The sequence below is a fragment of the Crocodylus siamensis genome, chromosome 1 (assembly GCF_052110815.1).
Source record: "Crocodylus siamensis isolate JL-2025a chromosome 1, ASM5211081v1, whole genome shotgun sequence".
Classification (NCBI taxonomy): Eukaryota; Metazoa; Chordata; order Crocodylia; family Crocodylidae; genus Crocodylus; species Crocodylus siamensis.
The window spans coordinates 90,462,170-90,605,751 of record NC_143395.1 but is presented as its reverse complement, the minus strand read 5'-3'; the positions used below and the strand labels follow the sequence as shown (position 1 = coordinate 90,605,751).

Below are 143,582 nucleotides of genomic sequence, written 5' to 3'. Positions count from 1 at the left end.
GTAAGCATTGCAGCGGCATATAGTATGTTTGTTCCTCCTTAGCTAATGATAGTAGCACTGGGCATGCGGCAACAAGGGCACTTATCAGCATATGGGAGACAGGGCACTTATCAGCATATGCCCCATACCACTGTAAAGTAGCTACATTACATCCATTTTGAGATTTCATATGCACAGATCAAGTATGCCATGTTTCACTGTACTACTCCTTAATGCAGTCTAAAGTTAGCATAGACATAACCTCCAGGGCAAATTAGGAAAAAATGACTGTAATTGTCTAAAAGACTCTATCAGAATTAAATACCTTTAAAATAGAGTTTAGTTTTGTAAAGCAAGATAAGCAGTCTTGCTTTGTAGTGAAATGGCTGAAAGTGTTGGCAACATTATTCATAGGCTTCAGAGTTAATATCCCATTTAGATAAATGGGAGATAGTCAGAGCTATGGTTTGTAGCTGTCTGTAGGCTTGTTTAGCTATCACTCATCTTCCAAAGAAACTATGACACTCTCATCACCACCATACTTCTGCACCTCAAGACTACTGCTTCAGTTTCATGTTCTGAAGATTAACTTTGCAAACATAAGAACTAGAAACTGAAGTTAGCTTAGAAATCTTGGAGCGCTAGAGAAAATGGCAATTTTATCAAGCAAATCCAGTCAGACCCTTGCTAGGCCCATGCATTTTGATCCATTATACAGCAGTCACTTACCTGACCTTTCACACTTCAGTAAGTCCAAACAGAGACCTACCAACACTGCTGATTCTACATAAATAACAAACCTACCACAAGAAAAATTGTTAGAAGTATTTTATTTCCTTATTTTTCAGAACATGTCATGTCTAACCAAAAGTTAAATAAACTTTATTTCATTGCTTTCTAGTTTCTACTTTCTTACTTTGTAAGATTCTTGTTTAACTTTAAATCCAGAGCTTTGCAAATATTACTTCATTTCAGTACATAATTTACAGCATAGTCATCACTGTTGCTTACGAGACAAGCATGACTATCTGAATGAAACAATCCAAATATTATGGCATACTGAAACTACTAATAGACTCTCCCATGTGGAAAATGTGTTAGCGTCTGCAAACCAGACAGATATTTTCTTAAAGAAATATATTTTTAAATAATTTGTTGTAAGAATATCTTAATTATGTTAAATGTGTCAACCAATACCTCAACGTTGCACATATGTACATATTAAAGGTTGTACTTTAAAATACTTCTATATAGCCTAAAAATACATTATAAATGTTACAAACTTTTCTGTTTAATATTTAGTTTTTCTTCTGGAATGAAACAAATCAGCTTAATATCATTAATCTAACCTAAAAAGAATAAAAGAAAGGCTATACTGCTCTGTAATTGTAATAAATTTAGCTCTGCATCCATTTCTTAACTATAAAACTGAATGATTGATTTTTAAATTAGATTATGTCATGACCAAAATTTGAACTAAGTTATTTAACAAAAGAATGAAGCTGAAAATTATGTGACCCAATGTGGTTCACCCTTAGTGCACGCATCTGCATGTACACTTTAATGTGCATTAGCCTATTTTAATACACATTAAAGCATCACTTAAAAAATGTGCTATTTAGCTAGTGCACATTAAAATAGGCTAATGCATAATAAGTGTCACCTAAAAACTGTGAGCACTTTTACAAGTGCCCGGAGGGGGCAGTGCTTTAATTAGAGCAGCTCTGTCCCTTTGAGAGCCGTTGTAATTAAAGCACCATTACATCTCATGTGTCAGCATCCTTACAAATGGTGATGGGGGTGCTCGAACTAATGCTTGTTCAATGAGCTTTAGTTCAAGCACCCCCACCACCATTTTTAAGTTCAGGGACGCTGAAACACAAGACTCAGGAGGCTACTGGATCGCAGAAATTGCCACAGTCCAGCAGATTCGATTAATTTAATCGGCTCTGATGTGTTGGAATTCTAGAGCATCAGAGTAGCCTCCACATTCATGTATAGTGCTTTTTAGTTAATGCACATTAAGACAGGCTAAAGTGCATTTTCCTAGCACCTCACAATGAAACGTGCCTATACACATTCTTGGAGGCTGGTCCAACATGCTATAATTACAGCACATTGGGGCACATTTGATTAATCAAGTCTTCTGGGGCATTGTAATTAGTGTGTTCCAGCCAGCCTCCGCATCTCATGTAACAGTGTCCTCACATTTCAAAAAAGCTCACTCAATGACCTTTAGTTCAAGTGCCCCGCTGCCACTGAAGTGTAGGGTTACTGATACACAAGATGCTGTGTGCTCTTGGAGCTGTTCTAAATAAAGCACCCACCCCCATCCCCAGAGCAGATGTATAAACATTCAGAGGTACTAGATTTAATGTGCATTAACTAAAGTGCATTAATGCATGTGTAGATGCACCCGAGTGTTTCCACTATTTTTATTTTGCAAGAAATCTAAAATCCTCTATCCAGCCCTGTTCCCACAATTGGTAAATTATTTTACCACCAAGCCATTTCACCTCAGCTAACTTGGATGTAGTTTATGTCCATTATCAAAGAACAACAGAGATGCTTCTTTCTTTTTGTAGCTATTGTTTTCTGTAAAGTAAACAAAATAAGGGCTCTTACAAATAGGTTAATTGTAATGGCACTTGATTTTTCAGAAAGTCTTTGACACCTGACAGAAAAGTAATTGTTTTTCTACAAATCACATATGAAGTAAGGTACACAAAACCCGTTATTGAAAATAGTTTAGTCCTATTCATTTAAAATGAAGGAGCTGTATAAACCAAATTGAGACCTAAATGGCAAGTATGTGTCTTTGATTAAACTATAATAAAATAAATTAGTAAAGAAAAGGTTACGTGCTATGTTTAAACTAGCCAACCACCAGAAGAAATGATAAATTTAACTACATTATCTATTTTCCTGGATAAGCAGTTAGGGGAAACAATGCTTTTTTTCAGACTTTTCTCACTAGTGAGGATTATGAAACAATGAGTCATGCATAGCTGAAACTAACATTTAACTTCTCTACTTTCAGTAGTTCACCAGTGATCCCTCAAAAAATAGGGCTTATGCTTTTTCAAAAAGAGCTTAAGTGTAGGGGCAAAGAAGGTAGGATTGCTTCCAAGAAACCCCAATTACTTTTCTTGTACTTCTGGGAAACTTAAATCAGATTGTTTATGAAGGGCAGAACTGGTCAACAACCTGTTTTATTGTCATGATCCAGTTATTAAAAGCAAGTAGTGTGAAAAATTATGCTTACAGAAACATGGGATCATGGTAAACGCATCACAGTAGAGTCAGTACCCCATAGTTGTCAAAATATAATTCAAGGTAGATATGAATAGGCAAGTTAGTAGCTCTCTGCATCTTATGCTGGAATGTAAACTCTTTGCCAGATTAACATTGAATAAAAGTCATTTCAGAGAATCCATATTAATTCACCATGGTATGGCAGTTTTTACAGTCAAATTAAAAAGTTTAAATTAAACATAACTTTTAATACAGAGGAAAATATAAATCATTTCAACTATTTTCTAAACTCTCAAAATAGTGTCTCTAAACTCTTACAAGTAGCTACCCTCCTCAATAATCCTCCCTGCAGAGTATCATCCTTCAGTGAAAGGCAGGTATGATTAAACTAGGCCAAAGAAAACAAGATAAGATTAAATAAGTGATTTAAACTGCTTGTGTAATCCTTAAACCAAGTTTAAGGCTATCATCCTGAATAAGCAAAGGTTACATAGGTTTTAAAAGCCATTTTACCATGGTTTTCTCTGGCTCATTACTACACAGTACTACCATTTTACATTACCAGCAGCTATTAATCTAATGGTAGCTAGCAAACAGACTATGTAGTCTATGATAGTTTTTAAGACAAAGAAGATGGAACTTGAAATCAAGTAACACACACATTTTGATACCACTTGGTTCATTATTTACAGACCTAATCTTAGACAGACAGGCAGCACATCTACACAAGATGCTAGAAGCGCAGTAGACTAATTAGTCTACTGAGCATTAAAGTCACAAAAAAGCCATGCACTGGCACTACTACACAGTAGCACAGATTATGGCACAATAAGTTAGTTCCTGTTATTGCAGATACTAAACTTAGTATCTGTTTTTAAAGATACTAAACAATGTGCCATAATTGGCACTGAGAAGTAGTACTGGCGCATGTTTTTTTGTAATAACAGGTACTAACTTAATGCACTGTAGTTACAGTGCATTCATGAACATGTAGATGCACTCAGGGTGATCTCTACCTGTAAAACCAAATGAATATCGGTCTGACATCAGTTGCAGAAAGGCACCCTGGATACTCCATCGCTGACCTCATGATTGCTGTTCTTAGGCAGAAAGTGTTTTTAAAAAACAGTTTGAACTGGAAATTGAGGAACAAGAAATCATCCACAAGCCACTGTTTTAAGTATGGTTTAAATAGAGACTGCATATTCTTATCTCATTACCTGGATTAACTCATTGTTCTTACAGGTTCTTTGCTTATAAGACTCTCACAGCACTTTCCTCTACCTCCCCCCTGCTTTCCTACCTATTACATCCTAATCTCACACTCTGCCTTACCCTCAGCTTTATCTTGTCCTTTCACAGCATCTGATGAAGTAAATTTGAGTTCACCAAAGCTCATTCTCTCTCTCTCATTTAGTTTGTCTAAAAAGGTGCATATTTACCCTGCCTTCTGACTAGAACTATCTTAGGACATAATAATTTTACTGTATTTTTAATTTCAAGGCTTTTTATAAACTATACCACAGTGACATCCCTGAGCTACAGCTACCAGCTTGTGGAGGGTGTCAACTAAATAGATGAGGACTTGTCTACATGTTGAATTATTATGCGGGGACATAGTTTCACCAGATTAACTCAACCTACTGTGGAAATTAATCCAGCTGAATCAGAAAAAAGGCACTCTTGTTCTGAAAGATAACTACCCATATATGACTCATTCTGAAACAGCTGCTTCTCTTTAAATTCATATCCTTCGTTTCCTGGGAAATTTCAAGTGTAGGTAAGAAATTTACTTTGTCTATTTGACATATTTGTACTGATGCAAATCCCTAATGTAGAAGCATTGCACTGCTATAAAGCAGGGTTTATTCTGCAGTGATTTACTGGATTAAATTGCACCACTGTACATGTCTTGGAATCTTGCAACAGATAAAAGTTGGGCTTTGTATTAGCTTATCTACATTATCATTTTATACATTGTTCCAAGTTCCTCTAGTATAGCTATGACCTAAGTAAAAATAGCACTCTGTTACTCAAGAAACCTGCTCCCCTGAATGCATTCAGTCCTCCATCAGCATATTTTATTTAAAAGTCACCCTTTTCTCATGTTAGTATTGCTGATTCGTTTTGATTGATTTATCATTGGGTGTGTACAGAAGTTTCATTTTTCATGCGATGAGCAGGGATCCGGGTTTTCTGTTTCCCACAGAAAAACAAGTAAACCGTGTATGTTACCTTTTACTGGAGACGAACACAGATTTCTCATTTTACTGGAGAAGTCCACAGATTTTTCAGTTTTGGGACAAGCCAGAGTTCCAGCCTGCAGGGGACTGGGAGGGAGCAAGAGGAGGGCAGTCAGGCAGGGGGTGCCATGCACATGGCCCAGCTCCTTCAGGTAAGTAGGAGGAAAGAGGGAATTGAGCCCCCATAATAAAGGAGGGAGAGGGGGAGTTGGGCAGGGCTGGGGCTGGGATAGGGACCGTTGCCCAGCCAGGAGGTGCATAGGGTTAGGAGCCCAGGGATCCAACACATGGCTGCAGAGCCCCAGCAGGGAGTGGGAATGGCCATGGGTGGTTTGTCTGGGGGGGTGGGGCTGGTTTCCCACCACTGCATGCACTCCTGGAGGGCAGGGAGGGACTTGCACGCCCCCCCTCCAAGATCTGTGCATGAAGCGGGAGTGCGGCAGGCTGCCTGCTGCAGGCTCAGGCTCCCTGACCTGCTTCACTTCCCCAGGGCCTCCACAGCCCAGTGGGCACGGCTCGGTGTGGCAGGGAACAGCGGGGCCACAGAGAGAAGCTGCCTGCTGCTGTGAGCTCCATGCTCCCCTGGCAATGCACCTGCTGTGTGGGCGGCAGATTTGAGGGGCACAACCCCATGCCGCTGCCCCCACTGCAGCCGCACACACAGGAGGCATGTCACCAGGGCAGTGGGGAGCTCGCAGTGGCAAGCAGCTTCTCCGTGTGGCTCTGCTGTTCCCTACCATGCTGGGCTGTGCCTGCTGGGCTGTAGAGGCCCCAGGGAAAAGCAGCAGGACAGGAGCCAGAGCCCACACCCACCCCTCCCCCATGCACAGATGTGAGGGGGTGTGGATCCCCACTTCCTGTTGGGGAGTGCATGCCCCAGCAGAGAGCTGCCTCCCCCACCTGAACCTGCAGCAGGCAGGCAGCAGTGGGGAGCCAGGCTCCATTCTACTGCAGCAGCTGTCGCCTCCTGCCAGGGGCAGGTGGCTGCGGACCCAGGTCCCTGGCCTTGTAGCCCTGGCAGCTTGTGGGGGGGTACCAGCAGAGTTGGGCAGGCTGTGGGCAGGAGTGAGAGGCACCACTAGGGCTAGGGGGGCTAAAGGAGAGCCTTTAATAACGGATTTGAGGGGTTTTATCAGAGAATTTGCAATTTTTTTTATCAGAGAAAACCAGGATCCCTGGTGATGAGGCCTGTAGCCATAGTACAACAAAAGTTCACAACTGCAGAGTGCTTTAAAGTGGCTGATTGTGCAAAAATTTCATAGATTCATAGACGCTAGGATTGGAAGACCTCAACAGGTCATTGAGTCTGACCCCCTGCCTAGGCAGGAAAAAGTGCTACAGTCAGATGACCCCAGCCAGATGCCTATCCAGCCTTCTCGTAAAGACCCCCAAGGTAGGGGAGAGCACCACCTGCCTTGGAAGCCCATTCCAAATTTTGGCCACCCTTACTGTGAAGTTTTTCCTGATCTCTAGCTTAAATCTGCCAGTTTGTGACCATTGTTCTAGATTTAAGCTAGAGATCAGGAAAAACTTCTTCACAGTAAGGGTGGCCAAAATTTGGAATGGGCTTCCAAGGCAGGTGGTGCTCTCCCCTACCTTGGGGGTCTTTAAGGGAAGGCTGGATAGGCATCTGGCTGGGGTCATCTGACTGTAGCACTCTTTAACCCTCACCTGATGTAGCATCAGACAGGGGTGGTCTAAGGCAGAGCACCTTAGGGAACTTGTGTACAGGTTCCCTGTGAGCGTTAATTTTGTGCGATTCTACCCGCATCCCATGCAGTTTTGCAGGGTTATGCTGGTGGTGCTCACACAGGACAGCACCAGTCTAGCCTGCCCCGGGGGCTTCCTCATAGAGGAGACAGAAAACCTGTCTCCTCCCTGCACAAGCAAGCAGGGGTAGATGAAGGGAGCTCCTTTTGTTGTACCTACCTCCTCCAACTACCCCTGCTGGGGTGCTGGGGGAACTGGGCTGAACCTACACAGCAAGAGGGCTCCCTTCCCCCCAACTCCCCATGCAAATGTCTTGACAGTGGCAGAGGCTGCTGCACCTGGAGATGGGGTGGTGGGGAAACAGAGCCTCCCGGCCTCGCAGATCCATCCTGGCTCCCCACAAGACCCCAGCAGGGGTAGCTGAGCCGGGCCCATGCAACAGGGGGACTGTACCTTCCCCTGCCTGAGGCTCTTGAAAATGGTAGCCTTGGGGCTGCCATGCCAGCCTCTGCCACTGTCAAGATGCTGCATGGGGGTGGGGGAAAGGAGCCCTTCCTGCCATGCAGGCCCATCCCAGATCTCCCCAAGACCCCAGGAGGGCAAGTTGTCAGGGGATAAGAAGGTGGCGGGCCTCTGTCCCTCCATCCTGCCTCCCCAGCCATGGCTGACGGTTGACAGCTGGCAGAGGGGTGGAGTTGGAAAGAGGGGATGTCTGGCAACCTTCTGGAAGGCTGCTGGGGTGTCCCCAGCTGCTAGCCAGGGCCAGTGCAGACAGGCTCCAAGCCTCCTTCACCACCCACCTCCCCAGCAGAAAATTGCCTGTTAGGTTCAATGGCACTCTAACCCATGGTACTTTGTATAAAGTGCCATAGTTATAGCACCTCCCCAACATGCTGCCTGAACTTTGTACACACCCATTAACAGAATTGTGGGTCAGGCTGCAGTTGTAGGATCTTTCTTGTTGGTAATGCATCAGCCAAAACCAATATGTTTTGATTTGAAAAACAGTTGAGAAAAAAAAAACTGTTGAAAAACATATATTTTCAATTGTGATTTGATAGGACTAATTGATCATACAAACATGGAACCCCAGGCTGTAGTTTTCACAGTCACTTTTCAAAGTAGACCTTCTATTTCATAAGTAATGTATGTAGGATTTTTTTAATTCAAGTTTTTCCCTTTTTCCCTCCTTGTTCTTCTTTCTGAAAGCATTATTTCATCAATTTTATACAAAACAGAGGGGACATATTCCTATCTCCAGTTCACTTGATTGCATTCCCAGATGTGCCTGATATCCTCCTTTGGCAGTGGGACCCTACAGTCCAATTACCCCTGAGTCCAGAACCAGTGCTGCAACTCTTCCTGAGCCCACCTAGTTCTTTTGTATGTTATATCTGACTGTGGGAGCCCTAGTTTTCTAGTTACACCTTTAGAAACAATGTGGAAGTAAATCAAGGGAAAAAAACAGATCTAGCAAAGAGATTTCTGATTCACAAACACTTTACTTTTCAAAAGCACAAGAGTTATACATTTTAGCAAAACAACAAGCTCCTGAACTCAGCCCTTCTGGTCTGATCTCATCACCTCTGTGAATCTTGGGTTTACTCCAAGAAACTTATACCAAAACAGTCCTTCCATCCTTCTTGGCCTGGCAGTGGCCTCCTTTGCTTAAACAAGCAGTCTTCTTTTAAAACCATTTCTGTCCTTTGTTTCTCCCTGTGCAGATAGAGAGAACTGGGTCCCAGCTTTCCTTATTCCCTTGTCTCTGATTTCTGCTTGTAATCAAGACAGACCAATAGTGTAACTAAGGGGGAGAAGAGGAGCTAAGGCACAAGCACCACCTGCAAATTTAAAACAGGCACAAAAATAACCTCCACCACCGCACACCTGGCCATTTGTGTTGCTGTCAGTAGTCCAGCTGTAGTTGCTGCCTCATGTACATCCTCACTAGAGTTGCCATCTATTTGTACATTTATGTAAAGAACACCCTGTAAAAGTCAGTAAAAACATTTTGACCTCCATAAAAACACTGAGCCACTGCAGCTTTAACCTCCATTTGAGGAAAAAGGCTGGAACAGCATTGAAAGAGAGAGAGCGCACAGCAGAGCCATCTGCTGTCTGAGTGGGAGTGCAGCACCCTGCGTGCACAAAACTCTTGTCAGGGCTTTCCTCACTCACTGGAGTGATCTATACCCCTTGCCTTCTCTCTAGCAGTGTGCTGCTGCTGAGACTCTAGGCCTGTCCCATACCTCTAATAGCCACTCACATCAAAGGTACAGGGTGAAGGGGATGCCAGAACAAAGCTGTGGGATGGAAAGTGGAGAGGCAGTGGATGAGGGGTCTGTGCTATGACAGGGGGAGTAGGACCAGCAGGGATCAGTGCCGGGGAGGTTTAAGTCATGGTGTAACCAAGGGCATCAGGGTGCACAGTGAGCACAGCACCCCTGCAGTGAGGGAAGCAGAGTTTAAAACCACTGCTGCAGTCATACAAGGATGCCAACCCAAGATTTATTTTTAATGAAAGTTAAAATACGTGTCAATAAAAAAACTTTGTTAGTAAAAATGTGCAGGTTGTCAGTAAAGAATAATTTCTTGGAGTTGCAACCCTGAGTCCACACACAGCCCAGGGCACAGAACTGCTCAGTTATACTAAGTCAACACACCTGATGAAAGAAAGTCCATAGTTTTAAGCAGGAAAAAGTTGTTCATTGTTAATAGACTTGATTGCTCTGTCACAGCTACTCAAATAGGGCCTATCTGCTGGGTGTAAAGCCTATGTTACAAAAAAGAAACTATCATGTGCCACACATTATCATCATAAATGTTTTTCATGAATCAAAATGGAGCTTGTAACTGGACACTGGATAAAACCTCAAGTTATATGTGGATATGTTTCAGGGATATAGTTTGTAGCTGTGTTGGTCTAAGGACATAGGCAGACAAAATTCTTTGGGTAAAGCCAATAGAGGTGGTCTAATAGGCTGCTTGTACACACACAAAGGCCCATAAAAGATATTGGTTTTACCCAAAGAACCTTGTCTGCCTATATGGATATGTTAAATTATGTATATAAGCTTTCCCTTTAACTTCAATAACTATACTTTTGAATAAACAATTGTTATCATCTCACCTGAATTTTAATGTTTAAAAAGAAACACACATACTACAAACAAGAAAAAAATACATTGAGTAGAAAAATAAGCTATTCAGGTCTTCATGTTTCATAAAAGAGTAAGAAGGGGGAGGAAGCACAAAGCTAAATGTTACAGTTTTCATTTGCCGGTCACACTTAAAGTATCATCCCATATACAACACCCATATACAGTAAATTCTGTCTTCTCAAAAGGATGACAGACTCACTTGCCAGGATTCTGACTTGTGGTTTATTGGTGATTGGTAATTTACTTGTTTTTAGATCATTAAACTATCACCTCTAGTTTGTTGGTAGTTTAGAAATTGGCCTTAAGTTAAAAATTTCTATTCGTGTTCCCAGGCTAGGAATTAGTTTTTTCATCACATTTTGTTCCACACTGCTCATACTTATGTGACAGGAGGCAAAACATAATATTTTAGGTAGTCTGAGACTACTGGTGTTTAACTAAAAATCCATGTCTTCTTGAAAGAACTCCAAGTTCCTAACCCCACTATTTTTCCTTCTTTACTTCTACTATCCCTCTGTCTCATGTCAGGGCCAACTAATTTTTGAGCCAAATAAAGCAAGAAGAAACTTGCTTCATATCCATTTCATGCAGCTCTTACGGAGAAAGGTCATGAGAGAGTTTCAGCAGCTTTTTTGCACCTATTGTACATTTCTGCTACTGTACTCCAAAACATAGGCCAAGAACTAATTTATAGTCCCAGACTTTTACAATCACCACATCAGGAGCTATCACATAACTATTATTAAGCCCAGCTTTAAAAATATAATTAACTTTTGGAGTCTTAAGTCCACGATGCAGAGACAAGACACATTTTTTATTCTATTTTAAAATATGTAAATAGTGAACTTGCAAATGATTTTGGTGCATATATAATTTTTCACAATTTGTATTTTTCATGTTACAGATCAAATGGTAAAATGAACAATCAGATTGAACTGGATTCAATTTTGCATATTCAGACAACTGTACAAGGAGTAATATCATTTGTTCTTAATGACCAGGGGTAGGCAAAATGTGGCCCGCCAGCCAGATGCAGCCCTCCAGACCATTCTATCTGGCCTGCGGGGTCCTTAAAAAATTTAGAAAATTAATATTTATGTGCCCCTGGCTGCCTGTCACGCAGCCCTCGATGGCTTGCCAAAACTCAGTAAGTGGCCCTCCGCCCGAAATAATTGCCCGCCACTGGAATAGATATTCACAGCATTCTCTTAACACTATATTGGTACACACCCTAAAACAGAGGTTCCCAATCACTGGGCTGCAGCCTGGTACTGGACCATGAAGGGTTGGCTGCCTGGTCGTGGCTCTGCCCACAGCTGGGAGCAGGGGGATGTGGGCCTGTAAATGCCTGGGGTGGAGGGTGGGGAAGTGGCTCTGCTGCTTGCTTCTAGGGAAGGCAGTGGAGCCCCTTCTTCCCAGGCAGCCCCAGCTGGGTCCCCCCAGGCCACCGCCTGTACAGACCCCTCCCCTGCAGGGTCTCCAGGTGCCCATGGCTATGGTGCCCCAACCCGTACCTGGGCACAAATGTAGTATTTATAAAGTTACATATTTAAATATTTACAAATTCAAATAGTAAATTAGATTGCTTCTATACCCAGTCCACCAAAATTCTTTGAGCGAGTTTGCCAATCTGCAGCATATAAAGGTTGGGAACCACTGTCTTAAAAAGTGAGTTCATTATAAACATGGAGAAAAGATTAGGCTGAATGAAAGGAAAGGAATAGAATAAATAGTTGCCTCAAGATACCTACCCACTAATCTCATTCTAACCACTATCTACTCTTTTTTTTTACCACATCCCTCAAACAGTTAGGAATTTCTCTGGCATTCATACTGTATTGTATCAGCATTGTTCTCTGGTAATCCATTCCATATGGTTACTACTGTTTGCATGATACAGCTTTACTTGGGTGCTTTTTTATTTCTAGAGTTACATTTTCCTCACCCTTCTCAAATCAGGGAAGCCAGTAAGAAATACACACTTGCATATATTTGGAAGCTTCTATTTTACCTTCCTGCCAGAATTCTTTATGTGAGACTCCAGCAGAATCCTTCTAAGAGACATATTTCAAAATGAATTGAGAGCATATATATCATGCAGGCTGTACAGTATTCCAGCATAACAAGCTGAGTTAGGTACTGAAAAAATGTAAAAAAAAAAAAATGTTTTAATCACATCCTTTAGCTTTACTATTGGCACTTAAATATTTATTTTACTTTAGGAATGTTAATTAAAGTTCATTTTAGAAATTCTATTAGCAGAATGATAAGCAGCTGAATTCTATTCTCAAACATGGCTTTACAGTTAGTATAACATAAATTATTTCCATCTACTGTACACCTAACTCCCAGGCTTAGAAATCTGTTTGCACAGCTCTCTTTTTCATAATGGCAGATAAGAAGAGGAACAACTGCCATCTACTGGGAGATCTGCAAGTTGTTTCTGGATCTGTTTTGCATGGTTTCTTCTATATTCAGCCAGTAGAATTAGGTGGAAGATGAATGTGGCTCAGTGGATAAGCAATTCTTTATTGAAAAGGCTAAAATGTCTATTCACCTCAGGTACAATATGGAGGTAAGAAAGTGGAACTAGCAACTGGACTATTAGTTTTTCCTCTGGAGATGGGCAAGAGCTTAAAAGGCCTGTGTCTTCACTACGGTTTGTAGTTGTTTTAATTTCTAAGTTAATCAGAGTCAAATGATTGCACATTGCTCTTCTGAAAATTAAACTGATTTTTTTGTACTTTTGAAAGAGAGGCTGAAGGCAAGTATTACCTAATCTTACCTGGAACCTACATTATGTTTGTACCCAATTCTCAAGAGGAACACATAGTACCCATGGTACAATCTTTGCACTTTCCTGTGCCTGAGGAAGGACACATGTGCCTGAAAACTTGCAAATAAAGACATTTTTTGCAACTGTCTAGTTGGTCTAGTAAAAGATACTATCTCTACCAAGAGTTCTGATTGCATGATACACAGATACACTCATTGCTACAAAACATTGCATTTACAGAACTGGAAATACCCTGATGAGCTGACATAATGCTAAATATGGCTTTTTCTTCTCTATGTTGATTACAAAGGCATCTGACAAAGTAGGGTGTAGCCTACAAAAGCTCCTGTTTCTCTGAATTAGTCTATAAGATGCCACACTGCCCTGCCTTCTATAAAATCATTTTTTGTCATCATAGGTCACTTGAGTATTCCCAGTCATGTTTAAACCTAACAGTGTTTGGTTAGGCGGACATTTAGTTTCCCCCTAGTAGGGTTTTAATTCATGGCTAACCTAAATGCGTGGAGTAGGTTCAAAAAGTGGCTTCAGCTTCTGTTAGCAATAAATAGCAGCTTAAATATTGATAACAGTACTTCTTCAGCATCTCAAAACAGAAAACATTTAGAGAGATGCTAAGGTTAAGTTTATGAAAAAAAACAAAACAGTAAAAATAGCAGCAATTATCAAATACTCAAAATGCTTTATTTAACTTGGGAAGATAAGCAAAGGTTACCACACAGTATGCAAGAGGGATTTATCCAAGGGCACAGTTACTGTTCCTTTCAGTGTAAAAATATCATGTGAAGCCTACAAGATGTCTGCACACCAATTCAGCCATATGTTCTTATTGTTTTAAAAACTTGTTCTAACTTGCCTTTCACCCACAACTGTCTATACTACTCATGTTGTTATAGTATAGATGAGGCCTGCTCATCAAGTGATTAAAATATGGCCCATGGGGCTTGTTAGCACAGCTGCTGAAGCCACTGCACTGGCGTATCTCTGAAACTCAGGATTCAATGCTGCCTCCGCTGCTTGCCCTGCAACCCCTTGCCTGCTGCCAAATTCAGAAATTTCAGTTGCTGCTGTGGGCTCAGAATTAGTAGTGGAGGAAAAGTGGAGTGAGAAGAGCCAAGTCTGATCGCTCACGTCGGTTCTTAGCCAGACTGCAGGACCTCCATCTAACCCAGGAGGTGCACAGCCCCACCAGGGGAGACGCCTTGTTGGACCTAGTGCTGGCCACGGGTGATGACCTGGTGAGGGGGCTGCGGGTGATGGGCCACCTGGGAGACAGTGATCATCGCTTGCTGGAATTCACCATCCAGCGTAAGGTGGCAAAGGGCTGCAGCAAGGCAACAGCCCTAGACTTTAGGAGGGCTGACTTCAACAAGCTAAGGAGGATAGTTGGGGAAGCGCTGAGGACCCAGAGGGGAAGGGAATCAGAGGTCGAAGGTGAGTGGTTGCTCCTTAAGGAGACGATCCTCCATGCCCAAAGGGAGGTAATCCCAACAAGGGTCAAAGGGAGCAGGAGGGCACATAAACCCCCATGGCTCACTAAGAGCATCCGGGAATGTCTCCTTGCTAAAAGGGAGGCATATACCCAATGGAGAGATGGGGTCATCGCCAAGAAGGACTATGTTATAGTCGCCCGAGGATGTAGGGGGGCAGTCAGGAGGGCCAAGGCAGAGTTGGAGATAGGACTAGCTTCCCGGATTAAGGACAATAAGAAGTCCTTCTTCAAATACATAGGGGGTAAAAAGAGGGTCCCGGGTAATGTGGGGCCCCTGCAGGACACGATGGGCAACTTAGTCATCACGCCAGATGACAAAGCTAACATATTTAACGATTTCTTTGCCTCTGTCTTCCTAAGTAGGGACCAGTTCAGCCACCTCCCTGCTGGGCCCCCCTCGGGCCCCGAGAGAGACACGCCTGGGCCAAGGGTTAGCGAGGAGTTAGTTAGGGTACTTCTGGAGAAGCTGGACGTGTTCAAGTCCGCTGGTCCGGACGATCTTCACCCTAGGGTTCTACAGGAACTGGCTGAGGTCATTGCGGGACCCCTGGCACGGCTCTATGAGCACTCGTGGTGCTCTGGCGAGGTGCCGGAGGACTGGAAGAGGGCCAATGTGGTCCCTATCTTCAAAAAGGGAAAAAAAGAGGACCCGGGAAATTACAGGCCAGTTAGTCTGACCTCAATCCCGGGTAAGCTCTTTGAAAAAATTATCCTGGCACACATCCAGGAGGGCCTTGCGGGGGAATGCATGCTCAGGGGCAACCAACATGGGTTTATCAGTGGCAGGTCTTGTCAGACCAACCTGGTGGCCTTTTACGATCAGGTCACCAAATCATTAGACGCAGGGGTTGCTGTGGATGTAGTCTTTTTGGACTTCCGGAAGGCTTTCGACACTGTCTCTCACCCTGTCCTCATCAAAAAGCTGAGAGACTGTGGTGTCGATGCCCACACGGTCAAATGGGTCGCCAACTGGTTGGAGGGCCGCACCCAGAGGGTGGTAGTGGATGGGTTCTTCTCGACCTGGAAGGATGTGGGCAGTGGGGTTCCGCAGGGCTCGGTCCTCGGGCCTGCACTGTTCAACATCTTCATCAGTGACTTGGATGAGGGGGTAGAAAGCACCTACAGCATTCACCCCATCTGCTGGAGCCATGCCAACACAGTAGCGCTTGCAGCTGCACTGTCAAAGGTGGGTCATTCAGCCCATGAAAAACCCCAGATCTCTCCTGTGCAGCCAAATGAATTGGACACCCCTAGCATGCATGGATCATAAACTGTTCAGGAAAAGAATACGCTTTATTCTGTAAAACATCACATGCATTTATGGGATTATATGAATGTCATCACAAGCCAGTTAATTTTGTTGCTGTAGTCTTAAGATCAATATGATGGCAGAAATTTTAGATAATTCATCATCTTAGCAGCAGCAAAGATACTACTGGTACTATCTACAAAATGGACAAATTTAAAATTTGTTAATCCCTTTGGGTATGTATGCATATATTCAAATACACAGGACAAAACTTAATTTAATATTGTTAAACTATATAGCCTGGCTCCATACACTGTAAAAGTCAAGGAAACAATGAGCTTAATTATTTAATATTACTAAACAACAACAACAACAACCACCTTTCAACCTCAGCCACATTCCATCTGCCTCTTGAAGTCCATATAGCTTCATTTCAACCTGAAAAGGCACCCCGGAACTCTGGCCTTGTTTTCTGCCTATACAGGCACGTGTTCTGATGGCTCACACAGGCCAGAGTTTTCTAACTCATGGAAGTTGTTTTGTCCAGTTGCTTAACTGGCCACACAGCCACTGCTATAGGTGATGGCTGGGATGGCAGTACAGCTGCTGCTGCTCTTATGTCCTGCCAGCAGTGCTGACACCCAGGCTTGTGCTCCACTTTATTGCACTACTGGTACCCCACTGCTTGTGCCCCACTTCCTTACACTACTGGTTTAGTCACAACTGTGGCTAGTGAGAGTGTGCATCGGACTGCAAATGATGTCTCTGATATATGTTTTGCTATGACATTGTGGAAAACTAGAGGCAGGAGTGATCACTGTTAGCACTGAGGTTAGTTACAGGGTTTTTGTTTTATTTTGTTTTGAGAATTTTTTATGGCCAAAGCTCCACAAGTGAAAACTGCACGTGTGCACACTGGTGTAGATGCCTGGTCAGAGTTACAGCTGTATATGAGCTGTTCAGACTGAGGATGGAGATACGTAGGCTGTAAGCTGATGAAACTGCAAATGGCAAGAGTGTACCCTGGGTGAATACCCTGACCCACATTCTATGATTTCTTTCATCCCCTGTGCTCCTTTCTCTCTCTTTCTACCCCTTTTCTTTTTTCCACATCCTCCAGAGCTTTCTCTCCTTAACCCTCTGGTCTTCCCAGTACCTATGTTTGGCCTGTTTTAATCCTTCAGGTGTCACCATATCTGTTTTACAAAGAATTAGACAAACTATGAGCACTCGATACCACAAATAATGGAGGAATTTTGCAGTTTGAACACAATGAACCGTACTTGAATGTCAGCTAGACTTGGCAAAAAACTCAGTTAGGTTACTCTGACAAAGGGGAATAATTTGGTATGAGCTTAAATTTAAAAGTTCAGCAAAAGCCTGCATTGAAGAGATCCTCACCAATGTGAGTCAGGAAAGAGTAGCAATCATGATAGGCTACTTTTCTGAGAAATCTCAAAGAAATAGATTTTTTAATGGATCATGTTAATGCTTCTTTTCCCCTTACAACAGCTAACAAGTATTTTACGTTACAAACTAAATAGCACATGTACTCATCCTCTGAAAATTTACTGTGTTAAATTTGGAGACTATAGTCAGCCATTCAAGTATAAGTATCACAACACTTCAGTTGTGGAGTTTCCATCAGCATCTCTGTAATAGATACAATGCAAGCATGCTTTACTGGGCATTAAGGAAATATTTTAACTGTGTAATGCTTGGCCACCAAACTACAGTAAGAGTAGGTTATTCAATTTATTGAGCTTTAATAAGACCAGGTGAAAGTTAAGGTAGTGACATACTCAGTAGTTTCAGGTAAGAGAACTAAGAAGCTCAGACATCAGAACAGATCAGAATCATAGGAAGTATTTCTCTCTTCTCCTAAGGAATCCAGCAAAGTTTAGGGCTTCCCTTCCTCCTTCTTCTCCACCTCTACCTCTTCTTTTGTTAATATTGTAGATATTAACACTCAGGGGCATCAATCCCTCATGGTCGAAGATGATCACTCCAATGGATCAAGTAAAGGGTTGTAAATGAGTCTACTGATGGCTAAGAAAGCCATCAAACTGCCTAGAGCTTCAGACTCTCTGTCAAACACCACAGGTGGTGGTTAAAGGGAAAATCAGACCATGGATTTCTTGGCCTTGTTTCCTTTCCTTCCATCTCTGTCATTTTTCTGCCTCCAGGAAGAGATGATTTTCCTCGAAGTAAGATGCACCTTCTCTCACAAGGCATCAATCCCATGTAGCCCTGTCCCGGGCCTGCTTTTCCCAATCTGTGGTGTCAATGCCACACTTCTTAATGTTTGCCTTGAGGGCATCCTTGAAGCATGTCCTCTGGCTCCCATATGTCCTTTGGCCTTGGCTGAGTTGGGAGTATAGCAGTTATTTTGGTAAATGTACACCAGACATGTTGAATAATCAATTCTCCCATACTGCTGGTATTAGCTTCAGTAAGGACACTGGCATTTGTGCGACGATCCTCCCGCTTTATGCCAAGGACCTTCTGGAGGTAGTCCTGGTGATGGCATTCCAGGCTTTTCAGGTGGTCCCTGTAGGCCACCCAAGTTTTACAGCTGTAGAGAAGAGTTGGGATTACCACAGCCTTATACAGTAGGAGCTTTGTTCAAGTCCTGATATTGTGATCATTGACCACATAATTATTCAGTCTTCTGAAGACAGAGCTGGCATGTCAGATCCTATACTGGATCTTCTTGTTGATGTTGGCTTGATTTGAGAGATGGCTGCCAAGTTATGCCAAGTGTTCAACTTTCTCCAGCTCCTGACAGTCAGTGAGGATCTTTGCTGGAGGGAGGGTAGGGTGGTTGATTGGCTTGAAGCAGGCTGGTAAAGCACCTTTGTTTTTCCAGTGTTAAAGGTTAGTCCCAGGCACTGGTATCCTTGAAAGAAGCTGTCTAGGCCCCTTTGTAGGTCCTCCTCCATACGTGTAATGTATGTTGTTAAATGAGCAGTCAAACATTTTCATAGTAAAGAAAATAGAGAAGAAAGACAGGAATGAGTAAATAACGTATTTGTAAGCTCTTCAATTAAAAATAAAAGCCCCAAAGAAGCCTTGGACATTTGTGCTTAAAAGATAATTCCAACCAAGATGGTAACCACAAGCACCTTCATATAATAAAGAACTAAGAGCAAAAGGTAGGGATTAATCAAAGGAATTTCTTTGCTTAAAAAAAGGAGCCCTCAAAGTCACTGTAAGTGAGAAATATCCTTCTCATCAAAAGCAGGCTATAACGAGGGTTGGCAACCCCCAGCATGTGTGCCAGAGCATGGCATGTGAGGTCATTTTCCTCAGCATCCCACAGCTGGCCTGGGCTCTGGGCATCTTCCACCAGCCACAGAGCCTAGGCTGTTTGTAGCAGGCAACTGGCAGGCTGCAAGCCTTGCTGTGAGCAGCCTGGGCTCCGTGGCAGGCAGCAGCTGTCCAGCCTGGCTGGCTGTGGCAGGCCGCCAGGAGGCTGCAAACAGCAGCACTGGGGTCTGGAGCCTTGGCACTGACATTGTGGTGATGGCAGCTGCACAAACAGCAGGGAAGGGGCCTGAGCAGCACAACCCCAGCCCTTCCTCCTCCATCTGCCCAGAGGCACGCATGCATCTGCCACCAGCAGCAAGGATTAGGCCCCTTCCAACTCCCCTGTTGTCTGCCCCTGACATGCCAAGTGGGTCAAGGCTGCGGTGTTTTTGGCACTCCAGCCAAAAATGTTGCCAACCCCTGGTCTATAACATCTACCCTAGAAAACTGCGCTTCATCAAATCCTACACTTCTGTACGTTTATATCTAAATGCAAACTTGTAAGCAGAAATGCAATGTATATATATTTTCCAAAATACATGTCTTAGACACAAGACTAAAGTAATAAGATGTTTTAAGGTATGCAAATTCCATAGACCAACAAATCACTGCAACTGTCTTCATGTGTTAAGGAAACTGAAGCAATACTTTAGTAACATTAAAGGCAAAGATAATTTTGGCACTTGGAGGGCTCTTATGCCATTAGATCTAGTCCCTACAACAAGAGCCATAGTCGTAAACCAGTTATTCTTAAGTAGAAGCCTATGGATCACAGTTGGTTACAGGGCTGTTTTTGTTATGGTAGTGAATCAAACTGGCCAGAGTTTCATCTACAGTGGACTGAAAACACTTCAGTGGAAGAGTTTTTGATCTGAAAATCCAGATTAATTGAAAACTAAATATTTTCCAGGATTCCTATTTGATTAAATTCAATAGGAAAAAAAGCCAAGGTAAAAATATTTAGTTTTGCCTTTATAGTGTGGGCTCTTTTTGTTTCAAATTATACTTTGACCTCATCAAAATACTTCTGTAATCCTAGATCAAGATATTTCAGAACAGCTATTTCAAGGGAAATTTTGGCTTTTCCTTCCCCTTCGAAACCAAGTTTGTTTTTAAATGTTGGAATTTTCCACAAAATAGACTTCCATTTTCTTACTAGCTCTACTTTTCATCATAAACCAACTGACAAATGCTGCCTGCCTCAGCTTATGTTCTAAAAAAGGGTTTATATCACTTGTGAATGTTTATCCTACTAATTCAGCTGTAGGTATTATTCATATAAATGTCTAATCCTTTTTGAGTCCTATAAGCTCTCTGCCTCAATAGTAAGCCTATTGAGACTGAGAGCTTAGAGGGATTTTCTGGTCTGTGGGATCTGGACCCAGGATTTCTTACAATGTGAATATAAATCATACCAACCAGCCACTTCGGCACTGGAGCACATCTCAAAAGAGACTCAAACTATGTTAAGTAAACAGGAGTAATGATTTCCTAAACAAAGGAACAGGAGTACTTGCTCATTAAAAGCTTCCTTGGGATTTGAATCAGCACAATGAAAAGCCATTCCCCAAGAACAGGCTGTGTTCCAAAACTGTGCAAAAATGTTCTTTTGTGATCTGCTAGGGCAAGTAAACAGGAGCTTGTGGAAGCTAAGAGTACAGGACAGCTTGTGCTGTAGGAAGGTGCATTTGGGATATGAATCTTGAACATGAGGTCCTTCTTGAGTCTCAGACCTGAAAGACCCACAGCACAAGTTCTTCTGCAGTATCCAGACAGGGACTTTCTTCAGCAATCTCTCATAGTCGAGGATGATTGTCTTCCATGATAGTCTCATCTGTGTGTCTGAAGATGGCTGATGAGGCCTATCCAGGATTGACAGACTCTACTGCAGCTCAGACATGTGTTTCCATGTGGGGTGGGTGGTACTGGATTTTTTATTTGGTCTGCAACACGCTTTCTGCCACTCCCACTTTTCCTTCTCCTGTTGTTATGAGGTTTCAAAGTACTGAGATCCCTACAGCAGACTCTTCCTTCATGTGGGGCAGTCCTGGGTGATAGTTTCCCACAAGTTGACATCAATGTTGTATTTTTTTTAGTTGGCCTTGAGGACATCCCTGAAGTGCTTTCTCTGCCCTCCTCTTGAGCATACATCTTGGCTGAGCTGGAAGAATAAAATTTGCTTTAGGAGTCTGGAGTCAAGACTGGATGATATGGCCAGCCCAATGAAGTTGATGCCAGATGATCATTGCCTCAATATTCATGGCATTTGCTTGCAGAGGACATTTATGTTGGTGTATCTCTCTTCTCACTGGCTTCAGAGGATCTTCCTCAAGCAGCATTGATGGTATCTTGCCAACAACTTTAGTTATCTCCTGTACATTGTCCATGACTCAGCTCCATACAGCAAGGTGGGGATCATAACTACTTGATACACCATGAGTTTGGTTTCAGATCTGATGTCACAATCTTCAAATACCCATTTCTTCAGGCATCCAAAGGCTGCACTTGCACATTTGAGGCAATGTTGGATTTCTTCATCAATGTCAGCCTTTTGCGAGAGATGGGTTCTGAGGTACAGAAAATACTCAACATTCTCCACAGTCTCATCATGGATCTGAATTACCAGAGCTGGGGACTGTTCATTAGGAGTTTGTTGGTGGAGGGCCTTTGTCTTCTGAATGTTAAGCGTTATCCCATTTTCTTGTATGCCTCAGTAAAGATGTTCATGATTGCCTGAAGGTCTGCTTCCAAGTGAGCGCACACTACAGAATCATCAGCGTACTGGAGGTCACTGGTTGTGGTCAGGGTGGTCATGGTTTTGCCTTAGAGTCAGCTGAGGTTAAACAGTATTCAGTAGTTTATATCACTTGTGAATGTTTATCCTACTAATTCAACTGTAGGTATTATTCATATAAATGTCTAATCCTTTTTGAGTCCTATAAGCAGCAGACTGCAGCTGGTAGCTTGTTGGTGGTCAGATATAACACTGTGGCAAGGAATATTGAGAAGAGCATGGGATTGATGATGCAGCCTTGCTTAACTCCTGTTTTAACCTCAAAGGGATCTGTGATAGATCCATTACTGAGAACCACTGCTCATATATCATCATGGAGCAGGTAGAAAATGGTGACAAGTTTCAGTGGGCATCTGTACTTCAAAAGGATTCTGCAATCTTCTCAGAGGATAGAGTCAAAAGCTTTTGTGAGGTCAAAGGCAGCCATGTAGAGAGGCTTATGTTGTTCCTGGCATTTCTCCTGCAGCTGGCGAGCTGTGAAGATCATGTCAGTTGCGTCTCTTGATGCCCTAAACCCACACTGAGATTCAGGGAGAAGCACTTTAGTGAGCAGAAGGGGAGAGTTCAGAAGGATTCTCACAATGATCTTTCCTGTGGTTTACAGCAAGGCAATCCCTCTGTAGTTTCCACAGCTGGACTTGTCTCCTTTCTTGAAGATTGTCACAATCCCTGAGGTCATCTGGGATTTCCTCATCATTCCAGACCTTTAAGATAAGGACATGAAGCTGTGATGCGAGTTCCTCTCCTCCCAGTTTTAAGATTTCAGTGGGGATTCCATCCACTCCAGATCCCTTGTTTCTTCATCTCTGTGATGGCTTTCTTCACCTTATCAATGGTTGGAGGGATTCCAAGATCATCTCTGACTGGGTGTTGCAGGATGGAGTTGAGAACATTCATCAACAACAATCTTGATTGCGAAGGTTTTCAAAATGCTCCTTCCAATGGTATTGATGACTCCCCTTTCTTTGATCAGGTCTCCTCCATCCTTAGGTCTTAAGGGCATTGGTCCCTGTAGCAGGGCACTAGGGTACCTGCTACTGATAACAGGAATGGGCTCAGCTGCCACTCACCAGGGCAGCACAGGTGGGGGTTGCTAAGACAACCAGTTGGGTCAGCTGACCAGAAGGGGGCAGGGCCTGGCCTTTATAAACTGTGAGGCCGAGGCCAAAGTTAGTTCCCCCCTGGCTGCCTAAGAAGCAGGAGCCCTGCTGGAGCAAGCAGGGCAGGCATAGTGAGAAAGCTGGATGGCTTGAACAGTGTTGGCACAATGATACGAGGTGGAGAGAACCCTGACAGGGATATGGATGAAGGATAGCCAGGCTGGCTTAGGATTTATGTTATAGCCAGGGGCTTTCTGTTTTCTATTTTGGTTGTTGTGTTACACCAGAGGACTGGGCAAGGCTGTAGGGGTGGAGGAGGCCTCATGGGAGCTCCCCAGCAGTGGGGGGTGAGGGGGTTCCTAGCACTGGAGAGAATGCTGTGTTTTGGGGTGTCCTGACCCCAGCCCCAGTGTGGGCAATTTATTGGGAGAAGCCCCAGTGGGGTGTAAGGCCCCAGAAGGTGGGTCTGGGGGGGCCAGGTAAGGCTGAGGCTGCCTAAGCCCCAGTTGGGAGAAGCCCAGTGGGCATAGGACCCTAAAAGGGGTCTGGGGCCAGGTAAGGCTGAGGCCGCCTGAGCCCCGGTTGGGGGCGGGGAGCGCAGGGCACAGGCCCCGGTTGGGGGCGATGGTAGGACTTGTGGGTAGCCCCTAAGGCTAGAGTGCACCGAAGCAACTGGACAGATCATTAGCTAAGTTACATCAGGGTACCGTGTCAAAGCAGATAGAAAAGGCAGCCTCCCCTAAACATTTAAAACATCAAAGACATGGTGGGTGAGATCAGTGAGGGTGCATTGACACCGGCTTGACACGGTAGCCAGGGGGCGCTAGGGGAGGTCACGGCACCCCCTAGGTCGCCCTGTCACAATCCCCGAGTGCTTGGACTATAAATGGCTTTGGTGGCACTGAAGAAGCTGTGCAAATTGTGGATGTCAGCCAGATATTGGATCGCCTTAGCCTTGTCTTCCCACCATTTGTTCTTAATACTATGCATTAGCCTCTGGACTTTTGCCTTGGCTTGTTGGATATTCAATTTCTTTTGCTTGAAGTTGGTGTCATTTTGCCAAGGGCAAAAGGTCTTGAAGCTTGCAATTGACTGGGAGATTCAAGAGTTGAATCTTATCAAACCAGTCTTGATGTTTCCTGGTAGAGAGTTCAAGTGTTTCTTTATAGACACTGATGACGGCAGCCTGGAGGGCACCCCACACATTTGGTCAAGAGAAGGATGCCACTGGAGTTGAACATCTGGAATGAAACCATCAGCAAGGAGGGAGTAAGAATGGCCAAGTCCTTTCTGACTCTGGCATTGAAATCACTGAGAATAAGTCTGTCTCATTCCAGAATGTCAGAAAGAACTTGGTGAAGGTTGGTGTAGAATTCCTCCTTGGTTTCATCAGCGATGTCAAGGCATACACACTGATGACAGTGGCATATTGGCTTCCTGCAGGGTTCCTTGCAGATTGGATCCAGACTTAGTGGTAGGGCAAGAAAAGGTGGTGGTGGAAGGGGGGGTCAATGCCATCTCTCACCCCCTTGCTGCTGCCATGTGTCCCCAACAGACTCCATAGCTCCCAAATTTGCAGCCCCTTTAGGAGCCCCATGGGCTGGATAAAATGTCTCTCTGCAGACTGCATGTGCTCCACGGGCCATATCTTTGACACCCTCGGATTAGATAGAACCAAGTATTTGGCACCTTTCACTTACCTATATATCATCTTTATTCATTAAAGCCTCAGAGATCATCTACATTTTGAGGATGGAAAAAGAAAAAAGGTGTCACCAAAGGCAGGTGTATTCCAATTCACAATGGCAGAGTCCAGAATGAAACCCAGACCTTCTCAATATCAGTGCCTGACACTAACCACTAGAAAACACCCTTCCTAAGTCAGATCTTTACAATTTGCATGTCCTTTTTCAGCACACTGACAGGTTTTGCTGATAGAATTAGACTTATGGAACCAAGTTTTCAACAATAAGTTTGAAAAGTTCACACTGTTCGGCTTTTTCATAGAACACCACCACTTTTCTGTAATCAGAACCATTAGAAGTCTGGTGCATCTGGTTGTAATCAAATTCTGGTACAATTTTTTGCCAAAAGCTGTTCTCCTCCTTTACCTGCATGTAATCACACTACTTCCCTAAGCCTTACAACGCCCCGCCCCCCCCCGCCAACCTATCAATATTCCTTTTTCATAGATTTCATAGACATTAGGGCTGGAAGGGACCTCAGGAGATCAGAGTCCAGCCCCCTGCCCAAAGGGCAGGAAGTCAGCTGGGGTCATAGGATCCCAGCAAGATAAGCATCCAATTTACTCTTGAAGGTGTTCAATGTAGGTGCTTGAACCACCTCCGCTGGCAGACTGTTCCAGACCTTGGGGGCTCGGAGAGTAAAGAAATTCTTCCTTATGTCCAGCCTGAAACCGTCTTGCAGGAGTTTGTGACCGTTCGACCTAGTCATCCCTTGGGGCGCTCTGGTGAACAGACGTTTCCCCAGATCCTGGTGGTCACCCCGATAAACTTATAGGTGGCCATCGGATCACCCCTGAGCCTGCGCTTTTCCAGGCTAAAGAGTCCCGTGGCTCTCAGCCTGTCATAGTAAGATCTGTTTATTTGACCTCTGATCATGCGCGTGGCTCTCCTCTGGACTCTCTCAAGCTTCTCCACATCCTTTTTGAATTGTGGAGCCCAAAACTGGACGCAGTACTCCAGCTGCGGCCTCACCAAGGCCGAGTACAAGGGGAGAATGACATCCCGGGATTTGCTCGAGAAGCATCTATGGATGCACGCCAGCATTTTGGTCGCTTTACTAGCCGCAGCATTGCATTGCAGGCTCATGTTCATCTTGTGGTCAATGATGACCCCCAAGTCTCTTTCTTCTGTAGTGCTAACCAACGTAGCACTGCCGAGCCTATAAGGGTGCTGCAGGTTTTTCCTCCCAAGGTGGAGAACCTTGCATTTATCGGTGTTAAACACCATGAGGTTCTCGTCTGCCCATTTGCTGAGCTTGTCCAGGTCAGCCTGGATCACCCGCCTATCTTCTGGTGTGGATGCTTTGCCCCAAAGTTTGGTGTCATCGGCGAACTTGGCCAGTCCACTCCTGACTCCAATGTCCACATCGTTAATGAAGATGTTGAACAGTATGGGTCCCAGGACAGAGCCTTGAGGGACCCCACTGGTCACAGGGTACCACGATGAGTGACTGCCATCAATCACAACCCTCTGGGTCTGACCACGAAGCCAATTTCCCAGCCAGCGGATCGTGGTGGAGCCGAGGCCACAACTGGGCAGTTTGGCCAAGAGGTGATCATGGCATACCAGATCAAAAGCTTTTTTGAAGTCAAGATATATGACATCAATCTCTTCTCCCTTGTCCAGGTGATAGGTCACCTGGTCATAGAAGGAAATGAGATTGGTCAAACAAGACCTACCCGCAACAAACCCATGCTGGCTGTCCCTTAGAATGTTAGCCTGGGCCAGTCCCTTAAGGATGGCCTCCTTAATAAACTTTTCTAAGATCTTCCCCAGGATAGAAGTCAGGCTAATGGGCCTGTAGTTAGCCAGATCCGCTCTCCTCCCTTTCTTGAAGATCGGCACCACATTGGCCTTCTTCCAGTCTTCAGGCACTATACCAGAGCGCCAGGAGTTTTCAAAGATCCGTGCCAGGGGCTGGGCTATGACGCTCGTCAGCTCCTTGAGTACCCTGGGGTGCAGATTGTCAGGGTCAGCTGACTTGAAGGTATCCAGCTTCTCAAGCTGTTCCTTCACGAGGTCAGCATTGATGGAGGGTAGGGGATCCCCCTCACCCAGATTTCCCTGTCCCATAGCAGGCATGGGCATCCCGTGTGACTGATGAAAGATTGACGCAAAGTACCTATTTAATAGGTTGGCTTTTTCCTGGGCGTCAGTTGCCCCATCTGGTTTAGCAGGGGTCCAACATTGCCCTTGCTTTTTCTCCGGCTCCCCACGTATCTGAAAAAGGACTTTTTGTTGTCCTTGATGGCTGAAGCTAGTTGGAGTTCAGTTGCAGCCCTGGCTTTCCTGGTTTGGTCCCTGCAGGACCGGAGCAGCGCAGAATAATCCTCCTTGGAGGTGAATCCCGTCCTCCATCCTTTGTAGGCTTTCCTTTTTAGCCACAGTAGGTCCGCTGGGTCTCTGGAGAGCCAGGGGGGCTGCTGTGCCTTCTTGCTGCCTTTCCTCTGTGTTGGAATAGATTTAGCTTGTGCATTGAGGATCGCTTCCTTGAGAAGCAACCACTCTTCTTGAACTCCCATTTCCCCGGGGTCATGGTCCCTGAGGGCCTGACCAACTAGCCTCTTGAGCTTATCAAAGTCGGCTTTTCTGAAGTCAAGGACTTCTGTGTTGCTGACTGACTTGCCAGCTTTATGGCGGATGGTGAAGGTGATCAGCTCGTGGTTGCTGTCACCCAACTTCCCATCAATCACTAGGTCGCCGATTAGGTCGTCCCCCGTAGCCAGTACCAGGTCAAGCAGCGCTTTGCCTCTCGTTGGCCCATAGACTTCTTGAGTCAGGTAGAGGTCATCCACGCACGAGAGAAACCTTTGCGCCCACTCAGATTTAGCTGAGCAATCTTCCCACGAGATGTCCGGGTAATTGAAGTCACCCATGACAACCAAGGTCCTGGAGCAAGCGGCCTCAGTCAGTTCCTGGGCGAACTCCTCATCAAGCTCGGGACTTTGAGTGGGAGGTCTGTAGTAGACTCCCACCGTTGTGTCCCCTGTGCCGAATTCCCCACAAATTTTTACCCAGAGGGTCTCTAGCTGTCCATGCCGGTCGCCAACATCAGCTTGCAGGGACATGTAGCTTTCCTTCACAGAGAGAGCTACACCCCCGCCCCTTTTGTCGACACGATCCCTCCTGTATAGGGTATAGCCCTCTATACCCATGGTCCAGTCATGGGTGGAGTCCCACCAGGTCTCCGTTATCCCAATGACATCATATTTCTTTGCACTGAGCAGGAGGACGAGCTCGTCCTGCTTGTTGCCCAAGCTCCTGGCATTAGTGTACAGGCAGGCAAGTGTGCCCTTTTAGCAGAGCTGTATTTTTTTTAGTCATAAGGTCATCTTTAGGAGCAACAGTCATCATAATATAATGTTTTTATTGTATTTGCAGCTCATATGCCAAGAGAACATATCACTTTTCACTACCATTTATTTAATACCACTTGACCTTTGGTGTTGTAGGCTTGTTTGTATGAACTTACAACTCAAGTAGTAGTATAATTTAAGCCACATAAAAGCTTTTCTTTCACAAGGAAGGAGAAAAATAGGGAAGAAGCAGTGACCATTACCTCCATGAAAAAATACATTTCTAAAATAAAAAAAAACAATATTATTCATACTGAATGAAATGTTTCAATCTTTCTTCAGAAGATCTGAGAATCATTTTAAGCTATGCTATATAAACTTTCCAAACATAATATACCACTACCCAAATTCTAACTGCTGTCTGTATTTCCGATCATAGTCTATAACAAGTACAGCTTAATATTTTTTTCATGTTCATTAAACAAGAACATTCAGCTCAGGTCATAAAGCCCTATTCACAATTTTGGTAATTTTGGTATGCTTCCCCTTTTGTAGCTCTATGACAGCAGAAAAAAAGTCTATTAAAAAAAGCTTAGTAGTGAAGATGGATCCAACTAAAATATAAAAGGCAAAAATAGTATCACTTAGAGTTGCACCAACTGGAAGCTGAAATAATTATAAAAGCTGTACCACTACCAAATAGTTTGATCCCTAGCGTATCTAAAACTCAAGCATTTATGTGGTACCCAGGCAGATTTAAAATATCTCAAAGGGTAAAATGTATAAATATTGCTAAAATGCTCTAAGGAAGCCAGTTTTTTTTTAAACAAAAAGCCATAAATCTTCAATGTAAAAAGGAGAGAGAAAGGAAGCTGACCTTTAGGGTTAATTAAATTTCTAACTATGGGTTCACTCTGTATTTCTAGGTCTCCAAACTCAAATAATCCCTCCCTCCCTCCCTTACAGGACTTCAGCTTTCAAAGCTTCCCGTAAGACAACTCAAAAAATTGATCACTGGGGGACAAACATTCTCACTGAGTCTTCCTAAAGATCACACAAGTTAATTATTACTGATAGGTTGATCTTACCAAGGAGGGTTGCCTTTTGACCATCTATGTACAGTGTTACATAGGAAATCACTACAGTGGGCAGCTGTGTTACTGCAAATGCTCTCTAAGCTAGGTGCTGTCAGTTGACCCAGCTCCACTGCAGTGAATATACTCTGGCCACAAGGAAGTACAGTTTGATAGAATTAAAGTCTCTTTAGTTTAGTTAGATCTCTCACAGATTTGGGGACAAGCAACTCCTGCATACATAGGCATAAATAACAAGTTTTGTGTCCTGGGCAAAGGTCTGCCGGACATCAGAGGCAGTCAGGCTGCTTCAGTCTTACCTGCCCCAGGCACTCAAAGACCCTAGCTGCTGCTGCCTCTTCACTATCTGCCTGCCCTCTAGCAGCTGCTACATACAGTAGTGTGGTGTCCCTATACCCAGCTGCTACTGCCAGCGCTCCCTGGGGAGCTGCCATTCTGGTGCCCCCTCTAAGTTGGCACTTGAAATGGTGCCTCAAGAGCCCACTTCTACTTACAATACAGCCTGCACGTTAGTTTTAGCTCTGATGCTCTGCTCCCTCTATGGTTTGGGCAAACTACTTTATCTTTGTCTTCCCCATCTCATCTGTAAAATAGGAATAATGCTAATTTTAAAGGCTTTTTGTACATAACTTTTCATAAGAACATGCCTAAGAATCTACTTTGGCCCTCAGACACAGATCTCCATGGGTGGATCTAGGATTTTGAAAATGGGGAGGCACATGGTGAAGCACATCATCACAAATAAACCAACATATATTGTTCTACTTGGTATGTAGCTTAGACCAGGGTTGGGCAAAATGGTGGATCCATCTGGGGCCCAGACTCCATTTCCTAGCAGCAGCCCCATGCCTGCCTTACTATGGCTGGTTTCAATGGAGACCCCAAGAGCAGCGGGGCTGTGACAGCACAGGGCCAGGATTTCCATGGAGACCACCCCAGCAGCACTGGCAGGGTGCATGGCAGGGCTGAAGGTGGGATTCTGTGGTGGTGACAGTGTGGTCCAGAGTTGGGGCACAGCCATGATCCACTTCAACACTGTACCTGAGGATGACTGGTTCACCTGGCTCAGGAATCCACACCAGCTGTTCTGACATAAGTCATTAGGGCTCTGCAAAGCTTTGATCCCTAATTTGATTTGGTGGAGATTCAGCCCAATCTGGTGGCCGAATCCAAATTGAATCAGAAGACCCTGTAATCTCTCTGAAATCGATTTGGAACCCTCCAAATCAATTTGGAGGTAGATACAGCTTTAAATTTTCTACATATCTGTAGGTAGCAGGGGCTCTGAATGCTGCAGTGCTGGGGCAGATGCAGCATCCCACAGAAGCGCAGGAGGCTCCCCAGCGTGCTTGGCAGCAGACCTGGAAGCGGACCAGAAGCAGTTCTGGTGCACTGGGGAGAACACAGGGCCCCCCATGCACCACCCCAGCTCAGCCACTGGTGTCTGCTGGGTCTGGGTGGGGTACCCAGAGTGCCCCTGCAGCTGACTGCTAAGCCAGGGGCCCAGGGAGGCCCCCACAGCATGCTCCCCGGTGCTCACCAGTGCTTCTGGTGGACCAGAAGTAGCTCCAGTCCGGGTTCACTGCCAAGCACACCTCCCCTGTGCTCCTGTGGGATGCTCCACGTGCCCCAGCACTGCAGCGATCATGAGCTGTGCTTGCTACCTCAAACTGTGTAGAAAAAACACTTTCAATGCTGATTTGGACATGTGTACAGCTTCGAATAGAATCTTCAGATTTGGATTCGTCCGAATCGAATCAGGGACAGATCCGAATCAACAGATCTAATCACTGTCCCCGATTCAGATTGAATCCGAATCGAATAGGGTCTGTTTCGCACCACCCTAACAGTCATGTCTAAATGCTCCTACAATGGTATAAATGAACTAAATTGCTGTAAATTAACCTTCTAGAGTATGGATGTCAAACTCACCCCAGGCTCCCAGCTAAATCCGGGGCCAGCAGTGGGGCTTGGATGGACGTGCAGACATAAGTTATGTCAGAACAGTTTATACTAGTATCATGTGATTGCAGTATAACTATATCTGCTTACATCCTAATGCTCTCTTTCCTCTCACTGCTGCATTCCCCATCTTTCCACAGAGTTGAAAGAAAATGATTGAAAGAGCTTCACTTTGGTGAAACATATTAGCATCTCACATTTAAAGGAGAAAATCTTACCTATCAGCTTTTGAAAGTAGACCTGCTCCACATAACAAGAATACAAGTGAGTTTCTCTCCTTCAGTCAGATATAGGAAAAGAATCAAGTCTTTTAACTAGTTATAACTTGCCCATCTATGGCTAAGAGTCACAGATGCAGCAATAACCAGTCAGCATGAAGCACCCTGGGTAACTCTCTGCTATAAAAAAAGAAATAACAGTCCTGAAGCAGTAAATTATGATTTTCAGGTGGTAGCTTTCAAGAAGACAGGTAAGAGAAATAATGCCTTAATAAAACACTCAGCACCTGAAAAATCATTACTATACCACACAGAAGATCCAATCACAATCATAGGCCCACTCTACTACATGGTGTACAAGTACAGTGTTATAGAATTCAACAGTATAGGATAGACCGTGTATAATTCTGTACTACTACTACACACACACACACACACACGTTGTATAGCATTATACATGGTCCCTGACCCAAGGAGTTTACAACCTAAGAAGTCAAAGAGCATATGAAAGGCGGAGGAGAGGGAGATAGCAATACATGTTTTAAACCAGCTCTTTTGTTTCATAGTTCCATAGAATGTCCCCGGTTTAGTTATTTTACACAGTCCAGTTCTTTTTAGGTAGCTTGGCAAAATTGAAAACTTGACAAAAAGTCTGAAAGAAGGAACTAATGTCACTGATTGAGGAACAAAGGAAAGCACAAAAGGAAACACAAAGAGGCTGAAATCATTGGCCAAGTGGAAAAGGGAAGCAACATAGTCAAAAACCCATTTGCTGGGTGCCCCTGGAGCTCCCCATTTCTCCCTGCTGTCCTGCTGCTTGTCCCAAGGAACAGACCAAGGCTTGCCCTGGGATTATTTATCACCCTGCATAAGCCTCAGTTCCAGTGCCCTTATACCAGAACTCACAGCTACAACTGGGGAATATCTACTAGCTCCAGATACTTTTACAACACAAGGAAAACTATTTTAGGTCCCTCTTTCATAGAACGGGTGAGATTGGAATATCATTTGCCCTGAAATCATACTCTACCACAGGCAATCAGTAAGGAGACAACTAGAGGAGACTGGATAGGCACCTGGCTGGGGTCTTATGACCCCTGCCACCCGCAGTGCTCCTTCCTGCCCATGGCAGGGGGTCGGACTAGATGATCTGTCTAGGTCCCTTCCGACTCATTGATTCTATGATAACACAGCAAGAGGATTTATTGTATAAGAGAAATAACAATTATACAAAACAAACAAACAAACAAACCCCCAAAACCTTGACAATATATTTGAAGACAGAAAAAAAAGACAAGTAACTACTCTTACCCTTTCATCTGGCTACCACCTAGCCCACCACTGCATACCCACACATGCAATTAGACAAGGTCATGGGAGCAGCTCCAGCAGCTGGATGAAGGTGCTGGATGGTGAGTGGCAGTTGGCATTCTAGGGCTTTGGGACTGTGGTGGGGGGGGGAGGTAGGCAGATGCCTGCTGGCACTGGGGGAAGACAGCTGGGTGCTGAGGCTGCCATGGGGTGCAGGGGCAGGGGGGACTGTGGGTCGGGCATCAGCAGGGCCAGAGGGTGTAGGTCAGGACAAGCCATCAATCTTTGCAAATAGGGCTGAGTACCAAAAAGGTTGAGAATCAATGCTCTAGCTAATAATCCATTGCTCTGAGATTCTGTAGCCATTGTGGGATTGTTTTTCCCACTACAAGCAAATAATACCTAATAATACCTTAGGTATTACTTCTGCCTGTGTTTGGGAGTGGCAATCGTTCTTGCCCTAGTAATACAATGACAAGAGATACTTAGCAGTTTAGCCCACTCCCTTTTCCTTAAGCATGCATCTCCTCAGTTCCTTTGACTAAATCACATCCAAAATCACAAAGATTTATACAGCCAGAGCATCAGTCATAGAGATAAGTGATATAAATGACATTGACTTTGCAGGATGGCGCATATGCCACATCAGTAAAAACAAACCTACGAAAACCTGCATGATCCCCCACAAACACCCCAGGCTTCTTCCAGGCTTCTCCCTACAGGGCACCACAAAGATCCACCTGCTGCTTTTCCTGATACAATCCAGCCTTGGCTTCTTCAGGCTCTCACCTCATCTACTTTTGCCATGCTGTCTGCACAAAGGAACTTTGTAGTGTCTCTACTGACACAGCTGTTGCTCCTGTATCTGGGGACTGGACTGCCCTCCTTTCTTACTATTCTTAATAGAACTGGCCTTTGATAGAGGTATGCTACCTTCAAAAATGTCTTTGGGATTTAGGGATACATAGGCATCAGCTGAGATCCAGAAGGAGCTAAATCCTACCTCATGGAAAATTATTTGACCCTTGCAAATATGTATGATAGTACGGATTCGACATTGTTTACACAACAATAGCCAAAGTCACACACAGAGAACCTGAACTGTTTGACCCTCATACTAGGGTAGAACTAAAACTGTGAATCTTGTAATCAGTAATACAGCCTAGGACTGGCCCCCAAAACTGAGCATAGACAATTGCAATGCATGGTCAGGTGACTTAACATCTGCCTCATCATGCCATTCAGAGTATGTTAACAAAGTAAAGATACTGAAACATGGTATCAGGGGTGCACATACCCAAGCTGGATTTTATCTAGTTATCCTAGGTAACAGTAACAATAAAGATGTGGCAACATAATCAAGAAACCAGGACACCTACTCAGGGTCCCCAAAAAGCTTGTGGTCCTGTTGTTAATCCACATCCTCACTGCAACTGTTATCCCTGCTAGTTAGATTAAAGCTAGAATGAATGTGCCCAACTACACCTTTCTTTGCACTTTGTTTTGTTATTTAGATACATCTAGCTCCTCTCTCAGAATATGCTGTTCCAGCATGAATTCTCTTCCTAAGACACAACTCCTCTGCCTTCAGAAACTGTAAGTACCACAGTGGGCTGTGAAGAGATAAGATTAGAGACGAGAGGAGAGAAATGAACATACAAGCTACCTTGTACCTAGTTGCTTTTTCCAATTAAGAGCATGGGGAGACAAAGCTAGTTATCGGCTCCCTCCATGTGGCACTGACCCAGCAGTCACATTTACATGTTCTAAGATGCAAGATTAGTTTTGGAAGCAGAGGCAGCTAAGGCAAGACAGTGCCCAATTTTCACAACCCTGTTTTAAGAACAGTGTGTTCTGTTCCTCACACAAAGAGACCAGAGCTGCAGTATTCACCAAGCTTCCCCACACCTTAAGGAACTGCTGAAGCTAAAGGCATATAGCTGGACTGCTTAATATTTAGCCTAGTTATCTCCCATGTACCTCATGGAAAGTCAGAAGCTGAAAGTGCAGTACCTCACTGTCAGAGGTACATACTATGCATTTGAAATCAATCTCTATCAACATTGCATTTAAATAAGTGCTAAGCATGGAAGTTAAAACCACTCAAGGAAGGGTGGGAAAATTTACAGCTCAATTGTTAATATTGTTTTATTTTCCTAAAGGGAAACCAAGGTGGCTCATATTGGCTACCAGGAAAGCAATGCTAGGGAGGCTCTGCTGCTTTCTATGGAAAGATTTGTAAATACAGAACAAATCCTGTAGTCGCTTTTGATCTGCTCAGGGTTCCCCCTGACAATCGCTGGTATTGTCATGGGGCTTGCCCCAAAATAATAAGTTTAGATTCCCACCTTCGTTAATACAGTTGTATTAAAACAAAAGTTGTTAAATATATTCAGTTATTTCAATACAAATTTGTGTTTAGAAAAAAAAGCTCAAGATTAGTTGGGGTTTAGTAGCACTATAAGAGAAAGTATCATAGTTACCTGCATACCACATGCATCTTTCTCCCAACAACTAGCTTTCCAAAACTGGGAAATGTCTGACATGGACTTTCTGCCCAGAATAGAAGCATGGACATGCTATAAGATAGCTGCTGCTGCTTTTCCTTCTCTTTCTTCCAGCTGGTGCATGGAGGAAGGGGGAGGAGAAGGCAGGGGCTAGGGTGCAGTGGTGTGGTTACACCTTCTCGTTGATTCCTGCTCCATCCAAGTTTAAAATCAACTGCCCCACAGCAGCAACATTTCTATTCAGGCAGTTCTGTGGAATCAATTACTTCATGCTGCATTATAATCTATGTAATTCTTGAAAAACTCTCTACACTCCGTGGGTGTTAATAATCCTCATCTTTTAATGAACTTGATGTTCCACTAATAAAGCTGTTCTTTCTTCTGAAATTTTCTGTTAGCTTCTCCAGGTGTCTTTTCTATTTCACAGCCCTACAGCTCTGCAAAATCCTAGATCTGTCCATGGAGTCCAATATTCAGCAGCAGCAGCTTCAGGTTTTGGTTGAACAGCCAAGACCGACTAACAATTCAGCTCTGAAAAGGTTAAAAACTTTAGCTTTTGCCTTGAGCAGGAAAGGCAGTGTAAGATGAAGATTAGGCTAATGTCCATGCTCTATGCAGCCATAACTCTGAAAACATTTTTCTTCATTTTGCCTTCCTACAACAACCATGTCTTATTTAGGGATGTGTGGCATGCAAGAAAACACAGTTATGTCCTGTTTTGTAATTCCCTTCAAGATAGCTCCTGACACAGCCTCGAGTCGAGAGGGTAAGAATATATTCATTCGAGGGGAAGAAAATGAAATAGAGCAGTAACTCAGACTATTGCTAATTTTTCAAGCACATGTATGTAGATTACAGAGACTAGAGTGGCTCAAAGTAAACAAAACAACACAAACTGAAGTTATGACCTTTAGGGTTATATGTATAATATAATCGTGCTTGCCTTCACTACAGTCTTAAGATACTTCAGATCTTTTACTCAGTGTTACAGAATTAGTCAAGACTTAAGACAGGACAGCAGAAGAAACTTTAAAGGTGCATCTATGATAGGATAACTAGGGACATTCTTCCACTTAAGGAAGAAAGAGTAAAGACTTCTGGGCAGCAAGGATGCAGACATTTTTATCCATCTTCTAGCCCAAGATTAAACAGCCTCTGTATCTGGCCTGCACTATAACTACTAGAAGAACAACCCATTGGAAAATTGGGTCTAATTTTTCTAGTGGAGATGCACACAAAACAACAAAGTGCATGCAATTTGCAGATTGCGGTAAAAGCCTTCTGATGTGGTGGTATTCAGATTGAACTATGTGCTAGTTAGCTCAGCAACAGAGTGAACACTAAATAATGTAAGGATGCAAACACAGATTTCCACTGAGTTCAAAATAGGAATGCTCACACTAATAAGACTACGTATATTAGTGCCTATACCAGAAGTTAAGAGAACAAAAAAAGATAGCTAGTTAGTTATTTTTCACACACCAAAATACAGGAAGACACAAGCTTCTTTATGAAACAATATATAAGTCTGGCTGTACTTAACAAGAATTTTCACTTGCTATATTCTAACTTCTACCTCATTAAGCCTTGAGCATTTTTCACTAGCTTGCTACATAAGGCTTTGGTGCCAGCTTAAGTAGAAAACAACTTTAGATTTTGTTTTGTAAGAGTATTAGTAGAACAAGACTCTCAAAGCCATGAGAAGATAGAGGGAAAAAAAGAAGTCAAACCTTTGCTGCATTAGTAATCTCTTTCTGGTACTCAAGTATGGCAAGGAAAATGGTATAAATACTATGATTAAAAACCAGAGACTAAGGTTGGTTTTGACATGTCCAGTCTTTGTGGAAATGAAACAAAGGACTGCATACCAGACTCTAAAATCCTGAAGGTCTCATTTATACTCAAAGTGAGCATCATGCATTTCAATACTATGGTGATGAAAGTAGCATAACACCTCAAATAAGTGGCATTTGAGGAGAGAACAAGGAGACAGCTCACAAGCAGATATTAATGCTGACATTGTTTCTCTTTTATGAAACACACGGTGAAGACAACTTAGTTTATTAAGTGAGAGAGAGGGGTACTCCAAGTTATCTGGGAGTCTAAATAAACTTAACATAAGACAAAAGCGTTAGAAAAAAGTCAATAAGAAAATTATTTACACTTAATTCCAGAATAGAGTTTATGTGATGAGCCTAATTCAACTCGTGTCCCACGGATAAGAATCCCACAATGCTGTCTGTTACTAGACAACTGAATTATCTCTTCTGATGATGATACCAGATATGTTTATTCAGTTTGCTGAAGCCTGATAAATCATGTCAGATTACTTCCTTTTCAATACTCTGGTCGTATGTTAAAGCCTGAGACCGCACATCCATTTATATATGAAGTTGCATTAAAAAATATTTACAAAGCTTTTAAAAGAAATAGTAGCAGAAAGGTCCATCTCTGCCACGTACTTAGTGAGAAATACAGTGAGAACTGATGGTTGCAAAAGTCCCCAGAATTATTTCATCCTATCAAGCTGATTTTGTTTTCTTTGGACTAATCCCTTCACTGTCTTCAGTTATCCGCTCTGCGGGCCTCTTCCTTAACCCTTTCATTTTCCTGGTCTGTAATTTACCAAGATCCTGTTTCTTCATATGGATTCGACCATAGGTTGTACCAAAGACATCACGGGAGATATTTTTCTTCTTCTTTGGCTGTAAGAGAAAATGAATGTTAATAAAGACCATTTAGTCATCAAACGATGTCACTAATGATAGTGACAGATATCACTATCACAGAAGTCCCAAGCCTTCAAGGCAAAAGCACCTGAAGTGGAAATGGACAAATTAAATTAAGGATTTCCAACTCTTACCCCACTACATCTTTATTCCACTCCCTACCATCTATGTCATGGCATGGGCTTTGGGGTGTTGATCCAAGAAAGCTATGATTCTTTAGAGAATGTACAATGCAGTAATGCTTCCAGCCCTGCATCTTTTTTATGGCTAACTTTAAAACTTGTTCTAGCTTAAAGATTGTGCAAGTTGCAGTATAATGTCTTTTGTATACAAGACCAGTTTCAAGTACCTTGAGTGCCTTAGGCTGTTTTAAAGATAACTTATAAAGGTCATCTGAAGCCAAATGTGTCCTCCTCATCACCAAATCTAATGAAGGTCCCATGTCTTCTAATTCAATCCTTGGTATTTTACAGCCCGATTTCTTCAGTAATACTCTAGAGAAGGGGTGGGGGGAGGGAAAAAGAATATTGTTCACTCATTTAATTTGTAATAATTTCCAACTATTTTTTGACCTGCAGAAGAGAATTCAGCCTTTATGAACAGGTGCTACCGCTCGATTTTTTGTTCAGAAAATACATTGCACTATGGCTGCTTACAGACGTAAAAAACAAACCAACAAAACAACAGTGCTTTACTTTAAACTCTGCATGCCCCTGCACTGAGCCCAGAGCATGTCCAGGAGAGGCACTGCATTAGTTTGACCCAGCTTGCCCGATGTCTGGTGCTTCAGCAGGGCTTTTTGGCGCTTTTATCTAATACTTGATTGAATCATAAGCAGCCAAATTGAATTCAATCAGCTATTAGATAAAAGCGCCAAAAAAGCCCCGCTGAAGCGCCCAATCTATACAGAAGCTGCAGAGCCTGGTTGATCTAATGCGCTAACTCTTCCAGTTTAAAGCATGGTTGTTGTTTTGTTTTGTTCTTTTCATGTCTGTCAGCAGACTAAGTGTAGTTAAACATGACTTTACAGATCAGTTTGATCATAATATGAGAGCATTCAACATCTATTCAGCCTGAGCCCGTTCCAAACAACTACCCAGGCATCAATACTGTGAATTCAGTTTGTTTCAAAATTAATTTGGCCTCTTATGTATTAATTTAAATTTAAATTTAGATTAGGTCTGTGATGTTGCATTAGATATTTTTTCTGACTAATTACAGAAAAGCACCTCAGGCACGACCCATGAAATTAAGAACTTTTGAGAATGAGAAGCTATGAAACAACGCTCCCTCTAAGCTGTGCAGTGTGCGTGGCCATGGCCACGCACACCATGCAGCTTAGAGGGAATGCTGATATGAAGCACAATTTTAATAAAGCATGTTAGGAGAGAATTTAACAAGCTAGATGTGTATACACAGTCAGTATCTGATGAGGTGTGCCTACAACACAAGCTAAGATCTGTACCTACACGGCACAAGGTCACTGTAGTGTAGAATGAAATCAAGGTTCACGTTAGACAAATCTAAGTGTACAAAAGCAAAAGGAGGCTTACTTATAGCTTCGCATGTAAATTTTCCCATCCAGAGCTGTGAAATGCAGAACATGTTCTAATCCAGCCAGGCGAACATAGGGCACGGTAGGACCCCTGAAGAAGTCTGAAACAATATTTAAACATATTGAATGCGCCAGGTTTCTTCTTGAGACAAACAAGACCAAAACCATAGGACGACAATAAGAGGATGCTAATTTGATAATAGATCTCCATTATAGAAGATGGAACTCAGACTGACTGGTGTTTTCTAAATATTCCAAAGCAAAAGTAGATGCGGATTTGGCTTTTTTTTTTTTTTAGAAATCACTGAATGTAACAAGTGTCTCTATAGTCCACATCCACAAGTTATTACTTGAAGCCAAAATACACATCCAGTTGAGTATCTCTCACATCTGAAAAAGCTCACTGCTATTGCTCAGAGGTGTAACATTGGGAATGTGCAGAGTACTGGAAAACAAGTATCAACTTTCCAAACAGTACTCTGCCAGCAACGAAAACTCCTGAACGTAGTTAAAAAAAAGAAAACAATTAAGAAATAAAAGGAGATAAATATATGGACTTTGTTTCAATAGCAAATGGGTACATATCTTTTGAAGTAGCATCTTTAGCTGTCTGAAATAACCCACTCTTTTAAAGTTTCAACTACAAACTTAGAAAAATGAAATGCATCTCACAACTGTTCCAACAAGCTCGTGGTTACGTATGCATTCTGTAGTACAGAAAAGAACATCTGGTTAGGTTAAGAGTGTAGAATCTGACAAACTGACTGATTCAAACAACTCTGGCACCAAAGCCAGCAGTTAGGACAATGGCACAGATCAATACGAGGTAAAAATGCACAAAGAAGGTTACTGTTTTAGTGTTACTGATAGCTTTTTACTGACCACTGTTTATAATATTCTTACCGTATTATTATACAAGACTTGCTTATTATAAAACTTTCATTACCCTGTTAAATACAGCACTATTAAGCGAAATAAACCTGCCATTACTGCATCAAGTATTTTTTACTAAACGTACACTATTCAAACAGACAAATTAAGTATGATCAGTTACATGAAAAAGCAGCTTAGTTTTCAAACAGGAATTTTAGATATTAGTTAACCAACAGTGAGTGGCCTCCAGCACAGTCTTCATAGCAGGACTGTGAAAAAACAGTGTGAGGGAAGTTAACATACAACAAGAATGTCAAATGAGCCCATCATCTGTGGAGGGTGGAAGAAGAATGTGACCTTGTCCCTAGAGGTGTGTTAATAAAAAGGACAATCAATACTCAAAACACGGGGCTCACTTCCCTTCAAGTTTCCCATTCAGGTTATTTTCTAAAGATTTCCTTTCCAGTCACTTCCTCAATTATCATTTTCAGGAGTATCAGCACTGACCCAATGTCCAAAGCAAAGTTTTATTGGCAGATATAACCTGGAGTTTAGCCAAGAAATTCTTGGTCAATTGCATATTCTCATTCTTCCTTTGCTGGGTTACTGAATTCATATCTAGGGAAAAAGTCATTGGTAGAATATTTTCTTTATTTTTGCATATATTTTCCCAGGCTGCAGCTAAGACTAGAGCTCTCTTAGCAGGCAGATTTATATTTACAAAGCTTTTCCTGGCAAACTGTCTTTTTTGTGGTAGCCCTTAGCTTTCTACCCACAGAATGATCTTTTCCCTGCCATCCAAATCCAGGCAGGGAAAAGTTTGTTTCTATGACATCCACCAGCTGCAGAACATTTTCCTCTTTGTAACCCTTTTGAATTTGAAACATTTGTTTTAGTCTTAATTTTGAGGCAGCCTACACTTTGGCTGGACTGGAGACCTTCCTTACCTCATTTTTTTTAGTTCTTGCCACACATTTAGCATGTGCTTAGTCTGTTTCCAGGCCTTCTGATTAAGCATCCATTGCAGAGGGCTTCTGAGAACCTCCATTTTGTTTTCAAAGGCTTTAAATGTATTAAAGAATAAATTATATTCTGCCTACTCCATATAGTAGCTGAAACTGTTCTTCCCTGAAAAACACAGATGCTGCTGGAGATAACGTCTGCGACTGGTGGACCAGGGGCTGGAATGCTTATTCTGGGTTTCTTTTTATCCCCCATATAAAACACTTCTCAAACACTTGCATCAAAAGATCCTGACTGAGCCCTGTACCTCTAGATACTAGATCCTAATAACATGCACAGAAACGGTAGAATGGAGAAGAAATAAAAAGTTCTACCTCAAAGATGTTCAGATTTCTTGGCAGCCAGGCTGCCAAGAAACCCCAATTTTTAAAAATGTATCAGGACTCAATAATTGGGCAGTTTTTAATATGTAAATAGGGGACATTAAGGAACGAGTGAGCCGACTGATGTTTCAATGAGCAGGAAAACATTTTATAAGCCATGTGCTCAGGAGGCTACTAGAACAGGGGATTCAGTGGCTGCAATTCAAGAGGGATGCGGGGGCAGGGAAATCACTGGGCCCTTAATACCATCATAAAAAACTGGCCAGTGAAAGCCCAATGACAAAAAATATTAAAGACACTTTTTATGGGAACAAGAGGGAAAAATAAAATAAAAAACGGCATTTTTTTCCTCGTAGGGATTGTTTAGAAGGGAAAAGTATAGTTGCCATTTATATACACCCAAATAAAGTGTCCCCAAATTGTTAAGTGGATTTCAAAGGGTCAGTTACACAAAACATAAACATTAATTCCCTCTGCTTATGACTTGTACAACACAAGACCACCTTCACATGACAGCCCAAGAATGCACGAATCCTTTTCACAGAACAAACCAACAAAAACTGGGTTGTTTACCATGAACGTCAGTAACGTCACACAGCTTTGTTAACAAGAGATCATCAGATAACTCGTTTTCCCTTGGGGATCTCAGCAGCACCGTAACAATACGGTCTTTAAAACAGCAGGGACATCTTCCTAGGTTTTGTGGCAACAGTCAGGGATTAAAAACATTTTATTTCTCAGGAACAGGAAGAAACAGCCACTCCCTATTACATCGTAGAAGTTTTCAGGGAGGCCAAGTTATAAAATGTAAATTACCCAATGTTATCAGTGTCCTGTTACATGGCTGAACCTTTCCTCCACCTATTGTTTGGCCTCTAGATGCTTCATGGAAATCAACAGAACACGAAGACATGCGGTGTGTACTTGCCATACATTCAGCAGGAAAAGAAAAACTGGATTTATATTTAAGCGCTATATCAGTAAGGCTGTGACCTTCAAAATAAGGCTCTCAAGGCCAATAAATGCTGAAAGCTGTAAGGGACAAGGGGCAGGGGACAGATCAGGGAGGACAGGCCCTGCATAAATGCTTTCCCATTAGTGCCTTGTCTGTGCCACTGAGAGATACAAAGTACTGGGCTAGATGGACCTAGGATCTGACCCAGTATGGCATCTCTTAAGTACATGTGGCTCCAGACAACTTAAGGCAAATTAAATGGGAGAACTGAAATTATCCAGATGGGTAACAATATAAATGCAAAAGACCAACTGTTCAGTTACCTGGCACCTGTCTACAGCATGACACGCAACTCCTTACAGTTCAGACCTCCGTCTGCCTCTTGCATTCGTCTGTATACAAACACCAATGCCAGGCAAATATACTTAACGGGATACTCATCAGAATTAACTTTTCCAATGCTTTCTAGCCTTGGAGAAAAACCTGTGTGTACCTGTTTACACAAACATATACCATTTAAAGTGAACAGGTACAATTAATGCTAGATATTGCTGTGCTTTTTTGTACATGTTGAGCAATACTAGCAAAATACCACTTCTCATTATATAACGTTGTCACTGCTTAATGCAGTATAACTGCTGAAACCCTATTATTTAAAATACTCACCAATGAGAAGGCTTTTTAATCTTCTGTACTCCTCACTTAAGTCAAACATATCACCAGCAAATATTAACATGGGTTTTGTTCCTTCAGGACACTTGCTGTTCTATTGGACATATTGTTTATACAAAAACAAACAAATATTCAAACAAGGTTATACAGCATGCTTAAGTGACCAGAGCACATTCCATTTTGTGCTGTTTTGACTTCTGATAAACACATATAGGGGTAGGTATTATTTCAAATTTATACACTGTACTTGTATTTGGAATTTTGTGGGTCCTTTGAATAGGTGAGTAGTGTCTAAGGCCAAATAAGACAAAGGTCCCCAATTGTAAGATGAGTTAGATAGTGAAACAAACACTATATTGAAAGTGCTGGAGGAAGCTTGTTGGCTTTGGATTACTAGTACACAAAGCACAAGAAAGCACACTGCATTTCTTGCACTGAGAAAGACGTGGAAGAAACTTAACAGAGTATTCAACCCATTACCAAATGCTGGGTTTGATACCGACTCACTGCTAGTGGACTACAACTTCCCTGCTGCATAAATAATTATGAAAATACATTTAAAAAAAAATTACCACACTGCAGTGGAGAGAGTTCAACTTTAAAATTTTCTTTGCTACCTAAGAGGACTATTCCATTATCACCCGTTTTGAAGCTGTAACTAAGCAGCTGCCAATTTCTGTAGTCTCCGAATTATATTAGTGCAAATACAGAATGGATATTTTCAAACCAGTTTTGATGCAGGTGGAGTGTCTGTGCTCCATATGAAAGTCTATGAGCTTCAAGAAGAGGTGCTACAATTCCTTTAGCTAGAGATTAATATGTTGTTCTAATGCGTGTATGAAATAAGGAGTAAAGCAGTCAATTGCAGGTGCTCTGTGAAAAAAAATCAGGGTTTGTGCATAACTGAAGGTCCAGAAAAGCCTTTGAAGTATTGCACATATATTATAAAAAAAAAAAATAATAATAATAATAATAATCATCACTGGCTGTGAAGAGATGAATTCCAGCCTTACCGGTGTCCCTAATAACTTTAAGGACTGTCCACCGGTAGAATCTGATTAAGATAATCTGATTGAAATACATTTTTTACAAAGATCCTATTTGCAACCTAAATGTTGGAAGCAGCCCAAACCTATGGCAAAAACTTTTCAAAGGAACCAAATGGTGATCATACACATGTACAGAGGACAGAAATAAGATACCAAGATGAACTTCCACACATTAATCCTGGCAGTCTGAGTTAGTATTTTAAAATCATCTTTTATACTTCATGTATACATGTGTGAGATGCCACAAAAAAAGCTCACCAACAGATGTCACTAGAGTGCCTGCTTTGAATATCTTACCTTGATCTCTTTTAAAGAGACAAATTTCTCAATGCCTAGCTCAATCATATCTAGGACGTGATAATCAAACATGCAGCCTGTGAAAAAGAAAAAAAAAAAGTTGCTTTAGCCCAGTGGTACTTAGCCTATTTGGGCCCATGAGCCAGATAAGAGACCAGAGCGGTGGCACGTGGTCAATCCACAAGTCAGAATCAGGGGAGGCGGGGCAGTCTACACGTGATCTACTGCACCAGCCTGAATCTGTGCTCCAGAACCAGCTAAATGCTGGCCCAATCCTCTGCATTGGATGCGGCTGCAGACTCACTGCACATCAATGCAATCTAGCCTGTAGGGCCATATCATCCAGTCCATGGGTCTGGACATTTAATCAACAGGGGAGCAGCTGTCATTGCTCCCTTGTTACCAAATTTCTGGATTGGGGGGGGGCGGGGGGAAGGCCAGCAAGCCAGATCTGGCCTGCAGATCAGAGGTTGTGTACCACTGCTTTAGACATTTATTTTCAAGCCCTGTTTCTTTCATTCTGTTCAGGGAAAGTGGGGAGGGAAGAACTTACATTTTTTTCATACCTATTATTAAGTTGTTAGGCCTCTTCTTGTTGTGTGAACCAAACATAAACAAAGAACAATCTGATTTCTTGGAAAAAAATTCCTATTAAAAAAAATCAAAACCATAAAGTTCAGTTTGTAAGTACATTAATGAGCTAGTGAATGTTAGTGCTAAAAGCATGTCCATTTAAGAGCTACAGCTTATAAAATAATGCCTGTATTTAAACTAATTTTAAGTGTTTCCAGCCATGAGAAAACCGTGTATTGTCTACTTTTCCCCCAGCATTCACCCAGTCCCTTAGGAGTTTAACCTTAGCAGCTTTATGGAACTCCACACCAAGCGACATTCCTGACATTTTGCCTGGACATCCTGTTCCTTAATTGATCCCATTAATCCTTGTTGTTTGTCTTTCAACTACCCTCAGTAGCTTCCACACTTCTGAATGTTACATTCTGGTATATACCTTGAATCATTACTTCCATTCCTGGCCAAGCCGCGAGTTTTTAACCTTGGTGGCTGGCTGCTGCCCACCCAATCATTATCTCTTCTCTGTACTTCCTCTAATGATTTTTATTGCACCTATGTTACTCTGCATTACATTCCTTTGGCAGTACAAATCCTGAATCTGACCAAAATTCAGTAACTTTGGCATTACAAACCCTCACAATTTGGCATATATGGTGTTGTTTAAACTCTAAGTTGTAAAAAAATATTCCTAGAGAATCTCAAAGTTTTAATGAGACCTTTTTGGCCCTTGTGGTTGCTAAGAGATGCGTGAATGTACAAGACCAGAAGATTCCAATAGTAGATGGCAAATTAACATCCTCCCCACCCAAGGCTCCTATAACGTATATCCTTGAAATTTCCTGATTTTTTAAACTGCCTCAATGTACCAGGAAGGGGGGGATGCAGATGGGCCAGGATTGCAAATTTTGTGCTTAATATTTTTGATCACCACTGCTAAGGGATGGCTAGGCACATTTCACGGTGGCAGGTAGGGTGGGGAGGTCAGTTTGTTTTCCCAGAACTCCTGTTAGTTGGACTGCAAAATCTTAGAGCTCACCATCTTTCTTCTGTATCCCCTACCTTACCCTTCAAGACAGAAAAATAACTGAGATGTGCTGCAAATTAATTAAGTTGTATGTTAGCCAACATATAGAGGTAAACAGTTGTGCTGCAGGGTTAATTGTATAGTTTTAGGAATAAGTTAGATAAGGGCTTGTATGGAATGGTTTGGAGATGGATAACAAATTGCACTAGACAGGCGGTTTTCAAACCGTCCCCCATGTTCCACCACAGGTCAGCAGGGGTTCCACAAAGACAGTGGGGGTAATGGCAGTGCACAATCCAAGCGCCAAGCCAGGTCACTTGGCTCCACATCAATCTTCAGGAGAGAGGTAGGAGTTCAGCAGCAGAAGTGATATGAAAGAGTTCTGTGACTTTTGGAAGTCTGAAAACCACTGCACTAGATGATCTCCAGAAGTTGCCTCCAGGCCCAGATTCTATGATCTATACTCTCACTGCTTGGAGTACTGCAAAGGCACTTGAGTGCTTCATACAGCACATAGGTCCATAGCCTCTGAAAGGTGAAGTATCAGGCTGGAGGGCGGCTACTAATGGAGTTCCTCAAATAACAGTCTTGGGACTTGGGTGTAGGTTGTAGCCATGTTTGTCTGCCTGTGTCCTTAGACCAGGTTCTTTGGGTGAATCTGATATCTTTTATTACACCAACTTAAATGGTTGGAATTTTTTTTTTTTGCAAGCTTTCAGGTTTAAAAACCCTTCATCAGGCTAAGAAAGTCTCTGCAGTTGGTGTCTAGGGACTGATTTTATTAAATAATTTTCATTAATGACTTCTGGGTAAGAAGTAGGGGCAGGTTAGTGAAATTGACTAATGACAGTAGCTTAAAAAGGTGGGGTGATGAACTGACCCCTTCCCCCATGTGACAGATCCAGACCACGGCTCCTTGCAGGTGGGATCCTGACACCCTGGCAGCGGTGGAGTAAGTATTAGCAGCTTTGGGGGCCAATGCAGCCATTCCTTGTTCCCTACCACTGACACATGCCCCCAACAAGGCTCCATGCCCTACCCCAAAATTCTAGGAACCCCACAGGCCAGATGACATCTCTATAAACTAAATTCAGCACGTATGTCTGACACCCCTGGTTTAAGGCACCAATGATGACCTGAATGTCTTTGGAGATTAGAGAAACAGAAATAGCATGAAATATAACACGACAGGCACAATCACAAGTTTTTGCTATAAGCTAAGGCTCATTAGTTGGAAACAGGGAGGGGAAAGACTTGGATGTACAAAATCAATTACAGAATGACCAATCAGACAAGCCATATCTGACATAGCCATGAAAAGAGAGACACCTGTGGCCCTATGCCAGAGAAGGAGATGCAAGTCCAATAGAGATGGAAAGCATTACATTATACATGCCACTGGCACAACATCATCTGGACTATTGGGATCAGAAACATACATTCAGGTTCAGGAAAGATGAATTCAAGTTAGAACTGGTGCAGAAAGGGGTTGTTAGGATGATTTGGGGAATGGAGGGATCAGGAGACCAAAAAAGCTTAGTTTGTTAAGTGCAAGGGAACAAGGGCTGACAGGGAATAATGACAGCTTTATAAATGTTATCAGTAACAGATAAACACCAGGGAGAAAGGAGAGCTATTCAAGTGTAAAGTTCACTGTTGACATAAACCCAAATAGGTATAAGACCAGGGGTGGGCAAAATGACAGGTCCGGTTGGTGGTCAGACTCCATTTCCCAGCAGCCCTAACCCATACTAGCAGGGTCTGCAGCTGGGTGGGTAGCTGCTCCAGGGCCAGGACTGGACCTTGAGGTAGTCCACTGCCTGCATGCCCCTGCCCATGGGGCCCATGCTCATCACAGGTCTCCATGGAGACCATGGGAGAACAGGGCCATCACAGCCCCGCTGCACCTGGAGTCTCCATGAAGACCAGCCAAAGCAGTGCAGACAGGGGCTGCTGGGAAGTGAAGTCCACCATAGACCCAATCTGGCCCATGGGCTGGGCTTTGCCCATCCCAGTATAAACTCAGCACAAATAAAAGTTTAGGCCATCAGAAGAGAAAAGTTCTGGAACAACTTCCCAACAGGAGCAGTAGAAAGAAAAAACTGGTTTTAAGAGAGCCTGATTAGTATAAAAGGGATTTTACAATGTGGTGGCCTATGATTACAGGGGCAGCATGCCATGACCCAGAAATTCCTTTCTGGTCCTACCTTCCTAAAAACAAGTTGTTTCATAACCGCATTAACCCCTTCCCAATAATAAAAATAGCAATGACACCAAAGGTGTGACCACAACCGTTTCATAATAAAGTAAACTTGCTCTGCAGTAAAAAGCAGAGTGTATGCATAACACAGGTCATGCAAGGCACTCCACTCCAACAGAGTTACCCCTCAGAAGGTGAGAAGTAACCATCCATGTCACCGTCCTAACCAAAACTTATCCTAAGACACTTGCTTGAAACTAGGCTACCCTGCCCCACAGTGCCCAGACACTGAAACAGCACCTACTGCAGTCAGCCATCTTGCTAGAGATGGTCACAAGTCTGCTATTGTTTTACAGAGTAAAAACTGGGGTGGTTACTTGTATACTAATTATTTGGGGAGTGCAAAATGGGCCCCATTTGATTTGGCCCGAATCAGGGACAGTGATTTGATTAGTTGATTCAGATCACTGTTCCCAATTCAACTCAGCTGAATCCAAATCTGAAGATTCGATACCGATTCGGAGAATCAGCAATTCGGGGACACGCACATTTTTAAACTTTTTTTCCTACATACCTTGAGGTACCAGCATGGCTTGCAAATGCTGTGATGCTGGGGCGGACAGAGAGTCCCACAGCAGTGTGGGCCCCCCCCATATGCTCGGTGGCAAACCCAGAAGTGGACCAGAAGTACTTCCGGTCCACTTCCAGGTCTGCCAGCGAGTGTGTAGGAGGTCCCCCCATGCTCCCCTGACTTGGCAATCAACCACGGGGGGGATCCCGGGTGCTCCTCAGACCCAGAAGGCACCAGTTGCTGAGCCAGGGGAGTACAGGGGGGCCTCCCCCTTGTGCTCTCCAGCAGACTTGGAAGTGGACCGGAAGTGTTTCTGGTCCACGTCTGGGTCTGCTGCTGAACGCACTGGGGAGCCCCCCCGCACTTCTGCGGGACACTCCATGTGCCCCAGCATCACAGCATTCACAAGCCACCTGCTACCTAGAGGTATGTAGAAAAAACATTTAAAGCTGTGTCTACGTCCAAATTGCCAAATCTTCCCAAATCTCTCTGAACTGATTTGGAGGGTTCCAATTCAATTAGAAGAGATTAAAGGGTCTCCTGATTCGATCTGGATTCAGAGATTCGGCCACCGAATTGGGCCGAATCAAATCGGGAACTGAAGCGTTGCAAGGCCCTAGTAATTAATGTCATGCATCCACACCCTTAGAGTATAATGACAGTATGCTGAACTCTCGTTCCTTGTACAAAATATTTACATTTCAACGGGCCCGTCTCAGGCTCTAAAACAGCAGTTCCCAGCAGTTAGGGGTTATGGAAGTTATAAGCGTAGTTGAAACTCAGTAAGTCCCTAATTCCCCATCCTGTTTCCCAGACAGGCAGGGGCTTTACTGAGCTTCAGTTACTCCACAGTAATGACCTCTAACTACATCCAGGTGAGCACAGCCATTTGTTTCCCCAGGAACAAGCAGCAGCAGCAGCACACCTTGTGCTGCTGCTACTTGTCCCTAGGAAATTCTTGTGCTACATGCACTCTGGCACATGGCAGATTACCCCAGGTGGGGTAGAGAAAGCAGGGACTAGCAAATGTGCTGGCCCCAGAAGCTTTACCTGGGCTTCTGGGGGGCAGAGAAGCTACAGTCACAGTGCTTCCATAGCTGGGACCCTGGCCAGCAGCTGGAGTGTGGCTCTGGCCAGCCAGGATCTGGTTTTGGGTGGTGCATGCTGATGCCACATATCCCTGTTTTTTTCTGCATGGGTTTTTTGACTCTAGTTTGCCTCAGGATCAACACCCCCCAAGCAAGGTAGCAGCACAGGGAGCACCTGCTTGTATGCTAAGTAGCAACACACACAAAACCACAGCGTTACATACTGTACAGCTGTGGTCATCTGGATATGACCTCTGTGGCTGTAATTACTCTAGGGCAGGGGTGGCCAACCTGCGGCTCCGGAGCCACATGCAGTTCTTCAGAAGTTAATATGCATCTCCTTGAATCTTTGCACAAGCATACAGTGACCAGCTTCCAAATGACCTGGAATACCACCACCAGTGCTGCCTCCAGAAGATTCTTGCCATAAAGTGGAAAGACTATTGCACAAATACCACCTCAACCACACTAACACTGCTGGAGTGGAAGCATTGATTATTCAACATCAGTTGCGGTAGACAGGGCCTTGTGTATGCATGTATACCAAAACAACTGCCAAGGACAAAGGACACACAGGAGCGAGAGGAAACACGTCAAGGATACTCTTAAGGTAAACATTAAGAAACGTGGCATTGACACCACAAATTGGGAAAAACTAGCCTGGGACAGGGTTACAAGGAACTTTTAACCGGGAGTGGAAGGGGGTGAGGGCAGGTCTTTATGAAAAGAGCAGAACTATTTATGTGCCTGAAGTTAAGTGGGGACAGCTTTGCTTGCTTCAGCTGCTCTGCAGTTACTGTTTCTGTGCCCATTCTTACCTTAAACTAAGCTAGGGCACCTTGTATCTATCTGATAGGGCTGAGCAAAGCTTTAGTAGCTGATTTGATTCAGAGAAGATTTGGCCCCATTCAGGGACCAAATATCCAGATCAAAATTGAATCAGGAGGTCAACTAAAAGCTCCAGATAATTCAGATGCTTTGAATCAGATTCAGAAAAAAGTTTCGGCAATTCAGAGATTCAACCATATACTAGACAGGCAGCCGACAGCTGTCTCCAGCTGGTAAATCTGCTGGGATTGGGAGAGGTAAGAGGCATGGGAGAGGGAGGGATTGGGGCTGGGATAAGTTGCCCGGCCAAGGTGGGGGGATGCATTACTCAGGGAGCGGGGCGTGGGATGTGGGTATGGCATCTGCCCTGCTGTTGCTTGCCCACCTGGGGTTAGGGGGTGGGCCATGGGCGCAGCTTGCTTCAGGTGGAAGGGGGCAAGTGGCAGCATGGAATAGACCCCGCTCCCAGCACTGCCACACCTGCATCCTGCACTCTGTGCCAGCTGGCAAGTGGTGACAAAGCAGTCACTGCTCCCTGCGCTGATGCGGGCATGGCAGCACTGGGAGTGTGGGCTATGCCCTCCTGCTGCCTAGAGTGAGTCGTGCCTGCATTGTGCCCCTTGTCCCCCCTGCCCGCAACGGCTGGGAAAGTGGCAACAGGGGAGAGTGCCTGCAGTTTCCCCTGCAAGGGCAGAGGCAGGCACAGCCAGAGGAGCTACCAGAGAAGCCCCTACAGCTGCACTGCCCGGCCCCACCTCCCACCCAGCCTCAGCCTAGTCCCAGCACTAAAAAAAAAAGCCCTGCACTCACCAGCTGCAGGAATGACGACCGAGGTCTCTGGGCACTCATAGCGGAGCCCCCTCCCACATACAGTGCAGAGCAGTGGCAGGCAGCAGGGATCATTCCCCCGCCACCTGCACAGCAGCAGCCCCATGGTGTGTGGATGCAGTGCAGCTCGGCAGGGTGCTGTGTGTTGTCCAGGAGCTGGGGTGGCTCCGCCCATCAGCTGGAGCTCCTGGTTTGATTCCCCAGCTCCAATCATTCCCCCAGCTGTTCGGTAGGGGGGTGGGGTGGGAAGCAAGACCCTGGATCTGTGCATGGGGTTTCAGCAGGCTGCTGCTGCCAGCTGCAGAAATAGCCCAGAATCACCACCATCACCAGCAGGCAGCAGCCTGCTGTCATCCTGCACCAAAGGCCTGCACCCCCCCAGGAAGAGCTGGGGGAAGTGATCAGAAAACTGGGGGAAAGATCAGAGACCTGGGGAATCAAACCTGGAACTGAGGGGATGTTCAGCCCCTGGCTCAATTCTCCAGCTCCCTGTTTGATTTGCTTGGGAGCTGGGGCAGCTCCAGCAGTCATCCAAAGTCCAGCAGCACTCAGCCCCAGCTTCCAGACAGCACGCAGTGCCCTGCCGAGCTGCACTGCACCTGCACCAGGTGGGGAGGGTGATCCCTGCTGCCCCCCACTGTGTGGAGGCAGCTCTGCCACAAGCACCCAGAAGGCCCCAATTGCCACTCCTGCAGCTGGTGGGTGGGAGGGCTTTTTTCAGTTTAGGTTTTTAGTTTTTTTTGTTTGTTTAAACTGCCAGGACTAGGATGGGACCAGGCAGGGCAGCCATGGGGGCTTCTCCTGTGGCTCTCCCCACCTGGGGAGAGACAGGCACAGCTGGAGGAGCCACGGGAGAACCTGCAGCTGCCCGGCTATACCTGGCTCTCCCCAGCCAATCTGAATGATCAAATCAGTGCTGAATGTTCTGAAGCCAATTCAGCCAAATCAATTCAGGACAGTGATCTGAACCGAATCGCTGTCCTCCAAAATGTTCAGCCTGTAACTTACATTCACTGCTATTAAAGTCCCATTATTTCTATTCACAACATGGTGATTTTCTCCAAAACATTTCATCATCATTTTCTCATCTCTTTAAAATCAAGATGGACTTCGTTTGCCATAATTTTTTCTCTGTTTGTAAGTTTGAGTGCGCAGAGGATTTTTTTGAACCTTCACTTGTTTCCCTCAGTTCTGCCAACAGTTGTTTGATGCTTAAGGAAACAGTCCATTTTAAAAAATTGCCAACTATACAGCTAACTGGTTGACAACTATTCTATTTGCACAAAATAAAGGGAAACATATTGTGCGGTTGGTACTTAGACAATAGCTAATTACTTTTTAGGTCAGTGGTTAACTCATCTCAGTTCTTATTATTGTATATTACGCCTTCCTTTCTCTTGTGAAGGGCTACCTATGACCAGCTGCCTTTGCTATAAACCCCTATGTTGTTTCCTGATAAAGGCAGACATGTTCTAGCACTTAAATACAAGATGTAATCCTGGGATTAAACTCTCTATTTTTGCTTTCCTGTCCATAAACAAAAACTTATCTTGTCAAATGGTACACAGTGCTAAATGGATTTAAGACCTCTGACTAACCAAGCTTCCAGTGGCTCCTTTTTTTCTTTTTTAAATGCAATAGTTCACTTTAGTAGAAATTTCTGAATTGGAACAGAACTCATTATTTTGAATCTTTGATTTACATTTTTTAGCAGTGCATTAGGCTTAGGTACTCTACTTAACTTTTCTTCCTCTGCTCATAGTAAAGCAACCCAGGTATATTTCCAGTTAATTTTTGCAACATGGAATTTCTATTTGTACAAACAGATAATGACCACCAAGCTAGATTTACAAGACAATCATGTAAAATCATTGTCCACACCTTCACACCACTCTCCATCAGTTATAAAACACTAAATAATTCCAAGTGTTTTGTTAGTTTCATAACATGTCTATGAATGCACTGACTTTAAGAGCACCCTAAATTTTTACTACCTCAAAAAAAACTTTAAAAGTTCTCCCCTTTAAGAAACCTGTTACTAGAAAATGGTATCCTGCTAATAAAAACCCTACAACAGTATATTAGGATGTAGAAGTAGATACTGAACATGTTCAGAATTATATAATAATTCCCCTAAAACCTAGTATCTGGGGTACATCTTCACTGAACCTGGAAGAGCGGTAAAGGGATAGTAGTCTCTTGAATGATGTTATTCTGTGTGTAACCTGCTTTGTTCCAGAGCGAGCTGAATAAAATGATTTATACTCACCAATGACGTTTGATCCTCAAAAGGTCTGGTAATATTTTTTCTGAAAAAAAGAAGGGGGAGAAGGAAAAAAAAAAAGGTTTTCTTCTTCCTTTGTGATTTCACACTAGCCACCATGATAATACTTGGGTTCCTGTTCTCTGCTGGGATGATTTCAGCTTTAGAAGTACAGTTCCATTTTAGGTGCAAAACCAGCCATTCTGTTAGTTTTTCTTTAGTTTTTGTCAAGTCAGAAGTTTTTTGTCATTTCCTCTTTATCACAGCACCTGAATCTCAAACCACCATGTAGGCAGTTCTCCAGAAAGAGATGCCTCTGCTTTTTCAGCCATGCTATGTTCAATATATTAATTTTCATGAGCTGTTGCACCAAGCTCCTCATCTTATATAAACAGATCTAATTTGAAAAAAAATGTTGTATTATATATACTTTTTATTATAAACTCTATTTCCTACCAAGATGTTTTGCAACTTATCTTTAATAAACATTGAATTTCCAATTTGTTAAGGATCCGCATCAAGTTGAATTCTGCACTATTTTGTCGGCTCTTTGCAGAGCCTAGACTAAGTGTGGAGCTGATTAGTTACATCCTGCTTTTGCCAAGTTTTTGATAAAAAGCACTGGACTCACCACAGAAGCTAGCATACGCATGGTCCTTCTCAGTCCTTCATTATCACCCTCTATATTATTATACAGCCTGATCTTTTTAAATGTGGTTTGTTGGCTCATAAAATACCTCTCTCTATGAATATATTAAGTGCCATATTATCAAGTGATTTAAAAACATTACTTACTTTTTATATAGGACAGCAAAGGGCTTTTTCAGGGCATACTGTAAAATTAAAAAAAAAAAAATTTGCAAGACAGAACTTTACAAGACAGCCTTTTTAATGCAGGAATATAATAACCATTTTCCCCTACAATTCTACAAGAAAATGGCATCAAAAGAGAAGTGAATAGCTTCCAAATGGGCAGCTAGGGTCTGGAACCAACTTCCAAGAGAAGTGGTGCTGGCTCCTACCCTGGGGGTGTTTAGAGGAGGTTGGATGAACATCTTGCTGGGGTCGTTTGACCTCAGTATTCTTTCCTGCCATGGCAGGGGGTCGGACTAGATGATCTGCTCAGGTCCCTTCCGACCCTAGAAACTATGAAACCATGAAACAGTGCTCACATACAATGTAGCCCAGAAAGAAATCAGATGAGTAGCGAGGCCCACAAAAAGACAAGATAATGGAAACCAAGATTGGTGTCTCTTCTTTAAGGAAGATAGAGATGTATAGACATAAATAAGTAAAACACCAGAACCAAGAAACAGAACACCGCTACTTCCCATTCCAGCATTAAGAGATTCACCAGTTTAAATTATAAGGCAAACTGCACCAGACTTTTAATGGGAGGCAGGGAGAGGGGTGGAAATCTTTCTTGGGAGTTAGAGCATGAGATTAAACTGGATTCTAACTATACAAAACAGTTGCAAACACAGAATGGAACCCTGACCAGTAAACTGACTCCTAAGTCCCACTGCAATATGAACAATGACAGTAAACTCTGACAAAGCGTATCATCCCTCTCTACACCTGTTTTCTTTCTGTTAAAGACAAATAAAACCTCAGCCCACTACTCCTACCAATAGGTAGGAAAATAAAACAGCTTGGAAGCCCCAAAATGAAAGGCATCATGGAGACAGAGAGTATTATTAAAACTTCAAAATAACAGTAAACACACAGATAAAAGCAAATACATACAATAAATACTTTAAGCCCAATTGATCTGAAAATATGAGGCCAATACTTCCTTACATTACTGGAGGGTTGCAAGCCTACTTTAGTCCTTATATGTGTTCACAGTACTTTTGGTGTTTGACAGCATTAACTCTGGCAAATTAAATGCGTTAATCACCAAGTCAGACTTTATCACAAAAATAATTATTTAAAAGGTTTCATTTAAAAATGCATATAGCTATGACATGTTAATTAAGACTCATATATATATATGTATTTTAACCTCTTTGGTTGCTGGCTTTTAAAAGAAGCTTACAAGGCACTGTCCAACTGTGGGAGCTCGATGCCGAATTATATAGGACTGAATTAAGCACAGGCTCAGACCTGTTCAATTTAAAACTTTTATTGTTCCACAAAGTCATAAACTAAAGGAGGTCTGTTGGTTCACGAGGTTCCCAAATCAAGCCCTTGCTCTCTAACCCGGAGGCTAGGTGCGGCTGCCTGATTCAGCAGTCTCAGAACTGGTCAACAGCTCATTTAAAAGGAGTCCCTTATCTTTTTTTTAGGCAAAAGATACAAAACTGTCCCCATGGGGGAAGTGAGGCATCTAACATAACTGTACTATTAGTTATATATCATAACACTTATACATATGCATTTCTAATTCTTACTTCTATTGGTTATTTAGTTAACTTATCTATATTATAATATCAGGTGATACGCTTTGTATTATAATTATTACGCTTCTTATGTTAATTCTTAATGACCTTTATATTTCTTATGCTAATTTTCTATAACCTAAATACATCTATAACCTTATTCATCTATATGTTTTGCTGGTTTTTGCAGGGTTAAAATGTAAAAACTGACATAATATGCGGTTGTTTTTTCATCATTGCGGTTTAGCCATGCAGTTTCCTATTCTTAACAATGTAAGTGGCATGTCTGCTATTTTTATCATTTGTTTAAAGGTCAGAAGTTCAGTATTTTCATCTAAGGGTCAGAAAGTGATTACCAGAATGTCAATTGCTGACTCCTCAACCTCCTTGAAGCATTCTGGGAGTTTTAGTGCATTTTTTTTAATGCTAGGCCTTGCTTAGCATAAGCACTCTCTCACACCAACTACTGCAAAACACCTGCAAGTTAACAATTCATTCTCACGATATGCCATTTTCCACAGCAATGGTCAATTTTACTTTCCTTCCTTCAAAGACACAGCATCATGGACCCACATACATGGCTGCAGTTGGCAAGCTGATAAGTACCAGACCTTACATAAATACCATTCCTGCTCCCTTTTGTGGTGGTGGAGACTGAGGGACCCTAGGAACAAACTCCCTCCATTTGCCTGCTCTTGCACAGGAGGTGCTGCAGAAAGGGATCTCTTCCCTTCACTTCTGGAGCTGCAAGACGTTTTCACATTGGGGAGAAGGAGTAACCAACACCACTCTCATAAGCAGGATCGCAAGGGGTAAAAAGGGCCCAGCAACTGTCAGGACAATCCCACTTCTACCTTTCCACCCTGTTTGAAATGGGTTGGTTCCCCTCTGCTCCTTCCTTATCTCCAGCCCTGCAATGCCAAGCAAAGGGAAACAGGAAAGGGAGGTGGATGCCCTGGAAACATAACCCACCCCCCAAAAAATGGGAAAGGAGAATCAGTGGGAGAACTAGGGGATGCATAACTGACAGGCTGGAGTACAGGTAGATATGGACTTGAAGAGCATAATATTAGTCCATTAGAAGCTGAAAGCTCCATACCAAACAGCTTTTATATAAAAATCTTTGTAATGCAATATCAATTCTGCAGTAGTGGCCAAAGATACCTTATTCCTCTGATCTGCGCAGCTTGACAATATGAATTGTCATGCTAAAGAAGGGAGGTGGAATGGGAGTGTGAAAGAATGAGAAGACAGGCCAAAAAAAAAAAAAGGCGGGGGGGGAAAAAAAAAGCTCTAGTTATTTGGGGCTTGGCCCATGAGTTAAAAAGTTTTGCATTCCACCACACCAATCATGCAACAGGTAAACACACAAGTTACTGTAAAATAAAATAGAAGCATAGAAAAATATTCTTGGTGCCCTGGAATAAGTTCTAGCTATACACTGTAAACATACATCCAACAAACATACTTACAATGTCTTTAAGCACTCCAGTCACAGTTAAGTTTGCATTTCCGCCTTTTATGAGCATGGCATTTTTTGTATTTTCAGTAAGCTTTGGCTCTCTCTTCTCAAGAAATCGTTTTGCCCTTTTAGTTTTAGGCTTTCTGTAATGAGAAAATAATAATTAAAACATATTAGCCCATGTATGAAATGGGTGACAACCACCTGCAGTCATTAAATGGTAAAAAAGGAAAGACAGAGAATACTGTAATCACACTGATTCTTTAAACTAATCTCAAAGTCTATTCCAAACAAAAAACTGTTTTGTTTATTTAAAAAAAATCCATAAAAGGTAAAGTCTTGTCCACACTTTTCTCAACTTGTGTTGATTAGTTTATCGTTTCACATCTCTGCAGAAGTGCTGATGGCTTCTCCACACACACCAGATCTGTATCATATTAAATGTTCTTATAAGCTGTTAAAAGAAAAAATTCAACATCATGCCTAGAACATGCCTTGATAACAACGCATACATAAAGTAGGGGTGCACCAATAGAGATTTTTGGGACCGACATCGATATCCAATTTTTAAAGAGGCATATCAGCCAGTGCCCATCTGATTTCTGATACAACACGGAGAGCTGTCTCCAGCTGGTAAGTCCACTGTGGTGGAAGGCGAGGGGGAGGGAAGAGGCATGGGGCAGGGGAGAGGGCTAATCAACAACACCCCCCCCCCACAGTGAGAGAAGGGGTAGGCACTGGCCATCCAGGGCAAGTATGGGACGGACACACGGCTCACTGCGGGGGAAGGGAGCTACGGTGAAATCTGGGCTGGCTGCAGCTCCCTCTGTAGCCTCATCCTGAGCCCAGACCCTGGCAAGAAGAGCCCGGTGCAGCCCTGGCTCCAGTCTGCAGCTGCAGCCTCCCTTCCCCACCCCTCAGATCTGGAGGCACACTCCCCTTCCCCCCATGCTTTCCTGGGGTGCACACAGCTGTGGGAGCCACCCCCCCCTTCCCCAACAAACTGCAGATACGTCCGGTGCCCTGCTCCACCACAGCTGGGCAGCACCTGCCCCTATCCCTGTCTCCTCCCTTGCTGTGAGGAGGGGTGTGGGGGTTGATCTGCCCCCACCACATCCCTTCCCTCCCCACTCCCCTTCTACCACAACAGACTTACCAGCTTGGGGCAGCTCTCCACACTGCCAGGCTGTGCTCCTTGCTGCCTGAATGCTGTGTTGTGGCTGTGCGCACGTATGGGCATTTATCAGCCAAATTACTGGCCCCAACAGGCCAATTTCCAATACGATCAAATTTTGTTTATATTGGTACTGATCTAATACCAGACTGATATATCAGTGCATCTCTAATATAAAGCATTTATTTTACAAACACATGATCTATACAAATGCATAAAAACAAAACTGGAACAAAAGTTTTATTCCAAAGTTTAATGCTGGCTCCATTACCCTCACCTAGCGGACATCCGTCTTAGTTTTTTTTGTTGTTGTTTATTTGGAAGCATTCAACTGAGTTTAGCTTTCAGCTGTTGGAGAATAACTGCCAATTTTTTCTTTTTAACATTTTTGGTTGGTTTGAGCCAATTGCATGAGTCAGTACACACAACTCAGTATGAAACTTATTTAACTCGTAAAGGTATACATTAGTAATTTGTTCATACTGTATTTTTTCGGTATGATGAAGAGCAAAAGATATATTGTCTCATTACATTTTAATTTTGATTGCCATTATTAAAATTGGCAAAACATGGAATGTTGATTCTTTGCACGGTAATATATGCTTTCCTGTAACTTCACTTGGTTACTTTATTATAAATGAATAAGATCATATAAGAGATTGCACATAATACATGTTCAATTTTAAAACAACACATGATGTACAGTTTCTAATGAAAGGTTTCTTGTATTTTTTTTTAATACATCATAAACTAGCAGATAAATGCCCAGCATAACTGTTGAGCACGCAGCTGTGGTGCCTGGGCAGCTTTCTGAGACTACATTATTACCCAATTTCCTTGTTTAAGGAAATCACAAGACCTTTCAAGTTTCTTTACAGAAACTGGCCTTGATGCCTTGACAATAGTTTGAGGAATGCCAATGGATTTTCCAGAAATGTAAAATGGTTGTAACCCATTCAAGTGTGAAAAAGCAAAAAGCAAAATAAATTTACTCCATCATCAGACTTCAAAGTAGCAAATAACATTCAAAGTTGCTGAAATTAACCAAAAAGGACTTTTGTTGCCCAACTCCATAACCACAGAGCAGCTCCTGAGAACTGGATAATATTCTCACTCAGAGAGCCAGTGAGGCCACCACTGATGCATGCTCAACAGTTATGCTGGGCACTTCCCTGCTCCTTCATGACCCATTAAAAAAACCCCCAACCCTTTCATCAGAAATTGTCCATCAGGCCTGGTCTTGAAGTAGGGTGAACAAAAAACAGCCATGACCCTTTTACAAAGACAAGGCAGACAGAGATGGAGGAGGACACCTGGGAGTGAGAAAGAGCCACCACCAGTGCTAGTGTCACCACCAGTGCTGATGTCACTTTGAATGCTCACGGTCAGTAAACGACTCTCTGCGGTTTCATTTCAACCTACAGCCCGCAGGCTACCGTCCTCCAGAGGGAATCTAAGCTTGCCCCGCATTTAGAGATAGGCAACCCAACAGGTCAGGGGCGGCACAAGTATGAGTGCACGAGTGGCAAGAGCAGCCTGTGCAGCCAGCACAGCAGCAGCTCAGGCAAGGAGCAGAAGCCGGAGCAGCAGATTTGGCAGGGAACACACAGCCGGGACCAGAAAGGAGAGCAGCAACGAGGGCAGGGGTACAGAGTAAGGCGCAGGAAGCAGAGCAGCAGCTCGGCAGGCAGCAGGGCAGGACAGGGATCTTGGGGGCAGGAAGCGCACACCCACACCCACACCCCTCCGGACCCCGCAACTCCAACCCCACACTCACAGGACACGGTCCAGCGGCTCCATCTCGGTAGCCCCTAGCGCTGCTCAGACCCACGTGGATGCACCGCGCACAACCGGAAGTCTGCGGTCCCTTTTTACTCCATAACGTCACATCCACCTACTGGAGGCGGCAGCGCCACTACTCCCTCCCCGCCGCTGTTTAGTAGCTTGGCCACCAGCGCATGCTCAGTGACAACGCATGAGGGCGCTGCCCTGAGCCGGGCGGAAAGGGGGGAGAGGGAAGGGCCGCGTCTGCTCCTGGTTGGCGAATAGGTCGCTTTTCAGTACGTGATCGTCATTATTGTTAACGTTGTATTATTAGACTAATAATAATGATGATAAGGATAATAATGATAATCTAATAAACCCTTTGCATTGTTTATTATCCTGCCAAAAGTAGAGTGGAAAAAGCCGGTGGGAATTACCCGCGCAAAAGTCTAACCAGCAGAAATGAGGTTGAAGTTGGTTCCTTATCTGGCAGGGGAAGCACCATGACCACGTAGGCGGGCTCCCCAGGGCAGATGGTTGTCCCTAATATGTCCTCCATAAGAGGTCTATATTGAGTAGATTTTTGGTGTTGGGAGGTGGAACTGGAGCTTGCTCCATCCACTCCATGCATCGGCCTGGTATTACAGTGCTTCCAGGAGCGGTGCAATAAACAAACAAATGAACAAAAATTATTTCCAGTCCCTTTCTCAAACCTAATCTATATGCACTAAAAACTTGTTGTTCATGAATTACACATTCTAAAAAGAGATAATTAATAAATATACATAGCTGATGGAATTAATATGTAAAATAATATCCTACATCAAGTACAGAGCCCTAAATGACAACCAAATTAGGATAGGATTATAGGGCAAAATACTTTTTGGGTGCTGCTACAGGGGGACTGTCCCAAATAACCCTGAGCACAATTAGAATAAGGAACCAACTTCAAACTCATCCAGCAGAAGCCTTTTTACACACATCTTCATGGACATGTTTATGCCCCCTCAGGTTGTGCCTAGATCCTGGTATTTGTTGGGGCACGGTGTTATTTTGTTTTTTTGCTAAAGATTAGCTAGAATACTTACAGCCCAGTATACTTCTTCTCTTCTTTCTCCAGCTGCATCGTACATACAGAAATGCATGTATGGAATCCATGAGCAATTCACACCCCTCCTCTTACTGCTGTTAGGACCATGTCAAGCTAATACATATAGTTGCAATATATGGCTATTTTAAAAAATAGCAAAAATGTATTAATATTACTTCATTGTATGTTTTATTTATGCTTTGATGAGGCATTTCTCCTTTTTTAACGCTGTATTGCCATGTTTATTACTATTTCAATACATAAACCGTCTAATCCTTTAATTTTGGTTTAATGTATTTTTCTATCAAATTAAGGAGCATCTAACATTTATTTCCTACCTTTGTTATTTCCAAACATTTAACTTTTGTTACATACCACATTTAAAAAAAAATAGATGAAGCTAATTATGTTTCACTTTAACATTTTAGAATACTGCTTTCAAAATCATTACATGTACAAATAGCTGTTTAACAATACTTAATTTTAACAGTATCCAACCCAGATTAATTTCTGAACTCCATGTTGTTATTGATCTGGGACACAAGTTCCATAAACTGGTTTGGTCTAAATCAGTTAAGTCTGATACTACATCCAACCAGGTTTATCTTAAATCAGTTTTGGTCATTTTGAAAGTGGTTTATGTGCACTGAACTTCTGTTCTGTTACAAGTTTAAATCAGTTTCTGATGCCTTAAACCAGTTTGCGTGTAACTTCTGTCCCTAGCCATTTTGTTTACTTGTCCTTCAATCTCCTTGAGCACAAGTAGTTCCCTACCTGCACAGGTTGATTTTATTTCTTAAAGGACTGCCTTCTTAGGCTCTAAGTACTTCTACACAGATTTTCAAATTCAAAAGAATTATCATAATATAGCCTGACCTTCTTCATGTCACAGGCCAGAGAAACATCCCCTAATTATTTTTGTATCAAGCCTATAATTTCCATTTGCACTACAGCATCTCTTGTTGACATATAACCTGGATTGCAGAACTCCACATGGTGCAGTATCCGTTGCAGTAAATTGTTCCAGTAATTCATTATCTTCACTATTAAAAATTGCACTTGAATTCCTAATTTAGATGTGGCTAACTTTGGCTCCTGATCACTAATCAAGCAATAAAACATATATGGAGAGTCCCAAAGGTATCTGTTTCCAGAAATCTCTTTCCTGTGTATGTTTTTGTAAAGCACAATTCAAGCCAGCGATTAAAAGGCAAACTAAAGCAATTCAGGTTCTTTAGTCTCTCTCTGTAAGGCTCTGTCACTACACTGAAACTAACTTAAAAACCCTTGAGGCACTGGTTTGGTCTGAGTGACAGCAGATACAAAGGCAACTGCTATTCTATCTATAGCACAATAAGTCTTTGTGATAGGAGGTACAGTCCTCATTTTGTTGACATTCACATGTGGTGTGGACATTTGGCTCCCCAGGGACAACCAGCAGCAGTGGTGTACCTTGCACTGCTGCTAGTTGTCCCTAGGGAACACCTGTGCCACACACACTATGGCAAATTACCCCAGGGGCAGTAGGGAAGGCTGAGGCCAACGCTTGGCTTACTTGGGGTGGCAGCCACAGTATGGCTCTGGGCAGCCCAAGTCCACTTTTGAATGGTGTACATTGTCTGTGCATGTGCCACACCACTTCTTTTCTTCTGCAGATTTTTTTGACCCCTGGATATCCAGGAGTCAAAAAAAACCCTCTGTACTCCTCCCTTACAGTGTGGAGAATAACTGAACATATGGTATGTGGTGCTACAGATGTATAGCACCACATACTGCGTGGCCATGCTCATCTGGACACAACCTTTGAGTTGCACCATAACCCTCCTGACTTATTGAGGGGCAAAGCTCAATTATACCAGCTATGGCACAGGTGTTCCTAAGGACTGTCAATACATCAGGTGAAAGTTAGATTTGGCATAGTGCTTTGCAAGTAAGTTTACATTCTCTTAGGGCTGCATTCACAGTTAGCAGAATAAAACTTCTCCCTTGAAATTCAACAGCTGACCTATGTCCAGAAACTGAAGGAAACTCAGAAGACAAACAAAATCACTGAAAGGCCTAATTATTACTCTGAAGAATGGACAGTGGCCGAGATGAGGGAAACAATGCCTGTTTTGTTCCTTTCATCTCTAACAGATTCTAGATAGTATTCAAGCGCTGGGAATGAATACTTCCAACAGTTTGTAATTTAATTGATTACATAATAATAGGAATATATTTATTCCTATATCTATAGCATATTGTTTATGTTTTTACATACATCTTTGCCTACAAATGATAGGATCTGTAGTATGATCATCACAGTAAGAAATACATAGAAAATTATATAGAGCCTAGGATTATATGAAAGCTTTGACTCTTCCTTTTTGCATCATCAAAATACTTTCTAACAGATCATGAAAATGTGTTTCTACTCAAACTGTTAAAAGTTTATAGGGAAAACAAAAAGATGAAGAGGTTGGGTTGCTGTGCTAAATACATATTCTACTACTGAAACACTTTATAGTAATACAAAGAGAAAGTTTAAGATATTTCAACCGTGAGCTAAGTCTCTCAGGAACAAGATGAACTCTAATTTGTTTTTTGCTTTCCCTTGTAGCCAAAACTTTACTGTTAACTGTTTTCTATCTGAATTTGTCCTTCATTATTTCATATACGTCACTAGGTAAAACAACATGAAATGGACTAGATTGTGCTTTGTGGTCTTCACCCTGCAAGGACAGGCTTGTGTAGCAAATACTGGACTTAACTGCTATAGCTACCACTGGTGGAAAATTATCACATGGTGTGGTAGTTGTAGACAATTCATTAGACAGACGCAATCCACTCGAAAAACTGATTTAGGTCTGAAAATGTTCATTTTATGATTTCATAGACATTTGGGCTAGAAGGGACCCTGGAGGATCGAGTCCAGCCCCCTGCCCCAGGGGCAGGAAGTGAGCAGGGATCATATGATCCTAGCAAGATAAACATCCAAATGCATCTTGAAGGCATTCAAAGTGGGTGCTTGAACAGCCTCGGGTGGCAGTTTATTCCAAACCTTGGGGGGTTCGGACAGTGAAGTTCCTTCTTATGTCCAGCCTGAAATCAGTCATGGCAGAGTTTGTGATTGTTCTATCTTGTCATCCCTTGGGGCATTCTGGTGAACAGACATTCCCCTAGATCCTGATGAGCACCTCTGATAAAAACTTGTAGGTGACCACCAGATCAGCCCTGAGCCTGTGCTTTTCCAGGCTGAAGAGTCCCATAGCTCTCAGCCTCTCATCATAAGGCCTGTTTTCCTGACTTCTGATCATGCATGTGGCTCTCCTCTGCACCCTCTCAAGCTTCTCCATACCCTTTTTGAATTGTGGAGCCCAAAATTGGATGCAGTACTCTAGCTGCGGCCTCACCAAGGCCGAGTACAATGAGAGAATGATGTCCCAGGATTTGCCTGAGAAGCATCTATGGATGCAAGCCAGCGTTTTGCTCGCTTTACTAGCTGCAGCATCACACTGAAGGCTCATGTTCATCTTATGGTCAATCATGACCCCCAAGTCCCTTTCATCTGTAATGCTAACCAGCGTAGTACTACTGAGCCTATAAGCATGCTGCAGGTTTTTTCTCCCAAGGTGGAGAGCCTTGCATTTTTCAGTGTTGAACACCATCAGGTTCTTGTTCGCCCGTTTCATGAGCCCATCAAGATCTGCCTGGATCACCCTCTTGTCCTCAGGTGTGGCTGCTTTACCCTAGAGTTTGGTGTCATCGGCAAACTTGACCAGTCCACTTCTTCATCAGTGATGTAGACATTGGTGTCAGATGTTAAACAGTATAGGCCCTAGGACACAGCCTTGAGGGACCCCACTGGTTATAGCACACCAAGACAATTGGCTTAAAAATTCAAAGATTACTTCAGCAAAAACAAACAAACAAACCAAACTTTTTTATATTTTTCTTACAGCGTGTTGTGTGTATCAGTTTCATAGTTTTCCCTCTAGCAAGAAACCAAAGGGGGGGGGAAGACTGTAATGGTTAGTCAAAGAGGGAAATAACAAAAAAACCTTTCATACCATTTTAGAGTTCTTTAAAATATTCAAATAAGTTTAAAGATTTTTTTTTTAAACATGATCAAGCTGGGTATTTTGAAACTGACCAACACCCCCTCAGTATTATATTCATTGCAAGTTGAACTTTGTATGACAAGTATAAGATGAACAAAATAGAATTAAACTGAATGAAACACATTAGAAAAAAATCCAGACACTTACACTATTGTTTTCTGTTGTAAAAAGACAAATACTTCCCTTTAAAACAGAGGTGGGCAAAGTCCGGCCCATGGTAGACTCCATTTTCCAGCAGCCTCTGCCCACGTTGCTGCAACCAGTTTTCATGGAGATGCCAGTACTGGCAGCACCTTGACAGCATGGGGCTAGGGCATCCATGGAGACAGGCCCCAACAGCACTGGCAGGGCACACAGCTGGGCAAGGAGCTGCTCATCGGCCGGGGCTGGGATCCTGCAGGAGTAACAATGTGGTTTGGAGCCAAGGCAGAGCCACAATCTGCTACCTGCACATCCCAGCCTGTTGCTGGGGTCTCCATAGAGACACCATCAGGGACTGCTGGGAAATGGGAGTCCGGCCACCAGCCAGATCCACCATTTTGCCCAATCCTGCTCTAAGATCACTTGCAGCTTCATTCAGCAATTGAAGTCTATCTACATAGTAGTGACCAATTACCTGCCTTCTGAGAAATAAAGGTAATGGGGAAGGGAAGAAAGAAGCTAGGGGTAAAAAAAAATCAAAAATTAAGATCGTGTTGGATGACAACAAACATTGGATTGTTACACTTGTATTACATTTCTTGAAAGGAACATCCATACAAACAAGTACAATCATGAAATCTCATGCTGAAACCATTCAAGATATCAAGACTGTATTTTACAAAACATTTTACAAACAAAAGTGATTTTTATGAATGTCTGTGTAGTGAAAGTTTTCTGTAGCACAACTTTACCAGTTAATCATTTGTTCCTTTTCTTCAACTCCGAGGTAGGGAAATGCGCGTTAGAAATGCATATATGTAACACATAGTATTGACATCACAGTATTTAAGACATACAATTTCATCCGAATGTGTGTGCATCTTTGCTCTATTAATTTAGATAAGCTGGAATTAAGTACCTTTAAAATTTGGTCCATTAGTAATAAATTTCTGGATGCTGGAGACTTGGTATCAACTGGGGGCAACTTCCAAGGTAATATCCTGAGTAATATCAGTGGTCAAGTTCTCCACTTCAGAAGCAGTTCTATCAGGGAGAGGGACAGAGTTATCCATGCTTTGCTCCTTTTCCAGTTCGTAACTGAGGTCAGAGTTCCCTCTGTCACTGACCTCTTCCTCAGACTCTTCCGTCAGTTTTTCCTGGGTTGGAGCTGCCTCCTCAGAATCTTCCTTTTCACGCAGAAAGCTACAAATCATATTGGGTCTGCTGTATGAGAACTCTTTGTCCTTGATCTGTAACCACTCCACACCACCTGATCCAAAGAAAGACATTAAACAGTAGTATGGCAGAAGAGGAGGAGGTTTTATTTTTTCCCTTAGTTAAATGAGTTCCTTTGTTTTATTCCAAGACAACATACAAGAGGTAATAAATAGTCTTATCAAGGCTGAGACAAACCACCATTGTAGAAGAGATGGTGTATGCCATAAGCTTTAGCTACAAAAACCCTGAAGGGCAAAGGGAGGGAAACTGACACTTACTTTCAAACCTGGAGAGCATAAAGTATTTCTACATAGAAATTACTCAAAGCCTTCCAGTTGGCCTTACTTCTTTCTGTTGTGCAGGACAGACCTTTTTCCACTACTACCCTTTTGAAATGAGCAGATCAGGACAATTCTTAACTAAAATTAATAGCTCTTTAAACTTCACTGTGCCTAAACATTACAGCACAGAATTCAGAACTGACAGTTTTGTTCCTCCACTATAATGTTCTTTTCAAAGAACTAAGGGGAGAAAGGTCTTTAAAGTTCCTTTCAGATGACTGATAATCACCCATTTTCATTGCTTTATGAATAAGAGCTTCATACCAGAAGGTCCTCCATGTTATACTTCTGGCTGAACAATGGCCAGACAGTAATTGCTATTAAATGATTCAAGATAAGGCTCCCTCTGACATACAAGCTAGTTGTGCAGACTCCAGAGTTCTTTCAACTGAAGGGAGGAGCCAAAGACTGGAGATATAATATACCACCTGCTGTGTAAAACACAGCTATTAAACGACCTGTCAAACTCACCGTTTAAAAAAATTAAATAACATGCTTAGTAGGTTTTTATAGCATCTACTACTGCCAAAAAACTGCTCCAGAATGGTTTCTATACGATTCAAGACACTGAGATGTTTTAGCCAAGCAGGAAGGAGACTACCGTATTAAGGATATCAGTTAACTTGACAGAAAATGGTACCAGAAATAGTCGAAAAGCAGGGCTGTAATTCAGAGTTTACAGGTTGCATACAACCCACAGGCTTTTGCCCAGCTGCCAATGCCCCCACCCTCATCCCCATCCTATCCTGTTGTGATAGCTGGCTTCTTCAGTCTCCCCCACCCTCCTCCAGCTTCTACTTCCTACCCTTGCACCTGGGAGCAGGGTGGCATAGTGGGCAGGGGCTAGGATGCCTGAGCTGCGCATGAGAAAAGGAGAAACTAGGCTGTACATGGTGGCATGCATGACTAGAAGGAACTAGGGAGGAGGGGCAGGTTGCCTTTGGTGCCAGGAAATAAGGAGGAATCTAGGCTGACCATGCCTTGTATGTGGCAGTGTGTGGGGTGGGGAAGACACTAGGCTGCTTGTGTGAAGTGGGAGTGCCTGGATTGGGCATTGTCTTCACAGCAACCATGGACTGTGGCCCATGCTTTGTGGCCCTGGCTGCACAGACATTAGACAGCCCTGGTCTAAGAAATTAATACAAATGCAAAGTACAGCAGGTCTGCAGATTACGCAAATATAAACTAAGACTGGTATTTTTCCCCCCCTCCTGTAAACAATGTGCTCTTCAGAAAACAGATTATTTTAAATATTTATTGATCAGGATATGGCTCAAATGATGAATGTACACATACAGAGTGTAACAGGGGAGCCTACCGGGGCCGATCTCCACATGGACCGCCCCCCCCGTTGTTAGGCTAACCACCTGCCTTCTCACCCACTATGCCTCGGTCTTAATAATTAATTAATAGATGCAATTAGGCAGGAGGCTGCCAATTCTCTGCCCCACTGGTAGCAGGTGCTATCTGTGGCTCCATTCCTCCCCTACACAGCAGCCCAAGCCTTGCTGATGGCATGTATGAGAACATAGATGTCAGTCCCCCCCAGTGGGGCCCAGAATCCTGCTGTAGGACCCCCCAACTGAGTTCCTCCCTTCACAGATGGTTCAGGTGGCTGTAGCTGTGCCTGACCCCAACTCTCCTCCTCGGAGTCTCAAACCCCCGCAGGGCTCAGGTGGCCTTGATCACACCTGGCCTCCAACTCTCCTTCTCAGGGCTTGCACCCCCCTCCTGGGGGGCTTGCACCCCCACAACTACCTCCGGTGTACGCAACCCACCCAAAGGTGAGGGCTAGGGGTAAGGTCCCCAACCCACCTTTCACCAGGGTGATCACTGGCCTGGCATTTCCTGGGGGCTCCCGCGCCACTGGGAGCCCCACCAGGCCACCCACTCCTGGCAGGGTGTAGTTTCCAGTTGTACCCAGAACCAGGAACCTCCTGCCATCCCCTACAGCTCCTCCCTTACTTCCAGATGAAATTCAGCAGCCCTCAGGGCAGGTAATGTTGTTGCCTGCCCTCCAGCAGCCAAACTGCCTTGTTTATATAGGCAGCCCTGAACCTAAAATGGCTGCCCTCATTAGGCACCTGGAGGCTGCCAGCTCCAGGGCCTTAAAGTGGCAGGCATACCTAGTGCCCTGCCACACAGAGTATTATGTCATGTTCAAGAATGTAATTGGTTTTTAGGAGGTAGCTTTCTTTCCTAAGTGTTCAGTTGGGTTATTTCCTATTGCAGAGTCTTTTAATTAAATAACCCACTCTCCAACCTGTTACCCTAACTTATAGAGCAATTTCTTAACAAATCATAAATTATCATCATTATCTGCAAGAGGAAAAGTTGCATCTTATGGTTAAGAGAATCATTTAATTTGTACTAAGGCCCTTATACCTGTTGTGTGTGTAGCTCACGTGACATTTTAATATAATACCCTTTTCAACTGAATATTATAACTTTAGACTAAAATAGCTATTTTTTACTTCCCTATATTATTACTTGATGCTTAGGTAAAGTTGTATGAACAATTAGGGCAAAAAGTGCATCTTCAAAACAGATATAGAAATGAAAAGTAGTTTGGTCCAACTTGCAAGCATGTTTTTTCCAAGTAGCTATAAACTAACTTTTAGTTCAGTTAACATGTTAATACATTCTTGTTGTCTTAGAAAAGAAAGCTTGTAACTCTTTAGCTTCTAGAATCTTACTGGTACAAAACATATTAACCTACTTTTCATTCTGAGGCATCTATAAAAAGTAGGGTTATTCTTACCCCAATCCCATAATGGCCCCCCATGCATAAGATCAACAATTCTAACCTACAGTCTCTTCTTCTTCCTTCTTTTCCGTTAAGAGTGTTCGTGTCATGTTTAACTTCTTCATTGTGTGGCACTTGTATTTCAACTGTACTTTTTCGTTGCCTTCTGCATCCACTAGAAAGAGAAAAATATTTTAGTGAACATTCCCTTCAACTGATACAATATGAATACTTTACGCCTTGCCTGTCCCTCAGACAAACCAGGACATTCAAGGCATATCACCTACCATGCTCTGCATTTTCTTCAAAGACCACACAGGTTCCAAGGGCATCTAACAAGAAGAACAAAGGACATTTTGTTAAGAAGTGAGAGAAATGATTTTCTAAGATTTTTCAGAGCTGAGTGCTCTCCACTTACACTGAAGTCCATGGAAGATAAGAGAACGCTGCATATCACTTAAAAAAGAAAGATTTTGTACATATCATCTTCTCCTACCTTCATACTCTCCGGCAAAGACATATCTGTCCACTTGTAAAATGGGTCTATCTGTGTCTATTCCCTACAAAAGTAAAGACAAAAAAGAGAAAGAAAATTACGCTATGCCTATGATAGTTAAGGCAGATCTCTTGTCAGAGGACTAGAAATAGACAACTGCTCAAATAAATATGCTGTAGCTCACATACCACCTAAAGTATAGGTTCCCTAAAATGGTATATACAATGCAAGGCAAGAAAGCAAAGTGAAATACAAGCTAGTGAGTCTATTCTGTTATATCTAAATTAGAACAGGGAGAAAGACCAAAGAAAAAATTTTAGTTGTTGATTTACAAACTATAAAGCTTTCTAAAGCCATCATTTTTACATCCCAGGCAAATAAATTAGGTAAGCAAATTAGAAAGCTAGCCAGGAAAAAGAGAGTTTGTACAAGTAGGTTAAGTGACTGAACAGGAAGCAGGCACATAACCAGATCATTGGTGGTGGTAGGACACTGTTTTTTATGGCAGACTCCTGAAAATTGCAGGACAGTGTCAACTGAAAATGTACACAAATTCCAAAAATGAGTTACATCTGCCTTTGTATTCTCCTGCAAGTTTGTATGGTTTTCCAGTTATTTTCTCCTGTGTTTAAAGTGTTCTCTCTCCTGTTTCTGTGAGATCCGCACAAGCACCAAGGGAAGTAACTATACAAAAGAATCAGTGAAACACTTGATATGAGCCAGAACAAAGTACTATCAAACAGAAAAAAACCCAAACCTCTCAGTCATAACCTCAAGGTGGTATTTTAATACAGAATCATGCATTTTAGTTGATAATGTCCCAGGAATTTTACTACATCCCTTTAAAAAGGCTTTGACCTAGTAAAAGCTACAGTATATAAAGAGGAAAGGGAACAGTTACTGAAATCCAAAGAAGCATGAACTAAATTGTGTTCAGTCTGTTTGTTTACAAGAAGCAGTTGCTAAAAGCTGGTATTGCCTCCAGAAAGTACTATTTTAATCCACAGCTTTGCTTTAGTAAATTTATGTGCATGGAATACAATTCATTCCCTAGGGGTCAGCTCCTTTATCTAGTATCAGGGCTCCATGCTAGGGGATGTCTGTGACAGCAAGGAAGTGGAAGGAATCCTTATCAGAATTGCAGATCAGCACAACATTGGTTTCTGTAGAAGAGTAGGGGGTGTGGGAGGAGGAAAATCTACGGTCCCTCCCTTCCCCTTAGCATCTGGAAGTCAAGCGGCACCAACAGTAAAGGGGAAGGACACAGGGGCAGTTGAAATGGGGCAACTGCAGAGCCTGCTCAGAGGCAGCAAACAGAAGCCCCTAGACAGGTCTGGGAATGTGGAAAGAACTAAACACTTACCTGCAGAGTGCTCTCAAACAGAGGGGAGAAGTAGCCCAGCAGGGAAAGCCTGTGTTGCAGAAAGCCCCAGGAGAATAGAGAAAGAATCCAACCCCCTTAAGGTTCCCAATGGGAAACAGAACCTCTGGAAAGGGAAAGCCCTATTTGGAAACACTAGGACAGTGCTGGAACAACCCAGGCTGTTTATAACCTCAAGGGAGGAGTCACTTGATGTTAACTCAGCCCAGGTGTCTCCCCTCAATGCAGGACAGACCAGCTACAGCTAGGGACCAGAAACCAGGAGTGCAGGACAGAGAGCCCAAAAGGTCACAAGCTGTTATGAGAGGAAAAACACCGTGCTGGAAAGCAACTGGAGACTAGGATTGAGTAATGCCCCTACCTATATTTTTGCATTTTTGTTTCTAATGGACTGCAGAGGCTTCCTGGGAGCAACAGCAGGAGTCTGTACTTAAGCCCAGAGGACTGTGGCAGGGGTTCTAGGGTTGGAGGAGCCAGGTCTGTGGGCAGAGGCGTGCAGAGAGTGGATCATGGCTCTGCCTCGAGCCCTAGTCTTGCGTGTTCCCAGCCCAACCTATCTGTACCACTCCTGGATGCCACTCCTCACCTGCCGACAGTCCCACCCCATCTACCCAGCTGTGTGCATCCTAGGACAGTCTCTATGGAGACCCTAGGATCTCTGGGTGGTGACAGAGTGCAGGGCTGGAGCCCAAGGCAGAGGTGTGATCCACTCTATTGCAGGGGTATGTGGGGGGAGTGGATCACAGCTCTGCCCTGGGCCTCGGCCCTGCGCTGTTACCTGCCGATCCTGACTCTAGCTGTCCTGCCACTGGATACTGCTCCACACCTGCCCATAGCTCCATCCCATTCACCCAGCCACATGCAGGGCAGAGACACTTAGGGAGTTTTGGTGAGCTGTTGCCAGGGGGGAAGAAGGGGTGCCGACCTAGCCCACAGCAGTCACCAAAACTCCCTAAGCTGCCCTCCAGCCCAAATAGTTGCCCACCCCTGTTTTAGCTTCACTGACAGGCCTTCTTGTGTGCATGAAGTTAAGCATGTGCCAAGTGTTACCAAGGCAAAAAGCCTTTTTTGTTAATTTTATAAAATCTACAATGGGTATCCTGGCTATGAGTATTAATTAATATAACATTAATATTGTTGGTATTAATGAATGTCAATATTACTTTGACTCTCCCTTCAAGAAAGTAAACATTTAACTTATATTGACACTTTTTTTTGCAGAAAAAATAAATAGACATCAGTAGTACCAAAGTTGCATACAGAAGTGCAGATCACTGCACTGTTTTGATAGAGAACGCAAAAACTTTAAAAGTGTAGTAGGATGTGGTAGCAATGTGATTTTCAGTACAGGTTTCACTTGCTTTATGCAGGTTCCGTACGTGCGAATTCGCTTTTATGCAATGACCCTTTTTATACCAAAAATTCATTATATGCGAGATAAATTCACTCTTATGAAGTGTGGTGGAAGCTCAGTCAGCTGCTTTGTGCAGTGCATTGTGGGAGTGATGTACACCAAAACATAGTCCACTGTGTTGATCTGTGCTCCTCACTCGCTGTCTGCGATGTGTTTCTGTAGTTGCCATCCCAATTATGGCTTCTAAGTGTATCGCTAGCTCATCTCCTACTAATCTCCCTAGTCCATCGCCACCCTCTCTTCATACCAACTAAACATACACCACCACCCTGGACTTGTGTAAACTGTCTGCTGTTGGCAAGTACAAAAATTGTCTTGTAAAAATGGTACAAATGGGTCTGGGAGTCAGTACAGTCAAGGTCTTGGAACATGTCCCTATTTGTTACATTGTAAAGTGGGTTCCCTTTATGTGAATTTGAGTTATGTGCCATTTTCCAGGAACAAATGCATAGCATAAAGCAAGGGAAACCTGTATTTGAAAACCTTATATCTATTTGGTTGGTTGGTTAGGATTTTTACCCCCTTTCTCTCCAGAAACAGTTACTAGAATCTGAGAGAGCTATTCAAAATAAAAGTGTAGAATTTTTTATTCTATTTTTTTTAATTGATCCCCATGACCCAAAGAGTATTTCAAGTGATTCTGATTTTGGGGAGAATCTAAGATGGAACTGAGTGTGAGAAGCACATCCTGTAAATGCAGGATTTTTTTAACAAGAGTACAATAGAAAATGAAGGCATACAACTTAAAGCTGTTGTGTGATATCAGTGAAAATATGCACCAAGGCAACAAGCAAAATGGGTTTCGCTTAACGCTGTTTTGTTTAGCGCTCGGTTTTTCCAGAACCGATTAAGAGCGCTAAGCGAGGGTTGCCTGTAACTTGCTTCAAAGCATGAAGGCAACTTTATTCACCAGAACGAGAATTTATAAACATACTTATAATGCATTTTTTTCTATTGAAAACCACAACTGAAATTTTAGGAATGGATTTTATTGCATCAACTAGAAGTCAAAAAACATCCTCCCATATTTCTCTAGCTTCAGATCTAACTAAGTAGTCAAGTTTCACATAACATTTTACATGTGGAAGATTGTTTTTTACAGAGCTATGGGACATTTCCAATAGTTTTCAGGGACAAGAGAACCTCTCTCACATTTGGGAATCAGTTAAATGACCCAGGTGAAGAACAGTGAAAAACTGAGGTCTAGATAAGTCTGCCTTTTATAGTAACTTTGTAATGAAGTGACAGAACACATGGGTTATAAGTGTAGTATTCAGGGCTGAAAGAGAGCAGAAAATATGATATAATTAAAGTAGAAATGGGTTTTGTTTGCAAGCTGTGTTCAAGCTATTTCAGAAAGTGCACTTGTTCAAACTGATTTTTTTAACTCATTAAGGGTAACATTTTCAAAAGCCCTTAAGTGGCTTTGGAGCCTAAATGTAAGATTCCAAATCCAGAATTATTTTAAATATTCTCTCCTAAATTTTGCACACCTGTAACTTTCAAGGTGCGGATGTTACCTGCTGAATGCATAGACCATGTAGGCAGATTATCATCCCAGAAACCATGCATGTTTCTATACCGTGGATCTGATCCAAAATCCATTGACTCCAAACAAGCTTTGGAACAGTCCAAAATTCTTTCTTGTTCTCATGAATCTCACTTGCCCCTTCGCTATTTGTTGTGTTGTACTTACCAAAATCTTGCACTTGTTTTCACATTTTTCTAGGAAGTCTGAATCAATAATTCCAGATAATTCCACCATGACCAGCTGCTCCTATGAAATAAGTTTATAAAATACATTTGTAAGGTGCTTAGTACCACAAATTAAAAATAACCACTTTAAATAAAAAACTGCATTAAAGTAGATACTCCTCAGAACTGGTAAATACAAAATTTGACCTATATATATTGTTTGCTAAGTGACACAGGAGCTATTGCCGTACCAGAATTAAATCATGACACAGGTAGGTACCTACCGAAATCATGGGGGGAAGACTGCTACATGACACCTTTGATCTAGCTCATTTTGTTGCACTTCCCCCACTCAATTGGCTGGGGGAGGAAGTGTTGGGGGAGGGGAGAGCGGTAGCCGCTTGCTTCTGATTGGCCAGGAGGCAAAACCCGTGATTTTAAATATGCCAGTTTAAAATATACTACAATTTTTGTCTCCTCCTGCTAACTGGTCCAGCGGTCCTAGCAGCCTTGCTGCTGATCAGCTGGGAGGCAAAAATCATGGCATATTTAAAACCATGGTTTTTGCCTCCTAGCCAATCAGTAGCAAGCGGCAGGGCCACCAGGGTCCCCCTGCCAATCAGGGATGGGATGCAGCAAAATGAGCTAAATTAAAGGAGTCGCTGTGTAGCACACTTCTGCTGCAGTTTCAGGAGGTGCCTACAAACAGCATGATGCTTTGTCCCTATTGACTGCGTACACAACACACGTGAATGTGATAGCTGTTTCTACTTCATCTCAAATTTCTGTTTACCCAAAGGATAAGGACCAAAAGCCCTTAATAATTTTATGCTACTTAATACAACTCCACATTTATGCTCATTTGTTCTTAAATAAATGTGATAGTTTAATATCGCCTTCAGCAATGTATTACAGTAATAATTTATATTGGTTAATTAGAAAGTGGTTGAAAACAGTTCCTTTTATCTGTTGACTACGTTTTGCCTTAAAATTTGATTTGCTTGCGTCATTCCTTTTTGGGAAGGGGGTGAGAAAAAGAACGTGATTCTACTGGATCCTTGTAAATCTTTCTTTCTGAAAGTGACAAGAAAGTCTCCACTATTTTTCTAATAATTACCAATGAACACACACAATTTTTAAAAGCATGGTAAAAATTGTGACTTCAAAGCAGATAGTTTAAACATTTTTTTAAATGTACTGAAAAATAGTGAGAAAGTATTACTTTCAAACTCTTTTCTGGTTTCAATTGCCCACAGTTGACCTTTATTTGCCATCACAATCCTTTGCTGTTATGCAAATAAATATCTGAAATAAAAATGAACTTTATTACGATTATTTTCAAAATATGGCTGTACATAAAAGCCCATGTATGTTAATGAACAAATTACAGATCAGGAACCCAGAAATCTAGGTACTATTTCTGATTCTGCCAGTCACCTGTTCTGGTGTTGGGGAAAACTGCCTTTTTCTGCACTTCTCATACAGACAAACAATGTATACCAAGTTAAAATGAATGTACAGGGCTTTACCATGCATCATTGCTCCTTGGTAACAGTTTCTTTCATGCATCCTGTTCTGTCCTGTGGTAAGTAGAAACTAAACAGGAGCAGCTTCCTCCTGAAGGAAACAGAGCCAAGTTTAGCTTCTTCCATTTACTCTGAGACAGGAGTAGGCACTCAAACCAATTATTGCAGAGCAGTGGTTGCATGGAAGTTCCCTTCACCCTTCAAACCTTGATCTGTGGTGTTCCTAGCACAATGAAGACCTCTATTTACTATCTTATGACCAAAAAAAATCCAACCCAATAAGTAACATTTCTAGAAACCTGTGTGAAAATATATCAGTATCAATCCACTTTCTGGTAGACTGGTGTTCCCACCACAAGTCACAATCATAATAGTATATTATGCATCAAAGGCTTGACCTACAAGATCAAGTTTTACAATTTCAAAATGCATTATTTATACACTGCTTAAAACTGGATAACAATCACCTCGGAGCTGGACAGATCATGACCAGTACCCTTCTGACTCAAGAGTGCCGGGTGACAGATTCGGTCACATTCAATGACGTGCATGTGTTTGTGAAGTATTCCTGTGCCTACTCACATTTGAACAACGTTATTGTGCGTGCACACACGTGTGTAAATTATTACCGTGTGCGCAAAAACTTACGGAGCTCGTGCAGGCACAGTCAGACAGGTTACTGCGCGTGCAGAGGCCTGAGCGAAGTTATCGTACACACGCACGCGTAAAACGTGTATGTGCCGAGGCACGTCTGAACAGCTACTGCGCATGTGCAGACCCAAATACTGTGCGCGGGCCAACCCGCCCCGCCCCGCCCCGCCCCTTTGTGACCGTTACTGGCCGCAACAGAACGGCGCTAGAGGCCAATAACGGCCGCAACAGGGCCGAACCCCCAAACGCAGTGAGAGGGATAGCACCAACCCACCTCCACCTCCACCTCTTTGCTTTTGCTTTCTGTATCCAGCGCGGCTCCCTCCGCGGCCGCCATGTCCCCGCCAGGGCGCGCCCCACGTGACCCCAACGCCGCCATCTTACAACCGGGCGGGGCCGAGATGCAGGGGAGCGACGGCTAGTGGTTTCTTTCCGGCCGGCACGGGTAGGGTTGCGCGTGTGCAGAGCTCCAGCGCCTTTTTCCCCCACCCCGAGCGCTGTGCTGCGGCCTCTGTGCTCGCTCTTCCTCTTGCGCGCGTCTGCACCGGGGCCCAGCTGCTCCCTGGGCTGAGTCGGCGGTGCTGGCCTCTTCTCGAGGGCGCTGGGGGTTGTTACACGATGTCAGGGGCGCAAACACCATTCACATAAAGAAACCCAGAGGCATCTTTCCCATGAGAGCCCTGGCCTGGGCTCCCAGGAAAACTCCCCCAATAAGTTTCCACGGTCAAGGAATAAGTGAGGGGCGCTGCCAGCCTTTAAAAGAGCTCCTGCTCTAAGGATGAGGCTGAAGTTGGTGCCTCATTCCCAGTTGCCTTACTATTAAAAAGGAACTGGGAATAAGGCACCAATTCTAGCCTCCTAGTCTATGTATGGGCTGGCTCGCGCTAGAGGCTGGTGAGCCCATGTGCTGATGGCTCAAGATAAAAATGGCATCCAGGCTGACCTTCCTAGCCTGTATCCTAAAATAGTAGTAAAAAATTGAATTAATAAATGAATACACATAGTTTCCTGTCAGATACCTGGCAAAAGGCTTACAGATGTTTTTGGGCCCTAATTGCATGGCCTTGCCCTTGGCAAGTCAGTTGAGTGGCATTCCTGTAAATCCAGGCCTCATGGTTCTCTGCTCCTTTCTCTGTGGCCTCCCTTAGACCTCCTAACATTGTGCTAGTGAGCATCTGTGGCACACGCCTGCTTTTTTGCCAGTGTGCTGTGAAGATATTGAACAGATGCATCTGAGGACTGATCTTTGAGGAACTTCACTGCTAACCCCCTCCTGTCTACCTGCTGCTCCCTCTTGTTTGCTGCCTTCTGCCTGTCAGTCCTTACCCTCTTGGCAATTCCATTAATTAACTAATTATTTTTCTTGTGGCCCTGTAACAAATGCTTTACTGAAGATTTACTGTGTTTTCCTTGTCTAGAAAATCAGTTATCTTCTTAAAGAAAGATACCAGGTTAATTTGACCCAATCCACATGGTAAACCCACGTTACAGTTTTACCCCATTTTTATTTTATCTCCATATTTTTAGTTGTCCTTTTCTTGACTTTTTTTTTCTGTAACTGTCTGGATTATTCCCCCTTCCCTTTTTTCGAGCGTACATTCATCATCATTATCCTCCTAGAACACTGAGACAAACTATTCATTTAGATTTAATTAATAAAGCACATGTTCAGTCTTATATATTTAACATTATTCTTGTAAAAAATATATTGCTTATGTACACAGTGGGTCAATGTTCACCAAACTCTTCCTGGAATACTTACAGACTTTTTACTATAGTGCATGAGATCTTCTGTCAGATTTAAAATGTATGCCATCCACTGTTTCAGCTGTCTAGCTGCCCAGAAGTAGTTCACAAGAAATCTAATAAAAAGTAGGAGGGGAAAAAGCATGGTGAGTCATTACTGCACAGAACAGTGCTTCTCAACCTCATTAGACTCAAAGCATTGTTTGGAAAATACCAGCTTTTCGTTTCTTGACTACAGAAAAATAATATGGCAATTCTTCTGTTGCAAAGAACTCAGAAAGACCACAACAGGTCAGAATATTTTTGACACTGTGGATTCTTATTTAAAAGCTCTGGATTTATCTGGTAAATTGTTTGCTGGTGTTTGCATGCCTAATATTGCATGACACCCCACAACACCCTTAAAAGGGCTTCCCATCACTTTAGTTGAAAATCACTGACCTAGAAGATATTGCAGGATTAAATGACAGATATTTTTCCTAGCAACGTTTTCGTCTGTTCTGTTTAATATAGATGTAAAGCTTTCCATGAGGGTCTCTGTAGAGAAAAATTAATACCTCAAATGCCCAGAACAAAACTATCAGTTTTTAGCATCTCCTGTCGCTCATTTCCTTATTGCTTTCCTCTTCTTTCTTGCTGTTTAGGGAATTCATATATATAAGGTCCCACACTACTATGGGAGACTAATAGTGCTGCAAAGAGACATTTTCATATGTAAGCTATTGTGGGAATGGAGCTTACCTGATGTCTGCAGAAATAGAGTTTAATGTTCATAGGCTGAAAATGTAGGCTATGGCTGCTTGAGCCAGGAGATGTACAAGCTATAGCCTGTTATCATAGTTTCATAGTTGTTAGGGGCAGGAAGGGACCTTACAGATCACAGGGTCCAGTCCCCTTGCACTTGGGCAGGAAATAATGCTGGGATCAAATGATCCCTGCAGGATGGGTGTCAGGATGTTTTCTGAAGATCACCAGGGTGGATGGCTGTACCACCTCTGGGGAAAACCTGTTCCAAACCCTCAGCACTCAGCTTGTAAAGAAGTTTTTCCTTACGTCTAGTCCGAAGTGATCTTCAATCAGCTTGTGTCCATTATTTCTTGTCTTCCCCGGTGGGCCTTGGTGAATAGATGCTCACCCAAACCCTGATGTATGCCTTAGTATACTTACAGGCTGCAGCCAAATCCTGTCTGAATCTTCTCTTCGCCAGGCTGAACAATCCCAAGTCCCTCAGCCTGTCCTCATATGTCTTGGTCTCCAGGCCTCTAATCATGTGTGTGGTCCTCCTCTGGAGTCTCTTGAGCTTCTCCACATCCTTCTTAAAGTGCAGCACCCACAACTGGACAAAGTACTCCAGTTATGGTCTCATCAAGGCCAAGTAAAGTGGGAGGATGACATCCTTTGCCTTGCTTGGGATGCCTCAGTGGCTGCATGCCAGTGTTTGGTTAGCTCTGACAGCTGTAGCATCGCATTGGTGGCTCATGTTTATTTTATTGTCAATCATGACACCCAGCTCTAGTTCAGTTGTGGTGCTGGCAAGCAGAGCACTGCCGAGCCTGTGTGTTATGGGTTATTTCTCCCCAGATGGAGCACTTTACATTTCTCTGTATTAAATGACATCAAGGTGAGGTCTGCCCACTTCACAAGCCAGGTTGGCCTGTATTGCTAGCCTGTCTTCAAGCGTGACAACGCTCCCCCATAGCTTGGTGTTGTCAGTGAACTTTGTCAGATTGCTTGTAATACCATGGAGCCAGTTACCTAACCACTGTGAAGTTGTTGAGGCCACATTTTCCCAATTTGACCATGAGGACATTATGGGAGACCAGGTCAAAGGCATTTTTGAAGTCCAAGTATATGACATCAACCTCATTCCCTTGATCCAGGTGGTGAATAACCTGATCATAGAAGGAAATAAGGTTGGTCTGACATGATCTGCCCATGGCAAAACCATGTTGGCTATCCTTCAGAATACTGACTTCAGTTAGCCTATGTGTGATGGTTTCTTTGATGTTTTTCTCCAGGATTTTACCTGGGATTGAAGTCAAACTGATTGGCCTGTAGTTTTCTGGGTCCTCCCTTCTCCCGCACTGGCTTTTTTCCAGTCTTCTGGGACCTCTCTGGTAGTGCGATGACATCAGCCAGTTCTTTTAGCACTCTTGGATGTAGTTTGTCCAGTCCAGTCCAACTGACTTACAGATATTTATCCTTTGTAGGTGCTCCCCCGCAAGATTTACATCAATTGTGGGGTCAATTGTGGAGGGTGGTCACCCCTACCATGGTCATCCTGTATCCTGTCAAGCAGGCTAATATCCTTGAAATGGTGGAATACTAATGTGAAGTATTCATTCAGGAGTTAGGTTTTGTCCTGGGTGTCAGTTAACAGCTATCTCATTTGATTTATCAGGGGCCCTATGCTTTCCTTGTTCCTTTTGTGACTCACTACATATTTAAAGAAGGACTTTTTGTTATCATTGATTCCAGTTGCAAGTTTATGTTCAGTTTGCACTTTTGCTCCCTGCGGATATGGGTGGCTGCTGAGTATTCCTCTTTGGTACTTCCTGACTTCCATCTCTTGTAGGATTCTTGCTTTGATTTCTGGAGGTCCATGACTTCTCTCTAGAGAATTCTTGGTTGAGCTGTTCCTCAAGTAGCTTAACCCAGTGTTTACCCAGTTATCATCATTAATGAATGATGAAGAGAAGCAGTTCCAAATGCAACAGCAGAGACTCCCTGTGCCTGAAGAAGGGTGCTTGTGTCCAAAAACTTGCAAAGAACTTTTTTCCAACTACTCAGCTGGTGTAATAAAAAATATCAGAATGCAGTGATATATTCCAGATGGTGTTTTCCTTTTGAGTTGAGCAGATAGAGCATGTGTCATCCACCCAGTACAGGTGCTTGATAGAACTGCAGAATTAAAATCTACAAAATTTTTGGAATTTAAAAAAATGGATTTTTAATTTTTTATTTCATATTCTGCCACTAGAAGGAGGTAGATGAATAAAATATTCCTTCATTTAAAGATCTTGATCAAACATTTTGAGTCAGATTCTAAATTAGTTTTTAATTTTCATGGGAGTACATAAATGTAGATTGGTGTTTGGTGATCTCATGCCTTATGTTCTGAGTTCATGCTAGTAAAACCACCCTTTTAATGATCCTTAACTACTGCACTTGTAATCACTGAGTAATTCTCTTTAGTAATTCTGTTTTTGGACTGAATATTGGAGCTCTTAGGCAGAGTTCATGCCATCTCAAGTAAAACTGTGCCAGAGTAAGGACTGCAGAATAAAACTGCTCATTGTCAAAGCATTTTGTGAACATTAAATAACTGGCATAAATCACAGCATTCTTGTAACATAGAGCTATAATTACTATAATCTTTTAATGGATGGAGAAACAGAGACAGAGGTGAAGTGACTGACTCAAGAACATAAGGCCTCATGAAATCAAAGACTAGATAGAACTCAATAGCTTGTCTTAGTAGCTCAGTAGATGGATGATCTCAAACTACAGCTTTGCTTTAGATTTAGGGCATACATTTTAAAAGATTTTTACATGTTACTCTGTTGAGTGTTGCATCACCTAACCACTAGTCACCCTGCTGCTCAATGGACTCCTCCAACTAAAGTCAGACATCAAGGTTCTTCGTAAAACACGTAGTGAGAGAGAGGTGATTAAGAAAATGATCTTCAGAAACCAGTGGAATAGGGAACCATCTAATCCAGAGGTCAGCAACATTTTGGAGTGGGGGAGGAAGGGCAGTTTAATGGACTTAGCTCTGAGCGTGAATCGCTTCAACCTGGCCTGCAAAGGAGCAGTCCTCACTTCGTACTCCCCTCTCTCTCCACACTCCCCTCTTCCTGGTGCTGGTGCTGTTGCTGCTGTGTCTTCTCCCTGCTGCCCAGCCACTGCACAGGCAAAGCCTCCTGCAGAAGCCTCTTGCTCTTCAAATGTTGAAGAAGCACCTCAGATGCATGACCTGAATAAAATGGCTCCGTAGGCCAGATCCAGTCCACTGATTGCTGACCCTTATCTAAGAAACCAGGCATAAAACAATGGAAAAGGGTGGCATATAGGCAAGTAACTTACCAGAGAGAGTTGTCTATTTCTGCTTGGGTTTCTGAGTTAGATACCTGGGCCTCAGCTATGGGCTTGGAAAGTCCTACTGCAGTAGCCTTGGGGTTAGGAAACTCACCAAGCTTGTCAGAGAAAAATGAGTTGAATCCATATATCTCATAGCTCTCATATTACAAACTCACCAGGGGGGACCAGCAGGAATTGGGGGAGGCTCTGTTCCCCCAGGCACCACCTGGGGTTACTAGGAATAATGGCCACAAATTATTAGAGAGAAGGTTCAGGCTGGACATCAGGAGACATTGCTTTACAGTTAGGGCTGCCAGGCTCTGGAATGGGCTCCCAGGTGAGGTGGTACTCTCTCCTACCGTGGGGATCTTCAAGAGGAGAGGCTGGACAGATATTTGGCTGGGGTGATATGACCCTGGCACCCGTTCCTGCCTGGGATAGTGGGTTAGTCCTGATGATCTGTTTAGGTCCTTTCTGACCCTAAGCACTATGATACTATGATATCCTGAAATCATGGCTAAAGGATTGCAGATATATTTTGGGACTCTTGCTTGGGAGCCCTTAGGGGGCTCAGGAATTTATAGCTATGGACAGAGACAGCATTTACTCAGCCTTATGCATGCTGAATGCCACCCAGGTAAATTTTTGGTCTCAGGGAGAATTCTTAAGTTTGCCCATACTGCTTGATATCTATATACTGTACCTCTTTACAGCTACTGAATTTAGGATCCTAGCCATTTTTATAGTTATTTTTCTGTACATTTTAAGCAAAAGTACTTATCATGTACTTAATGTAAAAAAACCAGCAAGTTCTATGCAAAAGCTATTTGTGGGCCAGTCTAGACTCCCTAGAATGTCCAGGTTCATGAAAAAACTTTCAGCTGTTCCCTGTTCTATGTGAGGCACTATGCACGTGCCTCATCAATATTCCATGATGCTCACCAACCCCAAATGTAGCAGGGTGTGCTTCTGAGGCACATTCTTAGGGTCTTCTCACAACCTCAGGCGACACGTAGGGGGTGCACACGGGTGCATATGTGCCCCCTGAGTGTGGTGGTACACCCCCTGCAAAAAGGGGTGCCTGCAGGGGGTCGCTACTTGCCATCCTGCCACCGACACCACCGGCAATCCACAATTGCCCCTGGCTGCTGCTGCCACTGCTCACCCCCCACCCTGCCGACAGTGCCAGCAGCGTTTGCGGGAGCTCCCAGCTTACCGCCGCAGCTCTCCCACCACTGCCACCGCGCTCCCGCTGCTGCCAGCGTAGCTGTGCCACCCCAGCTGCTGGGGGCACGCAGCATTCAGGCTCACAGCCCCAGCCTCTTCCTGCCATCTGCTGCTTGAATACTGAAAACAGATTGAGATAATCCGAAGGTCACCTCCCTGCCCTGTGGTACCTCAGCTTTACCTGCTTCACCCAGGTTTTGCCAGCTCTTAGCATTGGGGATGTTGCCAGCTAGGAGAATCACACCCTTGTTCGCTCTTGCACTCAGAAAAGATAGATTCCCCCTTCCAGAATAGAGGCCTGTTCTGAGATCCCAGTTAATGCTGACAATAAGTGAGTAAAAAAACCCAGAAAAGAATATTATAAAATCAAGAACAAACATAAGAAATCAGTAACCATATGTTGATATGCAGACAGAAATATAAGAACAAACCAACAAAATACCTGAAAAAGAACCTGTTCTTATCCTGTATCTTAAATCCAAGAATGCAGTCCCTTCCCAGCTCAACAGGTTAGAAGGCAACTCCTGTCACTGACCTCTCTGCCAGGACCTTCTGCAGTTTCTCTGTCAGCCTCCTTTACTCAGCCTGCTAGCTGAAGAACTGCAGCCTTCCCTGTACCCAAGAGACAAAATTTTGCTCTCAAGGCAAGGCTTAAGTATAGTTTCTTTTCTGGCCAATCACATACGTCATCTATTGGATTCTCAGGAGGCCCATATTCTGTGTGGGCCTGTGGAAAGCCCTGCAGCTTCTGTGCACAGGTCTGTGGCTCAAGGATTGGGCTCTTAAGTCACCTCAAGACCCATCAGTGAACTCTGGTAGACATCATCCTTGAACTGAGGGACTGCCAATAACTAAGAAGGCTAAGCATACTGGGCTGCATTAGTAGGAGCATTGCCAGCAGATCAAGGGAAGTAATTATTCCCCTCTATTCAGCACTGGTGAGGCCACATCTGGTGTCCTGTGTCCAGTTTTGGGCCCCCCAACAACAGGGATGTAGACAAGTTGGAAAGAGTCCAGTGGAGGACAACAAAAATGGTTAGGAGGCTGGGAGGACAGGACTTATTTAGTGTGCCCAAGAGAAGACTGAGGGGGGATTTGATAGCAGCCTTTAACTACCTGAAGGGTGTGGGTACAAAGAGGATGGAGCCAGACTGTTCTCAGTGGTGGCAGGTGACAGAACAAGGAGCAATGGTCTCAAGTTGCAACAAGGAAGTTTAGGTTGGAAGGACCTAAGGGAAGAACCTTCTTACTAGGATGGTGGTGAAGTACCGGAATGGATTACCGAGAGAGGTGGTGGAATCTCCATCCTTGGAGGTTTTTAAGGCCCTGCTCAACAAAGCCCTGGCTGGGATGATCTAGTTGGGGAAGGTCCTGGTTTGAGCAGGGACTTGGACTAGATGACCTCCTGATATCCCTTTCTATTATTCTATGATTCTGTGATTCTAAATGTATAACTTCTTGCCCCTTCCAAAGGTGCATGTGTTTAACAAAGCAGAAATCTTTCTTGATCTAATTATGACCAGGAGAATATTTACATCCTTGAAAACAACAATTGCTAATCCAATATCCTAAAGATCTTGTGTCTTTTAATTTCTTCCACAACACCTCAACCTCCCCACACTATATTTGGGGTCATGATGTATGACATGATAGGCAACTTAAGCACTATGAGGTAGGTGACAGATGAGCATCAGTTTTACAGATGTCAGTGGCACTCAAATGATAGATTTAGGCACTTAACTGTATGTATGGTTTGGGCCTACATGTGTAACTATGCAATGTGGATATTGTATAGTGACTTTAGTGGAGTTACTGACCATGTAGAGTTAAGCATGTGCATAAATCTTTTCAGGGTTGTTCCCTGTATATTGGAACTGTTGTCTCTATCAGGCAGTTTGGGACTGTTTAGGTATATTTGACTAGAAACTTGTTCTGTTCATGTTCCAGAACTCTTAGAGATGTTTAAAGGTAAAGAGATGCTGCTCTTGACCAATGTTACAAAAACTAATGTGGGACTCACTGAACTAATGAATTAATCTTATTTCACTTCTTATTCAGTCTCATTCTTTCACATATTAATGTTCTCTTTGATAGTATCCCCAGGCCTGTAACTCCCTTCCAATCTCAAAGTACAAGGCAGCCATCCTCCGTCTATTCTAATTCCTTCTCAATACTTCTTTTGTGAAGTCTCCAACACCAATTCATCTCAGTAAAAGGTTATTGTTATTCTTAAAACACTGGATAAAATAGAGTCTTTGTCTAGGTCTCTGATTTTATTTTGTGTTTAAACTGTAAACTCCTCTCCTGTAGGACTGTTTTTCTTGTAAAGTGCAAAGCAGTGGAATTGGGGTTTTAATAAATAATTATGACAACACTGGAAAATAGGAAGTATGTTTTTATACAGTATACAAAAATGTGGAAGTGACTGCCACAAAAAAAATGAACTATAGCCCTGGGGTTATATGAAAGTAGGAGGGTAACTAAAACTGATGACAAGGTAAAATAATGCATTCTTCAGGGAATAAACTGACTGCCTATGGGAACTAGAAACAAGTATTTGCTAAAAAGTTAGCTCAGAGCCATATGAAATAATGTCAGTGTTGTAAGGTGCAACAAATCATGGAAGAGTACTTATAAGGGACTAATATTTATTTCCTAACCTCCGCCATCTGACAGGGTTTCCAGGTTACAAAAGGTAAACTGACCCCATGACAGGAGTCAGTATTTGTTGGCTCCTAACATTACAGAGATACAGTTGTCTTTCCATAAAGCTGTTACTCATTTTTTGCAGCCTAGATCTTGGCTTAGATTGACCACTGTTCTGTTCTCTGCAGAATCCTAATTGCCTTCCTGGCTTGGCTTGTGAAATGCAGACACTGTTTAAGATTTTATAAATGACCGTAGGTGGTTGTGGTGTCACAGGAGGCGTGGAAATAGAATATTTTTCCCACAAGGAGGTGAGAACAGCATGATCACTGTTGAGTGACCTCAACTCAAATGGGAACTGAGAGTGCTCAGTATCTTTCAAGGACAGTCCCTTTTCAGTCTCAGTTCTGGCAGGGGAGAAGGAATATAAAACAAATGGATGTAAAAGCAACTCAGAATGCTTTTCATGATAATCCTAACATTTTTTTTTGCATAATGTAGGTCTTTCACAATGCAGTTTCATGATCATTTACTTATTTTTATTTAAAATAACCTGAGAACTTTGAAACATTTCCATTTCACATTTTGTCTCCCATGTATGAATTCTGTGACACCGTAGCTAAAAACACATAAAAAAAACTGCTGAACTAGATTGCTATGAAGAAAATAAAATGGATAGAACTTGTTAGTCAACCTGTATCATAAACCATCAGAAACATTAGTTTGCTTTAACTCAATAGGCTTTTATTGAGACCTGTTTTGGCAGCATTTTGGAATTACTGATCAGTGCTTTTGTAAGTGTTCCTGTTGACATAGGAATGGCATTTCTTATTTGGGGCAAATAACAGGAGTCATATCACTTAGTTCTAGGAATGAAAGCTGTACACATAGATTGTTCTTAATTCAGTGTTGCTCAAAAGTGCAAACATTTGATTTTTTTTAAAGTGCTGATATTCAATTTTTAAAGGTCACTGGAGTATTTAGCTTGGGATGTTTTATGTAGTAATAGATAAATAAAAGAGAGACCTTTTGTCCTGCCCAGACAACATTATGTCTCTTTTTCTTACAATTTGCTTGTTGAATATATTATTTGCTGTTCTCTAGTGTTTGCTTTAGTGAAAAGAAAATGGGCATGAAATAAAAATAACAAGTTTGCATTCTCACTTTTCATGTAGGAATTTTAAAGGAAACTCAAATGCCTCTTGTGCAGAAGCAGAAGAATGTAATAGTGGCTACAATATGAAGACTGGAAATCCCAGCAAATAAATGAAAAATGAAGTGTCAGGTTTGAACTTAATTGACTTCTGCCCATTATCACCTCCATCTGCTTTACCTAGGAAAGGCTCCTATTTGACTCTTAGGAAGTTTTACATAGGAGGACTTCAGGATAAAGACATTTGTGGATGACTCTTAGGAAGTTTTACATAGGAGGACTTCAAGATAAAGACATTTGTGGATGACCCCTAAGTTTTTAAGGATATTGGTAAGATAGTTCTGAGGAATTTATGATGATTTGGTCAGCTGTAAACTCAGTACTCAGAGTTACTGGTCTAATTTGTTTCTCAAGGACTGAAAACCTGTTTTCTTTTAGAAATGTTAACCAGAAAAAGAGACTCAGACAATTGTCATTGTTGATCTCCCATAGCTCTTGTTTCTCTGGTTCACCACTTCATTTCAGCAGTACCATAGTTACAAGGTGTGCAACCAGTTGAGCCTAGTGCTTGTATAAAAATACACGCATTAATTCTTACTCTCAATAACTTTGTTTAGGTTTTTTAAATAGTTTGCATGTATTACTGTTTAAGGAAATAGGAGCTTCAGTAGCAGCGTACTCCTGTAGGAAATCATATGGTCAGAATAAGCAGTGCACATTGCGTAAGTTGTTCTATACATTATCACGTGTGGTATCTTTCTCAGAAAAGCTCCAAGCTTTTTCTCAAACAAATTTGAGGTATATTACTTTAAAAACCCACAATACCCGAACCCGGTGGCTCTGGCTTCTTTGTTTTCATTATTTGTCTTTCCAGAGATCCTGCAGGCATGCTGTTTACATTTAGGATCATCTTTCACATCCAAATGAAACACAAACGCCCTTGTACGCTCCAGGAAAGTGACTAATTCAGGAGTTTATCTGCTGCAGTCCTCAGAACCTGATTGGTTTTTTAATTACCTAACTTCCAAGGAAGGCATTTGCTTTTTGGTGTGTGTTTCTTTAGTGTCTTGTACAGTATGGCCTATTTTTTAACATTTTGTTCTTCTGACTTCCCTCTGATGAGCTGATTGTTTTACATCATTGTCTGATTTCTCTAGCTGTTATCCAGCTCAGTAACTAACTTTTCTTTTTGATTGTGAGAGCGCTTTGGGAGGCGTCTGATTTAGAAATCATTTGGGTCAACATAGGAAAAAATCCAGTTATTATCACATTCAGACACGGAGGGAAAACTTGTGTAAGATACCTTTTAACTTGCTTCAGTCTCTGTTGAGGCACGCTACTTGGAGGAAAAACGCCAAACAGATTTTGTTTTGACCTTTTGGCATTTCTGTGTAGGGATTAAAAAACTATTTTTTGTCCTTATTTTGCAGCTGTAGAAGGATATCCAAACCTTTAACATTGCTTATGAAAAGGATCAACAGTTCAAGCTTCAAGGCGTTAGGTTGAAACATGTTTTCAGTTTCTAGTCAGGCTTCATCCCAACCTCTGACATTTTCTGCATTCTTTAACTAGTTTTAACTCTCATTGCAGTTTCTGTCATTCTGAGCAGGTTGATTTATGTAAAGCATGCTAAATGAAATATGGGAATTGTAATAATTACTGTTTGTTTTAATTCAGAGCCAAAGGACTCATATTTCTCTAAGCATCAGGTGAGGTCCATTCCCACAGTACCTTCAGATGAAAATGTCTCTTCACAGTACTATCAGTCTCCCATAGTAGTGTGGGACCTTCTGTACATTAATTCCCCATACAGCAAGAAAGAAGAGGAACATAATAAGGTAATGAGTGGCAGGAGATGCTAAGAACTGATAGTTTTACTCTGGGTATTTGAGGTACTATTTTTTTCTCTCTAGAGACCCTCATGGAAATCTTTATATCTGTACTGAATAGAACAAAATAAAATGTTAGGAAAAAATATTTGTTATTAATCCCGCAATGTCTTCTATGTCAGTGATTCTCAACTAGGGTGATGTGGAGTCCTTTTAAAGCTGCTGTGGGATGCCATGAATTATGCAAACACTAGCACATGATTTACAAGATAAATCCAGAGGTTTCAAATAAGAGCCCAGCGTCAATTCTGACCTGGTGTGGTCTGAGTTAGTTGCAACAGAAGAATTGCTTTATTATTTTTCTGTAGTCAAGAAATGAATGAAAACTAAGAGCTGGCATTTTCCAAGCTAGGACCTTAAATAACCCTGACCTTGAGCAACTCACAGACAAAATACTTGCAGAATTAGCTTAAAACAATGGTGGCCAACCTGCAGCATGTCAAGTAGCCTTGGCAGCTTTTTCATGTGGCAGACCTGGGAGGGGATAGGGAACAAAATGGCAAATAAGGCAAGGAGAAGAAAGAACAGCATGTTGGGCAGGAAGCACAGCACAGGGTAGGAAGCAGAAAACAAAGAAACATATTAGACAGTGAACAGAAGGCAGGGAGCAGGAAGCAAAACAGCCAGTTGGGCAGGGGAAGGGGGATTGAAGTGGCACTCAGGAAGGTTTGTGGGGCTAATTTGTAGCATACCTGGCAAAAGGTTAACCCCCAGTGGTTTAAAAAAAAGAAAACATTTGTTTGAATCTGTGTATGTGTGTTTTTTTATTTGGTTGAATTATTCATGGAATAACAAGCCTCTATTTTTTGAGCCACCTGAAGAGGCTAGGACTTGATGTACAAAAGAGGAGGAAATACCTACTGAAATTCACAAATTAGTCTGCTTTGTCAGATGTCTCAATTACTATTGTCTGCTTTCTGCCCAGTTCTTCACCTGTTTACATACATCCGGGGAAGACAATTATCAGGTAATATGTTGATGGAAACTAGTGTAAGTGCCTGAAAGAATGTGCTTTAATTTTCTTGTGTATTTGAAGATGTAACAATCTTGCAGACGGTTTGGAAAAAAATGCATAGCTGTGAAGTGTAAGGACAATCCCAGGTCTTCAACATAGGTTGGTTTAAAGGAGACACGTCTTTTTCTTGGCTATAACATGTTCTTCATCAATTCAGCTAAGTTTACTGTATTTTTCCTTTTTCTGTTTGTATTAAATATTATTATCCTTTTGGTGCAAGTAGATAGCAGACATTCAGAGCCTTGCAGGTAGTTCCAGTGAAGAGGAGAATTGAGTCACGTATCTTGTATGCAATCATTTTTATGTAAACCTGTAAGGATGGGAGTGTAAGCAGTCTTGTGGAGTTAGCCAAATACCTGAGTCAGCAGGGGATCCAAATCTGAAGGTGATGCTATGCAAAGAGGTCAGAGTCAGACATCTAATCAATACACTCTCCATGTTTGTAGTACAGGTCAGGTCAAAGGTGAGGTGCCAGGGAGTCCAGATGCACAATAGGATACACAGATGTAAAGTACTGTGATCTGGGGCCAGAGCAGGGTGCAAAGCAGCCTGCTGTGCTGCTACCAGATGTGAGGCACTGAGCAGCCAGAGTCTAAAATAAAACATTTATAATTCTCTGTGTATAGATTCTAATTACTGGGGGGGGCGGTTCACTTAAATTTTAAGTCTTCTTGGATTCTGGTAAACGCAGTAAGCTCAGGACCTTCATTTAGGCTTTGGCTGCTTAATGTCTCACATCTAGTAGAAACCCACCCCTTTCCCCCGTTTCCTGGCCTCCCACCCCCGTTTCCCCCTGCCTGTGCTTGCCCCTCCCCAAGGTTTGCCTGCCTCTTCAACTCCCCATTTTCTCTCCTTGCCTTCTGTTGCAGCTTTGCTTCTCCAGAGGAATCACCAGTGGTGGCAGCAGCTCCCACCCAGCTGCAGCCAGTTTGCTCAGGCAGAAGCAGCAGCAGCTCCTGGCTAGACAGTGTCAGGGCTGGAGGAATGGGAGCTGGCATTGGTGATGCATAGGGGGTGCACATGGGTGCACGTGCACCCTCCCAGAGATTGGCTGCTCTCGCCACTGCCAGCATCATCTGTGGGCGGTTACCACTCACCATGTCCCCCCCTCGCTGCCGACCTATTGATGCTAGCCAATTGCTGGTCAATGCTTGCCATCCCCCACTCCCCCAGGCCACTGACACCATTGCAGCCACCTGCTGGTGATTCCTGCTCACCACTGCCATGCCCCCGCCACCGCTGCTGCCTGCAGGCAGTTGCCATGTCCCACCAGCCTTGGGAGGCACGAGACGTTCATGGGAGCTGAGCCAGAGGCAGGTCAAGCAAGCTGCATTATCTCCCAAGTGCTCTCCCTGAGACATGCATATGGGTCTTCTCCATACCAGCTGTAAACCTCCTTCCCCACCAAATGAGCCATTTCAGCCCAGGGCAGGCAGCAGTGCACCAGCTCTGGCTTTGGCCTCAAGCCTGGGGTCAAAGCCTGCCTGCCCCAGGCCAGTACTTGAATCCAAGATGAGGCTTCCTCCTCTTCCATGTTGACTGAGAGAAAAAACCTTGTCTTGGATTTGAGTAAATATAGTATACAGGTTTCCCTCGCTTTATGCTGTAAATGCATTCCTGGAAAATGGTGCATAACTCGAATTCGCATAAAGGGAACCCACTTTACAATGTAACAAATAGGGATAAGTTTCAAGACCTCGACTGTACTGATCCCCAGGCCCAATTCCAGCACCTTTACAAGACAGTTTTAGTACTCGCCAACAGCAGACAGAACACACAAGCACAGTGTGGTGGTGAATGTTCAGTTGGCATGAAGAGAGGGTGGTGAAGAGTCTCCAGTGTTCGTGAAGTTCTCTTGCACTTCATTGATGGACTAGGGAAAGGGGTAGGAGATAAGCTAGCTGAGCACTTAGAAGCCATAATGGGGATGGCAACTACAGAAATACGTCACAGATAACAAGCGAGGAGCACAGATCCACACGGGAGACTATATATTGGTGCGCGTCACTCCCACAATGCACCGCACAAAGCAGCTGACTGCGGGCTTCTACCACACCTATCGTGTAAGAGTGAATTTACCGCGCATATAATGAATTTTTGGTATAAAAAGGGTCATCGCAAAAGAGCAAATTTGTACATGCAGAACCGGCATCAAGGGAAACCTGTATATTCAGTGCAGCTGGTTCTGCACTCAGTCAGTTTGGTGTTCACAGCTGGTGTTGCTCTGGGCCAGGTGTCCCTGCTTAGAGGGAGATTGCCTTCTACCAAGAACATAGAAAGTCCTATTTTCCATTTTAATTGATGACAGTTGACAGTTTGTGGCTCGAAGATTCTTTTAGCCGACAATTCACCCAACTCTTCTCTCTAGGCTTTTTCATCAGGATCACATTATCACTTTTTCTGTGCTTGTCAGGCTTTCTGCTCTCCTCTGTCTGAGTCCTGTCTCTGGCATGCACCTACACAAAACAACGTTCAGCAAAGCCTCTCTGCCCAGATCGTTCTAATTCTGAGCTGACTTGCATATGCCTTTGTTTTGGTAGGTGACATGTGCTTGTGTTTTGATTTCAAGCCCCCTATTGTTTCTAACATTTAACCTGAATGAAGGTCAGCTGTTCTCAGTGATTTCAGCAAAGCCCCTGTCCATTAGCCTTTCAAACCTGGCTGGCACCTTGCACCAGGCCAAAACCATCACTTGCAATTGTGATAGGCCTTGTTCGCTGTAAAAAAACCCCAACCCAGTCTATTTGTTTGATTTATATGCCACTCTTCCCAACAGAGAGTCAGAGTGGTTTACAATAGTACAGAAAAACTTCTAAAACAGGAAAAATGCTGGTAAAACAGGAGAAAATACAATACAGAAACCCACTGCACAATATCCTACCTTAGCTTTGTTTGCCAGATGGCTGCCCAAATAGGAAGGTCTTACAGCGCTGCCGAAGGATGTCCAAGCTTGAGCTCTGGCAAATCTGAAGGGGGACGGAGTTCCAAAGCTGAGGGCTGACTACTCAGAACAAACTCGTGCACATTTTCACCAAGCAGATTTTGTTGATGGTACTTGCAAGAGATTGCTCTTGGCTGACCTTTAGGATAGCGAAGGAATGTAAGGGAGAAGGCAGTCCTTTAACTATGAAGGTCCCAGACTATTCAGGGCCTTTGTAGATCAAAATCTGCACCTTGAATTGTACCTGGAAGACTATTGGGAACGAATGTAGATTCTGGAGCACTGGAGCTCCTGGCAATCCATTGTGCCTTTTTTTTTTGCAGTAACAATACTTATTTAAATTGCTACCCTTCATTTTTGTGTTACTGGTAATTTCAGTGCTGACCAACTTGATTTCTTTCTGTGATAAGGTGACAGGCTCTGTGGGTAATGAGAGAGCAGTGGATGTGATACAACTTGACTTTAGCAAAACTTTTGGCATGACTCTCTTCACATTCTTATTAACAAGCTAAAAAAATACAGATCAGATGAAAGTACTGTAAGGTGGATAAATAAAGAGTTGGATCATCATACTCAGTGAGTAGTCATCAATGACTCCGTGTTTAGATGGGAGGAGGTATCGAGTGGGTTTCCTCAGGGATCTGTTTTGGGTGCAGTGTTATTTAATATCTGCATTAATGATGTTGCAAATGGGATTGAGTACACCCTTAGCAAAATTGCATAAGACACTTGAGTTTGGTGGAGTTGCAAACAATATGGAGAGTAGGGCTAGAATGACCTGGATAGACTGGGAAAATGGTCCAAAATCAATCAGATGAGATTTAACAAGGACAAGTGTGAAGTCCTACGCTTAGCATAATTGCATGCCCAAATACAGACTGGGGAATGACTGGCAGGGCTGCAGTACCGCAGAAAAGGACCTGAGGGTTATAGTAGACCATAAGCTGAATATGGGCCAAAAGTGTGCTCTTGTTGCCAAAAAAAGCCAACAGTGAACTGGGTAGTATTAATAACATGTTTGGTCATGAGCAGCCAGGTCAGGGGCCACTTGGGAAGCAATGTGCTGACCTGAGTTAGGAGGAGTGAGCAGAATCCAGGTTCTCTGGCTGGGTCAAGAATCCAGGAAATCAGTCTGAGAATTGGGTCTGGGAACAGGCTGAGTCAGGAAGCTGGAGGATCAAGCAGAATGTGGAGTTAGGTGGCAATCCAGGTTGAATAGCCAGATCAAGCAGAGAACAGATGCAGAACAGAAGCCAAAGGGAACAGCAGGGCAGTCTGGGACCAGGTTATGGCCTGTTGCCCAGATGGAGATTCCACAAGAAGCCTGCTCTATTGCTTGATCATCCTCATGGAAAGGTCTTCCTAATCTGCCCTGCTGTGGTTTGAAGCCTTTGCTTCCAGTCCTGTCCCCTATGGCCATATAGAAAAGTCCATCTTCATTCTTTCTATAATCAGTCTTCAGGTATTTGAGGATAACAGTCCAATCTTCCAGCCTGGAAAAGCTTCCATGCTTTGCTTTAAATAGGAAACACCCTGCTAACTCCTGGGGTGATCCTCCTAGGCTCTGTGACTAGACCAAACCAAGGTTCTGGGTGCCTCGTTCCCTCCCATAGACTCCAATTGAAATCCCCTGTCTTCATAGTTTTATAGTTTGTTTCATAGTTTCATAGTTGGTAGGGTAGGAAGGGACCTGAGTAGATCATTAAGTCCAACCCCCTGCCATGGGTAGGAAAGAATGCTGGGGTCAAATGACCCCGGCTAGGTGATTATTTAGCCTCCTTCTGAAGACCTCCAGGGTAGGAGCAAGCACCACTTCCCTTGGAAGTTGGTTCCAGATCCTAGCTGCCCTGACTGTGAAGTAGTGCTTCCTGATGTCTAGCCTGATCCTACTCTCAATCAACTTGTGGCCATTATTCCTAGTTACTCCTAGTAGTGCTCGGGGGGAACAAGGACTCTCCCGTTCCCCGCAGGTCCCCCCGGTAAGTTTATAGACGGCCACCAGATCCCCTTTCAGACTTCTCTTGTGGAGGCTGAACAGGTTCAGGTCCTGTAGCCTCTCTTCATAGGGCCTGTCCTTCTGCTCCATACCATGCAAGTGGCCCTCCTTTGGACCCTCTCAATGCTGTTCACATCCCTCCTGAAGTGCGGTGCCCAGAACTGGACACAGTACTCCAACTGCGGCCTGACCAATGACACGTAGAGGAGGAGGATCACCTCCTTGGACCTGCTCGTGATGCATCTGTGGATGCCTTACTGACCGCATCCTTACATTGGTGGCCCATGTTCATCTTGGAATCAGTGACTCCAAGATCCTTTTCTGCCTCTGTGCTGATAAGAAGGGAGTTCCCCAGCTTATAGGTATGCTGCTGGTTCTTCATCCCCAGGTGCAGTACCTTGCCCTTGTTAGTATTGAATCCCATCCTATTCTCATCCACCCATCCCTGTAACCTGTCTAGATCTAGTTGCAGCCTGTCTCTCTCTTCCAGCATGCCCACTTCTCCCCACATCTTAGTGTCATCCACAAATTTGAACAAGGTGCTTTTCACCCACCCCCTTGTCCAAGTCACTGATCAAGATGTTGAACAGTGCGGGCTCGAGGACCGAGCTCTGGGGAACCCCACTGCCCACATCCCTCCAGGTCGAAAATGAACTGTCCACCTCCAATCTCTGGGTGTGGCCCTCTAGCCAATTTGCAACCCATCTGACTGTGTAGGCATCAATGCCACAGTCGCCTAATTTTTTAATGAGAATGGGGTGAGAGACAGTGTTGAAGGCCTTCCTAAGTCCAGGAAGACTACGTCCACTGTGACACTTGCGTCTAAGGATTTTGTGACCTGGTCATAAAAGGCAACCAGGTTGGTCTGACAGGATTTGTCCCAATGAACCCATGTTGGTTGCCCCTAAGCGTAATCTCCCCTGCTGGTCCCTCACAGATGTGCTCCTGGATAATTTTCTCAAAAAGCTTCCCCAGGACCGAGGTAAGATTAACAGGCCTATAGTTTCCTGGGTCCCTTCCTCCCTTTTTTGAAAATGGGGACCACATTGGCCCTTTTCCAGTCCTCTGGCACCTGGCCAGAGCACCATAAGTGCTCATAAAGCCATGCCAGGGGTCCCACAATGACCCCTGCCAATTCCCTTAGCACCCTGGGGTGAAGAGCATCTGGATTGGCTGATTTAAACACGTCCAGCCTCACCAGAAGTACCCTAACTAGGTCCTCTCTGACCCTACGCCTGGCGGTGCCTCTCCTGAGTCTGTTCAGAATCCCAGTGGGGGGCATGTCCTGGTTCCTGCTCAGAAAAATGGAGGCAAAGAATTTGTTAAAGTGGTCAGCTTTATCGTGTGGTGCAACCACCAGATTGCCAAGCGTGTCTTGCAGGGGTCCCACCTTACCCAGTGCCTTCTTTTTACTCCCTATGTATTTAAAAAAGCACTCTTGTTATCTTTGATCCTGATCATTAGTCCTAGTTCTGTTTCTGTGTAACCTTCTGTGCCTAGTTCCTGAGCGCTGCGCATCTAAGCTCTTCTTGAGCTCTTCTTCGCTGTGGTTTGTTGGGCTGCACAGCCAGGCTATTAGGAGTGACCTTGGATCAATTCCCTCAGGGGTCTCGCCTGCCACATATTTGATGGTAAATAGGTTTTGATCAGGAGGACAATGTCTGGTCTCGTCTACCTAGGTACTTCCCGTTGGTTGCCCTCACAGTATGTCTTCTTGGGGCTCCGCCTCCCCTACACCCCACCTAACGCCAGCCACGCTGTTGTCTGTTGGGGTTGTTGTTCTGTCCCTCCGTGGTGCTCGATCTCTTAGGGACTGCGGTAGTTGGTTACTGGTGATATTTATTCCTAGCATCTCCTGCAGGCCCTTTTTCCTCCTGGTTTACATGGCATCTGACTCTGGCCATGCTTCGGGGACCTTGCCGTGTCATTTTCTCCCCAGGTCTGGTACCTGTTGTGCACCGTCCCCATCAGAGTGCCGTCCCTGTTGCTTCTGCCGATGTCCCAGTTGCTGCTGCTGTCCTCCATCCACACCAGTTCTGCTAGTGGCCTCTGGGATATTTGTCGGCCTGACATCTCCATCACGCTTCCCTTCCACAGGACCCACCACGTTCTTATGTTTGGAGCCTCTAAGTGTCCAGGCTCCTCTGAGCCAGCTGAGGATGCTGCTGCTGCTGCCTCTGCCTCCACTTCCACTTCCGCTTACGCCCCTACTTCCCCCAGCTTCTTTCCTGCCAGGTTTTTTATCCTGGTGCCGGGCATGAATCCAGCCAATTGTCCCTGGCACGCTTTTATAAAGCGTGCCCAGGCAGATGTGGGAGCCAGGTGTAGCTCCTCCCACCAGGTTTCAGTGAGCCCCACTATGTCTGGGTTTGTGTTAGCCAGCAGGAGGGCAAGTTCCTTCTGCTTGTTCCCCATACTATGAGCATTAATGTAGAGTTATTTAAGGCCTTCTATGAGTGCATGCACCACCCCCTTGATCCTAGGACTATCCAGACCCCTGTCACTTACCTGGGTACTTGTGCTCATCACCTGTCTTGGCTGGGAAGTGTCATCGTGTCCCCCCTGTGGCCCCAGCCCCCGAGGAAGCTAGTTTAAAGCATGCCGTACGAGATCAGTCAATCTGGAAGAGAAGACACGCCTTTAGGGGACAGGTGAAGCCCATCCCACCCGAGCATACCCCCTGCGCGAAAATGCAGGTAGTTGTCAAGGAACCCAAGGCCTGCCTAGTGGCACCAACTCCGAAGCTGCCTGTTGATCACTCCGATGCAGGCGTCTTGGCGCTGTCCATGTCTATTACTGGGAGAATGGAGGAGAATACCACTTGCATCCCTGTTTCCTTGAGCTTGGCCCCCAGGGCCTTGTAGTCCTTCATGATGCAGTTTGGACTGCTCCCAGCCGCATCATTTGTTCCCACGTAGATTAGGACCATGAGATACTGGTCCAGGGGTTGAATGAGGTCCAGGATCATGTCTGTAACATCCTGAATCCAAGCCCCAGGCAGGCAGCAGGCCTCACGTGCCATGGGGTCGGGTTGGCAGATGGGACCCTCTGTTCCCCTTGCCTAACTCTTCCCCTCTTCTCCATTCAGTTATCAGCAAACATTCCCTATGCTTCACTAATGGACTCCTCCCAGAGTTCCCCAACTGCCTAATATGTATGCTAATAGAATCTCTATTGATACAGACTCAGCTGTTGTTAAGTGCCAAGGCACTTAATCCCTGGGTCTACCACTGGAGCTCATCATAAACAAACCTATTGCCTATTGCTGCAGAGACCAACCTTTTTGGCAGGCATGGCTGCAAATTTGCCCCACAACCTCCCCAAATATCATTCAATTGTTCCCCTTCCCCTGCCTGATCTGCTGCTTAGCTTTCTGTTTCTGCCCTGTGCTCCCTGCCCAATCTACTGCTCCACTTTCCACTTCCTACCTTATCTGCTACCTGTCCCTTCTCTGATCAGCTATGTGCCTCACACAGAAATTTCCCATGCTACTTGTGGCACATATGCCACAGGTTGGCCACCCCTGATTTATTGGGTAGATTTCCCCAGGTCACTAAAATACATATTTTATATTGACTGCCATGTTTCATCCAAATATATAAGTAATATATAATGAATAATAATAAATAATAATACATTAACACAACTTATTGTTATTTGCCAACAGAGGCAAAATATGACAGTAGTCTAAAAAGGATGGTAACTGACCCAACTTGGAGCAGTACTTGTGTGTGAGGAACCAGTGTTCCACAAACCTTTCCACATGTCCATCATTGTAGGCCCCCTCCCTGGCAAAAATAAAAGCCAGCACCTATGCAGACTCTTAACAAGTGTGAAACCACAAGTAATTTCTTTCTTTTTTTCACTGAGAAGAGAGGATATGATTCAAGGCATACAGGGAATAGAATGTTTGAATAAGAAGATGATATTTTTGTGGCCACTCTGCAAAATCAAACTATAGCTTTGAAGTGTGGAAACCATAGATGTTAGGGTCGGAAGGGACCTCAATAGATCGAGTCCGACCCCCTGCATAGACAGAAAAGTGCTGGGTTCAGATGACCCCAGCCAGATGCCCATCCAACCTCTTGAAGACCCCTAGGGTAGGTGAGAGCACCACCTCCCTTGGGAGCCCATTCCAGACCTTGGCCACCCTAACTGTGAAGTAGTTCCTCCTAATGTCCAGTCTAAATCTGCTGTCTGCTAGCTTATGGCCATTATTTCTTGTGATCCCCAGGGATGCCTTGGTGAGTAGAGCCTCGCCAATTCCCTTCTGCGCCCCCATGATGAATTTATAGGCAGCCACAAGGTCGCCTCTCAACCTTCTCTTGCGGAGGCTGAAGAAGTCCAGGTTCCAGGTGCCTTAGTCTCTCCTTGTAGGGCTTGGCCTGCAAGCCCTTAACCATATGAGTGGCCCTCCTCTGGACCCTCTCCAGGTTATTCACATCCCTCTTCAAGTGTGGCACCCAAAACTGCACACAGTATTCCAACTGTGATCTGACCAGCGCCTGATAGAGGGGAAGTATCTCCTCCTTGGCTCTGTTTGTCATGCATCTGCTGATGCATGATAAAGTGCAGTTAGCTTTTCTGATGACTTCGTTACACTAACAACTCATGTTCATCTTGGAGTCCACTAGGACTCCAAGATCCCTTTCCGCTTCCATGGTACAGAGCAGGTCATTTCCTAGGCAGTAGGTGTGCTGGACATTTTTCCTCCCTAGGTGCAGCACTTTGCATTTCTCCTTGTTAAATTTCGTTCTATTGTTTTCTGCCCATTTGTCCAACCTGTCCAGGTCTGCCTGTAGTTGTTCCCTGCCCTCTGGTATGTCCACTTCTCCCCACAGTTTTTTATCATCCACAAACTTGGATAGAGTACACTTTACTTCCTCATCCAAGTCACTGATGAAGACATTGAAGAGTATCGGTCCAAGGACCAAGCCCTGCAGGACCCCACTACCCACTCCCTTCCAGGTCGATATTGACCCATCCACTGCCACTCTCTGGGTACAACCCTTTAGCCAATTTGCCACCCACCAGACTGTGTAATCATCCAAGTCACAGCCTCTTAACTTGTGTACCAATATGGGGTGGGATACCGTATCGAAGGCCTTCCTGAAGCCTAAGTAAACGATATCAACTCCTACTTCTGTGTTGAGGTGTTTTGTAATCTGGTCATAAAAAGAGACTAGATTAGTCAGGCATGTTCTCTACCTGCTACGAACCTGTGCTGGTTTCCCTTTAGCATAATTTTTCCTGCTGGGCTCTCACATATATGAACCTCAATAATCTTTTCAAAGACTTTGCCAAGGATGGAGGTGAGACTGACTGACCTATAGTTCCCTGGATCCTCCTTCCTCCCCTTCTTGAAAGTAGGGACTATATTGGCCCTGTTCCAGTCCTCTGGGACCTGTCCCATGTGCCACGAGTGCTCAAATATTCTTGCCTATGGCTGTACAGTGATACTGGCCAGTGCCTTCAGTACCCTTGGATGGAGCTTATCTGGGCCTGCTGACTTAAACACAACCAGTCCTTCCAAATGACACTGCAACATCTCAGGGTCAACACTTGGTAGTCTGGCACCCAGCTGTTGCATCCCTACCATGTAAGACTTGCCTTGCCCCTTGTTTAGGAAGACTGAGGCAAAGAACTCATTGAGGAGTTCAGCCTTGTCCCCCCTGTCTGTCACTAGTTGCTTGTACCCATTCAGTAGTGGTCCTATTCCACCCTGGGCCTTCCTTTTACTCCCTATATATCTGAAAAACAATTTTTTTGTAATCCTTAACTGGGGATGCCATCCTCAGCTCCATGGTAGCTTTGGTCTTTCTAACTGCCTCCCTTCAACTGCAAGCCGAGGCTGGGGGGAATAGAATATTTGAATAAGAAGATGCTATTTTTGTGACTATTCTGCAAAATCAAACTACAGCTTTGAAGTGTGTCTGGTACAAATATGCGAGAGGCAAGGATTTCTTAGGGGGGTATATTTTATTGGACCAACAATGTAGTTTGGATAAATTTAAACAAGCTTTCAAATACAAGACCTGAGGAAGAAAGTCTTGCATGGAACGTGTGTGGCTGCTTCTTTTTTCTAATAACTTAGGATTGGCAATATGATAGTAAAAGCTAGATACTCTTTGCAGCATTGACAATTGTCAAACCCATCGATTTCTGTTTGGTTATGCTAATTGAAGTTTGGGGATATGCAGCCTGGAACATGCCCCCAGCAGTTTGACAGGAATCTGCAGGAACTGTGTTTAGGGTGGACAGGTTTCCCAGCATTCATAGGCAGAAGGGCTTCTCCATTGGACTAGGGATTTGCTTCCCTGAAAAAATGCAATACTTGGAACATACAGTACTTGGTTATAAAACTTGCTTCTTCCACTGTTCTCTTGTGAGGGAATAGTTTAAAAGAAACACTGCACTATCCGCTTCAGCATCTCCTAGGCTCTTTACCTTTCTTGGAAGCCATTATTTGTAACTTAACATGGCCTTGTGTGGCTTCTATTTTGGGTGGATAATGCACAAACCTCTAGGAAATCAAAGCCTACAAATTGGGCCAGTATATAATAATTGCAGTAAATGTCTCACTTTTCAAGGGAGTCTTTTTAGAGAACTTACCCAGTGAGGTGCTCCTGGTGTATCCCCATTTTAAGAATTTAGAGATTTTTTGCCCAGTCAAGTCTTCTACAAGGAAATGCAATACTATTCCACCTTGGTCTCAGTCTCTGAGGCTGTATCCCCATACTTGTGACAGCATGAGACTGATAAACATGTTTACTGAACGTGGGGAGGGGATGAGTGGTGAAAAGTCCCAGGCTTCTGCATCTGGGAACATATAAAGCTAAGAAATAAATGAATCCTGGCTGGGGCAGGATTTTAACATGATTTTACCACCTCAGACAAGGGGAGAGGTCGAAAGGTGGGTCTGGGACTCCAGAGCAGAATTTTACCACTGTAGCTCTTCTGTTTATGACTGTTCTAGTATTGGTTTACTAGGAACTAGATTTACTTGTGGGGCATATAACAGATGGCTTTTCAGTCTACCCAGGTTTATTCAGCACAGTTCATCTTGCGACTAGACAGTGCTTGTGACTACAGACACAATGAAAACTGGATGAGTTCCCAGTTATGTTTCAGTAAGGTTAGATCCATAGTCATGTCACTGTCACCTGACCCATTACCTAGGAGATGACATAAAGTACACAATTTTGCTAAATACACAAGTCAACTCACATAACAAACTAGCGCTGACAGTCTTGTTCCAAGAGGTGGATCAATCAGTAGGTGCATATGCTTTGGACTCCTGTTCATTACAATATGAAATTCAGCTGGTCTTCCCAGGACTCTTACTGAGCATTCAGATGTAAAATATGTCAGTAATTAAATATGGAGCCTTTATAGTCCAGTTCAAAATGTACAAACTTTCAGCCTAGGCTGAGCTCAGCTTAGATCAGTAGAAACCTGAAGTAACTACTAAAGGCTTTCACAATGTTTGTGTATGTGGGGGAGGAGAAAAAGGAGAAATGTCAGCCATAAAGCACCGCTCTTGGTTAGTCTCAACAGAGAAGTTACTGACTGAACAGGAATGCTGACTGAGCTGTACTCTTGCAGATGAAAATGGATTCTTTCTTAGTTTTTTGTCTGTAGGATAGTGTCAGACATACTGCAATGTCATTCATGACTGATTGCATGCCTGTGATAAGGTTTAACAGTGATGATAAAAAAGCATCTGCTTTCAAAAGGAAAAGCCCTCACCTGCTACTTCTTAAATCGTATGGTAAATGCTATGAACAATATTTTGGGCTTGTGAAAAGGAACAAAGTACAGGAACAGCATGACAAAATAAAGTATGAGAACCAAATACTAGTACTGAGGAATGAAACAAAGCCACTTAAAATTGATTCATGAAAAAAAGGGAGGCATTTCACCTTATTTCTGACACAAAAAAATTGTCTATTTTTCTATGCCAGACTGAGGGAGGTAAAATAATATATTGGCTCACTTCATAATGAATCAAGAACAAAATACCTAAAGTATGCTGTCTGGAAAAATAAAAGTATTGCATGTCCTAAATGACACAGGATGTCAGTATTCTGCATTAATATGAAAGAGGCCTCTAAATGGAACATGTTACTGAAATAGATTTTAAATCAGTTAGTTCAACATGCAGTATATATCAGCCACTAATGCTGACTGAATTAGCTCTGTTAGAGTATTGCTGCTGAATATATTATTATTACAGTTTATATCCCATCTGAAATCTTATGGGAAAGACTGTTATAATTAAGTGTTTAAGTTAACCTTTGACTTCCCCCACATTATGTAAACTAGGAAAGATATAGATACCTGCTAAAACAATTTAAAGAAATTGTTTATATATTCAGGGGGCCTCATATTTAAGACATACTGTAATTTTGTGAACAAAAGTGAGGTGTAAATGAGACAATGATGTTTAATGACCTTGGAAATGGAAAAAAATGTGGGCAACTCCTGTTGTTCCATTGGCATTTATTGCAGGCACACAGTATACTCATAACAGTGAAGAGTGGGCTGAAATCTAAAAGTATTTAACTTACATCATTTATCACCTTCAGCAGAGGTTTGTCAAAGCCCAGAGGATTATTATGCGTAACAGATTAAATAGCCTTATTAAGATTACGAAATATTGGTGCCAGCCTAACAAAAATGAGCTAGCAGTTTAAACCTGGAAATGCAGCTGACAGAAAATGGAATGGAACAAAGTTTCTGGAAGTGAATATTGTGTTCTATGGACAATAGAGGTCTTTCCAATGAACATTTTGAACCTGTTCTCAAAGTCACTTTGGGCCATTTTAATTCTTGACAAGCAGACATAGTAAACTGCATTTGTAGTCACTAGGGTGACTAATGGTCATGCCGCAATGAGCAGCTAATTGGAGACTGGATAAATGTGATTGATGCTTTCAGTTTGAGAGTTTCTAGTCAGAAACAGAGTTATTTGATCAGATTGTTCATTACATCATTGTTTCCTGTTGTTCTGTTTCCACTTTTAAAATAGCAAGATTTCTGAAGTTTTCCTAGGGTGCTGTTTCCCATCTGAGTAGTTCTTTGACCATTTGTTTTATGATTACAATTTCTTTTTTAACTGTTAGTTGTGGCAAATAGGCTATCCTACTGTTCTACAATATTTAGCTTAGGCCAAAATTAACATTCAGATTTCAGGTGTTATTTGGGAATAGTGGAGCAGCTGTACTAGTGTGCTGTACTCATATTCTACTGTTGGTCCTTCTCCATCCTTTTAGACAAGGAGATTTATCATAAGCTGCTATGGGAAAGTGCTATAAAATAATCAGCTCCCTAGGAGAGGGCACTTTGCAGTTTTCTTTTAGCTGATTCAGTGGAGGGCAATGTAAGGTTACTAATTTTTTATTATTTGAAGAGCAGGTGTTTGAAGGAACTGCCACTTGACATTGTAGAAAAAACAGCTTTCTGTTAGAGTGAAAAAGTTTAGCAAAGGTGTAGGAGCACAGAAATATATAAAGACCCAGCAGATGTTCCAGCAGAAGTTAATATTTTCTTTGTTAAAAAATGTCCAGCCTCCTTCCCCACATCAGAAAGCAGAAATAGCATGAATCTTATTTTTCAAAATATTTAAGAGCAGAAAACCAGCATCAGCCAAAGAGAATCTTTCAGGCTGCAAGAGACTTGTTAGCATGCTGTCTCATATATAGTAATTAGGTGATATGGAGAACATCTGCTAAGGCTGTTGAAAAGTTGTCTAAGTCCACAGCTGTTAAGTTCTCAGCTGTTAAAATTAAAGTGAGGTGGATTGACTCTAACAAGCACCGGTCTGCAGGAATAAGCACAGGTCAGGACTCAGTTATGATCCTGGCTCCTCCACTTGCAGAAATCACTTACCTACTTATACAATAGGGATAGTACTACTAATCCACCTAACAGGGGAACATTGAGATGGTGTTTGGGCAGTGCTTTTCAATAACAAGCTGTACAAGTGTTCAGGAACAGTAATTCTCAATGATGGCACCACTAAATCCTTTGAAAGGTGACTCAAGGTGTGAGGATATAAGCACAAGCTCAGACTTGCCCCCCCTGCCTGGCCAATCCTGGACCCTGACATGAGTAAAAATTCTTACCAAATAAAACCTAAGTGATAGCTTTTAAAATACAAGCCATTCATCCTGAACATAACAAACTTCTGATGGACCCTGTGGTTATCCCATTTCTTATGACCTAGTATAAGCGGTGTTATTAAGACATTTAAGATCTTAACTGTTTTACATACTAATTTATCACTTGAGCAGCTCATTATTATTGAAGTAATTTAAAGCTGCTATCAGTCATTTGCTTGACATTTCAGTGGAAACTTTATATTTTAAATTGTGATAAAGAATAAGAGCTCAAATTTATCTATCTGCAGTGTTCAAGAGTACTCTATAGAGCCAAAAATCCAGAGATTCAGTTTCTGAAACTGAAGTCCACCCAAAAGACAAAATGTTAAATAGCAAGATGATTACTTTAAGAGATTTATAATCAATATGCAATGCTTGACACCTCTGAAAGGGAAGTACTGTAGTATATGAATTAGTTTTTTGGAAGTGGATGACACCATGAATGACGCGGCTGGGGGGGCATGGTGGCAGTGGGAGCCTGGCAGCAGTGGCAACAGCAGCCTAGCAGCAGTAAGCTGGAAGCTCCCGCAGATGCCACCAGCAGCATCAGCAGTGGTCAGCGGGGATCATGGACCTCCTGCGGCTGCTGCTAGCGGTGTTAGTGGTGCCTTTTTAGGGGGTGCACTGCCATGTTCGGTGGGTGCATGTGCACCTGCATGCACCCTCTATGCATTGCCCCTGGGTGCCACTCAAATTCACAAAAGCTATGGAGGGATGCCTCAGGTCCAAAAATGTTGAGATCTGCTGCTATGGAGTTTTAAGTTTTGTAATATTTTTTCTACGTTGTGTACCCCTCAGGTGGTTCACTCACCTAACTGCACACAGTTGAACTAAAAAGAGGAAAGGTGACATGAGACTCCTTGAAGAAGCCATAGCAGACCTTTAATTGGTGAATGTTTTGTACCTGGGCTCAGTCCAGGGTAAGAACTGTTATCTTTTCTTAAGCCTCAAAGAGGATTGTAAACTTTGAAGATGGCGGCTTCAGGAAGAGGGGATCAACCCAGGGAGAACTGGTGAGATGTGACAGGCATGGAAGGAGCAGCTGACAAGGGTCAAGCTGTGAACAGAACAGTCAGCTTTCCCTAACCAGAGACAGGGAGTTAATGCAACTGAAAAGAACTGACAAATGTTCACAATGGGAGACCAAGGGTTAGGACAGGGGAGATATATACATGTAACTGTTGCTTGCTCTTTGAAATGTTTTATGTGTGGTTAAATGAATATTGGATGGGTTTGAAGATACCTTTTTGTCAGATGTCCTTCAGTTGAGCAACAAACCAGATCTGTACCTTGAAGCCCCTTATTCCCCCGCTCCACTTGTTTCCCCCACCACGGTTAGGCCCAGCTTTTCACCTGAGGGGAACCAAAAGGTAGGTAAATTACAACTGTCGTTGTAACCAATGGGCCTGGTTCTAGCTAAATCTAGTTTTAGTTTTCTACATTAAACTGTCTCAGCCAGGGCCAATTTGAAAAATAATTTGAACTGCCAGGTCCTTGCACAGCGTTGAAGCAAAGCAGCTTGAGGGAAAGAACTCAGGTAGATCATTAGGAGGTAAGTGCCCTATGCAGCCTTTCCAACCCTGACACATGGCACAAGAAATTATGCACCCACTCCACTGCAGTAAATAACCCCACACTTTTCAGACTCAGTCTTAAGAATCTGACCCAAAGATGGACTACAGCTAAACTCTTCAACTCTTTTCCTTACAGAATCCCACAAAATAACCATGGAAAGGAACCAAAATATGAAAATTAAAAAAAAAATATCTGCTTCACCAAACAGGATTTTTGTCCAATACTCACCCTATCACTATACTCACATGGAATGAAGTGCGAATAGGCTCCCTCCAGAGGTGGTGCAATCGCCTACCCTGGAAATCTTCAAGAGGAGACTGGACAGTTACCTTACTGGGGTCACCTGGCCCCCAGTTGCCTTTCCTGCTTGGTGCAGGGGCCTGGACCCAGTGATCTTCCAAGGTCCCTTCTGGCCTTACAATCTATGAATCTATCTTCATACTAAAACTCCATGTAAATTCATAGCAAGACAGTACTTCTAGTTAAATGGAAATTGTTCAGTTTTAAACAGAGACAGGCCCTCACTAAGAGGTCAGATTTGAAATAACTTTCTGGATTCAAACTTCTTGGGAGATGTGGGTTCAAAATAAAAAAAAAATCCTATTTTTTGAGGGATGTGGGGAAGGAAAACAGGTGATTGTATCAACAGTATTATGTACAGAGGTCTGCTCAGGTTTGACCTCTCCCATAAGCATGAGTTAAGTACATGAAGCTAATCTGTGCTTTGCAATAATTAAATGTGTTCTTTTAGATCTTTTAAATTAAACTTAGACTTTTTAGTGCTGGTAATTTTCAGTGTAATGTCTTTTACTATTCTATGTTTTTAATCACCCACCCTTCTGAAGTATTTCCAGCTCAGCATCATTTCCTGCCAACTCACTTTGTGAGCTGTTTCCTGGCTCGGTGGTGACCTGCCCCAGACCTGAGGGCCCAAAGCTTTCCAGCTCTCTGCAGTAGAACAAGGAGGTCTAGAAGTTTGTTTCACACATGATTTAGTACTTCTAAATTTCTGATCCTCCCATTTCCCTCCACTTTGGCAGAGAAGATTTAGAGAGGGCTATAAGAACTGTTAGGGTAGTTTGTCACATTTAGCTTTAGTTGCACCTGCTTGAGTGGTGAATTATAGTATTATTTTAATTTTTCTTTTATATTTAGCCTTATTTAACCACTGCTTAAGTTTCTGATAGCCTTATTATTATTTGAACTTTTCTTTTGCATTTTGTATCTGCACTGTCAGTTAATAGCCTTGAGCTTGCTTTCACAGGGAGATTATGATCCAATGTTATCAACGTATGCATGTGAAATGTAAGCCTTGTTACTAGTTCAAATTAACTGAAGTTGGTACTAACCGACTAAATCAGAGGGATGACATGATTGGGTATATTAAAGAAAGGTGATAAGAGGGATCTGATTCGATACCTCTAACCACACACATTCTGTGTTCACTCTGGGTTGGTTATGCTTTAGCGATGTTTTAGCACTATGGGTATGTAACAAAACTGCAGAGTGTTGGCAATCCTAATCAATAACCATTGTGGTCCTTCCTTACCTGAGCTGACCCTATGCAGCACTCTTAGTGCACATCCACACATGCAAGAACGTGCACTTGTAGCAGCACAAATTTGAGCTGGGGCTTTTTGCCTCAGTGCACGTGCCCAGACATGCACTTTGGTGTGGGGCAAATTGTGCCACTGGGGGCAAAATAACCCTGCCCGGCTCCTCCCAGACCTGCAGCTGGGGGGGGGGGGGGGCTAGAGCCCAGGAGTATAAAAACCTGCCCTGGCCAACAATTCAGGGCTACTTGCTCTCAGGAGCTTCTGGGAGAGGAGCCTTTGGAAGGAAGTTGGCCACACCCCTTCCTGTCCCAGGCTGTTGCTGTTTCCTGCCAGCTTGGTCTCAGGAGCTTCTGGGGAGATGGCCAGGCCCTTTTCTGCCTCTGGCTACTGCTAGCTGCTGGCTTGGTCTCAGAGCTTTTCGGAGTAAGTTGGCCACACTCCTTCCTGCCTTGGGCTGCTGCTGCTGTTGCTGCCCCCCCACCTCACAGGGTAGGGGTCCTCTTCTGCACACAGCTGTCCCCACCTTGGGGAGGAGCCCGTTACATTGCACCACACCCCAGCTTCTGGACTCTTGTTCCAGCCTGCTGTCCAGCCCACTGCCAAGCCATGGTCAGGGGACAGCCTGGGGAGGGAGCCCACACTGCTTGTGGACCCCTCCCCCACCATCACTGCTAAAGCCTAAAGGTGCCTTGCCTGCCCCAGCTGCCTTGGCAGGCCAACCCCCACCTTCACCTTCATTTTCACCAGAAGCACACCCTGAGTGGCTGAACTGGACACCTCCTACCATCACTGCTACTGTTTTCCTGCTGCTGTCCCATCTCAGGAGAGGGAGATTTCCTGCTGCACCACTTTGTACCACTTGACACCACACCTGCATTGGACTACTCTCTGACTGTTCCTGCCTTCCCCCACAACTACCTCACTGTATCTGATCCTGCTTTGTCTTCCTGCCTACTGCTCTGCTGCTGAGCACCTGGCTGGAGGCCTGAGGGGCTCCTGGACAGATCGTCAATGAACAAAGCCCCTCCACTGCTCCAGCCATCTGTTTTTATATCTGCCTCAGCAGCCTCCCTTGTGTGGTAAGTCCTGTGGTCCACTCCCCCTGGCCTGGTTTCATAGGAAAGGACCTGTTAGATTGAGTCTGACTCCCTGCCCTGGGCAGGAATGAATGCTGGGGTCAGATGACCCCAGCCAGGTGTCTATCCAATCTCCTTTTAAATACCTCTAAGGAAAGGGACAGGCACCACCTCCCTAGGAAGCATATTCCATATTTTGGCAACTCTCACTGTAAAGAATTTTTTCCTGATGTTCAATCTGAATTTGCTCTCTTCCAGTTTGTGGCCATTATTTCTAGTTACCCCAGTGGGTGCTCCTAGTAAACATTGTATCCCCTATTTCTTGCTGTCCCTCCCGATGAGTTTGTAGGCAGCCACAAGATCACCTCTCAGCCTCCTCTTGCATAGGGTTTTTTCTGTAGGCTTTTAACAGACAAATGGCTCTTCTCTGAACCCTCTCCAAGCCATCCACATCCCTTCTGAAGTGCGGTGTCCAAAACTGGACGCTGTAGTCCAGCTGTGGCCTGCCAGCTTCAGCCTAACCAATGCCGCATAAAGGGGAAGTATCACCTCCCTAGACCTGTTTGTGATGCACCTACTTGTGCAAGAAGGGGTGCAGTTAGCTTTACTTATTACCTCATCACGCTGGTGACTCGCATTTATTTTGGAGTTGACTACTACCCCAAGATCCCTTTCCGCAGTTGTGCTACTTAAAATGGTCCCTCCCAGGCTGTAGGAGTGTTGATGATTCTTCCTCCTCAGGTGCAACATGTGACACTTATCTTTGTTAAACTGCATCCTATTCTGTTCGGCTTATTTCCCCAGCCTGTCCAAATCAGGCTGGATTCACTCCCTGCCATCTAGTTTGTGTACCCCCATAGCTTGGTGTTGTCAGCAAAGTTGGACAGGGTGCTTTCTACACCCTTGTCTAAGTTGCTAATGAAGATATTGAATAGTACTGGTCCCAGGACAGCCTCAGGGGACTCCACTGCCTACATCTCTCCAGGTAGAAACCAACCTGTCTACCACCACTCCCTGGATGCATCCCATAAGCCAACTTTCTACCCACCGGACTGTGTAATAATCTGCACTGCAACAGTTTAGTTTATTTATGAGAATTGGGTATGACACTGTCAAAGGCCTTTTTAAAATCTAAGTAAATACCATGTACCTCTATTCCTTCATCCAAGAATTTTATGACCTGGTCATAAAATGAAACCAGGTTAGTCAGGCAGATTCTACCTACTGTGAACCATTGCTGATTGCCCCTTAACATTATTTTACCCACTGGTCCCCCACAAATGTGATGGTGTTTGTGTGGCTGAGTAAATCAGCTTGAGTTTCCCCAGCCCTTGTATGTTTTCCCCCTCCCCCAAGTTCTCAAAGCATAGCCCTCTTGGTTTCTTTCCTGTGGGGCTGTAGCTCAGTGAACTTCAGCCCCCTTCTCCCCTACACCCCCAGCCTGCCCCTACTAGATTCACTAGCCCCACTGAATATTTTGTTTTTTAGTGTCTTTCCTGCCCTCATGTGAAACAATGGCAGGGCAGGAAACTTCTACAGGGGGGGCAGATGCCTGCAATCTGCTACAGGGCCAGGTGGGACTCCGGTAGGGAGCCTACAGGGCCAGGGCCTCCTGGAGGAGTTCCCAAGCCCCCTCTCCCATTATCAGGGACCAAGGGCAGTGGGAAAGGCTCCTCTTCAGCTTCCTCCAAAGCTGGGGGTGGGAAGGGCAAGGGCCTTACCCCCAAGCCTAGACCACCAGCGCCTGAGGGGACCAGGTGTGCTACACCAGACAGCACACCCACTCAGCCTGTCCCTGGCCCCACCAACATAGTCCCAAGGGCCCTGACCACTGTTGCTAGAGTCCATGAGTGCAAGCTGTGCTAGGGGGGTCAGGGCAGCAGGAAACAAACAGGCAGCAGGGTGGGGAGTTGGGGAAGTCAGTGGGGACCTGAGAGAGTGATGGGGAGCTGGAGAAGCAAGCAAGGGGCTGGGGCTGGGCAGGACCCCACCCTATATTCCCCCTCTCCTTCTCTTCCAGCCCCCCCCCCCTCACCCTCTACTTACCTGTCAGGAACCTGGGTCCAGGTCCCTGCAGCTTGCACCACTGCTTGTCCCACATCAGCATGCAGCCTGCATCAGCACTGGGGCAAAGGCCAGCCAGAGATGCTCTGGCTGGCTACCAGAGTGTTTCTGTGGAAGACTGAGTCTCTCATTGCCTCAGGGCATGGTCCAGGACTACTTTGCCCTGCTTTTTTCCCCCAGGGTATTTTATGATACCTGGATCTCCAAATTTGCAGCATGGGAAATGGTTTTTGTTCCTAGTGTGTCTTGCAGCATCTTGAAAGACTTTGAGACTCTGCAAGAGGCACATCCACACTCATCTGGATGCACCCTTAAGGACCATACTAGCCATCCCTGAAAGCATTGCATACAATCATATACTCCATACATCAATGCCATATTGTTCTGGGTAGAGGTTAACCCCATGTATAAAGTGCCTAATTTTATGGGATTTTTGTGGGGGTAGGGTCATCTTATAACAGGAGTTATATCATACTTAACCTTTTATACATATTTAGTATGGTCTAAGCTGTGGTAAAAGTCTAAACCTACTGTGAATAGTCTAACATGTTAAAGGTTAACATCGTTTCTTGTTTGTATAGCTCTAGCAGTAGAGGTCTAGCAAGGAAGCCCTACCCAGAAGTTAAGAGGGAAGGGGGAAGTGATGCATGGAGGCTGGAAGCAGTGCATTCTGGGATGCTGTGGGACTGCAAATAACTTCAGTCTGTTCCATGGAAAAAATAAGCAATCCTGAAATGAGCTGGGTAGCATAACTCATTTCAGGCAAGGGTCAGCTTTGATGTAACCTTGAGACTCAGAGGGCACTTAATGAGCTTTAATGTGCTGACACATGTTTTAAGTGTCCTTGATATAATCTTCATTTTAATTCCTCTATAGCTATACTGTAAGAGAGTTCACTTTGGATAGCTGCAGTATTTCTAAAAAGTAGTGTTTCTAAGAAGCACAGGACTAGCTTAGTAAAGCCACAGAAGCCAGAAGTGTAGCACTGAAACAAGGATTTTAAACCATTATAATGGGAACCGGAAAATCTGTCCACGTGCTAAAACTCATCCTTCCCCGCTGTCTCCTTAAGCTTGCTAGGTTAAAACTCTTAGTATTTTATAAATACATTTATTTAGAAGTATCCAATTCTTCCTATTTTTACCTATTCCTGAAAGCAAGGGATGATATGTGGTCTAATGCCCTGTTAATTTGAGTCAAATAATTTCACCAACTCACTCCTGTTTTCAGGCCAGAGCCTCTTTTAAAAGTTGTGCCAGACAGACAGCTGGGTCTTGAAGATACCAAGGACTGTAGGATCCTTTAGTTAAGCTTGGGAGTGCTTTCCAGTAGTCCATCCCCTTCAAACAAGTTTGAAGTTGTTCTGCTTGAGAGGCAGCTAACTCTTTAGTGTCAAATCAGGCAGAAGGCAGAGCAGGGTGGCACCTTAAAGACTAAACTTGTTCAGAAAGGCATAAGCTTTTGTAAGCTACAGTTGCTAACTAATGAAGGCTACTGGCTACAAAAACTTACGCCTTTCTGAAGGAGTTAAACCAAAATACAATCCTGTCCCACCTCATAGTTTAGTCTGAATCCCATACACCAGGCCAGTCTCAGTAACTGGTGGGGACAGAGTTATTGTATGATTTAAAAAACTGCTTTCCCCACCCTTAGAAGCAACTACTTCATAGTAGTTCATCTTACTTGTAAACGGAAAAAACCATGCCCAAAGCATGCATTTCTTAGCTGACAAGGTCCATTACAAGTGTGCATGGACAAAAGACTAATATGGCCCTGTAAGGGAATATGTATCAAGTAATTTCTTTGTCTAGAGTGTGCTGCTTTAACTTAAAAGCTTAACTAGTTCTGGTTAGTCAGCCCCTTTATTTCTATGAAATGAAACAGAATGAGTCATCTGTAAGTATTTTGTACCTGTGGACATCCTCACTTCTAAGTTTACTATTGCAAGTGTGACAAAGCTCTTGGACACTATAGACAGCTAAACCTGGTGACTGTTACCAAATTCTAAGTAGCAGTATGTGTGGATCTAGTCCTAAAAATGTTATAGCAGTTTTACTCAACCTCAATTATTTTCCATTCCCCCTACCCTTTGTGTTATAGGCATAACACACACGAGAACCAACAAGTTGTGCCAAGTCAGTGCTACAGTAAGAATGCCAGACTTCAGGCAACCAATCAATTTCAGGATTCCATGACAAAAATGCAGTTTCATTAAATCATGGAACTCAAGTCCCCAAACAAGTAGGTTTTTAATTTAGTTCTGCCAATGTAATGTTGAAACAGGATCAACCAAATCCTCAAAGTAAGTTTATCAGCTTGTGTCATCATAATTGACATTTCATTTTGGAGAGCCTAGTGAATGCTATAATGCATGATTATTTTAAATAGGTAATGCCTGCAGAAAGGTATTTATTTCCAGAAGTTGTGTTAGAATGCGTAAGCCATAAAACAGGGCTGTAGCTGTAAAACAGGTGGTATGCATACCAGACCAGCCTCTGGCTTCTTTACCTTTCATTCCATTCAGGAAGAGCACACACCAACTGTTGAAGCTTCCTTAGCCTGACAAAGGGTTTTTGAACCCAAAAGCTTGCTTAATAGTTATTTTCCAGTTATTTAAGTTAGTCTAATAAGAGATATCAGATTCACGCAAAGAACCTTGTCTGCCTAAGCCATAAAAAACATACCTATAGACATATGGACTGGAGGAAAAGAATATAGGAGAGATTGTAATGGGATAAGTATTTATTTAGAATGAATGGGTTTAACCTACTTCAGAGCAGGTTAACGTCTCATTTGTTTTGTGCTTTCACATGCCAACTCACTTTAGACTACCTTATGCTAAACAGACTTTATCTTACGCTGAATAGACTTTATCCTTTCTAAAAGGCAAAGTAAGTTTAAAAACATGGGATGATTTCAAGCTGAAGTAGATCAATATAAGCAGTACAAAAATGGTGCAAGATGATGTATCATCACTAGAAACAATTTATTAAGCAAACTTTTATTGAAGCATTAAGTTGTGGTACAGATATTTTTAAATGATAAAAGCCTAACACCACAGAGAGAGAAATTATAACACCTTGCTTTCCCCTCTCCTGATCACCCTATATAGTTCAATAAATTCATTCAAACAGTTTATTTTTTTCTAGCCAAGGCTTTGTTTTTAGAAAGTTTGTGTATTTTTTTCCAACTTCTCAGAAAAATGGGATTTTCTGTTTACTTGCATTATAGGACCTCAAGCCAACAAATTGTCAAGATCAGTTGGGACACCGTTCAACAAAAAACAATGAAAAAAAAATTGGTCCTCAGTAAGGCACCAGCAATCATTAGGTGCCATTTACAGTATAACTGATAGTATTGGTAGAGATCTTTAATCACCAATATGCTTAAAATATAAAATCAAAACTGTGTTCCAACCACCTGATTTCCCAAGTGGATTTTAGTATAGAAACACTAAAGAAAAAAAGGGAAAAAGTGCTTCATTTTTAAATACAGAAGGAACAAAATAAACTCCACCATTGCATCAATCCAGAGTCAAAACAATATTTCAAGGACAGAGGAAAGTGTCAAATTTGTAGTCCACTTGCTGGTCTTGCAGCTGCAAAAATCCCACAGTATCTGCAAATACAGCTGCAAGTTTGCCAACTGTTTAAAGCCTACATTTTAGTCAATACCTATTAAGTGACTTCTAGAATTATTTATTTTCTATGAATAGCATTCTACCTCACTGTCCGCAGGTGTCCCAGACAGCTCCTGTTCTATGCAGTAATTTACTTAATGCCCTCAAGTCATAGTAAAAGAAATTACCTCATTAATTAGGAGGAACAAATGAAGTCACAACACCATCAATACAGCATAAGTCACATGCACAACAATGTTACAGGACTTTAAGTCACGAGAGGCATTGATTTTGCTTGGAACAAAGTGAAGGGACATTTGGACCAGTTTAGAAGCATTCTTTACAGTTAGAAATGACAATTGATGTAGTAATTGTTAATAAACCCAAACTGAGCAACATACCCAGCCTGGTAAATTCCACTATCTTTTTCCTAGGTTCTACCTATGGGTAGATTTAAGAGCATCAGCTTCGTAGGAAATCAACCTTAAAGATGGCTTAAAGTTGACAATTGCAGAACTGAGAATAAGCAGTAAGTCATGACTGAACTGGTACTTTGTACAAAACTGTTACAACTCTACCAAAGCACCTGTATTCTAACTTGGACCTCTTTGGGAGTATAGATTGCCGTATGTAGAAGTGTGGTGGTTTGGAAACACAGACAAGTGTCAACTTTGGCATATTAAAAAAGGGACAAAAGGAGGTTGTCAAATCATGACCTGAATTAAAATGTCAACTCAGGCTTCTAGAAATGAACAGCTAGTGCATTAATCCAGTATTGCTGTATATTGTCCATTAGTCATTCTGAACAAAATCCCATGAGTTTGAGGACTAAAAGTGTAAGCAATTTTATGCCTCAAAAGAAAATCCCCCACCACCTGTAGTAGTCTGTGTTCTGTCTTTCTTAACTGTATCAGGTGAAGGAACTTTGCTTCAAACACTGAAGTGTGAACTAGAAGTCAGCTCCATTAGAGAGCATACTGATTAAAAAATAAATAAATAATAATAAAAAAAATTAAAAATCAAGAAGTGTGGCCTAGAAACTGGTATTAGAGCATAGATGAAGAGTACCCGGTGGCAAATTAACAAAGAACTGTCCCAGTGAGTAGGCTGAGGCCAAAGTCTAATGAGGACGAAAGCCTTGTCTGTGGGGAATTTTTGGTGATACCTGGAGGAAAACTGTATTGTGTATAATCCTATTTGAATCATTTTTCCAAGTGTTGTAATGTCTCATATAGTAAGATTTCTCTACATGCACTTCAATTTCACAGCAAGAGTGGCATAGAATACCTAAACACAGAAGAGAGCATTCATGCAAGTTATCTAATTTCTTGATATAATAATGCATACAATTCAAAATGATTATACTATGATTACATCTAGGGCTTTCCGCAACTACAAGATGGTGGGAATGGAAAGCATGGCCCCCTGAATCGTTATCTAGAAAGCAGCCACCACCTTCTATACGGGATCTCTTTTTGCGTTTTTTCTTCATTCTTAATCAACTATGCTGTTGCTGCCGATTTTTGGCAAAACTTGTAAAAACAAAATTATAATCACTGAACTGAGCAATCTGGCGGTCAAGAATTTTAAACCCTTCAATCTTCTGGGCAGAAGACGACACAGTACGACATTTAGAGCTCTAGAAAAAAACAAAAAAAATTGTTAAGATTCATTACCCTCTACAAGGGTAAGCAAGAGCTAGCTCCTACTGTGTAGTTTTTGATAAGTTCTTGAGCTGTGCCTATTACAGCACAGAACCAGGCACTTGCTTTTTAGAGTCAAATTTTGTCTACACATGAACACAATTTAATTCCGCTGCATATTTTTTTTAAAAACTTATAATGCTCCTACAGCAGTTAACTCAGAGAACTAGTATAGCTGCTGAATGTAGACACATTGTTGTTATGGCCAAGTGTTCCACAAGTGTTTGCTTGGGCATTTATGGTGCCCATTTTAGAAGGTGACAAGAAAATATTAAGGCTCGACTATTTGTCCCTTCAGAATTTTCTGAAAAAGCTGAAGCCCATGCCCTGTTCTGATGCTTGGGTTTACTGAGCTTTAAGTTTAGTACTTGTCAAGCTTTAATGCCAAATACTGTGAATATTTCTTCACATTTGCTTTAGTAAAGTTCATATTTCATCAATTTGAAAAAAACTAGAAAACATTGCACAAGTGCAAAAACAAATGCCAAAACAATGACACTTACTCAACTTCTGCACCTTAAGTTCCCTTATTTTGTGTGTTCTTGTTACTGGGAGGGGGAAAGAGAGGGACACAAAAAAATACTTGTACCTGATTAACAAAGAGGGTGGTCACAAATTTCCCCGGCTTGAAAACATCCACAACTTTTCTAATTAGATCATCATAGGATGTCTGACTTATGTTGGTTTCGAAACTAACGTAAGAAAACTCTGGTTCTGGAGTGATGTGAATAGTCCAATAAGTTCCCTGGAGAACGGTTTAATTGCAATTGGTTACTATACATTTAATTTCAAATTCAAACAGTCAACAAGTGAAAGCAAAAAGTAATGCTTACATCTGATTTCATCCCATTCATTGAATACCCACAAGGATTGAACATTGTAGCATCAATGACAGAACCTGGTATCAGGTCACGAATTCCACTCATCTGAAAAGAGATTTGTTACAATCACTCACTTAAGCTCCTGAAATTCTAGTATAGCTCTAAAAGAAATAGCTTGGTTTTCTAAATTAGCACTAAGAAGATATTTGCAGAATTCTTCCTTACACAGATAAGGAATCAAGTATGCTATAGTATAGGACTTATATGCAGCCCAACCCATACCTAAACAAACTGTCTAACACACCAAGCCAATTAGTCTAACCACCTTTCCTCAAGCCATTAAATCATCCTCACATTAATGCTAGGGACAAATATAAAGTTCTGTGAGCAGCAGCTGAATAAGTTTAAAGACTAAGGGATGCAATTACTTTTATTTATGGCTGGGGCAGAGGAAAATATCATTTGTTGAACCAATACCTGAAAACAAGAACTACTTGGCTAGATTCTAGACTCTAAACATTTTTCCATTTGTGCTCCATGAACAGGGCTGCTACATAAAGTCCCTAGCTTCCCAAGACAAAGCCTGCACCAGTCATATGCTTAAAATGAATTACAGTAAATTGGAATTGATGTTAGAAGGTGAGGGGAGGAGGGGAAATCCATCAAAACACATTACATCAAGTCAACCTCTTTGAGCTACTATTTTTGGAAGACTATTATGGGCCAGTTTATGCCCAAATGTTATTGTTAACATGGGAGAATTTCCTCCCCACCCACACACTCATTTTCTTCAAAACGACTCCATAGTGTTAAGGGAGATGTTTTAAAATTTGAATTTTGATTGACTGCCACAAAAAAGCTGATTTTTGTTTCTCCCTTTTGAAAACAAAGTGCTAAAATTTGCTCCCTCTAGAAGCTTTAATACTATAACTGGATCGCCACAGGAGATTCTACGCATACGGGATGTTCTCCCCTACAAAAAAGGAGCTGTCATCTCCAAAGTAAACCCATTTTGGCTCAGAAGCCCTTGGAAACTATTCAGACAATTTTACATCTTGTGGTATAAGAGAAGTGAAACTACAGATCCCCAGCTTCCTCTCATATCATATTTAAAAATTCCAAGCAGACATACACGAGTGACATCATTTGCAGTAACACCATCTTTCATGTAGAACTGGTCCATAACTACTGGATCAAGCTCACTCATCAGAATTTCCAGTGTCTGATCTGGCTGATTGATTACCCGATTCTCTGGGAAGTCCAGAGTATACAAGTACCTGTTTAAAAAAGACAAATTGCATTCCTGTAATATGTACTAGCAGCACCTTTTCAAATTGAACTTTCTTTCACAAAGATAGATCTCAAAGTCATAAAACACCTACCAGCAATCAGAATTCATACGCCCCATGCAATAAGCTGCTCCATCTATTTGGGGACGGGGAAAAAAAAAAAGTCACCAGTTAATGCAACCCAGTGGATCCCTTTCTAGGCAAGGCGACTAAACTAAACTGTGTTCTTAACAAGGTCAATGTAGCAAAAGTAATAAGTGGGTCACTAGCTGGTCTGTTCTCTACTTGTTAGGTACTGTCCTTACCTTTTCAAGCTTAGAAATATGCTCAAAAGCCTGGCTTTACAGAGCTGTTTTTGCTTTTGAATTGAGACTAATATGAGTGAGAAGTATAGCAGAGACAATCCTTTCCCAAAAGGTGGGTCTAAATACTCATAAGGGTAATGGAAATTAGGGTTGTGACCCATTCGAATACTTATAGCTGTCAGTCACCTGAGCATGATAAAAGACTCAAATAGCAATGGCTCATGTAAAGAGGCCTACCAAGGACCCTGACTGAGTGTGCATCTGGTTAATATGGATAAAATGTGATTTTTCTGCCATATTGGGTTTCCATCCAATAGGAAACATCAAGTTACTTTAAAAGTACTTTGAATTTTGTATTTTTACCTTGAATTTATAATGATGGCGGCACAGGGCTGCAAGCAAGGGGCACAACTCTATGCCACCAACCCCGTTGCTGCCAGGCATGCAGGGGGCCCTTGCTATGGTGGCATAGGCTTGCAGCAGCAACACTGAACTTCCTTGTCCAGCACTGGTGCTCTGGGTCCTGCCCACTAGGCTACAGAGGCCCCAAGAGGAGGATAGGGAGCCCAGGCCAGCACCCAGCCAGATCTGGGGGACACCTGACCTCCTCTGGAAGTGCGCTGCATCCCACTCCCCACCTGGGCCCTGCAGCCACGTATTCCAGCCCCAGGCCCCAAACATTGCCTGGGCAGCTTCCACCCACCCCAACTTACCTGCAGAAGCTGCTCTCCAGGCTGCCATGAGCATCTGTACACGCACATGGTGTCCCCTGCCTGAATGCCCTCCTCCCACTCCCCCAGCCCCTTGCAGGCTGAAATTCTGCCAGCCTCCAAGGGAAAAAAAACAAAAGCCCAACCATTTGTCAGGCTTTTCTCCTTTGAAGAAATCCGGGTTTTACCATACTTTCCCATTCAGCACAGAAAACCCAAATCCCTGCTAATGATAGTATTCTACTACTTTAAATTTCTGAAATCCATAACCCAAGTTTCTGAACATGACCTGGATTCTCATGTCTAGTAATGAATGCTGTTGGTTCTGCTTTCCAGACAAGTTCTGAAGTTTCACCTTAAAACAGCAGAATATTCCAGGTTTCTAATTTTCTCATTTGACCTGCAGGAGCTTGCCAGTGATCATATGGAAAAAAAAAAAGGGGGGGGGGGGCTCAAATTTCAGATCCCAAGCAGATTTGTGATGCTAGCAGTTACCAACAGGTCTCTTCTGACTAAGTGCATTTAATGTTAAGTTCCCCTACACAGCAAGAGACTTAAGAACCACCAGGTTTAGCCTCTTCAGGACTGTTCTCCTTGAAACTATTAAAAGGAAATGTTACTGTGACCATGGAAGTACTTGGTGAACTTCCCCGCTAGATATCAAGTGGTCAGATGTATAAAACAGACTCCACCTTTTAAAATATTCTAGTTTTAATTTAAAGGAACTTCTTGACTTCCTCTTTTTTTTAAAAAGGGGCTTCCTAGCCAGCAATAGGCACGATAAGGTCTCAGTCCTGAAACTAAATCCTATTAGGAATTTTAATTTTGCAACATGTAACCTCTCCCCCATGGACACTGGTCAAGCAATTAGAAGGAACAGTCTTTAGCAGAGGCAGTAGACATTGGATGAGCCTGCGCTGGCTGCAAAATCCTGCAGTGCAGTTCTCGACAGCTCTTGCAGCAATTTAGCATGTAGGGTACCATGACTGCCACATACATTAGCATCATGTTATTAAGGACAACCACTAGACATTAATTATATGTGAAAAGAAAATGACAATAGCTCACTTGGGAAAATTTCATTAAGGAACTCTACTTCTTCCTGGAAATTCCTATGTGGGTACTCCTGGTGGGAAGGCTTCATAAAATTCTTACGTGAATAAAAGAAGCTCTGAAAAAAGGCAAAAAGCAAAACAAAACAAAAAAAATGTAAAGACATACAGCATATTGTATTCTTAGGTATCCTAGATATAGGTTCAAGTTTAAACTTGCATATGGCTCTCTGCTCACTATCATTAAGAAAAAAAAAACACAAAGCGACACTTTAAGTCTTGTATATCCAGGCAGAAGTGAATATTCACACATTAGTACCTTAGTATCTTATTCAGCTAGGACTTGTACACTGCAACCCATCACTTTACAACAACTAGTACTTATTCCCTATCCACACTGAGGGAATCCTGGTTTCAAACAGACCTATGCATTAGTTGAAAGAAAAGACTGACTTGATAACATTTAAAAAAGTAGAAAGCTGTATCTATAAAATGCAAGTACTTGTAGGATATGAAACTATGATACGAGTTTGGAAGAAAGATTTGTTATAGAAGAGGAGTTGCATTAAATAAACTATAGAAGAATGCATGCTAAATGGGAGTTAAAGGAGTTATGGTAGTATATTTTTCACATCTTACCTGAATGGAGTCAAACCCACTGTGCTTTCTGGCAAGCTCCAAAAGGGGAACCAGTGCTTGCAGTAAGAGGGTGGTACCACATGTCTTCAAAATGAAACGTCTCTTGGAGACAAACATGCTACTCTCACTGAGGGGGGGGAAACAAATTTAGATAAAAAAAAGTTTAATTCACTGTGCAACCTAGAGACACTTATCACATTAACACAGTGTATTTTCTACATATGAAAAAGGATGCAGAGACAAATTATGAGCTATTGCTAGACTGCAACTCTGAGCCAATGGTATTAAGACTAACCAATAAAGATACTAATTTTTGTAAATATTTTAGTAATATGCCTTGTGCCAAACAGATTTTACCCAAGACTTTCAAATGTTCAGGTGTCCAACTAGATATTCTGCATCACCCCTACCTCTATTTTCAGATGATGGATACTTAATGCTATGAGCAAATGTGACCTTAAACAGGTTACTTCAAGGTGTCAGATTAGGCAAAGTCAGAGTCACCTTCGAAAAAAAATCTTTACTTCAGATTTCAATAATGCACCGCAAATAACTAGGCAAGAATCTTTAGCCCAGCATGAGATTATTTCTAAATTAAAGAATTATTATACCATTTCTGAATAAAGCAGCAGCTGAACAAGCTTAGGTCTAACATTTACTGCCCTCACAGAGGTGGACTTCAAAACAAATGAAAGAGACAAACATTCATGTACGAGTCAGCATGAGCAGTTCTACAAAGACAGACTTTTATTTAACAAACAAATTCCAATTAGTAAATACAGTCTATAGAAAACTTAAGCCCAGCATTCTTCCAAGATGGATATTTACTGGTAAAAACCAGAGACTAAACTGAGTAATCTGATGTGATGCACATTTTCACAGCATTGTTTCAGATGAGATTAGTTTGACCACTGTATCCAATATATAAAGTGACTAAACAAAACACTAAGGCATCTTCTTTCCTCAATCTTCACTATGTAACAAATTAAATCACTTTTAAAGATAGCAAGACAAACACCACAAACTTCTCTTCCTATTAGGAAAGCATGAGGTACAGCAAAGCATTTTAGCAGGTATGCTACAGGGTAAACACCTCCTTGAATACCCTCTTCCTTGCCCAGTCTGCTTCTTTCTACTCCCTGCCTTGTCTACTACATGCTATATACACAGACCATCTGAACCATGTGTGGACTGCCTGCTGCAGGCTGGCCACACCCAAGCTACAACACCACTTTTGTTATCAAAACATCTTTCCTAAAATGAGACTTAGACCAGTGAGCTTTATAAAACATTAGGAAGTGAAGAAATGAAGGTCTGCTGGAAAACAAATCATACTTTTTTAATGAAAAATGAACTAAAGCTAGTTCATATTTTAAAATGGTTGAGCCAGATTTGTACCATTCCACATAGACAACCTTTGAAATTAAAAATGTAGCCATTCTTCCTGCAACTGCTATTCTGAAATGCATCTCGCTACTGAACATAGTCCAAGTACATTTTTCCAAGAGCTCTTAATTTGGGACTCCTACTGATCTACTAGATCAGTAGATGGGATGGAGGCAAGAGATTTCAGACATTAGGGCTGGAAGGGACCTCACAAGATCTGGTCCAGCCCCCTGTCCAAAGATGGAGACCAGCATTAAGCTAGTTCTTTAGTCCTTTGAGATGTTGAAAAGGAAGTAACAGTACAGATATTGAAAAACAAACAAACACCCACACAAATCATTCTGACTTTGTTTGCATACATCAGTCATTAACAAACCCTGCAAGATGCAGTCATCCAGTAAAACTGGAAGGAAACTAGAACTTTCTTAGAAGAGATACCATTATGTATGCTTCTGGAAAAACAAAGCATCTCCTGGAAATACGAGCTTACCTGAGTACATAAGCTTCCTGCTTGTCAGTTTTTGTCACACTTATGATCAAACAATGCACATTCTCCAAAAGTTTGTCCCACTCAAACCTGTAAAAGAAAAAAAAAAAGTCAGTAAGTTAAATACACAATATTGAGAGGATGTTTTGCCAAAGACTTTTTTCATTCCATATATTAAGATAGAAGAATGCCATTTGAAATAAAACACTAAGTATTTAGAGTGGCAAAGCCAAAATAAGTCTCACAATCAGAATTTTAAACTATATTGTTAAATAATGGTTTCCTGCCCCACTCAGATTAGCAGAACAGGTTATACATAGCTGTTTATACCTTTTTCTCAAGTTGCCTTGAGCTTAATTGAAATTGTTTTTTTTTAAAGTTATAGCCAACTATTCTCTTTTTCAGGCAGTACATGTTTCCACACTATCCGATTAACTTAGTTCCGTAAGACCAAGTTGAGACTTTTTCCATGAACCAATTTACTCTGTATTTACATTTTAATAATGCTTGTAGATGAAGAATGCAAAGTATTAATTTACTTGTACACAGTAAGACGGTACTAATCCTTTCAGTCAACTGCACTGAGAAACAGAATACGAACAAGTTAGCTCTTTCTTTGGCACTATGGACCCCCAACACCCATATCTGTTATATAATCAGAACAAAACCAAATGAGCAAATCAGCAACTAGTTGGTAAAGCCTGGCTCATGTTCTGCAGATAGAAAAATCTGAATTCAAGCCATTAGACATTTTAGTTACAGTGCACCTAACCCACTATTCTCCATGTAAGTTGCAAAAAATCACAGGTTATTAATAAGCACTGTCTTGAATAGAAATCGCCTGGATTATGTGGTTAAATAAAGTAGCCTTGTGACTTTGGGCATAATTGTTGATTTCTGTCCTGTTATAAAATGGGAATACTTCCTCCCTCTGTCTTGACAGGTATTTTGGAGCATCCTAGACTATTTCTAGACAGTGTTAAGCACAGAGACCAGAGCTCTATTACATTAACAGAAATGAACATCTAATTCCACTGATGAGTCACAAGTGGAATAGAAGGGAGTCATAAGCTGTCATTTTACATGCCAATGCGATAAAATATTATCCACTTAATACAAGAAATAATTTGCTTTTGTGAGCCAAAGCAGATTTTTCTTTTAGCTTGTCACAGTATATATAGAGTTTGAGATTTGTCTTGTGCTACTCTAAACAGCAGCTTTTTGACAAATAGTAACTGAACCGCTTTGTTCGCCTTCAAGGTTAAACAATGTGTAGTCCTACTAGTATTATAAGTGCTACCCCATAATCATTGAAGTTCAGCTATTTAGATGGCCTGTCCCACCCAAACAAGCAAGAGTGGACAAAGTTTGTCAAGATCAAAAATATTTAAGGCATGGCATGTCTGACAAATATTCTGGAGAATAGGGAGTATTTTCACATGTTCTCAAAAGACTGGTACAACCTCCTTGTCTGTGTAAAGAGTGCTATTGATTACAGCCTCTCAAAACTTCTCCTAAATTCATTTAATGCAACTGACAAATGTTTTCAGTGTCACTTACGTTACACTTTTTACATTTATTGCACATTCCATGACAAGTTACAGTAGATAAACTATGCATTTTTAATATATGAACTTATTCAGAAGTGCTCCCCCTCACAATCTTGAACTGCTGCAGTCAATAAAGCTAATTTCTTAAGGAATGACAGGTATACCACAAGCTAGTTACTTTAAAATTAAGCCTAATACTAGAAGAATTTTTAAAGTAACCCATACTACAGTTGATTATTTCCAATTGTTCATAAAATGAGCAACAAAAGCCAAACTGTGCCAGAAGGGTAGATATTATTTGACATAAAATTAAGTTTTAGCCTCTCAGCTGGATACATTTAAAAAGTCAGTAACAGTCCCTTCCACTATGAGAAGGTTAGCTGCACTCATTCCTCCTCCACCTGCATCACCTCAGGGTCAGGCACTTGCCTTTACCCACCCCAGAACAAAGTTCTGTAGTTCTCCCACTCAAAGCAGGGCATCAGATTTTTGTATACTATCCTTTAATCATCTACTAAAAAATTTAGTACCTGTGGATTTCTCACCATCAGTTAGTTAAATACATCAGGGGGAAGACAGACAGATCCAGAAGTAGACAGGCAGTAAAAGACAAAAAGTACTTGGAAAAACCCAGATGTTGTATACACATCTAGGCTTTCCATCTTCTAGTGCTAGAGTAACAGATTTCTGTAGGCCATTGGTAGGATGTCTGAATCTTTCTCCATGAAAAACAGTCCTTTCAAACCTACTAAACTAGTTTCTGTGGGGTACAGAACTTTCTGCCCTGGAATATCTTCACACCTACTTTTCAAACTCCCATTAGACTAGACCAGTATATTCATATAGTAATCAACCAGGTCAACACACAGTATTTGTAAGTCAGCAATTTCAAGTCCATGCGTATTAGGGCTATAAAAGTTATTTAAAGATTTGATTGAGATTAAAAAAAAAAAAAAAATCACAATGAATCGCAATTTTAATCACACAGCTGAACTCTTATGTGGGTATTTTGTATGGTTGGAGGGTGGGAGTTTGGAGCTTAGGGGGTGTCCCTGCATACCCTGGCAGGATGCGGGGAACTGTGGCTTGGGAGCGAGGGGCAGTGGCAAGGTACAGGAATATTGCTGCAACCCCCCCATCATATTAGCCTCCCCCCACCACAGGTGTTCTCTTCTGAAACAGGAAATATGTTAACCCTGCAGGAATGCAGTTCCATGGCATACAGAGCAGCACCCAGCAGGTAAGTCTACAGAGGGAAGGGGCTGGGGAGAGGAGAGAGAGAAAAAAAAAAGTGAGCCCCCCCCCCCCACACACACACAGTCAGAGGGAGTGGGGTAGGGCAAATGGAGCCCCAGGGCCAGGGCAAATCATGGGATGGAGCTGCAGGAAGTTCATCCAGAGGTGTTGAGGGGTGCGACTCCCTGCTGCTGTGCACACCCCTGAGGAAGGCATAGGCGGGCTGCCGTTCTGCTGCCTGTCCTGGGAGCTGCACGCTGGCTGCACCACATCACACAACACCACACATGGCCCCTGCTTGCCTGTGTATTTTTCAAATTCTTTAGGCTCATGTTTTGTCTTGTAAATTTTTAATTTAGGTTATTTGAATTTTTAGTTTAATGAATACAGAATACAGGCATTATACAGGGCAGGGAGTGAATATAGTCCCCATCTTAATATTAGGATAGGAATCAAAATGCTCATGTTTAAAATCACAGCTCTGTGATAGCACTGGAAACTAAAGCCTGTAGGCTCTAGGACAATGGTTCTCAACTTTAGTTTTATGAGACTTTGAGTGCCACTGTGCAATTACAACCAGCATGGGTGTTACCACCAACCAGGTGAACCTGTCTCAGGCAACTTCTGCAGAGCCAAATCAGAAAGCAGCTGCAGAAGAAAAAAAAAAAAAAAAAAAAAAGAGTGTTCTTTTTGTTCAAATTATGTTTATTTGATAAGCCTAACAGGCAGGAGCACTCTCTTGCTGCAGCACTTCCCAATCTAGCCCCGCTCCACCCAACTCCTCCTTGGAGGGGTGACTTTAATTTAAAAAGGTGGAAAACCACTAAAACAAGCCTGAAGTTTCCCTAGTGCAAAGGCATAGACAGCTGTTACATTTGCACCAAACACACCAAGGGGACATAGGTGCACAGCTTCTGTAGTGCTACAAGTGTTCCTGGATGAAGTGAATTTCTGTCATGCTAGGTTCTGTAGCACTACATGTAACGTCATTGCACAGCATATCAGCCCCCTCAGCATCCAGCACTGCTCTATCACACCCCCACCCCCTCCAAAGAGAAAAAGAGAAGAAAGTAAGAGGGTGGGCAGTTAGAATACAGCCCCGGGAAAGTACAACCTGTCCATTCCTCCAGGGAACAGGTTTTAATCCACTTGTGGCCCCATCCACAAAGCTGCAGCCTAGACATGACAAGGGTGGGAGTAAATATAGTCCCCATCTCAAAGCCCCAGGCCTGAGCCAACTCTTAGCTGCTCACTTATGGCCCTATCATAGCTGGGCTGTAACTGCGGGTCAGCATAAGACCCAAGCTGTGAACGAGTCTGAGCATCTAAGTAAGCCTGAATATTACAGCATATTCTTTCACAGAAAAAGAAAACGTGAGCATGTTTTCAAAACAAAAACACAGAAAAAGACTACTATAAAACAGTCCAACTTTGATGGCCTTAAAAAAAGTTAGCTTGGGTAATAACTATGAATAAGCATTAGCTATCCCCCCCTCAACTATTGGTGAATACTTTGTTCTTGATCCAAGTTCAATGCACGACATTATATTTTATGCAATTTTCTTAATGTGTAAGTAAAGACAATAGAGAGTTTAAAGGTTAAAACCAAGATTCCTGCAGAGAAAACCTGCCATCCAATCCAGACAAGGGAGGGGAGCATACAACCATTCACTCTCATGAGAAGGGGCATGTTTCACTAGGAGAAATTCAATACTTAAAGTAAGAAGCAGGATTGCATTATAAAACAACTCTATGACAGCACAGGGAAACAGAATTATCAGCAAAAATCTGGGAGGAAAGTCACTGATGTTGAATTTGATTTCAGCACAATCTATTTAACCAATTTATAGCTCAAGAATGAAAGCACTGTCAAAATTTATAGTCAACTAGAAATAAAAATATTTAATGTTTTGTAAAATGTGGATTCAGGGGTATATTGAAGGGAATGAAAATGCAAGAGCAAGTTAACTGCAATCTGGTGAACTGAACCATTTATTCATTTTGCCAATTAAAGAATGATTTGCCTTGACACCAGAGTGGGATGTTAATAGGCAAGTCTGATTAATTATTTTTCTACTAATCTAATCACTAGCCATCAGTGCCTACATTGAGATAAATGGTTCTTGCTGACATTCTACACACATTATTTCCTGGTTGGCCAAGTGAAGCAATACACTGATGCCAATTTGAGAGAGAGAAAGAGGGGCAGAAGTCAGAATGGAGTGGAAGCCAGTAAAGGCCTGATTTCCACTATTTATTTCCACTCATTTATTTAGCACAGAGATAATGCAGTAGCCCTAGGTTTCAGCATCACTTTCCACCAAAGGCACCCCACAGGCTTGATTCTGAAGGAAGACAGCAGTGCTTCTCAGCATGGCCAGAAGCAAAGAGAAGGGAGTGCTGACCACTGTCCTGGCTCTACTCATGCGTAATTTGCCTCAAATTGTTGAATTAATAGGACAAAAACTGTGTTGCACTTTCTAAAGCACCTGGGAAAAAAATTGAATTCTAGTCTCTGCCTAGGTTTCCTAGGCATTACAAATAACGTATCTGTGCCGCTAAACACTCTAAAATTCTAGTTTGCCCTATCTTTTATTTTATAAACTTGCAACTAATTTGTAACTATTGCTGAACAGCAGGCCAATAATGGATGCAAGGACAGAAAAGCACACATTCTGGATATGGACAGGTGTTTATCTGCAGCAGGACAATCACAGAAGAAGGGTCGGAAGGGACCTTGTAGATCTTCAAGTCCAACCCCCCGCCTGGGCAGGAGAAAAGACTGGGCTCAAATGAGTCCAGCCAGGTAGTCATCAAGTCTCTTCTTAAAGATCCCCAGGGTAGGAGCCAGCACCACTTCCCTAGGAAGCTGGTTCCAGCTCCTAGCCACCCTAACTTTGAAGTAGTTCTTGCAGGTGTCTAATCTAAACCTACTCTCTAATAATTTGCGTCCATTATTCCTTGTCAGGAAGTGTGACAAGGGAAACATATGACCATTCTAGCCCCACAGAAGGAAAACTACAAAGCCACAAAGGAGAGCTCTCTAGCCATGGGTGATAGTAGCCTGCTTCTGGGCTCAGCCTGTCTTTTCCACTGCTGGGAGCAGGGAACATGCCATCAACAGCAGCTGAAAAGGCACCAACCAAGGACAGCCCTGCATCCATAGTGGTAGCAGGAGTGAGAACTGCTCTCCTCACACCTGACAGTGCCAGAGCCCCCGCAGTGTCAGTAAGTTCCTCAACCCCAGAGGACTAGGGTGAAGGAATGGCTCCCTGACAACCTGCCATACGGCAGGTGAGTGAGCAAGAAAAAGACAACAATGGGATATTTGGACAGGGGAGGGAAAAAGGAGGAGTCTTTGGGACTCTCTCATTCTGGTATGTAAGAACTGAACAGGGATTACACATGGTGCTAGGAAACAACAAAACTAATGTTTAAAACCAGTTTGTGACAGAATTGCTAGCTACCCCCCTCTCATAAAAAGAGCCCCACAACACTGCTTGAATACCTGTATATTCACATTTTGTGCTAGGGAAAAACAGGAGTTCAATACATACTGTGATGACAAAGGTGGTAAAAAAAAAAAAACAAGAAAACAAAAAACCAAAAAACCCCCCCCCCAAACCTTAATCTTCACTTATTTCTAGCCTCTAGGCAGTTCAGACATTTATTCAAGAACATATTACTGCATAATGCTACAGCTTTGATAAGTGTGATCTTTCCTCATTTGTCCCAGTCAATACAGTTTTGTAGTGGGTGGTTTACCGTCTAAAGCAATAATACAACTGCAACTAATTAAGAAAATCAACCGAGAGACTGACTGCATTTCTCAAGTGTTAAGATTAATGACATCTGCTACTGACAGCCAAATCATTGTATTTCTCCAAGAATGCAGCAAGTTGCTGAATACATGCCAGAAAGATGTTTGGGAAATGCTATATAAAAAGCTAAAAAGGTGGCCACTACTAAAATACACTATGATCCTCTACAGTACTATCTAACTTTAGCATTTGTCAAGCGTGAACTGGAAGATTCCACTATGTAAAGGCTTTCTGTTTTATAGTCACTAACAGTGAATGTCAAATGAAAGGGGAGAAGGGATTCCCCCCCTCCCCCCACCAACAGCCAACTCACTTATGTCAGTGCATGATAGTCTTGCATTTGCAATGAGTGCCTAACATGGTAGCCTTGAAACTTGAACCCTCTGAGGCTGAGCCTTTTGGGTACGTTCAATTCATTATAAAGTTTCAGCAGCAAAGTTCAGGGAATTGAAAAAAGGTAAAGTTTACAAGTTTTACAGTCTTATTAAAAAGGTATTACTATTATTTGAGAAGAAATAGTTCATCAACAGTGGCAATCCACCCTACCTCCAGCCAAGCATTCAATTTTGTGTTTGAGCTAAGTAGGTGAGGATTTTCCTTGCCAAATGAATGGAGCTATGCCCTTGAGAATCACGATCAGCAAAATCTTGATTCGTTCTACACTTGCCTGCAGTACAGGATACCACTTAATGTATAAACAAGGTTTCACGTGGTTGCAGTCCACCCTTTTCTATATCAGTAATGGGAAGGACTCCCAACTACGGGGGAAAAAAAAAAAGGACATTGAAAAACCCTTAGAACTATTAAACTGAGGACTTTTCTGCACAAAAGATCGTGCCTTACAACAATAAAAATTTGCAGTAATACAGCTTAAATTCAAGTTTAAGATGAGTTGTACTGGTATAGGTCATTTTACACTGCTGCAAAAAGTTTCTAGTGTAGGGAAAAAAATAAATCTATAAAACCTTTTGAAAAGGCAACAAATTATTTATGTGGCTCCATGTTCAGTACAATTTGACTATCAGATCAAGCAACATTTTTACCCATCCAAGGTACTGGAGTAAAATCTATTTCAAGCTATTTCATCAAATACCAGAAGACTGTCATACAAGTATAAAACTACTTCTTACCACGTGGTATTTGGAGGAAAAAGTGTCCCTTCCCTCTTCAAAACAGCCTTATCTCCAGAACCACATTGTTACAGGCCAATATATTTCAACTTCTTCAGTAGTTGTTTATGCATGGTTCAAGGAATTAGTTCATATAACCATAACAGTAGTCGACCAATATGTAGGCCTTGTATTTCCTTGCCTATCAGCTAAATATGCTCAATTAGAATTAAGAAACAAGGTGAGCTACTATTCATTTCAAAAGCTGTAAAGTGTTCAGTTAAAGTCTATAATAAACACCAACTGCTTAATTGATGGGAGAATGTTTTTTTTAACTAAAGATCATTCACTGGCTTTGAGGGGGATATTTAAAACACTTTCATAAATAAATAAATACATACATATATACGCACTCACTTACCATCAGCTTGAAACTACTACTTCTGTCAAATCTTTTCCTACTGTAGTTAGGAGTAATGCGTAAAGAAAAAATTCTAGTTTACTTTCAGCTGGCTCCTTAATTTGTGAAAGTATTTTACAGAGAAACAGGAAAGAGGCTAAACTCAAAAAAGTTGACTGGAGGCTTAAAAGCTATAGCATGAAAAGCCACTCTATTTTAACCTAACTAGATTGAGTTGCATGCCTTTGTATAAAATTGTATACTTTACCCAATGTTTGAAATTCAACTTGTAAGTATGTTCTTCTGAAGACCAAGTCTTCTCGTTTGATACACCATCACAGTAGTGTGAAGTTGAAACCGAATTTCCAATTCCCTTTGGTATTCAGACATTTGTTTGACTAACTTCTGAAAACAGAATGATTTAATAGTAAGAATCCAGATATTATTCAGACTGAGTTTTTAGACTAGATAGTTTCTTTAAGAACCGGTTTCAAAGAAACAAGGCATTTTGCTTTAAAGCACAATCTGAATAAGTGCTATTCCAAAACCATGCTGTGTTCACGGTTACTTCTACAGTAAATATTACAGACCAATCATTCAATCGACTACAAAAGCATTAACTGAACTGTACTTACTAGATTCTGCCTGTTGATACGAGTAAAAATTCTTACCAAATAAAACCTAAGTAACAAGCTTCTGATGGACCCTGTGGTTGTCCCATTTCTTATGACCTGGTATAATGTATTACGACATTTAAGAGCTTAACTGTTTTACATACTATTTATCACTTAACTTAAAATTACTTCAATAATGAGATGCTCATCAGTCATTTGCTTGATGTTTCAATGGAAACTTTATATTTTAAAATTGTGATAAAGAATAAGAGCTCAAATTTAATCTATCTGCAGTGTTCAAGAGTACTCTTGATAGCCAAAAATCCAGAGATTCAGAGTTTCTGAAAAAGATGTCTACCCAAAAGACAAAATGTTAAATAGTAGGATAGTTACTGTAAGAGATTTATAATCAATGTGCAATGCAGCAAGTACAAATGATATTTTAAAGTAGCATAAAAAGAGTCAATGCTAGAACTACATTATTCTATGTAAAAACCAAGTAGAGGAAATAAATTAAGGAATTACTGAAGTCACTGTCACTAGTTGCACAGTACTAGATTTCATGTACTGAATTGCTCTCAAACACTGGGAAGCATACCTACATAAGCAGGTATTGCAATAGCCACAGGGATGTAATATGGGTTTTGACAGGAGAAGTCAGTCCATAATTCACTAACGATGGTCCTCAATGACATTTCCATCTACACAGATTGCTAACTGTATAGGGACAAAGGCCAGAATAAGCTTCCTAAGCCTTCCCCATGACAAACTTTAAAATCTTTACAAAGTAGTGCTTAAATGCCTGCGCTTAATACAGATTAGCATTTTCCAAGCAAATAGCCCTAATGAACAGGCAAAAGTTCTGTATCTTTGATCTTCTCTCACTTGAATTTCCTAAAACTCTCTCCACTGATGTTCCCATTTCTTAGGAGGATCTGAAGACTACTATACTGAAGGCCCTTGGTTTTACTTCTACTTATTGCTGTTTTTCAGTAAAGATACAAGCCATTTGATTGGTTTTGCACTTCGTGTCCATCATACCACAAGCAGGCTAGTTACTGGTTATTTAATCTAAACATATTATGAAGAATATTTTTACTTGTTCGCTTTCAGTTAGAAACTAGAATCTGATTCCAATTGTATGCAACTAAAATTGGCCCATTAAGTGGCATTTTAGGCCACTCAAAGAACTTCAATATTTTACTAACTTGGATCTCAAACGTATTTTAACAAACACTGCAGCAGGAGGACACAATGACAGACCTCATCCTGCTGCTTTACCTGTGGCAGGTTACAGCAGTGGTTTTCAACTTGTGGTCTGCAGACCCCAGGGGTCACCAGACTATTTCTTAGTCTGAAAAAAATGATTATAAAAATCCACACTTACAATTCAAAGGGATCTGCATAGCCATTCATTTTTTTTTCTTTTTAGGGGGTCCACAAGTGAAACAAAGTTGAAAACCATGGGATTAAAACACCAAAAGTGCTTTAAAGCAGAGCTGTCCAACTTACAGAGCTGGGGGCCAAATAGCATGTAGATACCCCTACTGCACTGTGTGCCCTCATAGAATCAATGAGTAGGAAAGGGACCTAGACAGTTCATCTAGTCTGACCCCCTGCCATGGGTGGCAAGGAGCACTGGGGGTGACATGGTCTGGACCTCACCCTGAGCTCCCCACCAGCCCTACTTTGGTATGATTCTATATCCCCCCCTGCCATGTAAACCTCCAAAATACTAGCTGCAAATATGTAAATTCCTACCATTTAATGCCTTTTAGCCCAAGAGATTACTAGTTAGGGTTGCTTGTCCATGGAGTGGGAGACCCAGGGAACAGTTTTCCTTCTTTATCAAGAAGGGGTTTGGACCTACATCTTCCACTCAGTCAAGGACTCTAGCCAGCAAGCTAAAGGCTTACACTTTAAAAACACCCCCGCACCCTTCTGTTGAAGCCTGCCCACTAAGCAGCCAAGTAGAGCCCGCAGACATCTACAAGATGTTCACTGTGAGGAATGATGTGAATATGAAGCATGGTCAGCACTCCTGAGCTCCAATATCCTATAGCACAATCAGCCAGGATGGACTCTCCAGATATTTTAGCTGTTACACTATACTAAACTTCTGAGCATGTTAGGGGTGCACTGATAAGGAGTTTTTGGGTCAATACAAATGGTGGATTATGGACCAGCCATATCAGCCAATCCCAATTGGATTGCTGATATGCAGCCCCATAACTTGGAAAGCAGCATCAAGCTAGTAAGTCTGTTGGGAGGGAAGGGGTGGAGCAAACTGAGGGTCCCCACAGTGAGGGAGTGGGGTTGGGCAGGGGCTGCCCAGCCAGGGCAGGACAGGGTACAGGACAGAGCCTGGGTGGTTCATTGGGGATAGGGGTGAGGCAGGGAAAGCAGGGGTTAAAGGACAGCTCCTGCTGCTGCATGCACCCCGGGGAGGAAGCATGTGCCCTTGGATCTATGCATGGGGTGAAGGTGAGCTGCCCGCTCTAGGCCAGGGGCTGCAATGGGCTCTTCCCAGCAGGACTGGGCCAGAGCTGTATTTGGGGCAGGCAGGGGTCTATGGGTTGGGCTATAGCCACCCCAAAATTCACTGTAGGTCCCCTTGTAGCTCCCCCTGGCAACACTGCTGCCACCTGCCCCAACCCCACCCACCCTGAGTGCAGCCCCTGCCAGAAGAGCCCAATGCAGACCTTGGCACTGAGCATGCAGCCCACCCTTGCCCCATAGATCTGGGGGGGGAGGCGGGAGGCATGCGCCCCCCCCCCGCAATGGGCAGCACTTGCCCCAGCCCCACTCCCTCCCTCACTATGGGGACCTCAATCCATGCCCCCATGCCCCTTTCCACCCCCTCCTTCAGACTTAGATACTACTCTCTAAGCTGCTGGGCTGCACGCATGCTGCAGTTGCACATGTGCACATGGCATTTATCAGTGACATTATCGGCCACATCAGCCCAAAAAAGGCTGACTGTCAATAATGTCAATTTCCCTCTTACCAGTGCCAATAACGATATGGACAGATGCATCAGTGAACCTTACTGTACAGGTATGAGGCAGCCTTTCTTCCCCGCCCTCCCCCACCTTTTTTTTTTTAAGATAGCAAATGGTAAACCTGCAACCCCAAAGTACCTATTACACATCACAGGGGCAGGAGAGATTTGGAAAGAAAAGATCACTTCTCAAAATATATTCTGCTTAGTCTTAGCCATGGAATAACTTCAGTTAATGACATTCCAAAATGAACCACATTGACAAAGACATGGAAATTTCAGCTTAAATAGATTAAGACTAAAGATCATGGTTTCAGCTGCTTATAATGTAAGAGATCAGGCAGCTACAGAAGATAGGGGTTTGCAGCAGCATTTATTACCTACACCAGGAAGTATTTAGAAATGAAGACTTGATTTGGGAACTATTCTTTGTGAGGTCTGGGATATGTGAACATTTGATGAAGTGATCTGCAGTACTTAAGTGTTCATGATATAGCATGTCTTGATATCTGGAGTTAATACAAAACTGAGATGGAATTCGTTATTTCGCAACTCTAGTTAAAGTTATATCTGCAGCCTTAGGAAGGAAATACTACCTCAGTTAAATGTTTCACAATAATGTGGTATATTGACTTAAAAAAACCCAAAAGCTTAAAGCTTAGATCTTAGAACAGTTATGCACTCATGGATCTACTACACAGTACCAAAATATACATGGCCCAAACAAGTGGCACCTCTGATGCTATTTAAACAAAGCTAGTATCTATACATGCACTGTTGTGATGCTTCATATGTCAGCAATCCTTAGTTTATGAAAGGAAATTTAGATTGCTTTAGTTTAACATCCAAGTTGTTCTTTCAATATAAAAAACACATTCTTAATTACTTCAAATTGTATTTTTACAATACTTCAGTCTGACTCCAAAACCAAGAGGCTAAAGTAAAAATAAAGAAAACCTGGTGCCAAGCTATTCCTCAGAGAAACTGTCAACACCCAAACCAAAGACCAACTTTGTTTAGACTTGGAAACAAACTTGTGAACATGTAGTACCTAGAAGTATTTCTAGGATATAGTGAAAGTTATTTTCCAGTACTAGTTATGAAGGGAAAAATGTACAATACAATTTAACTGCAATATAAGCCTTGATTGTTACGTGTGCACTTGGTCCCATACAAGTTATTTAAAAGCAACTTCAATTACCACTGAAATTTTTTTTAAACAGGTATTTGCAAACACTGAACTCCTACAGAGTACATCACAGGAATTTTCAACTGTGCATGTTAGCTTGGTCTACTAGTGTTGACCAGGAAGACCCAGTGTATCTCAGTACAAAAGCAAGAGGAACTTCAATTTCCAGCTACCCCCACTAAATTTTAGTACCAAAGTTTAGTTTGAATTTTAAAATCCTGCACAACCTTACCTTTCAGAACTAAATTATGTACTCCGATTGCACACAGACACAAAGTAAAAATAAACTATTTGAAACTTCCTTTATTAAATGAAGCTAGTTTCAGAATCTTTTAAACATTCACTGTGACTTCACTAGCAAACAGATTCAGCTTTCAGAAATGCTGAATTACATACAACTGAGAGTCCATGAGTCATTAGGCACATCTGAAAACTGCACTTGGTTCCAAGTCACTAAAAGAGAATGGTGTATGGACTTTTCTACCATACAGAAGGCAAAGAGCTGCCTTGACAGACTGTTGCTCACTTGATGCATTTGTCACACCACAAAGGATGTCTACCAAGTTTGAAAGATGTCACTCAAACACACCATGAAGGTTAAGGTAAAGACTGCAAAATCCTACTGGTAATTTGGACACCTTTAGCAGCTTAGTTTCCTCACTCCATATTTTTGGAAGACTTCATAGCCAGTGAACTAAGGACCTCTAAGAGGTTAGTTTTCTAGATCAGAAGCTCCCACCTCCACTCCTGAGCCAGCCCCAATGCATTAATCCAATTCTCCTGGGGAGTATCTGCACTTCTCCCCACCATGCCACCCACTGAACATAGCCTTTTCTGAGCTGATACAAGTCTCAAGTCACTTCCCTGCTGCTAGTCAAGTTCTTTAAGACCCCCCCCATCACTTGGGCCACAAAAATATTTGCAAAAAAGCAATGAACTTCAACTAGAAGGAAACACGATAGTACAAGTAACATGCACCTCCTCTTCCCAACCACCCTAGCTTCTAACTCTTTGTAGAATTTACCACCTAAAAAGGAAAGAGACAAGGCTTCTTCACAGTGCTGAGGATACTCTGCACCATTACAGACATTTACAGCACTGGTATATTCAGAGATGATCAAACAGCATCTCCTCCTTCAAGTCTCTACTTGTCTGCCTTTCAAGGTAAAGTAGTAACCAGAATGGGGCAAGCTTTCTTACATGTTACTCCACAAAATCCCCAGACCTGCAGTTTCCCACACCCTCCCAGCTCCCCCACAGCTCCATGAAGCCTTTGGGCAGAGGCTCCCCTCCCACCAGATGCTGCCACCCTATGACAAGCTGGAGGAAAACCAGCAGCAGCAGTAGCCCCCCCCCCCCACGCGGTTGGTGGAGGGCAAGCCGTGCCCCATCAAGTCGCTGCTCACACTGCACCGAGGGAGGGAACAGTCACCCCCTTGCTAAGCTAGCAGGCCGGAGCACGCGAGTTCGGGAGGCTCCAGCGGGCCCTGCAAACCCCCCCCCCCCCCGGTCTGGGCGGTGCGGGAGTGGCGCCAGCGCATTCCTGAAATACCCTTTTGGTGACAGCCCCGAGGCTGCCCCTCCCCCCCCCAGCGGCCTCCACTTCTCCCCGCGGAGCAGAGAGGCCGGGCAGGCCGCACGTGACAGTCGCCGCGCACCCGCCATGTGCGACATTCCCCCCCCACCCCCGTGCGAGCCCCGCCCTCAGCAGCCACCGCCGCCCGGCGCAGCCGAACCAGCCCCGCAGCGCCTCCCTGCCCCGTCGCGGCCACATGTTGCCAGCAGAGACGGGCCGTGGCGCTGCCCGCGGGGCCCTGGAGGGCGGCGGAAGGTCGCGGCCCCCCCCGAGCGCGGGGCGGGATGAGAAGAGGCCGGTCCTGCCCCGCCTCCCTCCCCCCCTTTACCCCCTGGCCCCGCGCGGCGCGGCCGGACCTGGGGATGGTGCGGAGGTCGCCGGAGCCCTTGCCCTGGTGCGGCTCCTGGCGCGCGAACCAGACCTCCAGCAGCTTCTCGGTGCCCTCGAAGAAGTGTGCGCCGCTCTCCTTCATGGTGCGACAAGGCGGCAACCGACAGCGGCAGAAAGGAACCGCCGCAACCGCCCGCCCCGCGCGGGCCCGGCCGCCGCGGCCCCTCGGCGCTGTGGGGAGACGGGGCGAGGAGGCAGCAGGGGGAGAAGGGGATCCGCGCCGGGAGCCGGGCCGGGCCGGCGCCTCCTCCTCCGTGCGGCGGCGGCGCGGGGCGCGGGGCGCGTGCCGTGGGGTTACAGTCCGGGCGGGGGTGCGGTGCGGTGCGGGTCCTTGTAGTCCGTGTGTTTCCCCCGTTACAGAGAAGAGCGTTGGGCGAGCGCTAGCTAATGTCGCCGGCCATACTGTGAGCGACCAGAGGCAGCCACGCAGCTTCCATTTATATCGCCGAGGAGTCCCGCCCCTCCCCGCGCTGCCATTGGGCACGCGCAGCCGTTCCGGGCCCCCTTCCCGCTCCCTCGCCACCCATTGGGCGCTGAAGATGTCTGTCAGCCCGCGCCACTCAGCTTCTGCCTCCCCGCCAGTCAGCCCGCTACCGCGCCAACCGGGGCCTAGGACGTGGGGCGCGCGCGGGCGGGGCGGCCGCGCTTGATCGTGTGTGCGAGTAAAAGCCTGTGTGCGTGCGCATGCCTGCGGGCGCCTGTGAGCATGTATGAGTGTGAGCATGTATGAGTGTGAGCATGTGTGTCTATGTGAAAGCCTGTGAACGTGTTTGTGAGTGTGTCTCTCAGTGCGTATGTGTGCCTGTGAGTGTGTCTGAGTGTGTGCCTGCGAGCATGTGTGTCTGTGTGAAAGTGCCTGTGGGCATGCATGTTTGTGTGTGTCTGAATGTGTATACGTGCCTGTGTGTCTGAGTGTGTGTGTAGGTCTGTGAGCATGTGTGTGAGAGCATGAGTATCTGTGTGAAAATGTGTCTGTGGGCATGTGTGTTTGTGAGTGTGTGTCTGAGCATGTACCTGTGCCTGTAAGCATCTCTGGCTGTGCCTGTGAGCATGAACATTTGTCTTTGGTTGTGTCTGAGCGTATACATGTGCCTGTGAGTGTGTCTATGAGCACATGCATGTGTGTGTGAGACCTCCCTGGTACTCCACATCCTACCAGACTCCCTACCATTTACTATTTTTTATCTGGCACTATCCTGCAAGCGCAAGTAAATCAACACTAGCAAGTTGCAAAAGTATTTACCTTTGACCCCAGCGGGGGATGGCCCAGCTTAACTGACTCCACATTTCACTTGAATTCATGCCAAAATGCCCAGAGAATAAAAAACTGAGTGAGAGAGAGAAAGTGAGTGCAGGAGCTACTGTGTAGGGCAGCAGTTCTCAGTCTTTTTAGTCTGAAATATAGGTTGTAGCCATGTTGGCCTAAGGACATAGGCAGACAAGGTTATTTGGGTAAATCTGATATATTTTATTAAACCAACTAATAAAATATAATAAAATATTTTAGTTGGTCTAATAAAAGATGGTGGATTTACCCAGAGAGCCATATCTGTTTAGATGGAGGCACCTGTGTTAGATAATGCCAGCTCTTAGTTTTTTGCTCATTTTTTGAATACAAATATATAAAGGAGGAATGTCTTTGTTACAGAGAACTGGGGAAGACCACAACGGGGCAGAAAGTGTTTAACACTATGGGTTACTATTTGAAATGTCTGGGTTTATCTTGTGATTTGTGTTTGCACACCTAATGGTGCTAACATTGGTGTGCCTTCAAAGGATCTCAGAGGACCCCACAATGCCATGGCACCTTGGTTGAGCATTACTGGCAGAGTTGTCTCTTGGGGGTTGCGAATCGGGGCAAATGCCCCACACCCCACGCTTTGGGGGGCCCTGCAGACAGTGCTATTGGCACGTGCTGAGGGTGCCACCACTTTGTGCTCCAGCCGCTCGCCACCCTTCTCCCCCACTCCATGCTCTGGCTGCTTGCCACCTCCACCCCTCCCCCACTCCAGCCGCTTGCGACCCCTCCTTCCCTACCCCACCCCCACATAGGCCCCGCACAGGCATATATGCCCTAGGCCCTGCACACCCCTAGGGTTGGCTCTGATCACAGGTATAAGGGAAAGGACTTTAAGGAAAGTAGGGGGTATGTGGCAGGGGAGGGTAAGACCTTGTTTACATATTAAACGTACCAATTTGAATAAATTATTTTTCTGAACCTGCAAGAAATCAAGTCATGGTAAATGGACTTCAGGCAGTCTTAACTCATTTTTTTCAATATTATTTGTATTACCATACAATGCCAAAAGCATAGGAACCCTGATTAAAATTCCTAGGCACAGCAGGGTTCCTAGGACAACGCTGTGCTCAAGAACAATCATACAGTTTCTTCCCAGTGAGCTTGTATAAAACAATAAACAGATGAATACAGGATCGAGTAACACAAAAAACAATGATCCAGTCCTGGTCAGTTTGATGGACAGCTGTCTCATCCCATCAACACACCGCTCACCTTTGGGACAAGTTTTCTGTAGGCATCACAGCAAAGGAGGAGGGCGATTCAGTTTTACAGTCATTTCTGGGAGGTCTTCCCATGTGGGCAGCATACATGTTAGGAAATGTAACAAGTGGTAGTACAGGCCACTGTTACCTGGCTGATAGGAGGGTGGAGTTGACCTCAGCACTGAATGAGAGAAGACAAATATAGTACAGATAAGCCACAAAAAGCCTTGAAAGTGAAGACAAGTAGCTTATTGAGGCAAGGGGGGATGGAAAGTGGAAGAGTGATGTGGCCAAGGCATCTCTTAGCGCATCATTTTCTAGTTGAGACACACAATAAAAAAATCCTGAAGAAGAATGTCAGCTGTGTGAATATAAGGGAAAGGCCATATCTGGGAGAGGTTATGCTGAAAAAATAAGATTTAGGCATAGCCTGGATATGAGGACATAGAGTAAGGTCCATGTTGAAGATAATGCTTAAACTACGGGCCTGAGTGACAGGCAAGATGATGGCGTTATCCACAATGATCAAAAAAGAAAATAGAGGGAAGGGGTAGGGAGAAAAGATTAAGGAGCTCTCTTTTACTTACGTTGAGCTGGATATATGGTAGACATCCTCCAAAAAAATTTAAAAGGGACAAGCATTTGTCCTTTGGACAGTAACTGATCTATAGTAGAAAAGTAGATTTGTGAGGCATCAGGATAGATAAGAGAGTTTAATTTGCATGGAGGTTACACAGGTGTAGAGATGAGGATGAAAAACAAAAGTCAGATTTTAAAATGTTGATACATGGTGATAAACCAACTTCTGCACACAATCAGGACCAGAGAGACAGGGAAGCACAGTACTACTCAGATGATGGCTCCTTTTCCCTGCTTCACAGGTACAACAGGCTGCAAGGTCTCTGTATCCGGCCAACAAGGAACAACTCCTGTGTCAGAGGAAACTCCAGTTGGTGTTTAGCTATTGTGGCTCTATGCTAATCCCTGTTTTGTAATCTTTCCCATTCAAGGGATATGTCCAAGGGAAAAAGGGTTCCTCCATGCCAAAGTAGTATCTTGGGATAAGAGGCAACTATATGAAAGCTAGAATAGCTCCCAGGCTCCTCTACATTTTGCTTGGGGCCAAAGCAGCTCCAACATTGCACGGTTGCACATATGTAGCACAAACCACCTTTGTTGTTACTGTTTCTTGTTGTGTGCCAAGCACAGGCTGATTAGAACAAATCATTAGGTCTGGAGAGAAAGAGGTAAAATAATGTAGGGTTGGATATTTGACCCATCAAATGAAGTTTGGTCAACTGACTGGTCATAAATCGTTCAAAAATTGTAAAAAATTGCCAATAGGTCCAAATAATACATAGAAAATACAAATTTTCCATTAATAAATGTGTAATATATATATTTCT

General features: G+C 43.1%; 2 protein-coding genes, 1 long non-coding RNA gene and 1 pseudogene across 6 annotated transcripts; 2 read left to right on the top strand and 2 right to left on the bottom strand.

Moving 5' to 3' along the window:
• Positions 1 to 37,259: 37,259 nt before the first annotated feature.
• RPF2 (ribosome production factor 2 homolog) lies at positions 37,260 to 78,067 on the bottom strand. The gene is given in 15 exon segments (XM_090037992.1): positions 37,260 to 37,924; positions 38,298 to 38,442; positions 39,502 to 39,604; positions 43,344 to 43,443; positions 44,696 to 44,772; positions 45,262 to 45,343; positions 54,077 to 54,116; positions 54,866 to 54,903; positions 57,924 to 58,056; positions 67,310 to 67,452; positions 70,553 to 70,662; positions 70,775 to 70,819; positions 70,984 to 71,047; positions 75,475 to 75,555; positions 77,925 to 78,067. Coding segments are annotated over 15 exon segments (1,449 nt in total). The 5' UTR covers positions 78,030 to 78,067; the 3' UTR covers positions 37,260 to 37,741.
• On the top strand, positions 61,398 to 61,523 carry LOC149873032 (U2 spliceosomal RNA; annotated as a pseudogene).
• On the top strand, positions 77,966 to 109,691 carry LOC149873030 (uncharacterized). 3 transcript variants are annotated; one of them, XR_016441183.1, is made up of 6 exons: positions 77,966 to 78,095; positions 88,525 to 88,832; positions 90,180 to 90,340; positions 91,317 to 91,358; positions 107,305 to 107,426; positions 108,217 to 109,691. It is a non-coding gene; the product is annotated as an uncharacterized LOC149873030 (long non-coding RNA). The 3 variants fall into 3 exon arrangements; XR_016441184.1 differs by adding an exon at positions 87,538 to 87,660 and having other exon boundaries at positions 77,974 to 78,095; positions 90,180 to 91,358; XR_016441182.1 differs by having other exon boundaries at positions 90,180 to 91,358.
• A 6,053-nt stretch (positions 109,692 to 115,744) lies between these two features.
• On the bottom strand, positions 115,745 to 140,117 carry AMD1 (adenosylmethionine decarboxylase 1). Of its 2 annotated transcripts, none has more exons than XM_090037970.1 (9): positions 139,641 to 140,117; positions 124,792 to 124,878; positions 122,916 to 123,042; positions 122,293 to 122,395; positions 120,303 to 120,345; positions 120,053 to 120,197; positions 118,933 to 119,025; positions 118,689 to 118,844; positions 115,745 to 118,035 (listed from the first exon to the last, which is right to left on the bottom strand). In XM_090037970.1, the coding sequence occupies exons 1-9, from the start codon at positions 139,754 to 139,756 to the stop codon at positions 117,895 to 117,897; spliced, it is 1,011 nt and encodes a 336-aa protein (XP_089894096.1). In that variant the 5' UTR covers positions 139,757 to 140,117; the 3' UTR covers positions 115,745 to 117,894. The 2 variants fall into 2 exon arrangements, with proteins under 2 accessions (XP_089894096.1, XP_089894106.1); XM_090037980.1 differs by lacking the exon at positions 139,641 to 140,117 and adding an exon at positions 133,173 to 133,300.
• Positions 140,118 to 143,582: the final 3,465 nt, after the last annotated feature.

Excerpts from the sequence above, each read along its gene's own strand:
- AMD1 (XM_090037970.1), bottom strand. The coding sequence starts at position 139,756 with ATGAAGGAGAGCGGCGCACACTTCTTCGAGGGCACCGAGAAGCTGCTG. Across the intron at positions 123,043-124,791 it reads CAGGAAGCTTATGTACTCAG|TGAGAGTAGCATGTTTGTCT; the intron begins GTAAGCTCGTAT and ends CCCCCCCCTCAG. Across the intron at positions 120,198-120,302 it reads CGTATGAATTCTGATTGCTG|GTACTTGTATACTCTGGACT; the intron begins GTAGGTGTTTTA and ends TTTTTTAAACAG.